The 144,179-nt window shown below is 42.6% G+C and overlaps 2 protein-coding genes across 2 annotated transcripts in view; one reads left to right on the top strand and one right to left on the bottom strand.

The window, feature by feature from the left end:
- Positions 1–33,360: 33,360 nt before the first annotated feature.
- Positions 33,361–127,248, top strand: MAP1B (microtubule associated protein 1B). Its single transcript, XM_066602922.1, has 8 exons — positions 33,361–33,384; positions 33,529–33,838; positions 68,842–68,943; positions 99,250–99,332; positions 104,514–104,654; positions 106,334–112,202; positions 116,173–116,411; positions 119,050–127,248. The coding sequence occupies exons 2-8, from the start codon at positions 33,658–33,660 to the stop codon at positions 119,203–119,205; spliced, it is 6,771 nt and encodes a 2,256-aa protein (XP_066459019.1). The 5' UTR covers positions 33,361–33,384; positions 33,529–33,657; the 3' UTR covers positions 119,206–127,248.
- Positions 127,249–138,094: 10,846 nt separating this feature from the next.
- The window catches only part of MRPS27 (mitochondrial ribosomal protein S27), a 93,134-nt gene continuing 87,049 nt past the window's right edge, over positions 138,095–144,179 (bottom strand). Inside the window, exon 11 of the mRNA XM_066602921.1 lies at positions 138,095–139,345. Within this exon, the coding sequence (XP_066459018.1) occupies positions 139,100–139,345 (246 nt within the window). The 3' untranslated portion in view covers positions 138,095–139,099. The remainder of the gene's footprint in view (positions 139,346–144,179) is intronic.

Raw genomic sequence — 144,179 nt, 5'->3', positions numbered from 1 at the left:
GAACCCCTGCAGCTTTTAAATCTTTTTAATTTCGCTTGTCCTCTTAATGGGCTTCAATATACAGTTCATGCAAGAAACATCATGTTCTCTATTAAAGAGTTGAACTTTCTGCAGTGCTATTTTGAGATCAGATGGAAGAGTCCTGCATACATTTAGACAGGAACCCATTATCTATTGTTATACTTTATCTTATGCTTCAGTTGACCTTTCAAGGTTAAATCTGATGTTTAGGTTAAAGAGTCCAGTCATTTATATTAATTTTTCATCCCTACCTGCCTACTGACCTATAGATGAGGCAGTATGTATTTCGTTGGAAGGCTACAGAGCTCAAAGTCAAATATTTCCAAGACTTCAACAATAGAATAAATATTTTGTGGTTCAGACTGCGTTCACCTGGCATTTGCTGCGCAGATGCTGTTTTACAAAAAATGGAACAGTACAGAATAGAAGGGGAATGGAAATGTGCGTCCGTTTTTGTTTTATTTTTTTGAAATGTGCTTTTGTTTCCATTAGTCGATGGTTTTGTTCCAGTGTAAAAAAAACTGAATGGCGACTAAAAATTGAGTAACGGACTGAAACTGAAGGTCTTTCTATGGGCAGGGAAACTGAGTTATTTTCTTTCTGTTTTTGCTGCTCCCACAATGAAATAGCTATACAGGAAGCAAAAACACCAGTGTGAAAAGGCTCTCATTGGCAAATGGGACAAGTGTTAATATCAGCAGAATATTCTAGAAGGGTGAGTCTAGTTCTCATAGAGGAATGGAGTATAGGAGACCAGGAGCATAGGTATAGAGGGTGCAGAGATAGTAGTCACACCTTGGTCTTGGTGCCTGAGGGAGCCAAAAGTCCCCTCTACAATATAAGAAGACACTGGTAGGTGAGGGGTCCTATTACATATTTTGTATTAGAGCTAAGGATTTGTATATGAGTCACTAACAAAGCCATAGTTCTGTGCCATAAATGTATTGCCTTGGGGTGGACCTATATTTGCACTGCGCAAATGAGACCTCAAGAGAGCAAAGGAGTAATGCTTCTATGCTTAGATTTGATTATGATTACTGTACTCAAATCTCTGTACTTGAATTTTGACCAGTGGTTAGAAATAATTAAAGAAGATCTGAATTAATAACATAAAAGAAAATTCAAATATCAAAAGTCAGTGTATTGCATATGGAGCAGGGTCCACCAGTGTTAATGTCCTGGTTCCACACAAATATATGCAACGTTTCAACCTCCTGGAGATCTATCCTAAGCTTTAGATGCCATTTTCTCTGATAATATATATGTTACAATGCTTGCTGGATGCAAAACGTCAGAACTCAACTTCATCTTTAGTAGTTGCCTTTCCTGGGTATGAATCATGTTTTCTGCTACTCAGATACACCCAGGACTTACAGCAGAGCTAACAACTGGATATCACAAACAATATTAATATATAGCACATATTAATAGAATTCAACATAAATAATACTGGGTAGTCACCATTAGATGACAAGGGCAAAGGGGGGGATGAACCAAGGCTACACAGATAACAACAAGAAAACTGTTATCTATAAGGTGAGCTCTCCTTATATATTTTCCTAATCTCTCCTTGACATTGTTTCTCAATACCAGATCCCACTGTCCCTAAGTAACTCTCAGTTATCCCTACTGGCATCCATGTCTAAAATACTATCTGTGAGAACAAGGGGCACTAGGACCCTGACAGGAAGCTAACAAACAATGCTGCATATGAACCAAAGCTTGGCAGATACAAGAAGGAATGACAAAACAAACCACAGACTGGACTAGGAATAATCAGGGAACAGTATACACTGAATGGAGAAACAAGACTAGACTAGAACAAGGTATTCAGAACTAAAACAAGATATTTTGCATTAAAAATGTTGTCACAGCTATCAACTACACTACACTGCACAAGCCAAAAATACTTAGATACTTAAGCCCCATTTAGACGCAACAATTATGGCTCAAAATTCTCTCAAAAAGCCGTCTTTTGAGCGATAATCTTGGTGTCTTAATGTGCCCTTCTTTAAGTTCTCTGACAAACAACGGTTTTCAGTTCTGCTTAAAAACCCTCATTCGGCAGAATAGCTGATAAGCAGGACCACAGCTGTGTTCTGCCAGCAGAGATCTGATAACAGCTGATAACATTATTATAGCTGTTCTCAGTTCTCACCCTCGCCCTCAGAACAGCTGACTAGCAGGACCTCACACTAGAGATGAGCGAGCGTACTCGGAAAAGCACTACTCGCTCGAGTAATTTGCTTTATCCGAGTATCGCTGTGCTCGTCCCTGAAGATTCGGGTGCCGCTGCGGCTGACAGGTGAGTCGCAGCGGAGAGCGGGCGGGAGAGAGGGAGAGAAAGATCTCCCCTCCGTTCCTCCCCGCTCTCCCCTGCAGCTCCCCGCTCCGTGCCGGCACCCGAATCTTCAGGGACGAGCACAGCGATACTCGGATAAAGCAAATTACTCGAGCGAGTAGTGCTTTTCCGAGTACGCTCGCTCATCTCTACCTCACACTATGTCTGCTGTCCATGGTGCTGAATTCTCCAAGGGGAGCCTACAGCTGAACAATACAGCTAATTACAGAGCTCAGACCTCCCGCTGAGTTCTGTAACAACTCCCAGAAGCTCATTTGCATGCAAATGAAGCTGATGAGTACTAATAGCAATTAGTGCCTATTAGTACTTTTATACTAAACGATGGCTGATCTTTCAATCTTTTGAAAGATATCTGTGTGTAAATGGACCTTTAGAGTGAGGGTAGCAAATTTCAAGCCCTCTCTAAACAAGGCTTAAGGCCCATTTAGACACAACGATTATTGCTCACAATTCGCTCAAAAGCCATCTTTTGAGCGATAATCGTTGTGTGTAACTGCACTTACATCATGCAGTTATCGTTATCCCGTCGCTCATCGTTGAGCCTTATCAGGGATTCACAGCGGGATACAGCTGATACTATTGTTTCAGCTGTATCCGCTCCTTGTTAACAGGCTGGGTTTGAAGAACAGAGCAGTCCAGCTCTGACCTCCATACCCGGCATGGAGCGCTCGGCTGCATAACAGCCGGGCGCTCGGAGTGGGGAACAGCTGGATGCAGAAGACAAGCGGGGATTGTCTTCTGCATCCCCCGCTCCTAGTGCTCAGCTGCATAACAGCCAGGTGCTTGGAGCGAGGAACAGCTGGATGCAGAAGGCAAGCGGGGACACCCCGCTTGTTTTCTGCATCCTCTGCTCCGAGCGCTCGGCTGTATAATAGCCGGGCACTCAGAGTGGGAAACAGCTGGATGCAGAAGACAAGCGGGGATACCCCGCTTGTCTTCTGCATCCTCCGCTGGCAGTGCAAGGTGATCGCTCATCTTGAGCGATCATCTTGCACTGTGAATGACACAACGATGATCACTCAAAAGTCGCTTGAGCGACATCTTTTGAGTGATTATCGCTGTGTCTAAATGGGCCTTTAGGCTAAGCAAAGTAGTCAGTTGATCCCCTCCAAGTGCCCCAACAACAAACTAAAAAGCAGGATATAACAATACAGCAGGAGAAGATATATAGCTTTATAACAGACAGTAGATACATAACTTAATTAATTAGAACATAATTTTCGACCTAAAAGCATAATTGTCGCAACTCGATGGCCGTGTTGAATCAGGACTAGGGTGATCCCACTGTATCAGCCCCTGCCCACTTGATCTACATGCCGGCACATGCTTAGTTTCATTCTGGCATTGGACGGCAACATGAGCACTTCTCTGCTGATGTGTGGGTGGATTGGTCGCCTGGGAGGCGTGGGTCCCAGCTGACAAATCAGCGCTTTTGTGTACACATTTATTTTGTTTCCTCCTCATTGAGAATGCCGGTTACATTTCTAATCTGAAGGTGTTTCTGGTCCAGTCAGTGGTTCCATCCCTATTGTCAGATAAATCCATTTGGTGATAGGGATATTTGGGGTGTTTAATATCTATTTCCTGACTAATTGCTATTTCTGCTATTCCATGTAGTTCATAGCTAGTATATTATACTTCTATACCATACATATTGTTATTTATGGTAGCAAACATTATCCCTGTTTCCAACTTGGGAGAATCAGGGTCACCCCAGGTTCCTAATGGGTTCTCATGTACTAGTGCGATGGAGAGTCTCATCACATTAGTAGGTTAGGGTCAGATTTCCCACTCCTGCACTCTGGTTTAATTATAGATATTTTGTGTTCTATGTATTAGTATTTTATGTGTATATTCATCCTTTTAGGATAAAAAATTACATTGAGATGTTTTGCGTCCAGCTTGGATGTAACAGTAATGATGTTCATTGTTAAAGACACACATTAACAGAAAAGTGGATAGTGGTGAAGAATGATGTCAAGTACAATCTGGCATTTCTACATTTTCAGTAGTTGCAGGGTATGAAAAAAGTCTTCAGAAAGTATTCCTTGCTCCATTGTCTTATATTATTTAATTGACTGTCTGTTACGAATGTATCGATGCAAGAATTCACCTTCTCTTGCTGATACTCTCACAAAGATGAGAAAAATTCAATTATTATTGTCGATATTGTTATGTCGGGGAATGTCCGTGTCTCTGACTTCGACAGCTGCAATCTAGAATCAGACAGTTTACAGTGTGTCCTAATGAGTCAGTGCTGTTTATGGCTGCAGCCTGACTAAAAGCCAGTACAAAAAAAATCAATATTAATACGGAAATGAATGTCAGAGGACCAGTAACTGCTTCTTTTTTATCCTATGGCTCCAACCAGTTGTGTTATTGCAGCGAACGATCTAAAATGTATAACATTTCCTTATGTATAACATAGACATACTAAGAGGAGATCACTAGAAGAAAAGAAAGACTCTTAATATACCTTAACAATGTGAACATGGTTAAGATATTTTTGCAATTTCTCACTTTAATCCTGACGACTTATCTGAAGGCAAGTATGTGCAGCACTGATTCTCTTATGCAGCAATGGGTCTCAGTGCAGCACTTTTAATGCAATCAGTGTGCATCATCCACAGCACAAGCATAGTAAACAGTCTTCTCAGTACTGTGCTCGCACTGGGTAATCCAATATATTCATGCACTCCCGCTGCCCTCCGACAGTATAGGAAGAAAGCTGTCAATCATCTGCCCACCCCCGCAGATGATTGACAGATACTGTTTTCCCACTAACTGAATTATCTTCAGTTACTCGGAGGAAATATAGTGGGTTGTGTGAGAAAAGACTATACGTATAAAGAAAATGTAATTCTAGAATGTTGGCACAAAAATAACTAAATATTTTCACTATTATTTTCTCACTGTATAGCATGCTAATATGGTAAGAGGAACACGGGTGCAATAATAACTTTTTGTCTTAGCGGTTCAAGAGTTGTCCGCTACACCTTTTGGTTAGACAGTTCCCTCAAGGAAATCTTACAAGATTCCCAGCAATCAAGTATAATGTTTGGGTGAATCCAGTGATACTTCTCCCTGTTCCAACAATGGAACCCTGCTGGTGGCCATCGCTTTAGTTACTAACCTCAGATCCAGTGATCGCTCTGTGCTTATGTTCAGGGCTCACTGCTTCCAGGTTTGGGGCATGTTGGGATGTTGTGGCAAACCAGATCAGAAAACCTTAGGTCCCAAAAGGTGCTGTAATATTTATTCCCTGCCTGTAGATATCTATGACTTTGCGAAAGAAATGAGCAAGCATAGCTCCTGCCAACAAGAAATTATCCAAGCACTTTGAAGTTCACCCACCAATACTTTCTACTTTTTCTCTTTAACTTCCTGCTCCTCCACAATTTGGTGGGGGCCCCAAGGTCTGTCAAGGATTTATAAGCCAGAGTACAACCTATTCTGCTTGTACCAAAGTGACTTACGGTATAGGATTTTGTTGCTCTTGGGAGAAGTTCTTGCTTGGAAGTCACTTCTTTGAAAATTTACTGAAATTAATAGGGAATACAATGGAATGTTTAATTCAATTTTAATTTCGTTTCTCTGTTCCAAAAATGCAACAGAGAAACAGAAAGGACTCACAGGAGTTAACACTAGTGTGAACAAGCCCTGACTTACAGTAAGTATGCCCTATTTTGTCATATTCATGACAGTGAGAACCAGAGAACTCATCATCTCCATGAAGAATTGCTCCTACTATGTCATTTATGTCTAGCAGAGGGAGCACTTATGAAGATGACCAGAAGTTTCATTACGCCAATCAAAGTAAGAACAGAGAAAGTTTAGTTGTTTCTTGTTCCTTTCCACTTAAATGATTAGTACATTTCTATTAAAGCCATTACAACCAGAAGTGATCTTATCAACGAGCCAATTACAAGGGAGAAACAGAAGCAGCAAGTCTGAATTTATGAAAAGGCACAATGACTCTCGGCTTATTAGAGAGCTTAGTCACTATTACACCGCATTCGTATCAATTATTACTCAAATTTACTTTTGTCTGTTTTAGGAAAAAAACTATTCAGATCAGTTATCAAAATACCTCTCTTGTTTTGATCCATATTCCTAGGGTGCAGTAGTATGGTGGTTAGGGCTGGGGAAACGTTTTTCATGTACAGGGTTGAATTGGCTTGAAAAAATAACAATAATTTTTCTGAGCTAGAAATGTGATTACTACTGTTGTCCATTCCCTTCCTCCACCCCTCTTGGCAGGCACTTTTAACAATAAGAGGAGATGATAGACTATAAAATATTTAGTTTTTTTTTTCTTTGTAATGGTACATGCACACGGGCTGTTTTTCAGTCTCATTTACCAATCAGAGCCCTAGTTCATTTGAATGGGTGCATTCACGGGGACTTTTTTTTATTCCAATGAATGTGGCCGACTGGCCTTTCTCTGTTGAGTGCAGGCAACTTGTTGTGGCTAGCTACTTTCTCTGCTGTCCTGCTGACTAACACTGCGACTGTTTCACCCCAAGTGGCTGCAGCGCAAATCAGTAGATCAGGTGAATCTGCAGCCTATAGGCCAACACTTTCTGCACCCTGACTAAAGTAGTACGGTGATGTCATTCTATCCCACCGCCTGTGCTAGAATAGAATAGGGCTATGCGCCTGTCATGTTTAGGTAAGCATATTCATTTTTTGGTGGATGTACACTGCCAAACTACACCCACTCATGGTGGCTTTTGGCTGCACAATATTGACAATAATTTGGGCAGCCATTAGTGACTAAGCATAGTTTGGCTTTGTGCAACCATCTACACCATGTTTTGCTACCTTTAGGATGGGCCTCCACTCATGGGCCAGTGCTTGCTCTCTAGGCTAAAATTTGCCAACCAACACCTAGATATGACACAAATCCAGCTACATTAATACCTATCCCATTGTAATATATCATTTTCTTTTTCAGTCCAGTTACGAGAATAAAAAACACTGTATATGGATAGCATGGCCTCCTAGACATATACTGTAATATATATGGACAATTATAGCTGTTTGTGGCCAAAATCACTAAACTCAACATTTCATGGCCAAATTTTAAGCCATAACCCCATACGGCTGCAGTGTCCAGCTCTAAGCAAATGTTTTGAAAATTTGCAAAGAGATGCACACTGTAAGACAATGATTGGTTTCATAGCTGGTGTGTCCTGTGCTCCATGGTGCCCAACAGCACCAAAATATGACAGTAGATTAGTCATCAATGCTATTTTGAATATGAGGAGGTCTCTAAATTGTCTGTGACTCATTCATACCAATGACTAATTATCATTAACTAGAAAAAGACATTGCAAATATTCCTGGCTGCCCAAATCTCCACCAGTATGTGAGCTCACCCAAAACACTAATAGAATCTTCAAACTGGTCCGAAAGGCTCTGTGTGTATTATTTATTGTACCCAAGCCCTGTTCCTGTATGAGGCTCTGTACTATTAATAAGGGTAGATGGGTATTCCATTTGTCTACAAAGGTCGTTAATGATGTCCTTGAATCGTATTTAACACATTGTGAAAAGCTTTGATTTAGCTGAGCTGAATGGCTATGCTAAGGGGCTTTTATGAAAAAGCATAGAGGAACACATAATGTTTGCTATAGCAACCAAAAACCTTGTAAGAGTCTGTCATTCTTATAGTAGTGTTTATAGTGGCGTCATTGGGCCCCAGCATGTGAGTTCCACTTTCAGCTGTATCTGCTTCTTCATGATTACCTTCTAGTGCTCACAAAGGGACATTATTAATTTTCAGAAGGCATAACATAGGGCATTATTTTTTTTAGAGGTCACAAAGTTTTTTTTTACACTGTGTTGGGCTAATTGGTACTTTGTTGTAGGAGAAAGGGGGGATTATTACTGTTAGAGGGACACAAAAGAAGCATTTTCACGGGTGGTAGATAACACAGGTTGCAGGATACAATGCAGACACTGGTCTACAAAAATACAGCTATTATAACTGGCAATGACAAGTACATATGTTTGAACGAAATAAAAGACTGATAACTGTAATGCAACACTCGAACTTTCATTGATAAGTCTTGACTATCACTACCTAACAGCAGATACAGTTAACAGCGTACAGCTGATGCAGACCTTACAGAAGATTACCCATACAACGGGAAAGTCACGTCGCATTTACAGAATGAGGGACAGTTCAATAAAGATAGCGGCTTTCCATGAACAGTCAATATTTAATGGAGAAGCTGATGCAGAACAAGAGAAAAGATATGATGCTTTTAATACAAAGCTCCAACGATTAATAAAACAATGTTTATCAAAGTCTTTATCTAGCAGGCCTGCTTACGGTCTACCTCCGATTGTTCGTGCGCACACACTGTTTTTACTGAGGTACTTTCCTTACATATGAGTGTCCTCCTCATGGTGAAGGGGGTACAGAGTTTTCCGATGTCCGTCACTGGTCTCCAAAGCAGAAGAAAGGATCAGTCTCAGTAATGACTCCTACAGGATCCATATTTTGCTGGCCTTTATGAATTTTCTGTCTGAACTCCTGCAGTAACACAGTCCCAGCAAAACTTCACAACCCAGTGCTGCTCTGGATTCCACAAGCAATTCACAGTCTCTTAGTTGCTCCTGATCTACGACTGATCTGGAATATGTTTTTCTCCAGCAGGCTTCAGGGTATTCTGTAGCTTCCTTATTGTGTAATACAGTATGCGCACACTGCCCCAAGTTAGACGCAAGGTATCAGTCTCATGTCCAAAATGGTTCTGAGTATAAATGCCCAAAAGCCTCAATTTATTGAAACACATAATACCTGCCCTTTATGGGCATTTTACAGATTACATCAGTAACATATACATATTCTTATTCGCTGGGTCATATAGAATTCCCCACCTCCCTGCCCACCTTCTCTCAAGTCCAGTGTAGTATGGACTTTGTCCCCTCAGCATGCAGTCAACCTTAAGGAATTTCTGTGTACGTGACAAGTCATTGTTTAAGTAGTTTCTGTGTTATTTAAAAAGTTTCTGTGTGGGGGCAGGGCTGGGGAAAAATCCAAGATGAACACAAGCAATACATATAGCACTGTGATTTAACTGTTTCCTCATGCAGCAGAACTCCACATTTGGCTGAAGTCACAAAACACACATCTTTCACCATGCCATTGTCCAGCAATTACCATGGTGAAATTGTCTGGCCATTAACCTCCACAGAGTCAAATCACTACAGCTGCGTAATACTTCCAGTTCATTACAAATCAATAGACATTTTACGCTGACAAATCATCATGTCTACCACAATCCCCCCTTAAAATGTCTATCCTCTAACTGTCCATCTAATTTTCACGGTTCTCTGCGCGTGAGCCTATAACTGGTTCGATTTAGGGTCTTCAAGGGGGTGTAGGACTTGTCCACTCCTTCTGCGGATGCATCCAGCAAACTCATTGTGGGAGCGGCTTTTCCAGCATCAGTTTCACAGGTCTCTCTGACACGGGATAACACAGCAGACTAGAACGGAAAAGATAATCAGTTCACATACAACAGCGATGCCCATCTGAGCCAGGATCCTTTGCCACCGCTCATTCATGGCGAGTACTGGTCCCGAAGGTTAGCTCTTTTTAGTTAGTGCGGTCAGCTTCTTAATGGCAACTGCGTTTTTACCCGCGGGTCACGTGTTGTCTGGGATGTAGGTACAACAAGTCTCCCCTATCATCTTACAGACACCCCCCTTTTTAGCTAAAATCATATCTAAGGCCATTCTATTTTGAAAAGTCATAGTCGAGGTAGGTCCTATTGGTCGACTAGTCCCTATAAGGCATCTCTAATGTAATTTATAAACCGCTGCTAATTATAATAAACATAATTAATCCAGTCAACATTTATTTTACCATAATGATCAGAAAAATGGACTCGAATCCAGCTTTAACTTGGTCTCTAATTTTTAAAACTCGTCAGGTACCCCCCTTGGCTGTCCTATGACGTCAATGTACACGGGTAGATCAAAACTACCACCAGGAGTCTCTCTTCTTGCTCTAGTATAATGTTACAATACTAGTAGTGTGCACAGGTACGCACGGCGTGGAACTCCCTGATCTTCACCCACACCAACGTCCCTCCTGGAGATAGCCCTGAAGGTGGACAGGTCCAGGCCGCCAACAATGACCCCACACTACCTAGTGACAAGACTGGAAGGAACCGCCGTACCTATGCAGAAAACAAGGATAGACCAACAAGACAGGATAACCACAGAACACAGACAGAGTTGGATCGAGATAAAGTAACTATTGGGGGTAACCTCATTGTACTCAATGCTGTCTGACAGGATGTGGAGGAGCATAAGGGCTTTACTAAGGTACACTCCCCTGCCCAATTACCTTCCAGGCGGGTCCTCTACCTCATGTCTCCACAAAGCCAGTAAACGTCTCCTAAGGACTGGACCTGATTCTACTTCCATTCCCCCCCTATCGTACTGTAGGAGGTGCAATACCCGTTAGTGAGTTCTCCAAAAATCTCCCTCCACCCTGCCCATTTGCCTGGCAGGTGTAGTTTCCAGTAATACTCTCTCCGGTGCAAAACACTTAAGTAGTTATAGAGTATTCCTTCTTCCACTTCTCACAAGTAGTGTAATTGGTGGAAGTGCTGACGATGAAACTAAGGAAACACTCTTCAGCATCTACAGGGAGATTTAGGGGGACCATCCCCGAGTGTGGTCGGGCACTACCGCACACGCAACAGTTAGACTTGTTGCTGCTGTTAGCATTGTACCTCATCAACTCCAACCAGAGATTCTGGTCAGAGTAGCCAGTCGCTACTGTCAAGGTGTCCTCAAAGGTAGGGTCGGCTATGATCATCATGTTCGTCAAGGTCTTTATCTTTCGGTGGAGGGGGTTAATTATGGGCACGGGACTAAGTGAAGGCTTCCATTCGGGGGCATCTACCATATCCCTTATTTTAAACTTCCCTAAGGGATCTGTCCTCCCATACCGGTATGTCCCCAAACTGTAAGTGTCCCCCCCCCCCCGTCTCCCGGGCTTGGATTTCCCATCGCTAGTGTAAAAACCGTATTAAAACCAAGCAACATACTAAGTTCAGCCTTCCAATACCTGCTGTCCTTATTATTCTCAAGGAGGGTTATACGACTAATTAGGGATTTCCCGCTCTTATCTTTCCTATTTAAGACACTTCGCGGTTTATAGGACCAGTCTGTTCCTGTGTTCCATCCCACTGATCCCCAATAATGGCAGTCTTCTCCCCAGACATTATCAGTGGCGCAAACATATTGTATTCCCCGGGTATATAAGTCATATAACCAGCTGGACTGGGCTAAATCTGGTCCGCGGTGGGATCTTGTGCCTATACACAGGACCACAGTACAATAGTCGAAGGAATATGCAGCTACTTGAGTGTTGGACGAGTTATACTAGAAGGTAACTATACCCTCATATTCTTCCGACTAAGGATTCAGTTGCCACCCTCCTCTCTCACTAGCCCTAACCAGAGTAATGTCCTCGGCACAACTAAGACTGGTCTCCCGGATCTGAGGCTTTCTTACAGTATGAAGCGTGGATCCATGTAAGTCTTTTGGCTAGTTTCACAGCTGTGGCAGTAGTCAGAAGCACCTGGTAGGGACCATCAAATCGGGGCTCAAGAGGGTGCTTCCTGAGGAACTTCTTGATACATCCAATCCCCAGGCTGCAAGATATGTGTCCCAGTGTCTGCCTCTGAGTCTGGAAGAGAACACCTGTGCATAGGCTTTGGTTGGTGCTTTAACAACGGAAATCACATACTTAGTCAACACATCAGATTGTAATTGTAACTACCGAGGATAGTAGCAACCTAGCCTTGGGGCTAGCCCAAACAATCTCGGATCCCCCCTGGGTTCATATCTAACACTGAATAGGGCTATTGGATAACAGTCTTTTCAAAGTCGCGTCATTTTTAAGTATCTTGTATTTTAGCGTGCCACTAAGTCTCTCCACCTTTATACTACTCTAAGGGTGGTAGAGTGTGTAAAAGGCCTGGGATACACGCAGAGCAGACATGACATGTTACATTCACCTGCGAAATTTGTACCTCTGTCTGACTCTGAATCACTTCTGGTACCCCATATTCACAGTTTACCTCGTTCATGAGCTTCTTTGCAGTTACCTACTTGTTTGCCTTGGTAACAGGGTTGGCCTCCAACCTGCAAAGACATCATCATCAACAAGCACATATTCATACTTCCCAACAAGTGGGAGCTGAATGTAGTCAATTTGCAATCCCTGAAATGGGTAGAGTGGTCCCGGCAAGTGTGATGTGGCAAATTTACTTCTGCCCTGTCTCACCCATGGCATAGATCATGCTAAACTGGACAAATGATGCAACAGCTACAGAGAACCCAGAAGTCGCCCGTCCTCTTTCAAGCATCGACGTCATTGCTGCTTTACTAGGTGGGTCTTTCCGTGCGTCAGCTGGGCCATCATGGGATACAGGAACTGTGGTAGGCAAGTGCTGTTGACTGTTCACCATACACGGTCCTGTTTCTGCTGCTCCCATATTAGTCCATTTATCCTTTCCTTCCTTGCTGGCTTGTAACTGTAAAGTCTTTAACATATCAAAGTCCAAATTTTGTCAATGTCCAAAGTTTTTGCCTCTGACTCATGCTGTCAGTATCTTTCTTCTTTCTTCCACGGCTTGAGGGCCGCTGCCTTTGCTGTGCTGTCGGCGAGGGTGTCGTCTCTCGCTTCTCCAGTGTAGGAATCGGTGTGAGCACTCAACTTTGTCAGGTAGAAGTAGGACCTCCGTGAGACTCTGCACCGCTGCACCATTCTCAATTGGTTGTCTTGCTAAGGTAAAAAACTGTCTGGCCTTCCATATTGGGCCATATTCATGAGCTATGCCAGATGCATATCAGGAGTCAGTGTAAAGGGTTGCCGTCTTACCTTTCGCCACTCTACTCGCCTCAGTGAGGGCCTTCAGTTCCACTTCTTGTGCTGAGACATGCGGAGGCAGAGCTTCTGCTTCTAGGACATCTTGTTGTGTGACCACTGCATATCTGATGTGGAGTCATCAATCCTCACCCTGGTACCATCTGCAAAAAGCTCAACATATGCATTGTCAACAGAGGTTCCAGTAATCATTTGCATACCTGCAGTTTCTTACTATATCAGTACTAAATAATCATGTTGATGTTCTATTTCACATGGATCAGAATCTTATAGCACAAAATCATCTATTTCCTTTTTATCTTATTTCATTTATTTATTTTTTTTAAAAACCCAATAGCTGATCTACAACACCTAGATCACCTATGACCTAGATCACCTATGCCTACCTAGATCACCTATGACCTAGATCACCTATGCCTCCCCCCTTTTGAACCGGAATACTCAACGGAAAAAAGAGTAATTGCGTTCAAACTAGTACAATGTTGAAAAAGGAAACCAAGAGGCACAAAAACAAACACTTTGCAGGTCAAGGTGACATTGTATGCAGCAAAGTCTGAGCGAAAATATCCTTTAGATTTTTTTCCCTTTTTTTCAGGTCGCAGTTAGCATTTTTAACACAAGGGGGCTGAACACAAGCAAAATTTACAGTCACCCAGTGTAATAGTATTTCAGGGAATTTCAATGTTTAACTTTCACTCTCCTGTCGGAATATAATTATAGCTTCAGTGTAGACTGACACTAGAATATACAAAGACATGAGGAAAAAAAACTAAAGAATACGGATGAATTGACATCCTTCTCTGAGCAATTCAGTCCCTCTTTCTCACATAAAAACCAAAATTACTTCATCAAATTGCGTGAAAAAGTTTGCTGGGTGACTATAGGGAAATTATTCCATCTGTAGGAGCCTTCCTTAACATCATCTGTCTGAGCATCCATTGGAGAAGCAGGCAGTGGAAAACAGAGCCCCTGGGAACACACCATGAGAGGGCATCCCCTGCTCATGGGTCCCTGGCCTCTGTCCCCCATGCATCAACTCCAATCTTCCATACACTATAAACCAGCTTAGTCATCTAATATGTCCTAAGCTGCATCTTCACAAAGAACAAAGGTTTGTTTCCCTGAACTTATCACACATCCAAGGTGGCCACATTTTGAAGTGTAACAAAGTCTGGTCAAACAAGACCTTACTTCAGACAATCATGATGTTAGCACTGGATACAGTGGCATTGGGGAATGTAGGCCTCCCGAGTGCAGCAAGATGGCCGCCAGAGGCAGAAAGGGGCGGGGCTACAAATCTCCTAGGTGAGGCAAGGTGGCTGCTGGAGGAGGAAGGGGCGGGGCTTAGTCCTATCCCGGATTGGAATGGCCGGAAGTAACATCACACACCCTGAAAGTGAGCACATGGGGGGGGGGGGAAGTAATGGGGGCAGGGTTCACCACACTTGCTGCAGAGTCACACTATGTGGGGGTTTTAAAAAATTGCAAGTGTGGCCGCCATTATAGGGATGGGCTATAGTCAGCACAAAGGCATTACATTGTTCATGATACAGGCAATATACATCCCCCACTACACTCTCTCCTCATGAATCCTTTTCCTACATTATACCACCTCCTAGCAATCTAAAACACCTTTTCTGTCTGCTGGGCCTCTTGCTTCTCTTCTGAAAACTTTCTGCAGTCTGTCTTACAACATTTCTTTCTTTCTTTCAACAACTTTCCTGATCCTTATCTTTGTAAAACGTTTCTACATGTTTTGCATATTCCAAAACATCCTGCACTGATCCCGTATTTTATTCTGCCTGCTTATTCTATCCTATTTGAAATTTCTGGACACAGTAAAACGCCTTTACCAAACTCCGCCCATCTCTTCTTATATCCCTCGCAAATCATAATGCACATTAATTCTATAACACCGAACAGACGGGACAGACGGGATTACTGGAGAATACCCACAACGGCTCAAGGTATATATCTCACCTACCTTTGCAACAGCGCACCCTCTACTAGTAATCCCCAACAGCACTCCCTGCACACAGTTTGGACAGGATATTTAGCTATACACAGAGACTGACAATTATATTCAGTGACCAAGACCTCAGCAATATCCGGAGACTTCAGCCGTCACACCACGGCTATAATTCCCGTGTATCCTTTTTCACATATGAGAACATAACACGCTCGATCATACCGGTGAATACGCGTATTTTAAATCTACCTGACCTCACACTATTACCTAGGAGTGTGCGCCCTCAAAGCGTATAGGAACACAGACTATGTCCTGCTATACACTCAAGTCCGCCTGTCTACGCACATTAACCCTCACAGAATTTGTCTCTTGGTCTTGTATACACAATCTGTAACCGTCTCAGACACAACATACACAGCATACAGAATACCCCTAGGCAGGTTACACGGTGTTTTTTTCCGAGTAGAAAGAACTATATTACCTGCCTTTCAGTGATTTATCACTCTGGATCAGATATGGGCAGATTGACAGTTAGAAGTCAGCTCACATCGGTAGATTTACATAAAGCAATCTTACCGTGTTCTGTAGATTTTCGGGCCCCTGAGTTCTGCGTGTTATCTGCCGATCTCTGTCTTGTTCCAGAATGAAAAAAATCACAAATCCACTCGGCCCACCAACCAGGGACGCCAATTGATCTGGAATATGTTTTTCTCCAGCAGGCTTCAGGGTATTCTGTAGCTTCCTTATTGTGTAATACAGTATGCGCACGCTGCCCCAAGTTAGACGCAAGGTATCAGTCTCATGTCCAAAATGGTTCTGAGCATAAACGCCCAAAAGCCTCAATTTATTGAAACACATAATACCTGCCCTTTATGGGCGTTTAACAGATTACATCAGTAACATATACATATTCTTATTCGCTGGGTCATATAGAATTCCCCACCTCCCTGCCCACCTTCTCTCAAGTCCAGTGTAGTATGGACTTTGTCCCCTCAGCATGCAGTCAACCTTAAGGACTTTCTGTGTACGTGACAAGTCATTGTTTAAGTAGTTTCTGTGTTATTTAAGAAGTTTCTGTGTGGGGGCAGGGCTGGGGAAACATCCAAGATGAACACAAGCAATACATATAGCACTGTGATTTACTGTTTCCTCATGCAGCAGAACTCCACATTTGGCTGAAGTCACAAAACACACATCTTTCACCATGCCATTGTCCAGCAATTACCATGGTGAGATTGTGTGGCCATTAACCTCCACAGAGTCAAATCACTACAGCTGCGTAATACTTCCAGTTCATTACAAGTCAATAGACATTTTACGCTGACTAATCATCATGTCTACCACAGGACAGCTAACCAGTGTTCTCAGTGGTTTTCTCCACTGTCGCCTCACTCTTCTGCACTCTTCTCTCACTTCCCCCGTCCTCAGGAAGTTCGCGGCCATTCAGTGGGCAGCACGTCATTCACATGAGTGCACAAATTTGTTAGAAATGCGTTCATATTTGTGGGTTCCCCCTCCTACACATTGTTACTTTGTAGGAAAACAAAAATGGGTACTATTACTATATGGGGGTACAAAGGGGGAATTATTACTTTGTAGGGGGAATAAAAGAGGTCATTATTTCTGTGTTGAGGAACAAAGAGGTCATAGTTACACTATTATTGTGTGTGATACAAAAGGTGGCAATATTACCTTGTGCAGCACAAAGAGGGCACATTTTACTTTGTAATGTACATATCATTATCATTATCTGGGTTTCCATTACTGTCAGGGGGACTATCTGTTGGCAATCGTTATTTTTGGGTGCACCATCTATCTGGCAGTATTGCACTGTCTGTGTTACACTATTTTTGGTGCAGAAAAAAAGAACAGATCTATTTATTCACCCAAATCAACACAGGTTTCACTACTTTCTTCCCTGTACAAAGCCAGGGCATGCAACTAAGCCATGATTCTAGTCACAGTTGGTAAGCCGCACATTTACTATTTGCTTACAATTGTGATCATCCCATAGTATTATGGATTCTGGACTATTAGGCACAAGCATACGTGCATTTATACCACGTATTTGCACAATGTATATTGCTTATTTGCACGCACAAGTATGTGTTTTAGGGCTCTTACACACTGGCGATAGACTTTCCTGCAATGCGAGAGTGAGTGAAAACGCATGAAACCAATGATTTTCAATGGTTTCGTTCTCATTTGCAATGTGTTCACTCCATCCTTGGAAAGATACGAAAAATCTGCGATATAGCCCACTGAAATCAATAGGAGAAGATCGTGAAGCAACCTAGGAATTCCCCATAGAGAGGGTGGCGGAGTAACAGGGGATCTCTTACATAACTCCCTATATTTGGAGAAATAGGGGGCAGGGCAAGAGGGCTTTCCCAGGGCCTCCTCAAGAGCAGGGTCGAGGGGGTGGGGCTTGAGAGAGGGCGGGGATACAAGGGTTATCATAGTGATTCCTCTCTAGCTAGGCGAGGGGACGCGGCTAGCGATATCTGCCCTCTTCCCCCCTCTTAGCTAGAGAGGAATCACTATGAAACCCCTCTAGCCTTGCCTCTCTCAAGCCCCGCCCCTCACCCATGCTCTCAGGAAAGCCATCTAGCCCCATCCCCTATCTTTCAAAGTGGAGATATGTAAGAGATCCCGTTGCTCCGCCCTCCTCTCGCTCCTCTCTATGGGAAATTCCTTAGCTACTTTGCAATCTTCTATTGTTTTCAATAGGCAATATCGCAGATTTTTCTTACGCTCGGCTGCATAACTAGAGGTATAACTAGTAGAAAGAGAGAGATTGCGATCCCACTGCAAATAGCTCTAGAAAGACCACATCTGGAATACTGTGTGTAGTACTTACTGTAGACCTCATCTACAGAAAGAAATTGATAAAATACTATAAAACAAATCCAAAGACGGGCTACAAAAATGGTGGAAGGTCTCAAAAACAAAAGAAAGATTTAAATCACTTAATTTATATATTTTTATGTATAGAAGAAGGGGGCACAATCTGAGGTTAGCTAGGGAGAAGATCAGAAGCAATGTAAGGAAACATTATTTTTACTGAAGGAGTAGCAAGAAGCACAGGATTTTTTGGCACCACAGGGCACATTATAAATAGAAGGAGCTGTGTCACAGCTCTAGAGACCAGTGGTGCAGGTGCAGTGTCTGTGGAGCAGGCTCTCAGCCGAGGAGGCAGCGGGGTAGAGAAATAACCTTGTCACGGGTGGATCTACGGTCCCCTCAAGATGGCTGACTAAGAAACCGTCCTAGTTACTACTAAGGGGCCTAAATATAGTAACCGGGGTTACCTTAAAGTCCTGTTTTGTCATCATGATGTCAATGTTCCATCTTCTGCTGCGGATCGCTCTGATAGAATAAAGTAGTCCGCACACAGAGTATTTTCTGAATGAGAACCAGGAACATTCTGTCCTATCCGTTTAAACCCTTTAAGCAGTAATAATGAGCAGTTCTCGCACACAACAATTTGCATAGTGTTGAAGTAGTGAGGATTACTGGGGCATTATGCATCCACAGTGCTAGTTATTTGTAGGATTTTTATCCCAGTTGAACACTCTAACTACTGTCAAACACTCACTTATTCTCGCACACTTGCACACTGGTTACATGTGGTTCTTGCACTGTTGACATGTCCAGGTTTCCACGCTTAGTACGGGTAGCTTCTAGAAGGAGGGTTTCTGGCCTGGCTGCATTCTGGCATGAGCAGCATGCCACCTCTCTTTCTTCACCATCCCCCTTCACTGACTCAGGGTGAACACCCACTGCCGATACGATTTCCTTGCGATGCGAGAGTGAGTGAAAGCGCATGATAATGAAACCAATGATTTTCAATGGTTTTATTCTCCTTAGCAATGTTTCCACTGTAACCTCGCATCGCAAAGAAGAAACTGCGATTTGCCCATTGCTCTCAATGGGGCCAGCAGCAGCAGTGCTGGCCCCATTAAAAACATAGGGAGTACATTGCATTCCCCTGAGACAGCTGTGACAGCTATGGCAGGGGATTTCTTCATCCTCGAGGGGACCGCGGGAATGAAGGAATACTCTGTCACAGCTGTGGCAGAGGTCCGCGATGCTATCCAATTGCTTTCAATGGGGCAGGCGCTGTTGCAGCCCCATTACAAGCAATGGAATGAAGGCTACCACCGTGGCAATGATTTTCGGAGAAGGACTTGAAATATAAGCCCATTCCTGAAAATCATGCCTAGCTGTTAAAAAAAAAAAGATTAACTCACCTAGAAGAGCCGTCCGGCTCTTCTCTCCGACCCGGGCAGTCGTCTTCTGTGTTCTGGAGGCCAGGGATTGAAAAATCCCCTCCTCCAGAAAGCGCTGCCTCTGATTGGCTGAGCACTGTGGCCAATCAGAGGCAGCACTCAGCTGGGGATGAAGGATTCCCCTGCCATAGCTGTCACAGCTGTGTCAGGGGAGCACAATGTATGCCCTATGTTTTCAATGTGGCTAGCGGTGCTGAAGACACATTGAAGACAATGGGCAATATCACAGATTCTTCTTTGCGATGTGAAGTTACAGTGAAAATATCGCTAATGAGTATGAAACCATTGAAAATCATTGGTTTCATTATCATGCATTTTCACTTACTCTCACATCGCAAGGATATTGTATCGCCAGTGGGCATTTTTAGCCGCGATTTGCGCATGCGTCCGGCGATTTTATAAAACCGTTGCTTTGCAATGGTATCGGACACATGAGCGCTTTTTATGCGCTCATCCGATAAATTATAGAACAGAAATCGCAGATCGCACCTATGTGCGATCTGCGATTCCTGTTCTCTTCTCTATATGCGCTCAATGGGGCCGGTGGCAGCAGCGCCGACCCCATTGAGAACATATAGTAGACAAATCATTCTTCTCTGCCACAGCTGTAACAGCTGTGGCAGAAAAGAACGATGTTTGCCCATTGAATTCAATGGAGCCGGCAATACAACCGTCTCCATTGAAAGCAATGGGCTGCCGGCGAGCGCTGGATGAATTGTCGGGAAGGGCTTAAATATATAAGCCCTTCCCTGCAATTCATCCTAAAATGTGTTAAAATAAAAAAAATGTATACTCACCTTTCCGCTGCAGCCGGAGTTCTGCCGCGGCCGCTGTACGTTCTCCTGAACTGCTTCTCGGCACTATTCAGCCGGCGGGGCTTTAAAATCCCCGCCTGCTGAATGAGTTGCCTCTGATTGGTCAGGCTGACCAATCAGAGGCAGGTTTCACTCACACACCCATTCATGAATTCATGAATGGGTGAGTGACTGCTGCCTCTCATTGGCTCAGCGGGACCAATCAGGGGCAGCTCCCGCTGAGCCAATTAGAGGGCTGGGAGACCAAAGCATAGGACACTGACAGACTCCTGGGGTGAAGTGTCCAACAGTACAGTGGTGCACAAGAACCTCCAAGGATACTGGTGACGACAGAAGCGAGAGTAAGCAGCAAGAAATGACTCGTATAAGCATGAGCGGACTACAACCTCCAGTTTCTGGTGAGTTAAAACCCCTGGTTGGGGTGGGGGAAAAGTACTCAGACTGTGATACGGTTAGCATAATGGTGCTATAATTGATTGTGGTAATGCAAGGCCTTGCCAGGGTTAGTGGGATAAGTTATGATATATATATATAATGTAGTTCTACAAGTATAATGTTGAAGTGTAATGCCTATGATGCAGGCTTTGTGAGGCACCTGACGGAGCAGCAGTAATGTATTCAAGTAATATGTAATGCGCCAGTAATAATGTGTGACGAGCTCTGAATACCTTAGTGACGTCTACAACTTATGTCTGTGTTCTTTGAGTAGGAGTGCTGCTCCTATGGCGCCTTTGAGGCCAGGGCCTATGGCCAGGATGATAATGTATGTAGCGGTTACGCTGCAGTAATGAGAAGTGACAAAGGATGCTAATATATATGTAAAGAAGTGATGGAAACATAATGTAACATACTATCATAGTATGTATGGCCAAAAAAGACATATGTCCATCCAGGTCAGCCTATTACCCCCCAATGTTCATTCAGAGGAAGTGAAAACAATCCCAATGAGGAAGAAGCCAATTTTCATCCATTTAAGGAAAGAAATTTCTTCCTGACTCTAATCTGGCAATCGGAATAATCCCTGGATCACCGACCTTCTGAAGTCATAAGTGATTATAATCTGCGGCCAGGAGGAACTAATGAGGAACTGATGTATGTTGGCAAAAGACGCCAAGCGATGAAAATGTGGTTTTAAGTGGACTGTCACTTTAAGACAACTGGCGCTTTAGTTATTATACAATGTTTAAAGTACAAAAACCTTTCTATGGATCCCAAAACTGTTTCTTATGCACATGTTCAGTAAAATTATATTTTGCAAAAATGTGCTTCCTCAGCCTGAACCTAAACCTATTTTATCCTTTTTCAGCCTGAACCTGTGTCGCACCACTAGCCCTGAAACAGTTTCTATGTAGGTGGTAATGGTGCAGCAGTAAGCACCCATGTGGGATGGGAGGGAGCCTTCCTTCCTGATTGACCAAAGACAATCCATATTTGCTCAGAAGCGAATAAAACCAATGACAGCAAATACAGATCAAATACTAATGACATACAGTTGCAATATCATCTGTAACATGTCCATATTCTGGATATGTTACAATAGACTTGTGTGCGATTGGTTACAGTAAATGAAAAGCCATCCATTAACAGTAAACCTACTGTACATTAATCACTGCCAGTTGTGTGGGTATTGCTCTGTGCCTATCTACCAGCATGCCAATAATCTAATTCTACCAAATGTACTTTATCAGCATCGGCCACCGGCTGGCAGCTGGCATGCTTATCTTCTTCTAGCGATTACCCGCACCCTTTACAATGGTTCTGGCTCCCTCTATTTAGCTGGCTTTGTTTTTGCCTTTATTTGGGTGGAATTTCATTGTAGACTGCCGAGAGCTAATTAGATCATTGAAGAATGTCGATTTTAGATTGCAAAAAGGTTATATGCTTGATAAAGAAGCAGAATCCGTTTTAATTAACCCTTTCCCCTTTATAATTCTTTGATACACGTCTTATTTGCATTGTCATAGATGTGTATTATAAATATTTGACTGTTTTGTATCACCGACATCCTATGTGGGTATATCCCTGTACAGTGCTGTAGATCTAGTCACATTTAGCCTTGACAGTATTTGTACTAAACATTTAGATGCATACCATAGACACTGCTGGAGGTTTTTATTTGCACTTTCCGTGATCCCTTATTTGCATCTAGTTTGACAGAATTGTGCAGTTCACAGGACTGCCATCTGGACCCTAATCATCCTGATATGCCAAGTTTCAAAGCCTGGTCTGTTCTCATGGTTATCCAACGACAGGTGGCATCCATGCCAGCCTATAACTCTGCCGCCCCCTGTATTCTCACAATAGTGGCTTAAAATAGAAGCTCAGGTATCATTTCCCAGTCCCTAATACCCATTACTTATCAGAATCAGAAATTCGGTAATAAAATGCTACATTTTTTCAAAAGTAAGGTGAGGAGTGGCATTTGCATCTGAAACAGAATAGCACTTTTTTCATTCAACTGTTAATCCATGTATAATGCAGAAGGCTGTGATAGGTCCACCTAAAGTTCTGTACATAAATGTTGATATCACTGTGATGTAAATTAGAAGCTCTGCTAGATTCAACAAATGTTAGGGTCATTTCATACCTGTGTCGGTGTTCCGCTTTCTTGCTCCTTTTGGGGAGCACGAAAGGGGAATCCACTGACCGAATAGATTCATCTCATGACGGAACCTAACACTGCCAGATAAACCTTATTTGGCTACAATGGGGATCAGTTCAATTTTCGCTCAGCTGCCCGGCATTTTATCGTAAGAAAAAGCGGTATTTTGTGCCAGATAAAATAAAAATAAATCTTGTTATTTGTATAGCGCCAACTTATTCCGCAGCGCTTTCAGGCAATTTTTATTTATTATTAACCCCCACCAAGCTGGGTGCTCATTTTATCAACCTTGGAAGGATGGGTCGACCTGGAGCCAGCTACCTGAACCATGCAGGGTTTAAACTTGCAGCCTTCAGGTCATGAGTGTGAGCTTACACTCTGCGCCACATGAGGCTCTGCTGGGACAGAATTCTGACTGGAGGTTCCAATGCAGATGTAAAACCACCTTTATCTATTCCATCCCAAAAGTTCAGTTCTCCTATATCTGAGAAATTCAGGTTTGATACTGTGGAGGTATGGCATGAGGTAACATGATATAATATACTTATTTCATTAAAATTGTGAGGGTGGATTCACACCTGCGTTAGGGCTTTGTTCAGGGCTTCCGTCTCTCTGCTCTGTTTTTGGAGAATGTTAAACTGAAATAAACTCATCAGTTTATTTCGCCATTAATTTCAAAGTTGAACTGAAGCAAACTGAAAGGAAACTGAAAGCATTCAGTTTCTTTGAAAACCCATTGAAATCAATAGCGAAAAAAACTGATCAATTAGGGTGGTTTCACATCTTTGTTAGAACCTCCTGTCGGAGTTTCCACCGGAGATCCGGCTCAATATATAGGCAGAAAAAACGCTGCCTGCAGTACTTTTTTTTCCGTCTAAAAGCCGGGCAGCTGAGCGCAAACCGAACGGACCCCATTTTAATCAATGGATTCCGTTTGGCACTGTTTGGTTCCATCCAGCGGTGAAGGCGTTCGTCCACAGGGATTCCTCTTTCCTGCTCCCTGAACGGCGTAGGAAAGCAGAACCCCGGGCGCAGATGTAAAACCACCTTTATTTCAGTTTTTCACCTTTCAAAAACTGAGAAAAAAGATGCAAACCATGAACTGAGCCCTAATTCAGGTGTGAAACCACTCTTACTGCCCTTTGGTGGTTTGGTAAATATATAGTTACAGAGTACCTTTCTTCCTGTTCATTCATTGTTAACCACTGATGTATGTTTTCATTGGGTCTCAGGGTCTTGTGGCAGGACATAGACATGCTAGGAATGGGGGACGCATGTTAGTTATATAAAAGGAGCTGACTAGGTGCCACCAGCATCAGTTTTATATACGCGGATAGTGGCAGGAGGATCGCTGTTTCAGCCCCACTGCTCACTGGCCTGCATCTATTCTAGGTCTCCGGGGCTGGAACTGCACATTCTGTGGAAGCAAGGCTACTTCTGTGAATGTGATTCCTTTGCACAAAGGATCTGTGTGACTCCATCGCTGCATTGAAATTGAGAAGGCTGTGAAGCCTATTCCCATTGGGGACTTCCTGCAATGAGATTTCCTGTTGGATCCTGTTTAGCTCCACCACCACCGAGAGAGAGCACTGTAGATGTACCAGCATTGGGTTGGTTTCTCCAGAGACTGCACACCAAAAACTGAACATTGGTGGGGCTTCGTCTGCTCGAACTGTGTTATACTTTTGACTGTTCCTATGGCAAGCATCATGGCACCATGATGCTTGCAATATGACCGAGAAAAATGCAGTCAAAAATCCCATGAAAATGCTGTGAAAAATGCAGTCTAGTGGACTACACTCTTCTGCAAGGCAGGGAAGGAAGGAAAGCTTGTGAATTGTAGACTCAGGTAGTCTCTGTTTCACACATTGAAGCCTATGGTTCCGTCCAGGGTTTCATCTCAATGCCGTTGTCAGATGGAAACCAGGGATTAAGCTGAAAGTGTAATCTGAAAAGAGCCCTACAGAACCAGGCAGTCTCCAAATAGTGTCAACACACGATGCCCAAATAAAATGGCAATTATGCTCACATGCCATACAATGTCTTAATAATACCGCTCTACACTAACTCGCATGCTAGCTTTCACACCAAGCATCAGAATCGGAGACTTCTGTGACTCAAGTCGAGGAGGGTAGTGGAGGCCCCCAGATGGTGGAGGCCCTTGGGCTTTTACCTATTGCTCTCGCTATAATACAGACCTGCTTATTAGCATGAAATGAAGAAGGTGTAAGATCATTGAAAGTAAAAATCAGCAGGTAAACACATTTCTGCTGCTTGTGCCTTCTCTAATGGTATTTGTCAGACTATGTACTATACTCCAGTAGTGAAGTATATGGTGTTCTTTCCTAGCAGGCATGATTAGATAAAGAAACTGAAAATGTAATAAAGCAAGGGGAATTGTATATTAAAAATCTAATTTTATGTTTGCGTTTTTGTTTGAGCACAGGAGCCTACAAGACTACTATAGATGTTACAGCAATCAAACTCGTCAAATGCAAGGTAGAGGTAAACCTGGACTAACAACGATATAAGGTGGTTACACGGGCACATGATTGCTAGTATGCGGATGAACAATTATTACTATGATCGTTTATCTTCATGATTGCATGAAGATGAGAGACGAATTTTAAAGAAATGTATGCATGCCATAATTTAATTGTATTATTACTATGGTATTGTTATGATATATTTATCGTCGTTGCAGTATTGGAATGCTTCCCAGGTACAGATCAATGGGGCACAGTTTGTAGACACTGCATATTGTGTAGTACCCCAGAGTTGGGTACTACAGTCCTTTCTGTTTTGACTATATCCTTACATTTAGGTCCTAATGTGATGTTTAGTGTGAAAAGTGATGTCGTTATGGGTCCTATTTCTCCACTGTAATATGTGTTCTGGCAATATTCTTCAGCCCCTGTTGTGTGCAGGTCACCTAGCAACAGTCAGGGGAGTGTTTTTACCAGGCTTAGCAAGAATAGAGAGCCTGGGATTGGTAGTTTAGATCCCCATCACAGGTTTAGTTAGCTTGGCAGTATAAAAGGTAGAGAGTGGGCAGAGTTACGTAGTCTGATCCAGGAGTCTAGTTGAGAGAAGCCTGAGAAAGAGACCAGGGAGGAACAAGGAGAAAAACCAGTGTGGTGGGAAGTTGAACATCTAAAGTGTGAGTACTAAAGAGCAAGAGCATTTTAGTAACAGAAGAGAGAGGAGGAGAGTAGAAGGAGATCTAAGTCAGTCATTCCTAGGCACCAAGCAGAAAGGAAAGCAAGTCGGTCAGAGTCGGACCCAGACAAGGAACAGAGCTAAAATGCAAAGCACAGAGGATAAATGTATTTTCCTGTATCAGGTTCCTGAGGATCTGGAGAATTAATTAATGCCGTTTCTACTAAAGTCTGTCAATGTGAACAGTATGCAACAAGTCAAGTTTCTCTCTCATCTGCTCTTAAAGAATAAAACAGTTTTGGTTCACTGTATGACCCGACACCTGGAGTCACTTCCCACCATCTATTCCATCTTCAACGTCTGCCCTGAGGTACCACACTAAGCACTCCAGGTAGGACAGAGGTTGATCCCCCACCTCCCCCATTTTTGTTTAGTTCTCCCATTTTTTTGCAATTATTATTTTTGTTTGGAACAGGTCTCTACCCTATATGGATTGGCGTCACGACAAAACAACATCTTTCCCTACCTTGTGGGTAGTGCCCCTCTGGGGTATGACCATCATACCCTGCCCGACCCCGCAGGCAGCACGCAGTGAGAACTGCTAAATTTTGCCACTGTGTAGCACCACGTCCAGACCACATTTACCACCTTGCGAGGAGGAACAGCAGAGCCATTGTGACTATCATCTTTTTACCCCTCCTAGGTCTGGCCCGTTGCAATTAAAAATAAATAAATAAATCTTGGTATTTGTATATCGCCAACTTATTCCACTGCGCTTATTACCCCCCACCAAGCTGGGTTCTCATTTTACTGACCTTGGAAGGATGGAAGGCTGAGTCAACCTTGAGCCGGCTACTGGAATCATGCGGGGATCGAACTTGCAACCTTCAAGTTGTAGGTGAAAGCTTACACTCTGTGCCACATGAGGCTCTACAAAATAGATTTTGTAAACACAAAATGTTTAATTAGGATTCTATGACACACAATACTAATTTGACACACAGAACTAGCTGCTACAAAAGATATTGATGCAGTGCTGCATTTCCTTTTTGTTTTTAAATGCATGATGATCCAACGTTAGTGATGAGCACACTTTTGAAATGTTCAGCTTGGCTGTTTGGCTGTCCTAATTAGTTTCAACCAAACTTCTTCAAGGACATCATCTGTATGGAGTTTGTATGTTCATGTGTTTCTTCTTAATAAAAATAATCCCCTTAATTTAATTTATACAGCACATACCGGTACATATTACAAAATTACATGATATTTTCTGTCCCCATAGGGCTTTACAGTCTATACTCACCTACTAGTATGTTTTTGGCACGTGGGAGGAAACCCACACAAATATAGGGAGAACATTCAAACATCATGCAGATGTTGTCCTTGGCTACAGTTGAACCTAATACCCTAAGGGCTCCTGTCCACGGGCGAATTTTCACTGTGTTCCCTGTGGCGATAATCTGGCTGTGGGGAACGCAGTGAATGCTTTCCATAGCGTTGCTATGGAAAGCGCAGCCTTCTAGTCCACGAGCCGAGAATAATAGTGATTCTCCATGGTGAGCCTATCTGTCAGATAGGCTCACCGCAGAGAACTGATAGCACCCTCCCTCCTCCCCGGCAGCAGAATATCGCTGGCGATATTCCTAAACGGCCGTAGACAGGGGGCCTAACACTGCAAGGCAAGGCAACAATGCTACCGAGCCACCATGCTCCTTCACCCTCTATCCTTTTCCTCCTCTTTCTCCTCCTTCTCCGGAGGAAGAAGAATATTGTATCAGTGGTTGGCATTGTTGCCTTTCATCGCTTTGGTCAAATCTAACCAAGGACAACATCTGCATAGAATTTGAATGGGCTCTTTGTCTGGGTTTATTCCTCACAATAATCACCTTTATTTATGTAGCACATACATTTATTCAGGTGAAGGAGGAGGAGGAAGAGTAAGCATGGTGAAGCATGGTGACTCAGTGATTAGCATTGTTGCCTTGCAGTGCTGGGATACTAGGTTCAACATCTGCATTGAGTTTGTATAGAAGAAAATGCCAGAGCAGTACTCTAACATCAAGATCCTTTATTAACCCATGTGCTTGATAGTAGAGTGCTGCCATGGCAGTTTCTTCTATACTACATAAGGACTGTGGATCAAGTTTTGGCTGGGCTTTACACCTCTGTACTGTTTTTTCCAATGCTCCATTTTTTTAATGCATGGAGTTTGTATGTTCCCTGTGTTTGTGTGGGTTTATTCCTCACAATAATCACTTTTATTTATATAGCACATACATTAATGGGGCAGGAGCAGAAGAAGAAATAGTTTTAGTTGGTTCGGCCAAGGCGAACCACCTGAAGTTTTTGCTGAGACAAACTTTTAGCAAAGTTTGAGCCAAAACAGAATTCAACTGTTTCAGTTTACTCAACACAAGCCAACATCTCTGGGCACACACGTGTCCTACTGATAGCTATAAAGGATGAAGGTGTTTGGGAAGCTCTGGATCTTGTGTTTCTCAACTGTCTATCATCATATTTTTAGTATGACACTATACTCTAAAGGCCCTTTTACACACAAAGATAATCTTTCAAATGACTGAAAGATTGAAAGAGTTAGCGATCTCTTTGCATAAAGTATTAATTGGTATTAATAATTTATCATCTTCATTCGCATGTAAAGGGCCTCTAGGAGTTGTTTACAGAGCCCTGCTTGTGTGTAAACACATGGCCAGCTTTGCACACAGCTGCATTGTTCTCCTCATGGCTGCCAGCAGATTGCATTGTTCTCTCCTGGCTAGTGTAAACATGCTGTGGGGAGAACAGCACATGGTCTATTGAGACATAAATGTGTTTGCTTTATCTCTAAGCGGCTGAACAATGGATTTGAAGTTAACCTTCAAATCATTGTTCAAACGAAAAGTACATGATGCCCTCATTTACATGTAACGGTTATCGCTCATTATTGGCCATTCAAACTAATTTTGAGCAATAGTTGTTGCGTGTAAAAGGGCCTTTAGTCTCCTTGTACTATGGTGTCAGCCACCTATGTCTCCTATATTGTGTCGCAATTGGCAACGTAATAAGGCAATAGCCACAGACGCCCCCATTTTGGGGCACTAGCCACTGATACCTTCATAAAAATATGTGGGTGATTTTGGAGCCATCCTCCTTAACTGATAGTTTTCTAGCTATTACATTACATACAGAGACAACTGCCAATCAAGGAGGGCAGATGGGGCTACTAGGTCCTCATGAATAAACAGGACTCATCAATTTCTGAGCATACCTGCAAAAACATGCCGAAAGTTCTTAAAAACCACTGCACATTACCCCCAAAATGACAGACTGCAGAAATCAGCATGTCTGTCACTACTTTATGCTGCGCTCAGTGAGGACAGCATATAGTACATGACAGCTTCTCTTTAATGATCATATGAAATACCACAATGAAGTCTGACATTTCCGTCCTCCAGGAGCTTATTCAAGAGCCTGGTATTGGACATTTGTGATGTCTGCTACGTGTATACACTGTGATGCAGGCAGACCTGCACTTACAACTGTTTGATTCTGTCAGTGTCCAGCAAGGCTACAATAAGGTGGCTTCACATGACCGTGCGCGCAAATATGCTCAACGCAGCGTTTTTGTACATGAACGATGTAGATTTATGCGCATGTCTGTTCATATTACTGTACTTTTTTGCGCACACACGGCCAATTCACACCCGTGTGTAATACACCCTTTTTGTGGAATAAAAGGCTAATTAGCCTAATGAGCTCCAGATGTGTTCTATTCCCTGTGTTTTGCATAATGTTTCATGCATCCCATTGCGTATCTGCGCACCTCCCATAGACTTCTATGAGATCTTTGCTCTGCAAAACACAGGGAAATAGAACAAGTCCTACTTTTTTTCTACGAGCGCGAAACCCGTTAATGAGGATGAACCCAATGAATTCGATGAGTTCTATTTTCTGTGTTTTCTGTGCACAGATTTTGCGTGCGCAAATACCCGTGCAAACACGGTCGAGTGAAGAAGCCCTAAGTAAAGGTCCTTTTACATTAAATCATTTTTAAAAAATTTCAAATGAGCGAAAATCTGTGATAATTATTCAGTGTAAACACATCCAACAGTCGAACGATGAACAATAAATCATTCACTTTTAGTTCATCATTCATTTTATGCAAGCATTCAAAATATCATTGGCTCGTTCACTAAATACTGATTGTTCAGTCGTTCTCATTCACTTATACAATGAATGTGAATGACTGCATGATTCCTTGTTTGAATGAGCCAACAATGTACCTGTCTGTATAAATAGGCTGCCCGAGCGAATGAGTAAACTCTGACATTATTCGCTCATTCAAAAGAGAAAATGGCAGGTCTAAACGGACCAGAACTGTAAAGGGGCAGTCTCTTGAGTAAAAACAATTAGGCACAAAGTAGAGAAAAAAAACATGCCAAGGATAAAAGGAACAGACTGAAATCCATGACTCGTAGGGTGGATTCAGACGACCGTATATCGGCTCGGTTTTCACGCTGAGCCGATATACGGTGTCCTCATCTGCAGGGAGGGGAGGCTGGAAGAGCCAGGAGCAGGAACTGAGCTCCCGCCCCCTCTCTGCCTCCTCTCCACCCCCTCTCCGCCCCTCTGCACTATTTGCAATGAAAGGAGATGGGACAGGGGCGGGGCTAAGTTCCGTGAATTAGCCCCACCCCCGTCCCGCCTCTCCTCATTGCAAATAGTGCAGAGGGACGAAGAGGAGGCACAGAGGGGGCGAGAGCTCAGAGCACTGCTCCTGGCTCTTCCAGTCTCCCCCCCCCCCCTGCAGAGAGAGACGACGTATATCGGCTCGGCGTGAAAACACAGCCGATATACGTTCGTCTGAATCCAGCCTTAGGGCTCCTGCACACTTGCGTTTTTCTTGCGCGTTTTTTTCATGCGATTGTCAATGGGACTTTCTAATGTTGAAAACACATCGCAAGTTGGTTCTTTGCGATTTTTGTGCGATGCATTTTTAACATTAGAAAGTCCAATTGACAATCCCATGTAAAAAACACAGCATTATCGCATGAAAAAAACGCGCAAGAAAAAAGCAAATGTATGCAGGAGCTCTTAGGCTGGGTTCTCACACGCCGGAATCCCAGCGGAAATCTCGCGGTTTGGCTGAAGCGAAAAACTGCGAGATTTATGCCGGGAAAGCGCTGATTTAAAACCCGCGGCACTTAGCAGCAGGTTTTGAAGCGGCCTAGCTGCTCACTTTTCCGTTGCGACCGGTGCTCCCATAGAGGAAAGCGCGGCCGCAGCAGAATAAAGAAAAAAATGGACATGCTGCAGCCAGTGAATCCACGCTGCAGCGCCGGCTTCTGTTGGCTTTGCTGCAACAGATTTGCCATCCCGTGTGGACGAGATTTCTGAGAAATCTTGTCCACGTGGCTGGCTAATTCTGAGATTAGCGGCTGCAAGGGGATTTGCCGCGGCGAAATTCCGGACGGAATTTCTGCGGCAAATTCGCCCTGTGTGAATCCAGCCTTCGGCCTCATTCACACGAACGTCATTTTAGCTCTCCGATAGCCACGCTAAAAATATAACGGCTATCTGAGCATTAAATTACGTGAATATTTAAAGCTGAAACTAAGAAGCAAAGTGGATGAGATTTGCAAAAATCTCGGTCACACACTGATGACAGTCTGGTGCGGACAAGCTGCATGGAAACTGACGTGCAGTGCTGAATTCAAATCTATGACATGTCAATTTTGGCGCCGTTTCCGCTGTGGACTGTCTTCTCTGTATGGAGAGAGATTTCCGCAGCGGGTTTTGCAGCAGGCACAGGTTTTGAAGCATCCTTTCCGCTGCACACATTCTGCAAGACTTCTGTCCAATGTGAACCCAGCCTTAGGCTTTATTACCACGAGCGTATATCAGCTGTCCGTTTTCAGTAGCAGTGTGGCTGCTAAACTCCCTCTGCTCTCCGCTCCGCTCGTTCTTTGCAGTGGATGGGGGTGGGACAGGGGTGGAGATAAGCACCGCCCCTTCCCGCCTCCTCCCATTGCTGGCTGTGGACAAGCGGCAGAATGGGAATGGAGATAGGGTCCACCCCCTCCTCGCCCCTTGCCAGAAGCCAGCAATGGGAGAAGGCGGGGCGGGACGGTGCTTAGCTCTGCCCCCTCCTATTGCAAAGTACGAGCGGGGAGGAGAGCAGAGGTGAGCCTGCGAGGGGGAGGGAGGGGAAAGGTGACCTTGGCGTATATGTGCTGGGGCCCATGCCGTGTGAATGGGTGCACAAACCCATTCACGAGCTTCTACTCCCCAGCCGTGAAAACGCCAGCCGATATACGCTCGTAGGAAAAATGCCTTAGGCTGCTCTCACAAATGCGCTCAGAAAACATTGCATGAAATCGCTGCATTTTACCATTATTATGCGCAATGCTTTCAAATGCATGTTACAGTGTTTGACAGCAGTTTTTTAACGCACCCCATCACTGTGATGGGTGATGAGGTGCATTAAAAAGCACTAAAACAGAGCAGGCAGTGCTCGAAAATCACGGCGTTAGAAATGCCGCAATCGAGCGCTGGTCTGCGAGACCCTATTGAAATCAATAGTGCCATTGTACCCTGGTTAGCATGCCTTTCAGGACGCCTCACTATTCGCAGTAAAAAGCGGTGAATGTGAGAGCAGCCTTAGACTGCAGTGTCTATATACAGTGATATGTAGAAGTTGCAGCAGACAAACAGCAAAACTTTTTATGGAACCCTAATGTAAAAATGATTGTCAGCCCAAAATACATGCATTTAAGTTTTTAAAAAAATTGCCCCTAAAGGGTGTCCATAGCCTGTAAATCAAATAAATCCAAATTCAGACATAAGAGATAATTAACTACAAAAAGTCAGCATATCAAGAGGGAAAATATTGTGGGAAAGGCAGAATAGTAAAGAACTAACTGTACAGTTGCCAGAAATGTTAATTCTTCATTGTTCCTCTTGTAACATTTCTATATCTCAGAATTTGTATTTACTAAATCAGAATTACACATGGTCCCCAGTGTCTGTCAAAGACCCTACCGAACATATACACAAGTCACCCTTTCTCCATTAACAATCACAATTTTATATAGTTTCAGTATAATAAGGATTTTAGTTGAGATAGAACAATCCTCATCATTAGGTGGTCTGTAGAATGCCAACTTCTTTCCATCTCTGTCTTTATAGTCACTGTAATATGAAGGCTACACAGGAGGCTAAAGAAGAAGTGCAGAAGAAGGTAAGTTCATCCCCAGCACATCCCTGTGCCCTGCTGTGTGTATTGTCTCAGCACCTCTTCCAGTTCTGCTTCCGGAGGCTATGATTTGCTGCAGATGACATCAGAGTGGATGCTGGAAAATAGCTAATGTGATTCTCCTCCCAGGGTCCCAGCCCAGACTCTCCATATAAAAGGCAGGCAGTCTCCCCTCCCAGGCTCACTCCCTGTCTGCTCTCAACTGCTGTACCTAACGAGAGGGGGAGGACGATCACAACTGGAGGGCACTGTGCAAGGATGGCAACTTTGGTGGAGCCAGGAGCGGACATTGACCCATCAATCAGCATCCTCAACCCTTCATCTACCTCCCCTAGCCTGTCTCACAGATTCCTAGACAATAAATTTTACCTGCTGGTGGTGATTGGAGAAATAGTGACAGAGGACCATTTGAGGTGTGCCATCACCAATATAGAGAGAGGTAAGCACTGACAGCTGGCACTCCCTGGGCAATGTAACCACACCACAGGTGGCATAGTACAAGCTGGCCTGTGCTCATGTGTGGTGCTGCAGCTAATCCTGTCCTTGGAATATTGTTATTGTGTATCTGATCTTTTAGAAACATTGTAAGGTGAAAATAGAAATATTGATCTTAAAAGGGAACAAAGAGAATGTGATGCAGCCACTCCCTTTTCTTCTATAGAGAAATGTGGTGGGCTGCAGATCTAACAGTTGGCAAGAAAGCAGCCCCTCCCTCTGCTGTCTCATTGAGAGCAGGCACAGGAGCCTGGAAGGAATCTCTATCATAACTAGTGTATATATGTATACTGTGCCTATGTGCAGGAGGATGTAATATGGAATAGCACTGTGTTCTGTATTGTTGTACTGTGACTCATTCATTGCTAGCTTGATGTGATGATACACATGAGACCATTCGATGATGTTGCAATTATTTCTAAAAAGGGAAACTTTCTGCCTGGCTACATATTAACAACTAGTGAAACACTTAAGACATTCTGGTGGGTATGTAACTCTAGATCCCTGTGGTCTCTGCACTGCTTGCACTGTATCTTGAAGCCACATGGGGAATTCTAAGACAGCAAGGACACATGTTGTACCCCACCCATTGGAAGCAGCTGGAGTAATGCTATCTATGCATGCTAATGGTTTATTGGGATGTCACAATAGAGGTCATGATGTTCTGCTGCAGTAATATTTGGATAAGATGGTGAATAGAGTATTCTTGATGATTCATTTAGCATAGCGCTATTTCATAGACCTTTCATTGTGACGTATATAGTGGTATAAATAATGTATGCAGCTCTTAGAATCACTACGTGTCATGCATTTTTTAAAATTGTCTTACATGCATATTAATTGATTTGGTCTTAAGATTTTTTCATCACTTGATTTTGCACAAAAAGGTACCCATGACACCACAAGACAATAGGATGTTAGGCCTGTTATTTTCCAATTGATTTCTAATTGATTTTCATATGGATCGATAGCACAGCAGTATGTTGCCCTTGCAGCAGAGCTCTATGGCTGGAGTAATGACACTTGCAGAACGCAGTGAGATGCCGGGTGGTGGGCGTGGTGCAGTCCGCACTGCGGTCCCTACGGCAGCATACGGCAGCACACAGTGGACAAAGAGGGTTCGTGCAGGCAGCATAGGGGAGAGCATCTGCTGTGCACTCACTGCTTCCAAATGATGCTGTGTCAGAGCTTTACAGGAAGAAAACTGCTGCCTCATTCACCTGTCACAACATCAATGTAACCGTCACCAGTGATATAAAAAATACACCAAATGTCTAATATATATAATATAAACTAATAAATCCATATGTACTAGAACACAGAGAATGTCTACTAAACTCTATAAAATAATTATAATTTTATAATGAGTATGCTAATTACCTAAATTATGTGACCGTGATATAATGCAAAGCCTAAGTAGTCATCCGATGTGCCCATTTTCACATAAGGTTGCATCGTTATATGAAATTATATTGCAGTATGGATATTAATTTTAGTATGGTTATGATGGTGGCTGCTAGTCATCAGGCCACACCTTTATTGTGCTCTCTGGAGGGCAAGTGGCCAGCAAGGCTCTTATGTAAAGACACAATGGAAGAGAAAGATCTTTGAAAACTAGAACAAACTGTAATACCCACAATTCTCTACGTCAGATTCCTTCCTTAATTTTTTCTGGTAAGGGCCTTGAAAAGAAAGCAGAAACCTGATTGGTTGCCATGGATGGCATTTGTACTGGTCGATGTAGTATATTCAGGACTTACGCAAGTCACTAATGGGGAGAAATGCTATCGTGTGTGTATATATATATATATATATATATATATATATATATACATACACACATACATATCGCATTTTATGCCACATTAAGATTGGGAACATCTGCGCAACATACTTCGGAATATGTGGTGTGGTACATAGTAAATGCCAATCAAAATGCATAAAGATTAGTCCTTATGACAGATGTAGAAAAATAGTCATGCATTTCATACATATATATATTTATTACAACGTGTTCCTGTCCTGCGTTGCTTTTCCCTTTTAAATCTGTTGGAGCTTTCTGAAAACATGGTAGACATGGTGGAGTCCATAGACAAATAAATAATGATTAGACTGCAGAAACAAGAGCAATGTGACGGGGCAAATACATCACCTAAGCTGTCATCCGTAGTAGCTAAAAAGAGCATTGACTGACATCATGATCATATGATGTCATATTGTTTGTAGGAAAATAATTTAAAGGGGAGTACTGATAATTGGCAAGAAATCTGTCATTTCATATGAGCTTTTAGAATAGACAGTCATGTGTGTACATAATGAGTAGCAATATTTCTGGCTATTATATAGAATTTTGCACCAGTTTCCCCTCTGCAGACTCTATCTCTAATTCTGAGTTTTCCATGAGCTCTTGGGTGGAGACTAGCTACTATGATATTTCGCATACACTGCACAGGCCAAGAAAAGGAGATCCCATCTCTCTGTAGCACACATAAGAAGCAGCAACATGGAGGACAGTATACAGCAGTACTGAGCAGTGTAGCTATAAATCCATACATACTAAAAGCAACAGTAAGCATTGGTTTATAAGTGGAGAAAGAAGCATTTTTCTCTAATAAGATATAGGACACAGTTTTGAATATTCTCGTGTAATATTCTGATTTACGCAAAGTTTTTTTAAACCTTGCTAACCTTTTTTAAACCTGCTATATTCTTAAAAGAGGCAAATCACCCATAATGTAACCTAGGCAGGTTCCTAGGTCTCTATGAGCACAGGTAGGAGTAAGTTTAGTCAAGCATTCTTTTGACTAGTGACATACTGTACCTATTATAGAGGCAGAGTATGCCAATGTCTAGGGCCCAATGTTGCAAGGTACTAACAGGTTTTCTAACTTAGGACATTTTGGAGAGTGCGAATTTGGAAGGTCATGCTAACCCAATGCAGGATTTAAAGGGGACTTTTTCATTTTGCTATGGGAATCTACAAATATGCCTTTCTTTATCTCTCCTCTTGGCTGGATATGGTCAAATATGCGTGTCAGAGGATAACCAGCTTTCCAAACCATGATTTTGTGATATTCTGTCATGGGATGTCTATTGTGGCCATGCAATGGTTCTGATGTACATTGTAGAATTCAAGGGTTTTGATGGCATGTTGTGATATTGTATTGAATTGGTTTCATAAGAAAATTCAGTCCTTAAATTCAAGATAAGGTAAAGGTAGGCACATTTGTACCTTCACAGTTATCTTGCTTAGAACAATCATTAATATTAATAATTTGTAAAATGTTAAAGAGCCAGAAGAGTTTAATGGGGCATATCAGGAGCTGGGTTGTATTTTGCTATGGTGCTCTCTCTATCTTCATTGTGTGCACCTATGTAGATGAAGCACTAATAATACGCCTAGGCTCTGGGTGATATATAATTTTCTATACATGACTACAGATTTATACAATTCACTTTACACTTAAGAAAAGTATTTGTGTTGGAAGTGCATCAAAAAGCTCAACTTATCTTCACGCCTTCCCTAAAAATATATTGAGAAATGGGCCTAGTGTTTCATACTGCTTAGTCATAATCCCATTTATAAATGTAAACCAGTTTTCTCTTCTTGCCTCATCTGTATGTTTTCGATAGTTTGTCTTAGTGAGGGGGCTCGTAGTATATATTCACATTATTTGGAGACCACCTTTTGCACCATTTGGGTTTCTACAAGGTATCAGATGCAGTGTTGTATATGTTTTTATATGGACAGCACCAAACAGCAATGAAGACATTGAGTTATGCATCAGCTGTAAGTTTATTAGGTCTATATTAGTAGTGTTACATCAGCGCAGCACCATGGCACCAAGCCTCAGCACAGACGCAAGATGCCGTTCACACAAACACCAAACATAAGCACACACCAAATGCATGCTGAACACCTAGGACTGCGAACTGGTTTCATGGGCAGACATAACATATCCCTACTTTAACAGGACAACCACTACCTGAAAACCTGCCAGCAAGCAGGGCGATTGTCTATATAAGGACGACCCTGCGCTGCAACCTAGGGACCTACCTATCCCTGGATGGCAAACAATTCAAAGCAGAACAGGACGCAGCTCACACCAACTCACAGAACAGGACTTTTCACACCTGATGTCTGGAAACCTACACAGACACTGAACATGTCGCTGTTCACACCAACACCCCAGGGACTTGCACACAAGATAGAACAGGACTGTTCTGACTCCTTGTCTGGCACCTGCACAGACTCAATGAACACAACATTGTTCACACACATGTCCAGTCACCTGCACAGACACGCACCACACATAATGCATAAACACAAAACCCTAGGGTGATAGAGAAACCCAACACAGAAACCCCACTCAGAGTATACATGCATACAGATAAACCATTGCTAGTGCAAGTTTCCTTACACCAATACTGACATATAGAGAACAGTGTCAGGCATCACCCATCTGACACATACATAACACTTCAGACGTCTGGAGGCCACACCTGTAAAAGTTGAGAGTGGGTCTGTATATGATGCAGACGGGGACTACAAGTGTCCAGACCGTCCTCAGGGAAAGTGAGAGGCACTAAAGACCAGATATGCATAAAACCAAGCTCTGAGTATGATTAACACAGAATGCACAAACAAGACAAAATTACCAGCATTCTCTGGCAAGAGAAGCTGGTATTTATGTGCAGCAGACCAGGGGGCTTGGCTGGTGAATACCACACCAAGCCAGCTCAATTAACCTTCACCTGTGTTTAGGAGTGCTCATGGAAACCTGTAGAACCACAAGTCGTAGCTGCACAACCTAACAGGCAGCAGCTGTGTTTGGTATTACAGATTACAACTTTGTCTTTCTATTAAATGTGCAGAGCTTTGTCTGGTAAATAATGAAGGGAATTCTGATCATCAGGATTGTCAAGAGTCCAACCTCTAATGATCTACAACCCCAATTCCAAAAAAGTTTGGATGCGGTGTAAAATGTAAATAAAGTTTAAGAAAAATAGAATGCAATGATTTGGAAATTACATATAACCATATTTTAGTCACAATAGAACACAGAACACAAAGGTGAAAGTGATACATTTTTCCATTTCATTTAAACTAATTAATTTAGAAATTGATGGCAGCAACACATCTCAAAAAAGTTAGGAGAGGGTTAACAACAGTCTTTAAAAGTAAGTGGTGCTAATGGAAAACAACTGGCTGTGTATAAAAAAGTATGTTAGAGAGGCAGAGTCTCTCAGAAGCAAAGATGCTCAGAGGTTCATCAATCTGTGAAAAACGACATCTAAAAATTGTGGAACAATTTCATAAAAATGTTTCTTAAGTTGTGAAGACTTTGAGTATCCCACCATCTACAGTACATAATACCATCAAAAGGTTCAGAGAATCTGGAGAAATTCATGTGCACAAGGGACAAGGCCTTCAATATTGGATGCTTGAGATCTATGGGCCCTCAGGCGTCACTGCATTAAAAACAGGCATGATTCTGTAACGCAAATCACTGCATGGACTCAGGATTACTTCCAGAAATCATTGTCTGCGAACATAGCTAGCTGTATAGTCCACAAATGCGAAGAAGAGGAGATTCTGCTTCTCTATCTCTCCGCAGCACACATAAGAAGCAGCAATATGCAAAGAAGAAGCTATATACCATGCAGAGAAGAAGCTATATAAAGCTATATACCAACACAATCTAGAAACAAAAGCATCTTCTTTGGGCCAAAGCTCATTTAAAATGCAAAACTGTTTTGTGATCAGATAATTCAAAATGTGAATTTTTTTTTTGAAACCGTGGATGCGGTGTCCTTCGGACTCAAGAGGAGAGGGACCATCCGGCGCACAATTTAAAAGCCTGCATCTCTGCTGGTATGGGGTTGCATTAGTGCCTATGGCATGGGCAGCTTACACATCTTGAAAGGCACTGTCAATGCTGAGCAGTATATAGAGGTTGTAGAACAACATACTGTATATGCTCCCATCCAGATAACGTCACTTTCAGGAAAGGCCTTGCATATTTCAACAAGACAATGCTGACCTACATACTGCATCTATCACAAAAGCATGGTTTTACAGAAGAAGAGTCCGGTTGCTGAACTGGCTGCCTGCAGTCCAGACCTTTCACCGATAGAAAACATTTGGCTCATTATGAATTTCCAAATCATTGCATTCCTTTTTCTTAACATTGCATAAATTACACACAGCGTCACAACTTTTTTGTAAGTGGGGTCGTACTATTAATGGCCTATCCTAGACTCCAGTAACATTATCATAAAACCTGCACACTTTCTTATTTAGCATTTTATTTGTATCCATTATTCCTTATCATTACCTTTTAAAGAGGTTGTCTAGTTGTAAACTATTGATGGCCTAATCACAGGATAGATCAGTGGAACCCCCGCTGATCAGCTGTTCCTCAGGCCAGTGTGCCCCTGCCCTGAGCTGATTTTTGCAAGAAGCAGACAGCTCCATTCTCACTGTAGTGGCCAGGCTTGGTTTGACAGGCAAAGTTCTGAAGTGAATGAGACCCCCACTGATCAGACCCCCGGTGATGTACTATTGATGGCGTAGCCTAAGGATAAAATGTTGATGGCCTAAAGATAGGCCATCAACATTTTACAGCTGGACAACCCCTTTAAGGGAAGTGATTGGAATTATAACGTCCGTGGGAGCAGACCCCACAATTTACTATTGTTGGTCTAGCCTAATGGCAATAAATAGTTTACAATTGGATATCCCGAGTGGGTTGTATGAAAATAGAATAAAAGGTCTGCTTTATTTTCCCTGAACCAGCGACTCACTTGTCCAATGGGCTATGTCTGGTATTGCAGCTGTGCCTCAATCACATGCCCACAAACAAGAGTAGAATGGTTTCTGGGTGAAACAAAACCCCACACTTTCTCTAATCTTGTGTGAATATGAACCCCATTCTTTTAAATGGAGTCATAGACATGAGTGATGTTTTCAAAAAATCGCTGCATGTCCTAACTTTTCGCGTTACTTTGAATACATCGCTCGTTGTTCTCAATGGGACAGAAAAACACATCGTATGGCGTTCGATTTGTACGCATTGAAAACAATGTGAAACGCTTGCTGATCCTCTAATGCGTCTGAAAGCCTCACTGGAGGATTGCTACTTCACAGAAGTGATGGGAGGCGTTTTTGCCGGAAAACCACCTCGCATCGCCATGAAAACGCACGTTGGCGAGCGCGAAATACAGTTTAGTTTCTAAGCCCGAGATCACACTCGCTGTGTATAGGTAGCCTTAAAGGAATTTTGTCATTAAAAAAAAAGCAATACTTATCTTTTCCTCCTCCAACAGTCTACTTACTACATCTTCTCCTCCCCGATGTGCTCCTGGCTCCTGCAGTCTCCCGGGTCACCTCACCGCAAGCTGGATGGATCCTCTTCTTCTTGCTATGAAGCGTGCATTCACAGGCATTCTGCTTCCTGCAGGTCAGTGTACGTTACGTCACTAGTGACGTAGTGTTCGTTGCCTAGCAGAAAGTGATTGTTCTCAGCAAGATAAACCAAGTAATCTTGTAGATTTGGTAGCTTTAAATGGCTAACAAAAATACATGATGTTAATGGGAGCTTCCAAATCAACGCAGGGCTCTTCTTCAGGCTTAAATGAAATAGATCTGAAAAGGCATGCATATTTATACACACATACTGCCTAGCAGGAAATGACTAATCCTATGCCGGGCTATTGTCAAGACCACGCATGTGCACTGTGTCGCCGCGAGTGTTCATATACTATTGCAGCGAGACAACGCACATGCGCAGTCCCGGCAATAGCCCTGCATAGGATTCGGTTTTCCCTGCTAGGCAGTGAATGCTACGTCACTAGTGACTGGGTACACTGACCGACTTGCGGTGAGGTAACCCGGGGGACTGCAGGAGCCAGGAGAAGATTGACGGGGAGAAGATACGGGAAGAAGACTGCCTGGGGAGGAGTAAGTATCGATTTTTTTTTTCTGTAATGACAGAACCCCTTTAAGAGGGATTGTCCAAGATATAATAAAATTTCAAAGCGGAAAAAAAATCATAAAAAAACTAAGCTTCACTCACTGCTCATCTTACCCGCGGTCCAGTGCTGTCACTCGTAGCCTCTCTGCTAGAGTTTTATTTACAAACTGTGGCTGTGATGTGTCCGTATACACACGTGATCATTGCAGCCAATCACTGGCCTCCATGGTCTTGAGTCGTATACCGCTGTACCGCTCCTCTGGAACGCACTATCCCAAAACATTCCGGACTATCCCCGACGCACGGAATTTCAGACATGCCATAAAAACGCACTTCTTCAAAGAAGTATATCAAATCTCCTGACCTAATCACCACCCCAACCCTTTCAACATGCCCCCTGCCCCTCCCACTGCACACCTGGACTATTGTCTATCTGTGGCACCCCACATTTCACCACTTTGCCTACCATGTACATCTCCTACCCCTGTACCTCCTGCATCACCTTTTCCTTGTTGTGTGTAAGCTCATTGGATCAACCCCCACCCCATTTGTAACTAATAATTGAATATTGCATGTAACTGTTATATCTCCTGACCTAATCACCACCCCAACCCTTTCAACATGCCCCCCGCCCCTCCCACTGCACACCTGGACTATTGTCTATCTGTGGCACCCCACATTTCACCACTTTGCCTACCATGTACATCTCCTACCACTGTACCTCCTGCATCACCTTTTCCTTGTTGTGTGTAAGCTCATTGGATCAACCCCCACCCCATTTGTAACTAATAATTGAATATTGCATGTAACTGTTATATCGTCTATGTTACCCTGTGTTTTGTAAGTGCTGCGGAATAAGTTGGTGCTATACAAATACAGATTATTATTATTAAGTTGAACACTCAAGTATGGGTGCAGCTAACACCATTCAAATGGCTGCATTCAAATCTTCAGCGTGAGAGCCACAATGGCCATAAAAGACAACTCTATTATGTTAGCCATATATATGAGATATTTTCTGCTATGTCAAGTTAATTTTGATTGGATCTACAGCAGTATACACGGACTTGCCAAAAGTCATGGGATAGTAGTATGTAAATTGTTTATGAAGTGGCGTTATCTCAGGTGACGGCTTGGAAATGCCCACACCTGTATAAATTGTGAGACGTTATCTTGTGAGAAAGGTTCAACAATGGGGAGTGTACCCATGGCAGTGGAACGTGAATTATCAGAGTTCAAACGAGGAATGATAATGGGTACCAGATTGATAGGATATTCAATTTCCGAAGTTGTACACTCATTTAATATTCCTTGATCCCCAGTGTCTTGTGTGTAGTGGAGAATGTCATATAAGGCATTACCACCTACAGTGGACAATGCAGTGACCAACCATGGATGATTAATGATGATTACAAGCGGTGTCTGGCTAGAATTGTCCTTGTGAATAGACAAGTGACTTTGGCAGAAATCGCAACCATATTCAATGCAGGAGACCCCACATGCATATCCTGTAGGTCAGTGCAGTGTTCTTTATCTTCCATGGGATATGATAGCAGAAGATCCACCAGAGACTCTGTTACACCAAGACACCCTGGACACAGGGCCTCACCTGGGCTCTTGAGGTTGCTAACTTGACTCTAGAGAAGTGACATCACATTGCATGATCTGATAAATCATGGTACCAGTTGTTTCGGCCTGATGGTCGGTTTCGTATGTGACGCAGAGCTCGTGAAGCCACAGGCCCCAGTTGTCAGCAAGGCACTGTGCAGGCGGGTGGTGGTTCCATGTGGGGTATGTTCTCATGGCATGGGTTGGGTCCACTGATCCACCTAAATACGTAATTAACTGGTGCTTTCTATATTTCACTACTTGATGACCATTTACAGTCCTTTGTGGACTTCATACCCCTGATATTTTAGCAGGATAATTCACTGTGCCATTGGGCGCAAGTCTTCCAGAATTGGTTGGAGGAACATTCAAGAGAGTTCTTATAAATGTTGTAGCCTGCACGTTCACCTGACAAAGAGCCCAAGCGAGCATAAGCGAGCATTTATACAATGTGGTGAACATGTCCATTTGCGCCCAAGATGCGACACCTACAAATATCACTGAGTTGTGGGTGACTCTCCAAATGGCATCGCTCAACATCCCACCAAACATCTTCCATCCACCTGTTTAATCGATGCCATGTTAAGTTGCTGTCACATGACTTTTGGCATGTCAGTGTACTGTGTACTGTACTTTTTTTTGCGTCTGTGTAGTTTTTTTTTCAAAATGCAGCATGCTCTAGGTATGTGTTTGTGTGTTTATGTGTAGGGGATGGTGGTGTGGGGATGTTTAGGCATTTTCCCATGCATGTCAAAAATGTGCAACGAAATCCATGCCACCAAACAGGCTCGTTAAAAATCTATGAATCACATGGCGTTGAAAGTGTACTGAAGCCTTGTGGTGTTAAGCCAATTAGACCAACTTTAATGTGAATTTCAAGCTTTATTGCTACTAATATAATTTTATTGGGAGTGCATGACATTATAGGCTTTTGCATATCTGCAGTATCAGATTGCAGGTATTCTTGTATCTTGTCACCACCAGGCTGATGGGTGGAGATGGGCTGAGGTGAAGGGAACGCCCAGAGCTTCTTATTGGCAGCCACATACACACCCTCACTGCTGTGCCCAGAGCTCTGTGCTAGCTACTGATTGGCTGCTTTTATACACACATTCAACCACCTTCAGGGAGCTGCAGAGACCAGCAGCTCAGTGAAGAGGCTTCACTGAGGGAGGATTGGAAAGGCTTCACAGAGGGAGGGAGCTCCTTCTGTGTCGCTGGGTTGTCATGGCAACAGGATGCCAGATGCAGGGGAACCCAGTGAACACTTTCCATAGACTACTATGGAAAGCGCAGCCCCGCTGTCCACAGGCGGAGAATCATAGCGATTCTCCGCTCGCGGGATTTAAATCGCAGCATGCTGGGATTTGCCGTGATTCTCCGCGGAGAGCCTAACGTTGAGCGATCATTTTGTGCTCTGAGCAGGGTATGCAGAAGGCAATTGGGACCGCTTGTCTTCTGCATCGAGCTGTTCTTTTCTCGGAGCGCTCATCTGGTATACAGCTGAGCGCTCCGAGCGGGGTATGCAGAACACAGCTGGAGCGCTGTGTTCTCTATACCCGAACTGTTCACGGAGCACTCAGCTGGTATACAGAACACAGCTGGACTGTTGTGTTCTTCATACCCCGGCTGTGTTCACAGAGCAGGATACAGCTGAAACAATAGTATCAGCTGTATCCCGCTGTAAACTCCTGATAAGCATGCTGAAAGACAACGATCAGCGACTCGTTAACGAAAACTGCACAATGTCAGTGCAGTTAGACACAACGATTATTGCTCAAAAGATGGCTTTGAGCGATTTTTGAGCGAGAATCGTTGTGTCTAAATCAGCCTTAACAGTTCCCAAAACGGTAATACTAAAGCCAGTGATTAGGTAGCTCCACTTACTCCTGCTAATTAGTTTGCATTAAAAATCTAATTACTCCTTTGCCAACTGTGAGTCACTAAGCCATGCTGATTTACATTAGAACATGAACAGACTTCTCCCTACTCCCATGACAGGGCTCAATTTCCGTTGCTAGCTGCAGATTTATGGAACATCACAGGGGATGCAGCCAACAACAGAGCTCAGCGATCGATCACATGCACCTTAATAAGTTTTAACATGTTTTAAACTCCTACAATACAAAAGGAAAAATCCAGCACAGGCCAGAATAAAATCCAAGGGGGACATTTACTACATACTCTATGCCAAGATATTGTCATAGAAAAGTTGCAAACTTTGCAAAAGTCCTGCTGGCGCAAAAAGTTTGCGACTTTTCTTCCTCCCGCACCAGCCCGGGTTGAATTTATTGGAAGGGGGCGTGGCCACCCCAAACCAGCAGATGTATATTTACACCAGAAACTGCCTTAAATTATGCCAGAAATGTGTGCCTGTCCGGCTCTAGGTGTACATTTCAGTGAAGGCGCACAGAGGAGTTTTACTATACTTTTTGCACCCACAAGGCATGTTGATTTGCACGTGGCAAACAGACGCAGCAATTGAAATGGTGAGTCAAATGAGTTCTAGATACGTTTTCTTGCACATTCATGCACAGTTCTGTGATCAGCAACAATCTATCCGATTGTCATTGGAAGGGTATTGAGCAGGGAATCGCTAATTAGGCGCTAGTCATTTAGTTCCAGCTCAGTGTATACAGGATGTTGTTAATCTCTGAACAACTGCTCACAGTGAATGGAGGCAGGCAACCGGAAGAGATCTCCAGCCCGCTTTGCTTCCATTCGCTGAACGGCTATCACTCCTGTATGGAAGCAAAGTAAAAGTACCTCTAGACACTTTCAGTCATTTTTTCTCCTCATTCGTTAAAATTCCAGGCAAGGGTAATGGCCTAAATGTAACCTCGGATGCCAAAAAATGAGCCTACATTTTGGTGCTAAAACTGATTTAAACTAAGCCAACTAATAGGTGGCATATGCTTAGTCTAAAGATGCACCAGATTTATCATCCAGCAGAGTCACTCTAATAAACTGGCGCTTTTTAAGACTGTAGGGCATATTTATGGTACTTTTACATAAGACCAAAAACGTTAGTGTGCCGGAGGTCTTACCATGTTTTCCCAAAAATAAGACAGTGTTTTATATTTATTTTAGCCCCAAAATATGCACAAGGGCTTATTTTCAGGGGATGTCTTATTTTGAACTGGCTGAGCGGCGGTGAGCGATGGCCACGGCTCAACCAGTTCAAAAATCCCTCCCCACCACAGCGATGGCTGTGATAGGCTGAGCAGCGGAAATTTCAGAATAAACTTAGGCCTCTCTCACACAGAGCATTTGCAAAAACGCTGCCTTTTTCAACGCTGCGTTTACAGCATTTTCAGCTGCGTTTTCAGCACAGCTCAAAATGCTGCCTATTCATTTCAATGGGAGACAGACAGCTGAAAACGCCCAAGAATAGAACATGCAACGCTTTCAAAATGCAGCGTTTTTCAACGCAGCATTTTCAGCCTTGTGTGAGCAGCCCCATTGAAATGAATCGGAGCCTTGTACAACATTTAGCACAGCGCTGAAAACGCAGCACTAAACGTTGTACAAAAACGCCTGTGTGAGAGAGGCCTTACAGTAATGAACAGACCTCATTCACACACAGTGGAAGAAATCTGCAGTGGAGTCTAGTCCTGCTCTAGAACCCTTCTACATACTGCTGGGAACTGGTGTTTGGAGCTGCCGGTGGACCACTATATCAGTACATATCATCATATCCATGATTTACCTGTTATTTTGGTTCTGATGTTTTATCTTATTAAATGATTTAATATACCCACCTGCTGAAAGGGCTGCCTCTGATTGACTGAACAATGTGACCAATCAGAGGCAGTTCTCAGCTGTCATTCAATAGCTGAGTGCTGCCTCTAATTTTTCACAGTGCTCAGCCAATCAGAACCAGCCCTTTCAGCAGGTGGGGATTTTAAATCCCCGCCTGCTAAAAGCACTTCAGAGCAGTGCAGGGAAAACACCCAGCTGGATGCGCCTGAGCACCATCAGCTGCGGAGAGGTGAGTATATATATTTTTTTATTTTTTACACATTTTAGGGATGATTTTCAGGGAAGGGTTAATATTTAAAGCCCTTCCCCGAAAATCACTGCAAGGCTTGCTGGCAGCCCATCGTTTTCAGTGGAGCTGGCTGTAGCATCGGCTCCATTGAATTCAATGGGAGAACATTGTGCTCCTCTGCCACAGCTGTCACAGCTGTGCCAGAGGATCGCGATCTTCACCGTATGTTCTAAATGGGGTCGGTGCTGCTGCCGCTGGCCCCATTGAGCACAAAGTGAAACCCCTAGATACGAGAGTATCCAGAGATTTCACATCCAAAAAAGATGGATGCCGCAGTTACTTGCATTTTTAAATCTGCTGCCCTATATTTACCGCTGCGCATGTTTGTGCGCAAGTAAATATCAGGCATATGACTGCTGCCATTGAAAAGCATTGGTTCTTAATAGATGCAGATCGCAAACATGCGCACATAAAAATGCCCGTCTGACTGAGCCCTTAGGAAGACAGTCATCAGGACTCAGATAGGCCTCTGCCCCAAGGCCCTACACCCCCTGAATAGGGCCCCCAGCCAACCCTTCCACACTGGATATTCCCCTGCACCGACTTCACCGGTCACATTCTGCAATTGTAGAATTCACACTTCATAAATTTTTTTTTCTTCTAACTTACCGCCAATAGGCTTGTATGAAGGCTCACATTTGGCAGGAAGACCGGTAGTGTTTATTGGTACTATTTTGGGGTCAAATTACTTTTTAATCGCTTTTTATTCTGTTTTTTCTTAGAAACGGGGTGACCAAGATAGCGCAATTCTGGCATAGCATTTTTTTTCTGATGGCGTTCACCATATGGAATTAATAATATAATATTTTCATAAATACGACCTTTTCAATTTTTACATTCTTTTACTTTTTTATTTTTCTGATGTGACAGTTGGATAAGTGGTTTTCTTTTAAACTTTTAATGTTTTCATTTTTTTGTAATAATTAAAAAGTTTCTATTTTATTTATTTTTGTTTTTTTTAGTCCCCATAGAGGACTTGAATTTGCGATCATTTGATCACTTATACAGTATAATGCAATACTATGGCATTGCATTATACTGTATTATAGGCTGCCTATTAAAGACATGCCACAGGCAGGTTTTAATAGGCAAACAATCATAGCAGCCCTGGGGACCTTCAGAAGGCCCCAGGCTGCCATGACACCTGGATGACAACCCCCCAATCGTATCGCGGCATGGACATTCAGCACATTTAGAAGCCACTATTACAATTGACAGCGGCATTTCAAGGATTAACAGACACAATCTGAGTTATCTCCAATTGCGGCTGCTGCTCAACTCCTGAGATCACTACATACAAAATATATGCTGTGGAGCTCTATATACATCCTATCTGCACAGGGTACAAGCAGTTAGGATGTACATAGCCGTATGTGTGTTGGGAAGGGGTTAAACTTCATTTTGCATAAGACTCCCAGAAGGTCTCCTCTATATGTTGTTTTCACCACCCATCTTTAAAGCTTATGGTTGCCCATGCATATTTTATTATTTCAAAGCCACATCCAGCCGGTGTAAGTGGGAGGTGACCTAGTTATGGATCTCTGCACTGGTTACAAGGATGCAGTATTCTTCATAAGTGCGCAGCTTTGCAACTCTGGGGAAACAGCCAGCAAGTGCTGCTATATTTAACTCTTGACTTCTGTGAAGGGATGACTTGCATTCTTAGGCCTCCCACTCCTTTCCTCTGCACACCAGTAATTCCATAATATGTATTTTTATTATACATTTTTATTAGTCTAAATTATTTACATTTGTTCTATAGTTTTATGTTAACGATATGTAACTTTAATATGTATTGTGTCTTGAAGAATACAGTGTGACCTTCTGACATCGACTTTCAAGAAAGTTGCCTTCTAATAGGTGACGCTGCAGAGGTATTGTTCCAGCTTCCCATTTGCATACATTTCCTAAAAAGGCATGCATAGCCTTATACGTCTCCTTACACCTACTAGATACTCTCCCTAAGGGCTGACACCCACTGGCGTTTTTTTCTCTATTGCGCTGTGAGAGCAAGTGAAAGCACTCGCCTCGCTGCGTGAGAAAAAAGCCGGGGTGACGCCGGGATATCGCCTATCCTTTCAATGGGGCCAGCGGCTGCTGCCAGTCCCATTGAAAGCAGTGGTTTGTGGCAAACCCTGCAGTATGATTTTCGGGGAAGGGCTTGAAATATAAGCCCTTCCCTGAAAAATCATCATTAAGTGGTAAAAAAAAGGAAAGAAAAAATTTCTCACCTCTCCACTGCTCAGACGTGTCCTCCTGCTGGCTCTCCGACACTGCTATCCAGCACTTTCAGCAGACGGGGATTTAAAAATCCCTGCCTCCTGAAAGGAGCCATTTGTCAAGACTTTGCAGTTGACGTGATAATCAGGTTGTATTCATTAAAGCGATTCTCCGCTTTTGGGACAAGATTCTGTCTTGGGACCAAAGGGGTTGCATATATTACCTGCAGTTGTTCTTTTCTGCTGTCCCTCCAGTCCACTGGCTTCATGTCCTGTTTTCAGTCCTCCAAAATGGCTAACGCAAACTTCAGACTACTAATTCCCACAGTGCATTGGTAGGATTACAGTACTAATGCAATATACCTGCTCTCTGATTGGCCAGAGCTGTTCATGTGATCAGAGAGCAGTGCACAGTGTACATTTGGCAGCTAGAAAATTGGTTTAGTCATCTTGGTAGGCTAAAGACAAGGTCTTTTAACTGGCAGATCGGAGAAGCAACAGAAAATCGGCTGAATTTTGTCACAATACTGGAAGGTTGCTTTAAATGTCATTATTACATTATTTATTCAAATGTACACTTTTAAAATGTAGTTACATAGTATTTATATGTTTCCTTTTAAAGTAAAAAAAAAAACATCACCAATAAATTTAAGTCTTTAAAATTACTTTCTAAAAATTCTAAATATTCAGGTGAAAGCTTGCTGGCTAATCAGTACAACCATCATTACCACACAAGGATTGTACTCAGCTTTCCTTGAATACTGAGTAGCTAATATTAATAGATATATTTAAAACCATATAACACAAATAGGGCACTACACAAAAAGCCTCTATATATTAAGAGGTGTACAGGTCTCTATCAAAAGAGACTCTCACCACTTTTTATTAGTATCAGATGTCCTTAGTGTGGATATGGACACGGGTAAAGTGGTGGAGAAAAACTCTCGCCACTTTTTATTAGTACCAGGGGTCCTTAGTGTGGATATGGACACTGGTAAAGTGGTGAAAGAAAGAACGCAGGAACTAATAGATAGAAGATTCCTTTCTTGATTATCTTTCCCCGTCCTTATATCTTTCTTCTAAACATTTTCATATAGTGTAGAAATGTTTTAATGGAATGGATTAAGTATCATCATCACCCCAATATTTCCTCTGATGCGTGTTTTAGAAAGATATCGTGTGGGAACAGGTTTGTCTCACCTTTATTTTGGAATTATAGGGTTATATAGGTGATAGCATGATAAGGACAACTGGTATGTAATATTAAACAGTCTCCAGTTGTCTCAATACTGCCAACCTCTATATTCTCGTACTCTGAAAAGAGAAAGGTACAGACGGTAGCCCTCTTTTAGAGACGTTACTCTTGGGGCGACCACTTCGTGTTTTAAGAGAAAGGTACAGACGGTAGCCCTCTTTTAGAGAGGTTACTCTTGGGGCGACCACTTCGTGTTTTCTGATGGACAATTCAGATTCAAATGTCAGCTAATAGTACTATGTATAATCTCAGTCTCAACGCGTTTCTCCGTTCGTGGAACGGATCATCAGGAGATCTAATTGGTTAGTACCATCTGTATATAGTCATATCTGCTCCAGCGTTTTTTAGAGAACAGTAGCACATATATTGTGTCACACTCCCATAGCCTTTCTATTTAGAGAGGCTAAAAGACTCACTAGCAGGTAACATCAATGTACTGTTTGATTGTTAGGCAATTGAACACCCAATATATAAGTGGTGTCTTAACTTGTCAGAGTATCCTCAATTTGCATTTTCTCCAGTGCACTATAATAAAGATTTATGCATTCGTGCACGTGGTATTCTTTAGCTTTCTTTTCTCCAGTGCATTACAGTAAAGATTTATGCATTTGCGCACATGGTACTGTTTGTCTCCTAGCATACTGTGATTTCTGCATATACTTTGCAGTCCCACAGTATATAATAGATGCTGTTGATTCACTAGGAGATGCCGATGAAATATAGGCTATGCTCCTTTTATGATATATCAATCGCATCTATCGCAGGGCTGTTTTGCCCCTGCTAGCTGGGTGTAAAAGAAAGAGAGAAATATGCCTATACCACCATAGCATATGGAAAATCTCTTATAAGGTGTTAGAGTAACCTGTGAGCTATATAAAAAGAAAGCTAAAAAATACCATGTGCGCAAATGCATAAATCTTTACTGTAATGCACTGGAGAAAAGAAAGCTAAAGAATACCACGTGCACGAATGCATAAATCTTTATTATAGTGCACTGGAGAAAATGCATCTTTAGCAAATTGAGGATACTCTGACAAGTTAAGACACCACTTATATATTAGGTGTTCAATTGCCTAACAATCAAACAGTACATTGATGTTACCTGCTAGTGAGTCTTTTAGCCTCTCTAAATAGAAAGGCTATGGGAGTGTGACACGATATATGTGCTACTGTTCTCTAAAAAACGCTGGAGCAGATATGACTATATACAGATGGTACTAACCAATTAGATCTCCTGATGATCCGTTCCCCGAACGGGGAAACGCGTTGAGACTGAGATTATACATAGTACTATTAGCTGACATTTGAATCTGAATTGCCAACAGAAAACACAAAGTGGTCGCCCCAAGAGTAACCTCTCTAAAAGAGGGCTACCGTCTGTACCTTTCTCTTAAAACACGAAGTGGTCGCCCCAAGAGTAACGTCTCTAAAAGAGAGCTACCGTCTGTACCTTTCTCTTTTCAGAGTACGAGAATATAGAGGTTGGCAGTATTGAGACAACTGGAGACTGTTTAATATTACATACCAGTTGTCCTTATCATGCTATCACCTATATAACCCTATAATTCCAAAATAAAGGTGAGACAAACCTGTTCCCACACGATATCTTTCTAAAACACGCATCAGAGGAAATATTGGGGTGATGATGATACTTAATCCATCCCAATAAAACATTTCTACACTATATGAAAATGTTTAGAAGAAAGATATAAGGACGGGGAAAGATAATCAAGAAAGGAATCTTCTATCTATTAGTTCCTGCGTTCTTTCTTTCACCACTTTACCAGTGTCCGTATCCACATTAAGGACCCCTGGTACTAATAAAAAGTGGCGAGAGTTTTTCTCCACCACTTTACCCGTGTCCATATCCACACTAAGGACATCTGATACTAATAAAAAGTGGTGAGAGTCTCTTTTGATAGAGACCTGTACACCTCTTAATATATAGAGGCTTTTTGTGTAGTGCCCTATTTGTGTTATATGGTTTTAAATATATCTATTAAAATGTATTGATTTTAGTTACACTTTTTGTCTAAACTGTGAAGGGCCTTCTAGTTGATTATTAGACAATTCTGCCCCTGTGACCACTGAGTAGCTAATATGCTTCATTAATGAAATTATATGGATCCAAAGGCTGTATCGTTGTCTAACTAGACTGATTTGCTATGTAAGAGTCTAAATGCCTATTTAGACACAAAGATTATCGCTCAAAATTCGCTCAAAAGCAATCTTTTGAGCGATAATCGTTATGTGCATTTACATTGCAAGATGATCGCTCAATATTCGCTCAAACAGCAGTTTGAGTGACAGTTTTGAGCGTTCACTTTGCATAAGCTCTTAAGTAGCTACGTAAGAGCTTATTAGTGTGTAAATGAAGGCTAGCCGCTGTACACAGAAGACAGCAGGAGCGCTGTCTTCTGTATACAGCTTCTGTGTTCTCAGAGTGCTCAGGTGGTATACAGCTTAGTGCTCCGCGCGGGGTATGCAGAAAACAGCTGGAGCGCTGTCTTCTTTATACAGTTCCTTTCTTTTCCGCGCTTTTATCTGGTGTCCCGCTTAGTACTGCCAGCGTGATACCAGCTGAGAGAATGCTATCAGTGCTGCTGACTGAGATATCAGCCTGCGCCGCTGATAAGAGTCATTGCTCATTTCCAGAAAACTAGAAGTAAGCGATGAGCGAACAGTGCACGAAAAATGCACGATGGGCAGGCGGTTAGACCCAACGGTTTTCACTCAAAATACGGCTTTTAAAGGGGTTGTCCCGCGAAAGCAAGTGGGGTCATACACTTCTGTATGGCCATATTAATGCACTTTGTAATGTACATCGTGCATTAATTATGAGCCATACAGAAGTTATTCACTTACCTGTTCCGTTGCTAGCGTCCTCATCTCCATGGTGCCGTCTAATTTCAGCGTCTAATCGCCCGATTAGACGCGCTTGCGCAGTCCGGTCTTCTCCATGGTGAATGGGGCTGCTCGTGCCGGAGAGCTGGTCCTCGTAGCTCCGCCCTGTCACGTGTGCCGATTCCAGCCAATCAGGAGGCTGGAATCGGCAATGGACCGCACAGAGCCCACGGTGCACCATGGGAGAAGACCCGCGGTGCATTGTGGGTGAAGATCCCGGCGGCCATCTTGCTAAGGTAAGGAAGAAGTCGCCACAGCGCGGGGATTCGGGTAAGTACTAAACGTTTTGTTTTTTTTAACACATGCATTGGGTTTGTCTCGCGCCAAACGGGGGGCCTATTGAAAAAAAAAAAAAAAAACGTTTCGGCGCGGGACAACCCCTTTAAGCAAAATTTGGAGCGATAATCATTGTGTCTAAATTGACCTTAAGAAAGGTACATCACAATCTCCTTATCCAAATGTAGAAAAAAAGTGGCAGCATAAATGGTGTAGAGTTTTTCAAGCCACTATCTGATAAGACAGAACTTCCATGTTCATGTTCATCCTGAACATGGAAGTTCTGTCCTATCAGTGGCTTGAAAAAGGCCTTATAGGCCGAAGCGTTGCCTATGTGTCTGATTATAGAACAATAAAGAATTGTGTCATTTGAAAAACTGTACACCATTTATGCTGCCACTTTTTTTCTACATTTATACAATTTTGGGATTGTTGGTTCACATCCCCTGGTTGGCTTGGCATCTGTTCCCTATACCTCTCTCACCTTTGGGATCAAGGGTTTTGTGCTGCTGGATTTAGTATAATCTCCTTATCCAAACATCTCTATACAATAGTAGTTTCTGTACTCTGTCTAAAATAATTTGGATTTTTTTTTAGAAGTAATCGAAAAATGCTTTATTGTACCTTGTTAAACAATCTCTAAATCCATATACGCATTGATCCATCAAGGTGTACCCCATAGTAGGATTACTACCTAAAAATTCTAATCCTTTCCCTTTTCACCATTGAAGACTTTCTTCCCCCCCCCCCCCTCCACACCTTACACTAAGAGCAATCTAGCATTTATTTAAACATTTGCAAAAGGTTATTGATTCATGTTTTGAATATGCATTGATCTATGTTATATCATTGTAACTCTAGTCAAAAAAGAATTTAAACACATAAAATAATTTGGAACTGTTGAGTGCCATTGGAATAGCATGGAACTGAGTGCCATTGACTTTCTTTCTACTACAAAAGTCACGCATAAGCCTACTAAAACTTCCTATAGTTAGAAATTTTTTTGTGACTAAATTATTGATGACCCATCTTCAGGATAGGGATCCAACTTCAAGCATCTCCACCAGTCACCTATTTGAAGAGGCTGCAGCGTTTCAATGAGCCCTGAGGCCTCTTCATTGAATACCAGGCACAGCGCCATATATTTCATAACGACAGTTACTGGTATTACAGCTCCATGCCCTTCACTTGAATGACATAGAGCTGCTCATAGGATATGCGACGAATGGGTGCGATGTCACAGGCACTAACCCAAGCAACCCAGCCCTTCAAACAGTTGATTGTTGAGGATGCCAAGAGTCAGACTTCCATCGATCTAATTCTAGTTCCAGATGACCCCTTTAAGTAACTCTTTAGCCTACTTGGAAGCTGAGCGACTTTAAAAACTTGCAACTCCTTTATTTTCTCCAAAAGAAGAATAATAAGAGAATAGTAGGAATTATAATTGCACTTTATATGTATTGAATAAAATGTCTGGCTACCAAAGTCTAAAGCTAGACTGTTCTTCAATTGAGAAAGCAAATTAAGGGCTGATCTCCAGCTTGATGAAATACAAGATGCTAGATCTTTCTTTCCTTCTTTCAGGGAGAGTTCAGGGCACTCATACACATTAAACAGCTTATACCGCTTTAATCTAGGGTGTATTGCCAGTTCATGTCTAGCCATAGAATAAATTAATTACAATACATTTACACCAAAGAATATGGTGGATATGTTAGTCCTGTGCCTTTCTTCCATGTAATAAGTTGGTCTTGGGTCTACTTCTTTTCTAAGTGTTGCCTGACATCACTACTTGCAGCTAATAAGCCATTATATTCCTTCATTTTCCATCTAAGACTCTGCAATCATGTTTGATTCCTGTTTTAATTTAATTTCTTTCTTCATAGCCATTATGAGATATCAGAAATGAGAGATTGCAGGCTTGTTGGTGGCTGATAAGAAACAAGTGCTGAAATAATGTCAAGAAGTATGACTAGGCTTCATTACAAGGAGCCGTACAAAATTACTTGTAATTTCTTGTATTTAAATAGGTCATCATGTTGTATCTCAGATGAACCTTTTGTTCCTGTAGTTAAAGATTAGCTTTTGTAAAAGAGGATATCATTTATATCTTTTAACAGAACATTGCAGTCATTTCTATTGTGACTTATCCCTTTGTATTAGTGATGGAAATAAAATGATTATACACCAGGCTTTCCATAATCACATGCAATGGGGATGTTTAATCTTTGTTATGTGTACAGCCTACTCCAGACATTCCCAATAATATCAGCCTTCATGAAATATGTCAATAGGTTGTAATATCTTCCTACAACTGGCCAACGAAAAAATCATCAGATAAAGCTAAGCCAACTCAAAAAATACCTTGCTCTATTATCAAACATGGGCACAACTGTTTTCAGGCTCATGTTTGTGAAATGGGTTGCAGGTGCAGAATATGACGCTGGTTAGGAAGAGGCTCTACACGAGTTAAGCTGAATAAATAATGCTTTACTGTATAAGAATAATATGGCAATAAAATTATTTGTATACCATGCAAACACTTTGCTGAAGTTTGTAGGGTAGGAACGCTATTACTCAGTTCCTACCCTACGATAGGGTGTTCTTAATACAGTGCTCGCACTATAGAATTATCACCCTGGCTAGGGGTAAATAGCTCCACAGATCCTGGTTGAAAATAGGAGTCTCCTCTGAATAACTTTTAGTCTTGCAGGAACTTCGGTTAATCAAATGACTAAGTCTGGCTTCACACAACCTGGACGGATTCCGGTCATGCGCAGGAAAAAGTGCTTTTCCACAGCATGCTATGGAAGGTATTTACTGCGGAACCGAGAGGCAGACGACCGCTCTGGATTCTGCAATGCAAATCTCGGCGTGTGTAGCTGGCCTAAATCCATTAACTAAAATATGCAGCCACTGTCCTCTGAACAAACTATTAGCACAGAACCTATGGGGGAGAGGGTTTGTGCAGTGATGAATTCAGAATAATTCATTTTTCTGGAGATAAGCCTGGGTGATGGTACTCATGATTACACACTACTGAATCTTAAAGGGGTTGTCCCGCGCCAAAACGGTTTTTTTTTTTTTTTTTTTTAACCCCCCCCCCCCCCCCCCCCCCCGTTCGGCGCGAGACAACCCCGATGCAGGGGTTAAAAAAACAAACCGGAGAGTGCTTACCTGAATCCCGGCGGTCCGGCGTCTTCATACTCACCTGCTGAAGATGGCCGCCGGGGTCTGCTCCCTCCGTGGACCGCAGCTCTTCTGTGCGGTCCATTGCCGATTCCAGCCTCCTGATTGGCTGGAATCGGCACGTGACGGGGCGGAGCTACACGGAGCCGGCATTCTGCATGAGCGGCCCCATTGAAGACAGCAGAAGACCCGGACTGCGCAAGCGCGGCTAATTTGGCCATCGGAGGCCGAAAATTAGTCGGCACCATGGAGACAAGGACGCCAGCAACGGAGCAGGTAAGTATAAAACTTTTGATAACTTCTGTATGGCTCATAATTAATGCACAATGTACATTACAAAGTGCATTAATATGGCCATACAGAAGTGTATAGACCCACTTGCTGCCGCGGGACAACCCCTTTAAATATCTGGACATTGACCACCGGTCTATCTGCCCTTGCTGGTGGTCAATATCCTGTTGATGGCTGGGCACTTGCAGTCAGTAATTGCAGTTGACATTTCCTTTCGGCAGCTTTCCCTCTGGCCCTCCAGGAATCCGAGTTCCACTCTCTCTCTCTCTGGTACAGGAAAACCCAGCTCTCCAGAAACACTGGGGCAGCTCAGTCCTCACAAGGTTCTCTACTAGAACTGCTGATTTATCACCTAGTCTGGAAAGAGGATCTGGCTTTTATAGCTGGCCTATCAACGAATCAATAGGCAGCTCACTTCCTGTTAATCCACAGCAGCAAAACTAGGGGGGAAAACACAGTCATGAGACCTCTTTGAAGTTTCTAGCAAGAATTTATACACAATCCAGCAATGACATACATGGGTATTTATTCCCTTACACTTGTTTCAGTCCAAAATTCTAGAGGAGAAAAAAACAAAAACTTTGGGATTCATTTACCTCACTGCACCCAGTTTTTGGAAGTTTTGCATTTTTTTTATGCACATCCTTAGTGTGTTATTTATTTTTTGAGGAAAAACTATTTTTTTGGCAAGTTACTTGACACATAAGATCCTTACTTATGAAAATGGATGTAGGTTTGATTTAGCTTATTGTTATACATGTTTTTAAGGCTAGGGCTACAGCAGTGACGGATTGCATTGTAACTCTGTGACCTTACAAGCTAATTGAAGTCAATGCAATCATATTGCAATTCCCAGTAGCCGTGACCCTCCCACAACTCATACATTGCAAGAAAGCCATTGTTCTTTGATCTGTGATTCACAGCTACTCGTGAGCCACATTACGACCACATTGATTTCTATTAGATTGCGAGGTTGCCGGGCTGCATTGCGACGTTTGACTGAATGACCTGTTTTCCAACAAAAATTGATATGTACACCCAGCTTCAATGTGTTAAGTGTGATTTCGCTCAAATAAGTGGTGCAAACGATCCATGGTCTAAACCGAGAACGTCACATTTTATGGCATTCTGGCAGAGTGGCGTGCGTCCTGATGTGCATAATTTATATACAGCCTTGGGCCAAACTAATAAATCACACCAAATTAAAACCATTATGACACAGATATAGCAAGCCATAATAGAGAAGCAATAAATCTGCTCCATTTTGCTCCATCTCTGTTCCTTAGAGCACCCTTCCTCCAACACTTCATGTCTCTATGAGAAGAGAAAGGAGTGATTTTCCAGTCACTTTGTGTGATACTGATGGCTGCAGGTTTGCTCCATATCACCTATATAGCATGCCTATAGCTCATGTAAGGGATTGCTGGTTTAAAAATTCCATTTCTAAATACCATATTAGGGAATTCAGAGTTAATAGAGTGGTTCCACAATTCTGGACAATCATCTATTAGCCAGAGTAAGGCTACATTCACATGAGCATGAATCTCGTGGGAGTCTTGTGCATTGCGAGACGTGCAAAACTCGCTCGAATATGAACTCCATCCTTTTGAATGGGGTCATACACATGAGCGATTTCCCCCCCCCCCTCACAGCGATTCTGCAAGGTAAATAAAATCACTGCAAGTCCTATTTTTTCGCCTCCCTTGGAACACATCGCCCATTGTTATCAATGGGACAGTCAAACACATCGCATCTGATGTTTCCCATTGAAATCAATGGGAAACACCTGCTGATCCTCCGATGCATGTGAAACTAGCGCCAGACGATCGGAATTTCACAGAAGTGATGCCAGGTGTTTTTACATGAAAAACGCCTCAGATCCACAGGTAAAATGCACGCTGACAAGTGCAATATCTGGCCAGGTTTCTTGGCATGATATTGCGTTCACCTATGTGGAGATAGGCTAAAGAGGAACTGCAAAAAGCGTTTCTTTCAAGGACGCAAAATGTCCATGCATCACAATAAGCTCATTGAATTAACAGGGACCAGTCATGCGGTGATGAGCTTTTCATCAAGTGTCTCACCTAAAATAAAAAGGGATAACCCAAAATAGACAACCTTTTGAAATAATCTATAGAAAATTACAGTAAGAGCCATACTGTTACATTGTTAAAGAGAGGTTTCAAGAAGACAGCCTCTTTATTAGAACGAAGCTAGCCCTAAGATGCCCTTCAAGAGTTCAGTGGCTTTGAAACCCTTCATAACCTACTGTTATGGCCTAAGGAAATTGTGACTGGCCATCTATGACCCCTAAAAAAGTGAGTGTAGCTAATAGTGTTTCTCCGCTCTGTCTCATAGAGGGCAATGCCAGGCGTAATAGTGCTCTAGTTGTCTTCATGGGACAACCCTTCTAATTTATAAATTATCTGTTATCAGTAGTGATGAGCAATTAGTGGAATAATTAGTTCATTTTGGTATCAGGAAGATTTCACGAAAATCATTGTGAATCAGGACGGTAGATTCCAACTACGATTAAAGTCAGCGGGTGTAAAAATTGAGTTCACTAGTTTGCCCTCTAGAAGGTCAGAAACACTCCAGCACGGGCCTGCTCCAAGGAACAGCTGTAGAGCCACATAAAATTCCACATAAAATTTGCTATGCAACCCAGTTGGTGTGCTGCTTGTTTTAAAAGCAATGTCATAAAGTTTGCAAGTGACAAATTTTACTAGATGAACTCAACATGGGCCTTCTCCAAGGAAAAGCTGTAGAGCCACAGCTATGTCTTGTGCTTTAGAAAATTTTAATTTTGGGAGAAGAAGCAGAAATATATCCTGTAGAATATTTGGCCCTAACAGACATATAGGCATATAAATGTGATGCAGCTTTTCCATCCTGTGCTCAACTGTAAAGTGACACCTGTTTATACTGTGCCTATGTTATATACACTACCGTTCAAAAGTTTGGGGTCACCCAAACAATTTTGTGTTTTCCATGAAAAGTCACACTTATTCACCACCATGCGTTGTGAAATGAATAGAAAATAGAGTCAAGACATTGACAAGGTTAGAAATAATGATTTGTATTTGAAATAACATTGTTTTTACATCAAACTTTGCTTTCGTCAAAGAATCCTCCTTTTGCAGCAATTACAGCATTGCACACCTTTGACATTCTAGCTGTTAATTTATTGAGGTAAGCTTGAGAAATTGCACCCCACGCTTCTAGAAGCATCTCCCACAAGTTGGATTGGTTGGATGGGCACTTCTGGCGTACCATATGGTCAAGCTGCTCCCACAACAGCTCAATGGGGTTCAGATCTGGTGACTGCACTAGCCACTCCATTACCGATAGAATACCAGCTGCCTGCTTCTGCTGTAAATAGTTCTTGCACAATTTGGAGGTGTGTTAGGGTCATTGTCCTGTTGTAGGATGAAATTGGTTCCAATCAAGCGCTGTCCACTGGGTATGGCATGGCGTTGCAAAATGGAGTGATAGCCTTCCTTATTCAGAATCCCTTTTACCCTGTACAAATCTCCCACCTTACCAGCACCAAAGCAACCCCAGACCATCACATTACCTCCACCATGCTTAACAGATAGTGTCAGGCATTCTTCCAGCATCTTTTCATTTGTTCTGCATCTCACAAACGTTCTTCTTTGTGATCCAAACTCCTCAAACTTGGATTCATCCGTCCGCAACACTTTTTTCCAGTCTTCCTCTGTCCAATGTCTGTGTTCTTTTGCCCATCTTAATCTTTTTCTTTTATTGGCCAGTCTCAGATATGGCTTTTTCTTTGCCACTCTGCCCTGAAGCCCAAAATCTCGCAGCCGCCTCTTCACTGTAGATGTTGACACTGGTGTTTTGCGGGTACTATTTAATGAAGATGCCAGTTGGGTACCTGTGAGGCATCTGTTTCTCAAACTAGAGACTCTAATGTGCTTATCTTCTTGCTTAGTTGTGCAACGCGGCCTCCCACTTCTTTTTCTACTCTGGTTAGAGCCTGTTTGTGCTGTCCTCTGAAGGGAGTAGTACACACCGTTGTAGGAAATCTTCAATTTCTTAGCAATTTCTCGCATGGAATAGCCTTCATTTCTAAGAACAAGAATAGACTGTCGAGTTTCAGATGAAAGTTCTCTTTTTCTGGCCATTTTGAGCGTTTAATTGACCCCACAAATGTGATGCTCCAGAAACTCAATCTGCTCACAGGAAGGTCAGTTTTGTAGCTTCTGTAACGAGCTAGACTGTTTTCAGATGTGTGAACATGATTGCACAAGGGTTTTCTAATCATCAATTAGCCTTCTGAGCCAATGAGCAAACACATTGTACCATTAGAACACTGGAGTGATAGTTGCTGGAAATGGGCCTCTATACACCTTTGTAGATATTGCACAAAAAACCAGACATTTGCAGCTAGAATAGTCATTTACCACATTAGCAATGTATAGAGTGCATTTGTTTAAAGTTAGGACTAGTTTAAAGTTATCTTCATTGAAAAGTACAGTGCTTTTCCTTCAAAAATAAGGACATTTCAATGTGACCCCAAACTTTTTGAACGGTAGTGTATGACTAGGTCATGTGATGCAAGCATCCAATGAATCTGCTGCCCATATGTAAGATGGAGAATAAATTTAGTGACATCAGCAAGGCTCCCTGACTGCTGTTTGGCTGCACGCTGACCTCTGCAGCAGGCATTATTAATAATTCAATTTTCCTGAGATTTTCACCAAAAATTGGTTTGCACTAGTTATAAGTTCCTTCTAAACTCTTAAGACCTGCCTATGAAATTGATGTAGATATTCATGAGTCTCTCCAGGTTAATACAATGATTTTTCTTCATTACAGACAGTGTGAATGAGGGCATTATCTCAAGCAGAACATGTTGAGATTGTCCTTGTGTCAGGTGATTGAAGCACATGTGTCACTGTGGGTAATGGGAGGTCTGGTTGGGTGGCGTTGATTGAAATCTTTGGCTATGACACATGTGCTTCATTCACCTGACATAAGGACAATCTCAACATGTTCTGCTTGAGAGAACGCCATCGTACACACTGTCTGTAATGAAGAAAAATCACTGAACATGAGAAAGAAAAAAAGTATGTTAAAATGAAGCACACCACTGAAGAAATTCTCTGACAGATATATCACACATCTACCTTCCCACTGGAAAAATTAGAGTTGAATCCAAGATAGCGGCATTCAAAATGCCTGTTATGTTGGTGACATGTCCTAACAGGATCACCCCTTCTCCCACAGCTTGTATGCAAAATTGGATGTGCTAAACCATCTTTATTCTATATGGCTGTTTTCATACATTTGAAACACCCTGTATATCTCTTTTATGTAGGAAAAAACGGAACCCAACAACTAGTGCACTGAAAGGAAACTTAAAGGGGTTTTCGCAGGCAGAATACTATTGATGATAGGTTATAAATAGAGATGAGCGAACGTGCTCGTTTAGGACAATTACTCGATCGAGCATCGCTTTTTTCGAGTAACTGTCTACTTGGGCGAAAAGATTCGGGGGGCACCGGGGGGGGGGGGGGGGGGCGGATGATAGCAGGGGGTAACAGGGGGGAGCTCTCTCTCTCTTCCCCCCCACTCCCCACCACAACCCCCCTCTCACCCTCGGCGCCCCTCGAATCTTTTCGCCCGATTAGGCAGTTACTCAAAAAAAGCGTTGCTCGATCGAGTAATTGCTCTAAACGAGCACGTTCGCTCATCTCTAGTTATCAATAGTCAAACGGCTAGGGTCAGTTGATTGTACGCCCACTGACAGCGCCGCAATGACAGAGGGGTCGGAGTGGAAGCACCAGAAGTGTCTGGTAGTGGCCGGCACTTATAACTGCAAGTTTGTCTCTCATTGAAATCAACGTGAGCTGTGCCTACAGTTACAACTGCCGGTCAGTTCACAGAGGTCGGAGCAGAGACTTCTACTGCTTCCGCTCCGGCCTCTGTGTAATTGCAGTGTTGTCAGTGGGCGCACAGTCAGCTGATCTAAGAGATTTTTTTTATCTTTCAACTTTGGATTGTTATATGGAAGAGCAGAGGATCAACTAAGAAAAGGATATAGTTGTCAGTGATGCTTCTATTTTTTCCTTCTTTCTTTTAAAGTGGAATTAATTCCATGGTTCTATACTCATGTAAAAGTGATTTGAGTATATGACATAAGAGAAAGATAAGTTCAATACGCATGAAGTAAACGAGTGACAAACTGGTAAAGAGGAAGAGAGGATTCTGCCCGTGAAGGCTGGCAATCTGCAAGGGAAGGAGGAATGAGTAGATGAGGGTAGAAGCTGCTCATCCGGTAGTGTAGTGGAGATACAGTAGCGGGTTATTGTAGGTTGTATGCTGTTATGGAGAGGAGGGTTTTCAGTTTGCTTTTGAAGGCTCGTCAGTGGTAGAACTGATGTTTGAGAGTATGGAGAACACACGGAGAAGATGATGTAAGGAGCAGAGAAGAAGAAAGCAGCCAAGGAGGTCTATAAGGACCAGAGGTTACATGTGAGGAGATATTGGAGGATTAGATGAGAGATGTATGGAGGGAGCAGGTTGTGAACAGCCTTGTATGTCCTTGATAATATTTTTAACTGAATTCTCTAGACAATAGATAGACAGTGAGGGATTTGCAAAGGGGAGTAGCAGCAGAATAACAAGGGGAGAGGTAGATTAGCCAGGCAGTAGAATTGATGATAGATTGCAAGGAGTGTTAGATAGGAGGCCAGAGAAGAGGATGTTGCATTAATCTAGGAGGGAGATGATAGGTGTTGATTTATGGTTGAGGAAGTGGAAGGGACAGATTGGAGAGATGTGCCAAAAATTGCACCAAAATCACTCCATGCTCTAAAATTTGCACCAGATTTCGGCAGAACAGAATTGAGCATGGACACTGGACAATGTATGATTGGAGGATGTTCTGATGTAAAAACAGACCATGTTTACTATTTTAAAGTTAATAAGGGAGACTATGTACTGCATTCCATAGTTTGCATTTCTGTCAGATTGTATTGCTTTTAGCCACGTGTTATTATTATTGCTCCGATAGGTATTACTACATTATCATTGATAGTATATTGTGTTTAGAAAGTCTAAGGTGAAAGTTCAATTGCTTACTCTATTGTTCACTGTTATTTGCACGTTCTTAGCCCCTTAGGGTCCGCTCTTTTTTACTTTTAATTTTAATTTTTTCCTCCCCACATTCCAAAAAATCTGAACTCCTTTATTTATTCATTCACGTAACTGTTTGAGGGCTTGTTTTATTGCAGAATGAGTTGTAATTTTTAGTAGTGCTATTTAATGTGCCATATAATGTACTGAAAAACGTTCACAAATTTCTAAGTGGAGTGAAATGTAAAAATAAACAAAATTCCTCCATCTTTGGGCAGGTATTGCTTTTATAGTGTACATACTGTTGCAAAAATGATGATAGCTTTATTCTATGGGTCAGTATGATTACGATGAGACCAAATAAATATACAGTGGGGGGAAAAAGTATTTAGTCAGATACCAATTGTACAAGTTCTCCCACTTAAAAAAAAGAGAGAGGCCTGTAATTAACATTATAGAGAGACCTCAACTGTGAGAGACAACATGAGAAAACACATCCAGAAAATCACATTGTCTGATTTTTAACGAATTTATTTTCAAATTATGGTGGAAAATAAGTATTTGGTCACCTGCAAACAAGCAAGATTTCTGGGTCTCACAGACCTGTAACTTCTACTTTAAGAGGCTCCTCTGTCCTCCACTCGTTACCTGTAGTAATGGCACCTGTTTGAACTTGTTATCAGTATAAAAGACACCTGTCCACAACCTCAAGCAGTCACACTCCAAACTCCACTATGATGAAGACCAAAGAGCTGTCGAAGGGCACCAGAAACACAATTGTAGGCCTGTACCAGACTGGGAAGACTGCATATGCAATAGGCAAGCAGCTTGGTGTGAAGAAATCAACTGTGGGAGCAATGTTAAGAAAATGGAAGAGATACAAGACCACTGATAATCTCCCTCGATCTGGGGCTCCACGCAAGATCTCACCCCGTGGGGTCAAAATGATCACAAGAATGGTGAGCAAAAATCCCAGAACCACATGGGGGAACCTAGTGTATGACCTGCATAGAACTGGGACCAACGTAACAAAGGCTACTATCACTAACACACTACGCCGCCAGGGACTCAGATCCTGCAGTGCCAGACATGTCCCCCTGCTTAAGCCAGTACATGTCCGGGGCCGACTGAAGTTCGCTAGAGAGCATTTGGATGATCCAGAAGAGTATTGGGAGAATGTCATATGGTCAGATGAAACTAAAGTAGAACTGTTTGGCAGAAACACAACTTGCCGTGTTTGGAGGAGAAAGAATGCTGAGTTAACATCCAAAGAACACCATACCTACTGTGAAGCATGGGGGTGGCAACATTATGCTTTGGGGCTGTTTCTCTGCAAAGGGACCAGGACGACTGATCCGTATACATGAAAGAATGAATAGGGCCATGTATTGTGAGATTTTGAGTGCAAACCTCCTTCCATCAGCAAGGGCACTGAAGATGAAATGTGGTTGGGTCTTTCAGCATGACAATGATCCCAAGCACACCGCCAGGGCAATGAAGGAGTGGCTCTGTAAGAAGCATTTCAAGGTCCTGGAGTGGCCTAGCCAGTCTTCAGATCTCAACCCTATAGAAAACCTTTGGCGGGAGTTGAAAGTCTGTGTTGCCCAGCGACAGCCCCAAAACATCACTGCTCTTGAGGAGATCTACATGGAGTAATGGGCCAACATACCAGCAACAGTGTGTGCCAACCTTGTGAGGACTTACAGAAAACGTTTGACCTCTGTCATTGCCAATAAATAGATATATAAAAAAGTATTGAGATGAACTTTTGTTATTGACCAAATACTTATTTTCCACCATAATTTGCAAATGAATTCGTTAAAAATCAGACAATGTGATTTTCGGGATGTGTTTTCTCATGTTGTCTCTCATAGTTAAGGCCTATGATGTCAATTACAGGCCTCTCTCATTTTTTTAAGTGGGAGAACTTATAACTGACTAAATACTTTTTCCCCCCACTGTATATATATATATATATATATATATATATACATATATATATATATATATATATATATATACATACATATATATATATAACTTTTTTTTTGCTGTGCTACTTTTTTTAATGTTTTTATTAAACTTTTCCCTGATGGGCCAACCCGGAGCAAGTCAATTTTCGCTGCTGTGAAAAAGGCGGCCGATATACGCTAGTGTGAATAAGCCCTAAGGCTGCATCCGCATGGGCGACAGCGATATCGCTGCTACAAAAGAGCTGCAATATCATTGCCATGTACACGCGATTTTGTAGTTTTAGTGACGCTTTATTCTTGGGAAAAACGTAGCATCGCGTAGCTGCTGCCCGCAAATTTCTCACGCTATAAAATCGCATGATTTTGTAGCAAGAAAGTTAATAGGACTTTCTAATGTTAATCCTTTGCAATCCACTTTGTATCCTGGTACTCTTTTCCTGTCGTTATACAACAGCGTTATCTGCGGGCTAAAGCCAGTACTGCATGAGGTGACACGTTGGATAGGCTCAGACAGCAGAGAGGCTGGCAATGTACAGTAAGAGAACCCCGACGGGCGTCTTCAAACATTGGAGCTGTACAGCCTTAAATCATAATGTCTTCAGACATCAGACAGTGGATTGGAAAAGGTTAAAATCGAATTGAATAGCATGAAAATCACAAGTTCATGCTATGTGATACGAGAAAGTAGCAGCCTCCATAGGGAAACATGGGCTACACAACATAGCAAATCGCGGCTGTTTAGAGCATGCCGTGATTTTGTAGTCTCGCTACAAAATCCCCAGTGCAGATACAGCCTTAAAATTATTTTCAAGCATTAGCAGCGTCAGTAAAATGGAAAGATATGCTGCATACCCTAAGTAAGTGAGGGCAAACCTTTTAGAGACCTCGGTGTGCGTGCCCACAGAGAAGGCTCTGAGTGCCCCCTCTGGCACGCATGCCATAGGTTCGCCACCATGGCCCTAAGTAATCAACTACATTTTTTAATATGGTTTACCTTATAGGGCAAAATGGAAACCATTCAATTCAAGAGATGCCTAGGATGGTGTGGACACAACATTTATTGATTCTAAACATTTACCACTTTCTTAGCCCTCACATTGATTGTCACTAATCATGTACATTTTGGTAAATTTGGCTCAATGTTATGTTATACAACATATAGGAGGGAGTATAAGAAGCCCATGTGTGGTCCACGTGATGAGCTCCTGTGTTCATTGTGATAGTAGGGACGGTTCTACGATAGTGTTGGAGTTTTTAAGAATAAGTCAATGTTTTCCCGGGTTTCTATGATGGTAAGAGGTTATGACTCTCTGCTATATACATACATTTTGTATTTTCAGTGTTTGTATTGTTAAACACACATATTGTGTCTAAGTTCTAACATACTATATAAGAATATTTAGGATTCCTACTAGAGAGGCACATTAATACTGGCAGAACATTGGTGTTGGAAGTAGATTCTAGCCCACGGGGAAATATGCGGGTTCCCTAGTAACATAATAATGTATTGAATGCAGTCCCATGAGTACTTCAACTACTAACTGAACAGGAAAATGACTGTATAGCCTGGATGTGTGGATGATGGTAATGACTGCTTGCTATGCAGAATCAAGAGTTGGTATGAAAAAATTGTGTTAAATTATTCTTTACTATGTGTATTGGAAACTACATTTCATTGTAATGCATTAGATGTCAAAAAGTAACTTTTAGAGTCCAAAAAAACTAAAAGCCATAGCATACTTAGCAGGGACTTAGATATGTATGGCAAGAGGCCCTCTTAACCCAATCAAGGTGTCACATCCCTTCTTTTGATTGTTTGTACCCCTGGCATCGCTCTAAAGCCTTGCCCAAATACTTTGTATGAATACCATGACACATAGTGCTGAATGGCACAATCAGCCCTGGTATATCTGTACGTATAGGAAGCAGAGGGCCTACAAATCGGTGCAAATCGGTAACGGGCTCTATCTTTGCTAAAATTGTGCATACTGTATTTTTTATGTTTTAAACAGAATTATTTCTTGGAAATGCATGAATAACATCAGTTTATGACAGAAGTTTAGTGAAAATATTAAGTGTGTTACTGTCATTTATTTTACAGGTATCCGATCATGGGACACAGACCTTATTGAATGCAACTTAGATCAAGAATTAAAGCTATTTGTATCCCGTCACTCAGCGAGATTCTCCCCAGAAGTTAGAGGTGAGTGTTGGATCTAGAAATGGGATTTATTCGCTGCAGTCAAATAACTGATTTTGAGAAGTATAAGGACTTATTCATACAGTGTTTAGTTGTGCAAAAAGTGTGGCACCAAGATATGGCAAAACTGCAACATGTAAATAAGCCCTTAGATTCTTACCAGAGACATGACAACTCTAATCCCAATGAATTTCCCTAACTAATGTGAATAGAGGCTGAGGTGAAAACATGGGTGTTTCCTGGATGCTATGTTACCCGCACTTTCAGTACTTCTCATGATGTATAGTCTCTCCTTGTGGAGAATGCCAGCTCACATGAGGGGTCTTACATGCAGTGAAAGAATCCCGGGATAGCATGATATAGGGCACTGCCAAACAATACCTTTATTGCTACAACCTTTCTAGCCAAGATATGGGGAGCCTGTGTCTATCATATGTAAATGGTCTGGTGTGAGATACCATCCTAGGAATGTCTTCATTTCCGACTCATATTGGGAGCTGCATTTAATCCCTTCCAATCCAATTTGTATCCTGGTTTTCCTAGAGGGCTCACCCTTTTTCTGCTGTCATACAACGGCGCTATATGCTGGCTAAAGCCAGTACTGCATGAGGTGACACATTGGATAGGCTCCAACAGCAGAGAGGCTGGCAATATACAGTAAGAGAACCCTGATGGGCGTCTTCCAACATCGGAGCTGTACAGCCTTAAATCATAATGTCTTTAGACGTCAGACAGTGGATTGGAAAGGGTTAAGAGACTAGTTGGTGACTAGAATTGCTTGGAACCTGTATTTGTGATTCTCAGTCCTTTCACAACTTGTGTGACGAGTCTAGCTTTTATGTTGAGTTCTATAGACCGGGGCACAGAGAACTGCAAATTCTGCTCTTTGTCTGCAATACACATAAATACATAACATCCTCATGTAGGACAGTATACAGCAGTACTGAGCAATGAAGATGTGACTAAATAGCAACAAATAAATCACCTTTAGCTCCAGAAAGATGTCTGCATGTATCTCTCCCTTCTCCTCCTCCCTTCTCCAATCTGCTCTTATAGACTTCAGTGAGCATGATGATTCATCCCCTCCTCCACTTCCTGTTCTGCCATCATGCTGTCTCCAGTAACACACTTGACAGCAGGCGGTGGACAGCAAGTTAGAAGGGAGGGGGAAGATATTTGAAAAGTTAGTGACCACTTACATAACAGCTAATGTTATGCCACGGCTGCTGGATCCTGCAGCTGTAGCGCAAATCTATTTATTACCAACATCCCACCTCCACAAGAGCAGATGGAGTTGTCCAAGAGTGTCTCATTCCCCCATTTACTTTACAGTGTTTAGCAGGACATACCTGTTACAGGGTAGGGGTATCTGAATTTAGTTCTAATAGTAATCTACTAGTAACTCCAGTGGCATGACAAGGTGGGGATAGGATTGGGAAGGTGGAAACAACTCAAGGACTTGCAATTGAATTTTATTGTATGAGAGATTTAGTGCAGAATCATCAGGGCTGAGTCTAATTAGGTCATCCGTTGTGCATTTGATTGTGGAATGTGACTAATCGCACAATCCTTTTGTTAGATGAGAATATTACGTTGCATATAAAACCGTATCTAGTATTAGAGGCATTTGGTATACTAATTCACATTTGCATGAGTTAATTCTTACCTACCAGAATGACCTTATTACTATGTACATGCGAAATGAGCAGACGTTTTATCTGATAGCATTCATCAATAACTTTAGGCCAATTTTCCACAGCTCAGTTTTCTTTCAGTCTGACCGGTAATGCTCATGCTTCAAGATAATTGCTTCCTGTGAACAAACAAAGAGATAGAAATGCAGCCCATAGTTTGCAAAATTGTTTGCTCATGTATATAGCCTTTGGAGGGTATGCACATTATAATAAGAAATTTGTATTATTCAAATCAGGTTTTTATTATAAAGATATTTACAGCACTGTGTAAAAGATGTAGGCAGGTCCGGATAAAATGTTGCAAAGTGAGAATGCTTTAAAAAAAAAAAAAGAAGTGTTAATAGTTAATTTTTGTCAATGAACAAGATGCAAAGTGAATGAATGAAGAAAAAAAATATAAATCAAATCAATATTGGGTGTGACCGCCTTTTGCCTTCAAAGCGGCATCAATTCTTCTAGGAACACTTGTACGCTGTTTTTGAAGGAGCTTAGCAGGGAGGTTGTCCTAAATATCTTGGAGAACCAACCATAGATGTCCTGTAGAGTAGGCTTGCTCAAATCCGTCTGTCTCTTCATGTAATCCCAGACAGACTGGATGATGTTGAGATCAGGGATTTGTGGGGCCGTATCATCACTCCCAGGACTTCTTGTTTTTCTTTTCGTTGAAGATAGTTCTTAACCCCTTAAGAACCAAGAGCGGTAAATTTACAGCGCTTGGTCCTTGGCTTTAATCCTAGCTGATAGCAGAAATACAATGCAGGTTTAAAGCTCCTGTGCCGGCAATCAAGACACAGCCGAGGACCCAGAGGAGAAGGGAGAAATGTTTTTTAACCTCTTCTGCCTTTTCCTTTCCAGGCTACATTGCGCTCAATGAGGGCTATGTACTAAAGAGAGACATGACCATCGGGTGCCTCTTGACACAGCAGAGCTGCAGGGTTCTAGCAGACCCTGATCAGCTCTGTTAGTGACTGATTTCAACACAGGGGGATGTTTTCTCCTGTAATTGGGCTTATATGGATGCCCCAGCTAAAGTGGAAGAAATAGAAAAGAAAAAAAACAATGTGAATGGCTCCCAGAGGTCTTTGTACGACGCCATGAGGGTTATAGATGTTTTAAAAAATAGTTACAAAAGCAAGTTTAAAAAAATTACAGAATAAAATACAAAATTATATACATTAGGGCTTCTGCACACTTGTGTTTTTCTTGCGCGTTTTTTGCACGCGATGTTGCTGCGTTTTTTTTACGCGATTGTCAATGGGACTTTCTAATGTTAAAAACGCATAGCACAAAAATTGCAAAGCACAACCTTGTGATGCGTTTTTAACATTAGAAAGTCCCATTGACAATCGCGTGAAAAAAAACGCGCAAGAAAAGCGCAAGTATGCAGGAGCCCTCGCGAAGAAAATGACCCACTGCTGACGCCAACCAAAACCATCGCCATATACGCCATATATAAATGATATATTAAAACATCCAAAACAAAAGAAGGAATCCATTCCCATAATTTATTTTAGTGTAAATATACCTATTTAAAAAAATCTTTTTTTAAGTTTTTCACCCCCAATAAAATGAAAAAAACCCCACAAATCAGTGAACAAAGATATTTAAAAATAGCCCTATACGTCATGGGGAAAAAACTGCAACTAAAATAATTTTGTTAGCTAAAAAAAAAGGACAGCAAAACAACTACATTGGTAAAATCCCTAACAAGTGTCTGGTCCTTAGGGGGTTAATAACATTGTTTCGGGCTGTTGCCCTGTGGCAGAAAAAATTTGGAGGCAAACATACTCTATTTTTAAAAAGATTCTTATGGGGGCAGCATTTTTTCCCAAAATGTTTACACAATACTATATTACATATATTTACATACTATATTACATATAGTACTGTATAATATAATCTTTTTTGTGTAGCTATCCATGATTTAAAGAAAAATGCGTGACCTGTTCCAGTCTTCACACACTGTAGCTCAGACAGTAGAGCTTCAGTAAAGTGCACACAATTACCTGACATTTCCTGTCTTCCGCAGCTCACCTGTCAGGTTTGCTGTGCAGACTGGTATACATTCAGCAGAGTAATGTCATTATTATGGGCGGGTGGTTTTTGATGACAGATCTTTTATACTTTCCCACAAAAAAAGGTTGTTTATATTTAAATCAATGTCATAAATATAAACACTTTTTTAAATTTACATTTATTAAAAAAACAGTTTCTATCCCCAGATATTCCAGGACTCATGCTAGAATAACGCCACCTGCTGTTTCAATTCTCTGTCCACCTTAGTAATTGTTCCGCATGCTCAGTGCTGCTTTTCTCCCTGCTTTACTGGGTATATAGAGAGTGTCTGCTTCTGAAGTTGCTGTTTGAGAGGTTGTTGAGCAGTGGAGCAATAATCATTCATGCAATGGAGGCGGAGCGCGCTGGTGATGGCTTCATTGATCCATCAATAAACAACTGCCTGTATACATGGGCCGAATGTTAGTTAATTTTTATGCCTGCACAAACTGAACAATAAGCCAACAAATAATTGTCCGTCATTTATTTGCTGATAGTGTTTGCACTGAACGGTTGCGGTTCAGTTTTGCCCAATCTAGCGGTAAAATGAATGATACTCGTTCTGTGTAAAAGGGCCCTTAGTACAGTTGTGGCAAAATTTAGTGGAATGCTGCTAACTTGCTGCAACAGGTAATCTTAATACAAAAAAGTCATTGAAAAGCTATTGAAAAGACAAGAAAAAGTTTTGTGCCACAGTTTATTTTATGTGTTGCATCACATTTAACTTTGCTACATTTGTACATATATTTCTTTCCATATTGTTTACTAATAGCAATAACTATGTTACTTTATTTCTAATCTCTCAGTATGATCTTTTAAGGCCTCCTTCACACAGGCGTTTGCAGTAAATGCAGCATTTTTCAACGCTGCATTTACTGCAATTTCACCAGCTCTGGCATGCGTTAATCCAGCATTTTGGCTGTATTTTCAGCACAGCTGATAATGCAGCCAAGGAAACTGAAAAAAAAATCAAATACTCACCTAGTAGGTGCCGACCGCCGTTCCTGCAGGCTTTTCGGCACTTGGCTGTGCCTGCAGAGCATCTCTTGCTGGTAACAGAGTTTCAAGGTCACGCCTCCAGCAAGAGATTGCTCTGATTGGCTGAGCCACGAGCCATTCATTTATTGAATGGCTGTGATTGGTGCATCCAGCACTGGCCGTGATTGGCGCTGGATTAGCCAATCAGAGCAATCTCTTGCTGGAGGCAGGGACTTCAACCCTGTCACTAGCAAAAGATCCTCTGACAAGTGCCCGGAGCCCCGGAAAGCAGTGGCAGGGACCCGGACAGCGCCAGCATCGGTGAGTATAACTTTTTTTTTTTTGGTAGTGCAGCTAGCGCTGCCCAGAACATGGCACCAAGTTGTGCCGCATTTTCAGCAGCTTCTAACGCTGCCCATTCATTTTAATGGGTGACTCAGAGCTGAAAATGGCCAAAGATAGGACATGCACCTCTGTCAAAGTGCAGCGTTGAAGACGCTGCATTTTGACGCTTGTATGAACAGCCCCATTGAAATGAATAGGAGTGTTGTTCAGCGTTTAGCGCTGTGCTGAAAAGGCAGCGCTAAACGCTGTAAAAAAATGCCTGTGTGAGGGAGGCCTAAAAGAAAAAATGCTAAGCAGCTGTATCGTGCTGTTAATGGAAGAACATAAATAAGAGCTAGTAGCTGCCACACATCCGCAGCTGCTGCACTCCAGATTTACTGTGTTAAATGCGTTGTTTACTATGTCACTGTCTGTTGACTTTGCGATCTTTGTTAGTTTTATGCTTGTCAAATACTATGTATGAGCATAATTTTAGGGTATGATTAAGGCTTAATTTTCTTTGCTCATGCTTATTATAATGCGCTAGTGCATGAAATTATACTTCTATTTTTACTAATATATTTACAATTATTCTTTTGCTTCAGTGTTGCTAAAATAGAAGCATTATTATTAACAAATTTTGGAATGCACATAATTATTTATTTAGGCTTTTAGCCAAGTCCTTATTCAGCTAAAACAAATTTCTGTTTTCATATGGAATCATTGCCTAAAGGAGCTATATGCACGGATTAGGTTCCATTATTTAGGTATTTGGGAAGATTTGGCTCTTTTACAGAAGCTCCTTGTCATATATCCTATAGAGACATGTAGAGATAATAAAGGGGCGGGGAGTTATGTCCTTTTACACACAAAGATAATCTTTCAGACAACTGAAAGATTTAGCAATCTTTTTATATGAAGTGTTAATGGCCATTAAAGGGGTTTTGTCATTACAACAAAACCCTGTCCACCTGCTCGGCCCAGCCTAAAGTTAAAAAAAGAGGGCATACTCACCTGTCTTGGGCCTAGGAAGCAGATGAGATCTACCACTGGTGTCGGCGGTGACTTCCAGGTTGACAGTCCAGCGGAAGTCGGGTGTCGTCTGTGGCCAATCAGAGGTCGCAGTGTAACTGTACATAAGTCACCACACATGCTCCTGGTAAACATGTATGGTGGCGCTACAATTATACATGGTAATTAATACAACGGAGGACAATGTCCGGCTGCAAATGGACCTCGATAAGCTGTGGGCTTGAGTAGATAAATGGCAAATGAAGTTCAATATTGATAAATGTAAGGTTATGCACATGGGCAGGAGAAACGGATGTCACCAATATACACTGAATGGGGTACTGCTAGGGAAAAGTGATATGGAAGAACACGTGGGGGTACTAGTGGATTGTAGACTTAACTAGGGCAATCAATGCCAGTCAGCTGCTGCAAAAGCAAAGTAAGTCTTGGGGTGCATTAAAAGAGGCATAGGGGCGAGGGACAAGAAAAATTATTCTTCCTCTATATAAGGCACTGGTCAGGCCTCACATGGAATACTGCGTACAGTTCTGGACACCGGTGCTCATAAAAGATGCTGCAGTGCTTGACGGGGTTTAAAGAAGGGCAAGGAAACTAATAAATGGAATGAAAGGATTAGAATACCCAGGGAGGCTAACACAATTGGGATTATTTACCCTGGAAAAAAGACGGCTATGGGGCGATCAAATAACCATGTATAAATACATTAGGGGACAATACAAGGATCTCTCCCATGATCTGTTTATACACAGGACTGTGACCGTAATGAGAGGGCATCCGTTACGTCTAGAGGAAAGCAGGTTTCGTCACCAACACAGAAAGGGGTTCTTTACTGTAAGAGCAGTGAGACTTTGGAGCTGTGGGACGTGGCGATGGCAAAATCGATAGAGGAGTTTAAGAGGGGACTAGACGTCTATCTAGAGCGCTATGAAATTACAGGATATAGACATTAGGTGACCAGTAGGGTGTTGATCTGGATCTTGGAGTAAAGTAGGAACTTTCAAACATTGATTCAGGGATTATTCTGACTGCCATTATGGAGTCGGGACAGAATTTTTTCCCCCAAATGAGCTAATTGGCTTCTGCCTCATTGTCAACAAGGGGGGTGGAAATAGGCTGAACTAGATGGACATTCTCTCCCTTCAGCCTAACATACTATGTTACTATGTTATAACAGAATGGTATTTAACAAGGTGAAATGCAAAGTCCTACATCTGGGTAAGAAAAATTAAAGAAGCATATACAGAATGGGAGGAATTGGGCTAAGCAGCGCATGTGTAAAAACTTAGGTATAGTAATGGATCACAGATTGAACATGAGTCAACAGTGTGATGCAGGAGTAAAAAAGCAAACACAATTTTAGGATGTAATAAGAAGAGAACGGAGTCTAGATCACGTGAAGTAATTATCCCCCTCTACTTTTCCTTGGTCAGACATCATGAGTGGAACAGTTTGCCACAGGAGGTGGTGAGTTCTCCTTTAATTGAACTCTTCAAACACAGGCTGATTTAGTGAATCCTGCACTAATGAGGGGGTTGGACCTGATAACCTTGGAGGTCCCTTCCAACTCTACCATTCTATGATTCTATGTTCTAAGGGTTAGAGGAGTCAGACCCACAGTGCTCTGCTGATAGTCTTCTTCTTTAAAAAAAAAAAATAGTTGTCCCCGTAAGCTAAGCAGCAAGATCTCAAAGAATCTGCCTTAGGCCCAATGCCCACTGACGGATTATCACTGCAGAATTCGCGGCCAGACTCACGCGGTGAATTCCGCAGTAATGTCTGTCCATAGACATCCTATGATAAAAGATTATCCTCCGAGCGGAAATCAGCTGCGATTTTCCGATTGCGGGGCAGAGTCGCAGCATGTTCTAATCTGTACGGAAAATCGCACGGACCGCTTCCATTGCAGTCAATGGAAGCTGTCCATCCCACGATACTTCCACTGTGAGCACTGCGGGAAATTGCTTCATAGCCCAGCGCCAGTGCGTCATAAGTTGCACTGCACGTGCGCGCCAGCTCGCCTGCCAAGACACTCGCCGCGGATCCGGACAGGTGAGTATAGGGTCTCTGGGGGGCGCCAGGTCTGATTCCACTGCGATATTTCGCAGGTGGAATCTGACCCGGCTGTGGGCATGAGGCCTTACTTGAGGATAACCTACATTTAGAGCTGAGGTAGTCAAATCTTTCAACTTTTCTGCATTGTCACTTGTAATGAGAATCACTACACGGATTGTTGACAGGTAGTAACGTTAATTATTTTAACAGTTTCCAAGGACATTGGTTTAATTGGATTTCTTAAACTCATTAGTGGTGTATATGACTCACTGTAAATTATTTGGTATATACGATTTTGCCTTCAATCTCCCTGCATATTTCAAGCCATTGAATTCACCATTAGCCTGCTTTCAGGTGCCACATATTACTGTAACTCGGGCATTAAAGCCTCCACACTCCAAACTCCCAGCAGTTCTACTGAACTAAGAGTACAACATCATCAGGTCTTCTGGTGATCTAACTTTGGGAAACATGGGTGTTGCTGTTGGATTAGTAAAATGTACTCTTTTTTTAGGTGCTCTTTCTAAACTCACTGTCTATAAAAAAGGTGCATACCGTACCTCTGTCCAACTCCTAGGATATGTACATATATGCAGAAGGGTTTTTCCATGGATTCCATGGCTGTGCGTTACATTAGGGAAATCACCTTTCCCAGAAACATTGCCTACTATTCATTAAAAAAACTGTAGGGCAAACCTATGCCACCATACAGTGTTTGTGCGCTGTCCGAATATGCTCTTAATCCCTTCTTGCAAATGGACATACTACATGCTAATTGAGGTGCTCTTAAAGAGAACCTGTCACCAACTATAGGCACCGTAAACTAAGTTATGATGCTTATAGTTTTAGGTGATGTGAAATCCAGGGAGCCTCTTTTCATACTCGCCCATCCCCTGTTCCTGCGGTGTGTCCCAGCAAAGTTAGCATGTGCACACCAACCAACTTGACTCTTTTTGGAAAGTTGTGCACATACACTCCTATTCATCAGTATGGGAGTGTGCTCAAACAGCCTTCTGAAAAGAGTCAAGCTGGTGTGTGCATACTCACTTTGACAAGGGACCAGGCGAGTATGATAAGAGATTATAGTGCTTATAGTTAATGACAGGCTCCCCATAATGCATTAGAGCACAATAGAACTACCAGTGCATGACATAGGCACAGAAGTCGTGCCTTTATCATTAGCAGTAGCTACCAGCAGTGATATATAACTTATATCCCACTGCAATGGCTGACATCAGAGTTACAGTATCTCCAATCTTGTCCAATTACGTGTGACCCTACTGTGGATGGCCAGTGAACTCATACAGGGAGTCTGTTACCTCTATCAAGTTCCTTAGAGGCCACAGTCACTCCTGACAAAAGTGCTAAAACTATTTACATTTTGTATCACTGCAGTCATACCAACAAGTGATGTCAAATATTATTTATACTGCATGCTACATGCAGTAAAAAAAAATACAAAAAACAATGGCATTATCTTCTTACTTCCCGCACAGTTGATTAACAAATTCTCTATATTCCTAAAGTGTATTTAAAAAATTACAAATTTTCCTGCAAAAATACAGTTACATAATGTCACAGCTCGCTGGCCGTATTGGACTGGGTGACGTCTCTGTGTGAGCCCTGGCGCACGTGCCCACACTTTAATGCATGCTCATTGTCAATTTGGTGCTGGACGTCAACATGATCACTTCTCTGCCAGTATGTGGATGGATTGGTCGGCTGGGTGGTATGTGTCCCAGCTGGCCAATCAGCACCTTCCTGTACACATTTATTCTGGATCCTCTTCATGGAGGATGCTGGTTATACTTTTAGTCTGTAGGTGTCTCTCGTCACATTGGTCGCTTCCACCCTGCTCCAGATAGGCCTTTTTTTATTTGTTTATTTTGGGTTGTTTTGACATCTTTCTTCAGACTATTGTTGCTATAATATTCCATCTAGTCATTGCAAGCTTTGTTTCATCTATGCCATATCTTTGGTTATTATCTGTAGCAAACATCATCCCTGTTTTGCAACTATGGAAAGTCAAGAGTGAGACCCGCAGTGTTTTACCGATACGGTCTTGGACATGAGGCCTAAGAGTAGTGTTTTAATTCTGTTTTTGGTGTTCTCGGAATTCCCTAGATCAGTGTATCCCAACTCCAGTCCTCAGGGACCCCAACAGGTCATGTGTCCTGGATCTCCTAAGTATTGCACAGGTGATATAATTATTGTGAGTGCCTCAGACTTTGCCACAGGGGTTCTTACTATAGGATACCCTGAAAACATGACCTGTTGGTGGTCCTTGAGGACTAAAGTTGGGAAACACTGCCTTAGGTAATGCAGTACAGATTGGCACAGTGCATCAGTTTTCTAGGAGTGTTCCTTTCATTACATTGCTGTAGAACGATGTCCCTGGATACTGGTGTCATGACATTAGTGCAAGTACAGTACATCCAATTCTATAGATTATGAATAAAGTCAGTTTTTGATTTGGCTGCAAAAATTGCTGGTTACTGGCAAAGGGGAATTTAACCGTAAGAAAGGCAAATCAAGCATTGCACAGTGCAGGTTATTTTGCTGTACTATGCTTTCTTGTGCTAATAATGACCTTACATGATAGCAATATGCAACAACTCCATTAGGCCATTATTTCATTCTGTGTAACTGCATACTGTGCCCCCTCACATCTGGAAATACATTCCTTTATGTGCGTTCTCACAACACAGATTTTTATGTGAATAATAGAGACTCGTTAATTATGTATAGCCTTTTAAAAATGTAAATTCTCCTTAATTATTTATGTTTCCTTAGCTGTACTCTAAGTGCCGGGGCTAAGTGTCTCCTTCAGTGATGAACGGCAGTGATCAAAGTACATATTTGTTTTATTTTTAGTATACCGATGTGCAGAGGTTTGTAATGTTACACAAATGTGTTGAGAAGAAGGTTGGAATAATAGAAAATAGGCATTCCTAGTGAGGAATATGTTAAATGTAAGCCCTACACTATAAGGCTGCCCTCTTACAAGGAAGAATCATTGTGGGCAATGGGATACCCGCAATAACTACACCAGAATTCCATGGTGGCCAAATCCGCACCTAAATGGTGCAGATTTGACCGTGTTTTTACTTACAGAACAGCTGCGAAATTTAACCCTTGTATTTCAAGGGCTGAATTCCACAGCGAAATTCCGCAGCATAAATAGACATGCTGCAGAATCAGCGCAGAAAAAAAATCCACTTCTGGCTTTGGCTCAAAAAACTGCATCAAAGCCTATATGTGTGTTTTCCAAAAAATGCTGTGTGCGAAGCCACCCTTAAAGGAGACATGACTGATATGATGGATCCATTTTTAAACAGGTTTCATTGTATCCTGATGGAGCCCATTGATTTATAGTGAAGTTCATCTGGGTCCTGTAGTTTTAGTCGGCAAGAACACAGCTTCAGACAATGCTATTCTTGACCTCAAGCACGTGCGGAACAAAACAGAATGGACAAAATATTTTGTACAGAGTCTTAGACAATTGAAAGTGTATAAAATGTGAGGGACCTTTCACACAGAATAGAAAATTCCGCAACAGCATTGCGGAATATGTCAACTTTGAAGAACCAGAGATTTTATCTCTAGACTGACACTGATATCACATGTTGCCATTTCGCATCACAAACTTCAATATAACGTTATCAATCTTCATCATGTCTGGACTGACTAGTTTGCATGAGGCAACAAGTTTCAGAAACAAAGTTGGAGTAAAACTGGAGACTAGTAATATTATTAAAGATAACAGGACTGAATATAGTGAAGTATAGATAAAGATTTCCAGAATCGCCTCGGTCCCCCAAGAGGACACCCGCCAAGCCAAGGGTGACCTCCTACAAAGAAAGACCAGAGAAGAGTCCCAGACTGCCTGACAGCAGCTGCACTAAACACTAATCTTCTGATGTGAAGTAAAACCCAAGATACAGAACTAACTAAATCACTAATACTGAACACTTGGATAACTGAGGACTTCACTAAAGATTCTTCTGGCACAGCGTGGTCAGTACACAAGTAGTATAACCAGCAGCAAGCAGCTCATTGGCTGGCTGAGCTGACAAACAATAAAGTTACTGACAGGCTGGCTTATCTATCAATCAACTCAGCCCGCATAGCAGCTAAACAGCAGGATGGCTCACTAACATTCGATTACCAAGGCAGAGTGAGACGTGCATGTGCCAGGAATCACATCATATTTCGGAATAACCTGAAAGTCATGGCACAGTCAACATTGTGACAATCTATTCCCTCTTTCTGTCTACCACCATACCTATAGTCTCCATTCTGTTGCTGATCTCAGACTAACATCCTCCATAATCCGAACCTCCCACTGCCATCATGATTTTTCTTAAGCTGCAGAAGTTCCCTGGAATGCGCTACCCCAGACAACCAGGTTAATCACCAATATCTACAGGCCTATCACATCCCCTAATCTAACTCTACTCCACTTACAGTGCCCTGCTTTTACTTTTTCCAACACAACTTGGTCACAATATTCCCTACACACCCCATACACCTTAAAGGGGTTTTGTCATTGTATGTCTAATTTTAAGTTTCTGGCATTTCTGTCTACTACAGCCTTAGATGTGATCCAGGATGTGAATTGTATGCTTATTATCGCTTTAGAGCTCAAATTGTGGCCATTTCTCTGCTCCACATGTTTACTTACAAGCAGAGTAATGGTGGTGCAGCGCTTCTTCCTCCGGTCTACGGGGTCATTTCCCATGACTTGTAGCACTGGTTTCTGTGCTAGAGCTACTTCCACCTTCACAGCACTATTTCCGCCCAATTCCACACTCTACAGTGTAAAGTATTCCGCACATGTCCAGTAGGTCTAAGACGGATTCAGCAGCTCTGGCCAGGGAATGAATGCTAAGTCACTAGTCATGTAACGTACATTGCCCTGCATGGAAGTTAAAGGCCCACAATGTATGCTACATTAGTGGAAAAGGAAAAATTGCTGTTCGGCGCAGTCATGTAACCTGTCTATAATCTTGGTCACCGGCTTACATCAAGAGGTGGTATAAATTTCAGGATTCTTACTGGAAAGCAAGAGGTACAGTGGAAAAGACTTCTTTACAATGGGAAAATCCCTTTAATGTTCTTCATATCTGTATATACACTGTGACAACTAGGGGATTAGTCACATTACAGGATCGCCACCTTTCCTCCACCTTAGTGGGTGACCGCACTTCAGAAACCCATATCCAGACCAAAGTAGGTGGTAAACCTCAGGGAGTCCATTTTATTTTGGCAGCAAATAATAGTTACAAAGGTAACAACTCTTTGTACTGTTGTGTAGTCACAGTGCACACATGCATTAACAACCGTAATCCTAGCTATTTGGCTACTAACACACATAGGATTCTCTCCTCTCTAACACGGTGGCCTAGCACAACTAAACATCACAGTAATGTCCATCATCATACCCAACTGGGTTTAAGTCTAGGGGCGTCCTTCCCTGTCACACTCATGGCCGTGCCACCACCTGGTTTGCCATAGACCTCAGGCTTTCAGCTTCCTCCCACCTTCTCTCCCAGGGAGTAGCTCCAGCAGCCTCCTTATGTCTCAGTGTGTCTGGAGGTTTTATCTCCTGCAGACACATCCATACAGCTGTCCCTGCTGATTAGCACTTCCACATGCCTGTTCTCCAGCTCCCTGCAGGCTATCCTCTGTATTGCCTTGCCAGAACACATATAGGCTGGTGACCAGCACATTCTGCTTCATGTATACTATTAGGCTAGATTCACACAGACATATTTGCACACAAAATTTGTGCGCACACTATACAGAGAATATAGCACATAGATTTCAATGGGTTCGTTCACACGTGTATATTTTTCTTGCGCATTTCGGTCGTGCAAAAAAAAAATAAACACAGCCTGCTCTATTTTCCTGCGATTTACACACCAAAGATCCCCATAGAAGTCAATGGGGGGCACGCAATATACTAGGAGATGCATGATATGCTGCGTAATTCTGCTGGAAAAAGTACAGTAAAATATGCGGATGCACGCAAAAAAAAACCATAGTTCGTTCTACAGTAACGCTACGCTCATGTGCATGCAAATACGCATACACTAATGTGAAGGGGGCCTTAAAGTTGACTGGACTATTGTACACTTTCACCTCTTCGGTGACTTTCATTTGCTCATAGACATTAAGCTATTGCAGGTAGGGTCCTCACTCCTAATATTCACATTAGTATTATATGTAATGTCTGATTTTGTCTGTTCATTTACCCTCTGACTTACCAAGTGCAGAATATATTGTCCCTATATAAAGATTATTATCATTATTAGTCATTATCTGTGAGATACATTGATCTAGCTCTGCCACCAGCATTAATGTGTCCTCTGTGCCTTCCTTTGTTCCTCGCCACACACATTCCTGAAGACAGTATAACTCAAGGGTATGGCTTAATTAGATCCAACTAAATCCAAATTATGGAGAATGATTTACATTTTATCCTTGTGGATTACAATCTGATGGAAACTATTAGCACTCAGCTTGTGACTTCCAGGCACTCTGCATTTTAAAACAGATTTCTTATGCCCTATGGGTCCTTTCCCCTTAACTATTTCAGCGCCGCTCAAACTGTTAATATAATTCACAGCAGTTGCTGCCAACATACTGCTATGATCAATAGTTGCTCAGGGCAGGATGGTGTTATGTAATGTTATGTGACTGAATTATAGATAGACGGTACATAATACAAAAACTGGTTATGTAATTGAATTTTAGTGTAACTGGTGCATTGTAAGTTGTGTTACCACTGTTATATAATATATATGTTATACTTTGTATCATCTATTCTTTATCACGCAGTGACACAAGGAGGAATTCAAATACTAAAGTTAGCTCTTCTTTATATACTTCTTTTTTAGACATTATGTAATAAGATGTTATCTACGTAATAATATATTATTACTCCCATTATAAACTCTGTACAAGGCCCAGATATAAATACCACCCTAATGCTCCACATAGACTTTGTAAATATATGAACTAGCAAAGCCATTGCAACAAAGCCTCATGCTGAGGGCTCTTTCACACAAGCGGATGCGTTTTTGCGTTCTCTCGCCTGCGCCGTAAATTCGCATGAATTGACGATTTTCTACAATCAAGTCCCATGCTTGATTAGTATTTTCTCGTCCATTCAAATGACCGTGTGCGATGTTTTCAGCAAAAAAAATGATTCCATCCCGGAAAACCCTCACTTGGCATAAATCCTCGGAATGACTTCCAATGCCTATATAGAGGCACCTGTAAGCTTTTTGCAGCGTTGGACGCTGCTAAAATGCCTCCACCTCCCTTTTTTCCAGCTCTCATAGGAGTATGGGAGCTTCCGCCATACATCGGTCAAAAGATAGAACCAGAACTATCTTTTTGGCCACCATATAAGCGTTGGCACGTATTTTGGTTGCGTATATTCAATTTTTTATGGTGCAACGTTTTTACGTGCCATATATTCGCCTGTGTGAACAAATGCATTGGAAACCAATGCCTCAGATGGTCACGTATATCGGTTGGGCGTGAAAACATGGCCAATTAAGCTCGTGTGAATAAAGCCTGCAGGCCACAGACATAGAACATGGCGGGTAATTGAGCTTTAATCAATGGAAATATTGTACCATTGCAAATAAGTCTTAGGGCCATTTCACACAAGCGCTGTTCTCACGTATTAGAGGTGCATGAAAAGAGCGCTTCTATAAGAACCAATGGTTTCCTATAGAAGCGTTCACATGAAGGAATTCTAGATGCGCTAAATACTCGCACCAATCAAAGATAGGACATGCGACTGCAAAGCTCACATCTAAGGTCCATGATGCTGGAAAAGATAGGACTAGCCCCACTGCTGGGCAATTCCGCAGTGAGGGGCAGTAGGAGACTCCCTCCACCTCTCTCCCCGAGGGATTTCCCTATAGTGGGGAGAGAGGGGGGCAAGGTTGAAGGGCTTCCCCGAGAGAGTGGGAGGAGAGGATGGGGCTAGATGGATCCACCCTCTAGACTCGCCCACTCTCTTTGCTATGGGGAATCCCTGTGAGAAGCCCTATAGTCCCGCCCCCTCCTTCTGCACTATGGGGATATCCCTTGGGGATCCTCAGAGCAGGGAGAGAGGGGCTATGGGTTAATGCACCATAGCAGGGAGAGAGAGCGGGGCTATGGGGGATTAATTTATAGCAGGGAGAGATAGAGCGGGGCTATGGGTTAATAGCTAGCATTTGCTAGTTTGCTGGCTGATCATTGATTCCTTTACACAACCCAATTGTCGGGCGATAGAGCATTTCAGGTTATCAACTGTTCACAGTGTTTAGGATGGTTTTAAAAATTTACTATTTATTGTCTATACTTCTATTTCTAGGGATATTGTCCCAGTCAATAAAGTTAAGGGCATCTCTAAACTGTTTGTACTTTGCTTTCCTAAAGTTTAGTTCTTTTGTAGCTCCCTCATAAAACACCCCATTAAAAGTGGAAATGTATTATATTATGGTCACTATTTCCCAGGTGCCTCTCGACCTGCACTCCTGTTACTCTGTCAAGTCTGTTGGTTATTATTAAGTCCAAAATGGCCATCCCTTTAGTCCTGTATATGCTTGGAAAGGTAATTCTCTTTAGTTATTGAAAGAAACTCTATTGGTCAGACTTCTAGCAGTAGTCACCATACATTTTAGAATTTCTGTCAGTTCTAGCTGTACTAATTCCCCCTATCGGTCCACCCCTATTTTCATTTCTTAGTCCCAGATCACTGTCTAAATTTATCTTCCCATTTATTCTCCCCACAGTTTAAACCCTCCTCCAACCTTCCAACTATCCGCTCCCCCAGCACAGTTGCACCCTCCCCGTTGAGATGCGGCCCATCCCTACAGTAGAGCCTGTAGGTGACAGCAAAGTTGGCCCAGTTCTTCAGGAACCCAAATCCCTCCTTCCTACACCAACTCTGGAGCCACTTGTTTACCTCCCTAATCTCCCACTGCCTTTCTGCGGTACAGGTAGTATTTCAGAAAATACTGCTTTGGAGGTTCTTGTCTTAAACTTACATCCCAAGTGCCTGAAATCGCTTTAAAGGACCTTCCTTTATCTTTAACTTTGTCATTGGTGCCAATATACACCATGACAACAGGCTCCTTACCAGCCCCTTCCTGTAATTTGTCAACCTGATTCGTGATGTGTCGGAGCTTGAGCACCAGGAAACAATATACTGTTTAACAATCCTTGTTTTTGTAACAGATTACCCTGTCTATCTCCCTAATAATTGAGTCCCCCACTACCGGGACCTGTCCATCCTGCCTTGCACTCTTATTCCTCTTCTTAGTGGAGCAGACATCCTCCTGATGGCGATGACGTGCTGCAGCAGTGCTAATCATGTAATGGCAATCCCTTTATTTGTCCAACTTTGCAAACTTACTGGAGTGTGCCAGATCAGGATTAGCATCCCTGCCACTCTTTGCTCTACCCCTCCTGTCACCCAACTAGCTGCCTGCTCATCCTGCACTCCCTCACTACCCTACACCCCCACATCTGCCTCAGCAAGTACCTACTCAGTGAGCAGCAAACTCTTTTCTACATTGTCACTGGATCTCAGTGTTGCCAGTCACTCATTTAGATCCAGGATCTGGGCTTCCAAATGTGCAACACACTCACATTTCATACAGCAGTATGCACCCTGGTATGGCTATTTAAGGACTGCATACTGTTAAGTGTGCTGCTGAGACATGTTGTACTACTGTGCTTCCAGCAGCACAGCACTCTCAGGGTTAATTGATTGAGCTGGCTGGGTGTGGTATTTCCTGCTAGCCAATCTCCTGGGTCTGTGCTCACATATAAACCCAGCTCCTGGTCAGTCTGTTTGGTGTTCAGGGTGAGCATTGAATCCTTGTTTGCTGTGTGATCTGTATCTTGCTGGTTCATGTCCGTTTGTTCGTTTATATTCTGTCAGTTTTGTGTTGGCTTGCTGTGTGACCTGTGATCTGTGTCCTGACCTGTTGCAGCTTGCTGTGTGAACTGTGTCTGGCTCTGCTGGACTCCTGGTTAGTGTAGGGACTAGCAGTATAACCAGGAGCTGTGAAGTGGCCTGCTAGCTTTCACGTTTTGTACAAAATGTCAACTAATACCTGGTATTTATATTCAGCTTCTCATCTGTTACTAGTGGTTGCATTTTGGCTGCTGTATGCTGTGTATTCTGGCTCTGTGTGTCCTGTTGTTCAGTCCCTGTCATGTGAATGCGTCCTGTTCTGGTGCGTGGCTCCTAGGATCAGCTAGGGCCCAGATCCGAAGACCGCTGGGCAGCCCTTATTGGGACAATGTCGCCGCTTAGATAGGGCCATGTCATCCCCCGTGTAGAACAGGGTCAGTTGCTTGAAAACGGTGTGAAACCCTGTGTGTTCCGTCCCTCTTTGGTCACGATTGTGTGGGCACCGTGCTTAGTTTGCCCACACGATTGTAACATAATGCACCCCCTTTTGCATGCAAAAAAAGAACACAGCTGGCTGTATTTAAGCATTAACAGTCATTTTGAAGATTTCTGCTGATCGCGGGATTACCTCACTTCAGTGTATTTTTTTGCCGATACACAGCAGCCGCCTGTGTGATTGGCTGAAGATAGACGGCTAAAGTTTGGGACTCGATCATGGCAATTCTTCATTCATGCGATTTTACATTGTGTACGGGCGAACGTAAAAACGCATATGGTCGTGGTGGGAATGGAGCTGTCTGCTTCCTGCATAAATCAGCTCAGTGAGCAAGGGCACCCACCTAGTGAACAGGTGATTATCAGGAATCCTGGGCGATGGGCCCCTGACGACCTACTATTTAAGGCCTATCCTTCTGATAGATCATCAGTAGTTTACAACTGTACAACCCCTTTAATATACTCTTCAAATGAGTTTCAATGGTGAAACTATAGGTCAATATTACACATCGATGGTCACAGTGTCCATTCTTCTTAGTTGTCCTATAATGCACACCCTAGACTAAATGAGTAATGTACATAGAAGTTATCAGCTTCTCTCAATATTTTCCACAGGAGGCCGCATATATCACTCAGCACAGACCCTGAAAATTAATTAAAGGTTCTATGCATTTCTAGGGGCCATGATGAAATGTCGGTAAACATCAATAAAAATACAATTAAATCATCTTGCTGTCTGAGGGAAGCTCCAGGGTGACATATTCTCTCTGGTGTATGCTCAAACTGATAGTTTTAATGGAGCTTATGCTCTGTAATAGGATAGGTTTTCAATAAAAGCTTTCCCATAAATTTTTACTGCACTCATAGTGGATCTGAACAAGAAATGAAAACTGATGTCATTAAATGTGTTCTATATGAAGCTGCTATTTCTGCAGATTTACCTTCGAGATGCAGCATTGCTTAGTTACCATAGACTCATGTTTTTTTAAAGGGCTTGCCCAGTTGTAAACTATTGACGTCACCTATCCTTATGATAGGCCACCAATATTGGTCAGCAGTGGTCTGATGCCTGGGACCCTCATTAACCAACTGTTCGCTGGGCCAGTGCTTGTACTGTTTTCCGCGTGAAGCAGACAGCACCATTTCCACTGCAGTGGCCAGGTTTGGTATCACTATCTAAGTTTCCATTGGACTCCAATACTGAGCCTGGTTATTGCAGTGAGAATGAAGCTCTATACTTCCTGCAGAAATCAGCTCAGTACCCATGTGCACCGGCCCGGGGAACAGCTGATCAATAGGCATCCCAGTTGGTGGGCCTCTGTTGAATTACTATTGATAGGCTATTCTAAGGATAGGCCACCAATAGTTTACACTGAACAATCCCTTTAAATATATTCAAGGAGTTTGGTTTATCCATGTATATCAGTAAGATATGGCATCACTCTATTCTTTGGTGGAGTCCGATCTTAGGAACCCCCAGCAATGACCGGAAAAAAGGGACAGAGGTCAATATGTAGGGGAAAAAAAGCCAAAGGTGCTTCTGGGGAATGAGCCTGTGTCGTAGTTCCCTGCACAGCAGCACTCTTGTCCAGAGGCGTAACTTGAAGCTCCTGGGCCTCAATGCAAAACCTGGAACGGGGCCCCCAACTATAATGCTTTATTCATAGTACTGGGCTTCCTATATGGAGAAGAGAGGCCTTATGGGCCCCCCAAGGCTCCTGGGCCCGGGTGCAACCGCATCTTCTGCACCCTCTATAATTACGCCCCTGCTCTTGTCCACTTCATACACAGCAAACTGCAGCACAGCCCCAGGGTTTTTTGAAGGTGCTGCAGCAATTAACTAAGGCCGCTGTCTCTTCATTCTGAGGATCGGTGAGGGTCCTGGCGGTCTGACCCTTGCAGATCACAAAGTCATTGTAGCAATAAGTTTTAATTATTTTTGCCATTAAAAACTGCATACAAGCTTACCTGACACATTTCAAGCCCAAGATGACAAAGCCTCAGCTAACCTTCTATGCATTTTTAAACCTGTGAAATTTTTAATGGATCTATGCTGCGCTGGTTATTTCCTGTGATCTGTGACACAGGCACTCTGCTGATCCATGTGGAAGTTTGGAGTGGAGACCGGGTGCCTGTGGTTTATTGTACATATACGCTTTTATCAAAGCTCTACTGATGCTGCAGACCACCTGATGCCAAATGTGCTCCCCCATTTACTACTTCCAGCAGATCTTCTACATCGCTTCATAAGTGAACATGTTCCTATTTCACCAGATCCAAGTCACCCGAAGTGCAGCAAGTTATTAGTTTTAATGAATGCAATTTACACAGAAAATCAATATATTACCCATTGTAAAGAGGAAGGCAGCTGGTGTTGAACGGACTCAGGTCTCAAGGGGAAAAAGGAAAAAGTACAGTGGTAATAAGGTTAAATAGTACAGAGTCCATCCAGTTCTTGAAGGGAATGTAATTATATGGTACACTCTACTGTTATGTTTAGAGAAACACTGATTAGTATATAGATGAAGACATGCTGTATGCAATGCATGCTGGGTATGCAGCTAGGACACACAGACTAAGGGGATATTCCCAAGATCACATTGGTAGCTCATTGTGTTCTATATCTAAAATCATTAACATTTGCAAGTACATCTATTTTTTGAAAACGAACCAGTCCTGACTTCTCACCCTCTGAACACCCCATACCCTCTTTAACTTTAGTTAGTCCTGGACATGCCCTCCAGTAGTTCCTCACTCTGGTTGAGCAGGCTTAGTTTTGTCTGCCTTCACTTTTATGTAATTGCTCTGTCTCTGGCTTTGGACGAGCATCTGCAGAGTAGGCTGTGTCCTTGCTCTCTCTTCCCTGCATTTAGTAAGCTCAGCTCCCGCTCCTCTGACAAAAGATTAACCCAATCCACTGTCTGACCTCTGAAGACATTATGATTTAAGGCTGTACCGCTCCGATGTTGGAAGACATCCGTCGGGTTTCTCTTACTGTATATTGCCAGCCTCTCTGCTGTCAGAGCCTATCCAACGTATCACCTCATGCAGTACTGGCTTTAGCCAGCATATAGCGCCGTTGTATAATGGCAGAAAAGAGTAAGCCCCTTAGGAAAACCAGGATACAAATTGGATTGGAAAGGGTTAACTATTTCATATGCCCAGGTACAGTTCAGTTGGTCTTATCAGGGCTGTCAGAGTTTTGCAGAGCTTCAGTCCCAGGCTGCCTGCACACTGTGTAAATAAGGCTCAGGGAAAAGACACAAAGTTAATCTGCTCCAATTAACCCCATAACTACCAGCCATTTTTTTGTGGTTTCATTTTTGTGTTTTTCATCATCGAATTCCAAGAGCTAACTTTTTAATTTTTCCATCGACATAGCAATATGGGGGCTTGTTTTATCATGGGATGAGTTGTATTTTTTAGTGGTAACATCTAATGCACCATGTAATGGTTTGGAAAACATTAAAATATTTTTAAGTGGGATGAAATGGAAAATAATGCAAACCCGCTATTTTTCAGGGAGTTTTGCTTTTGGGGCATTCATGATGTGGTAAAAAGGACATGTTAACTTAATTCTATGAGTGAGTTCCAACTTTCTAATAGCTTCCAACTTTTTAAAAATTCTATGAGTGAGTTCCAGTTACAACACTACCATGTTTAATGTTTTTTTTATGTTTTACTACTTAAAAAATGTAAACTCCTTTTATTAAAAAGAAACATGCTTTGTTTGTCATATTCAGAGCTTCATATTTTATTTATTTCTCCATCGATGGCACTGTGTGAGCACTTGTTTTTTGTATGGCAAACTAGTTTTTATTGCTACCATTTTTGGGTACACACAACTTTTTGATCAATTTTTGTTACATTTTTATTGTCATTATGTATTTATTTTCTTTACAGCATTCACTGCGTAAGATAAAAAATATGATACTTAGATAGTTTAGGCTTTTTCGGAAATAGCGATGTCAATTATATTTATCCTTTATTCTGATTATTTGGGGGGGGCAGCTCTCGCCCATCATTTATTCGGGGAGAGGTGCCTGTGATTGGCTGAGCACCTCAGCCAATCACATTCAGCTCTTTTAACAGGCAGGGATTTTAAATCCCCAGCTGCTGACAGATCAGCACCACAGGGCAGGGGACAGCAGGAGAAGATGCGGCTGAGCCCCGGCAGCTGAAGGGAGGTGAGTATCATTTTTGTTGTTGTTTTTTAAAGCACTTTTGCTGGATTTTCAGGAAAGGGCTTATATTTAAAGCCCTTCCCTGAAATCAATTGAAGGGGTTGCCAGCAGCACAATCCTCTACCGCAGCTGACATGTGTGACAGCTGTGATAGAGAATTGAAGAATTCCTCTGCTGCATCTGTCACAGATGTGGCGGATCTAGCAGCAGGGAATTCTTTTAACTAGAGGGGATGAAGGAAACAATCTACCGCATGCGGCAGATGTGTTCTTCATCCCGGCGGGTGTGACGGCAGCGGCTGAGAGGTAAGTATATTTTTTATTTTTTTTTACACTAAAATCTTTCTTTTCCAGGGATGGGCTTATACGTAAAGCTCTTTCCTGAAAATGAATGTAGTGGTGTCGGGCGAGCATTGATTTCAATGGAGCCACGGCAGCAGCCGCGGCTCCATTGAAGACAATGCATGCATTTTTTTTTCTTTTTACACTAAAATTCAGTTTTTTCAAGGAAGAGCTTATATGTAAAGCCCTTCCCTGAAAAACAACTCAGGGGTGCTGGCAGGTCATTGCCTTCAATGGAACCGTCGGTAGCATCTGCGGCTCCATTGAAGACAATGCATGGACCTGAATTCACGCATGTTTTTGCATGTACATGGGTGCGCACCTATGTACACGCAAAAACACGCTCGTGTGAAGCCACCCTTAATATGTACGTTATGTTGTGTGTGTTTTATTTTGAAATCCCAGTACACATCAGACACCTTTTGCCAGATGGCTGTTGTCTTCGATCCCTCCATAAACATGCAGGTTCAGAGCATCCAAATGTGCATGAATTTGATGGGTTGAATGCCTGCCTATCTGACCAATATTTGACGTTGAGTCGTCCCATTGATATTAAATTATAGCACATGCAGAGCAATAAATACCTAATAAGTATGGTAGGCTCTACTGACAATTTGTCTGTGTTAGCCTCTGTTCACTAGTGTCATGGCTTCAGTTCTTCAGGAATTGTATCAACTTTTATTTTTACTAGTTAAAATCAAATATTGATAAATATTCTTTTTTTGTAATTTTTTTTTCCTGGTTCTTGGAAGTATCAGACTATTATGATGCTCAGTGGCAACAGTGAAAACTACAGGATTTCAAGATTGTGTTAAAATATATGTTTAATAGAGATGAGCGAGTATACTCGCTAAGGCACTACTCGCTCGAGTAATGTGCCTTAGCCGAGTATCTCCCGGCTCGTCCCTAAAGATTCGGGGGCTGGCGCGGAGCGGGGAGCTGCGGGGGAGAGCGGGGAGGAACGGAGGGGAGATCTCTCTCTCCCTCTCTCCCGCCTGCTCTCCCCTGCTCGCCGCCGCAACTCACCTGTCAGCTGCGGCGGCCCCCGAATCTTTAGGGACGAGCAGGGAGATACTCGGCTAAGGCACATTACTCGAGCGAGTAGTGCCTTAGCGAGTATACTCGCTCATCCCTAATGTTTAACATAAAACCTTGATTTTAAGCTGTAGGTCATTTATGATTGAACACTGCTTTTAAAGTAGCCATTAAATCATGAATCCATTTTCAAGCATACCCCATTGACTTTCACTGGATTATGTCAGGTTCTCGCCGGCATTTTTCACAGACTACGCTATTCTTGCCATCAGGAATACCAGGGGCTCTGTTCACACAGTGTATTCACACACATTTTCACTTGTGAGGTCCATCTAATTGCGATATGGACTAAACATGCATATTAAAAAGAACCCGCTAGAGACAAGAATGGCCACTTACTGGCCTACTTGGCTAGAGAGGATCAGACACTGCCACCAATTACAGCAGTGCGAGATAGCACGGGTACCCTATTAAACGATCCCAAACTAATCAATCAAGCATTCGCCCAATTCTACAGGGACTTGTACACCTCCAAACTGAGCTGCACTGAAGTGCAGCTCTTGGCGTACCTAGATGGCATTCCCTTCCCCACACTGAGTGGAGACAGCGCGGCCCACCTGGACAGAGACCTAAGTGTAGAGGAAATAACAGAAGCCATTAAGTCGCTTCCCAATAGGAAGTCACCAGGCATGGATGGGCTCCCCGGGGAATGGTATAAAAAAAATTGGGAAACCCTGGCCCCACGACTTCTCACACTATATAACTTTACTCTGCGGGAGGAGGCACTACCGGACACAATGCGTAAAGCCCTAATAATAATGATCCCTAAAACAGGAAAAGATCCCACAGACGACAGCTCTTACCGTCCCATTTCCCTTCTCAATAACAATGTAAAAGTAATTGCAAAAATACTGGCGACGCGTATAAACTCAGTACTGCATGAGATCATACACGCTGACCAGTCTGGCTTCATGCCTGGCAAAAGCACGGACATGAACCTGAGGAGGCTCTTTAACCACTTGTCGTACAAGCACACTAATTGCGGGAAGCGTACTCTAGTATTTATAGATCAGGCAAAGGCCTTTGACTCAGTAGAGTGGAAATACTTATGGGCGGTGATGCGGCGGTTCGGATTCGGGCCAACTTTTATTAAATGGATTGAGATTCTATATGACTCCCCGATGGCCAACATTAAAACTAACACACATGTTTCTGCCCAGTTCTCTTTGAGTAGAGGAACAAGACAGGGCTGTCCTTTGTCCCCTGCTCTGTTTGCCCTCGCCATAGAGCCTCTTGCGATCCAAATCCGAACGTCACCAACAGTAAAGGGATTTAAACTGAACAATTACGAAGAGCGCATAGCGCTCTATGCAGATGACACCCTTCTCTTCCTTCAGGATCCGGAGGCCTCTCTAGACGCAGCCCTGACTATATTCGGCGCATTCGGCACGCACTCTGGCATTAAGGTCAACTGGGACAAGACCCATTTACTGGCGTTGGACCCTGTGGCCGCCGAGCTCCCTCTGCCCGCCCCACTGAGTTGGACAACCCAGACCACCTACTTGGGCGTAAAGGTCTCAGCGGAATTATTCGCTTTTTACAACTCCAATCTGGTCCCTCTCCTGGGCTGGGCTGGGGAGGTGGCGACGCATTGGGCCTCTCTCCCGCTCACGCTGGTGGGCAGAATAAACCTGCTAAAAATGAAACTGCTACCAAAATTCCTGTATATACTGCATAATTCCCCTATGTTAGTCCCAAAAAAATTCTTTACTAAGCTCCGCGGTATCGTGCTGCGCATACTGTGGAGGGGCACTACACCCAGGATTAAATTGGAGACTCTGTGCCTCCCGTTGAGCGGGGGAGGACTGGCCCTACCACACTTCTATTACTATTACCTGGCCAGCCAACTGGTATACGCGGGATGGTGGCTATCCTCGTCAGATTATAACCCGGCAGTGCGCCTTGAACGTAGAATGGTGGACCCTGCCCAGAATCTACGGGGGCTGCTTCTGGGTGGACACTCATCCTTGGTCGCCCCTCTTCCCACTCCCATGCTGGTGACATTGGAGGCCTGGCAGCGGGTCACGAGACTGTCCACTGCAGAGGAGACTGCGCGATCCCCACACACTCCCCTCTGGAATATCCCCAAACTGCCACGTTTCCAGCGCTTCCCGGAGCCTGCCTTCTGGAGACGCCGGGGCGTCAATGTCCTCTCTGACATAGTCAGCGAGGGCACGCTTTGTACCTTTCTGCAACTGCGGATAGCCCACGGCCTGCCCAAAAACTCCTACTTTAGGTATTACCAATTGCGAGATGTGGCCAGGGCTCAGTTTGGAGGTCTATCTATCTCACTATCCATGACACGGCTGGAGAGCCTGGCGCAGATGTGCAACCTTGTCAAACCGCTGTCGAGTTTCTACGCCCATATAGCGCAACACCTGGCCCCGCTAGGTGAGAGGGCTGTACAGAGATGGGTGGGGGACATCCCTGACCTGACCCCAGGGGAGGATGAGGATGAGGACATACTGAGTGGATCTGGACCTCCCCTGGTTAGTGCTAGAGACAAGCTCATCCAAGTTAAGTTCCTGCACCGCATATATTATACCCCTTCCAGGCTGTGCACTATGGGCCTGCTCCCTACTGCAACGTGCGATGTTTGGCGGCGGACGGAACGGTCATACACGTGTTTTGGGAGTGCTCGGTCTTACAGGACTACTGGAGAGATGTGCTTGCCTTTATGGAAACGCATCTAGGGGCACCGAGGATCATGCATCCTGGAACGTGCCTCTTTGGGCTTGTGGGAGACCTGCCGGTGGCCGCAGCAACACGTACACTGTACAAACTGCTACTCTTTTATGCAAAGAAAGTGATTCTACTCAATTGGAAACACCCCGGGAGGCCGACTAGGATCCGGGTCGTTAATGCTGAAATCCCAATGTACAAACTGATGTACATGGCTAGGGGGTGCCCTGAAAAATTCGATAAGATCTGGGGTGGCTGGGTGAGCTGCCCCGCGATGGCGTCGGGAGAGCCAAGCTAGGTGGTAGTAGGGGAGTGAGGGAGAGGGAAGGTTAAATGAGACACCTGTTCATCTTGTTCTCTGCGTTAAAACCCTATGCTCAGGGGAAGAAAAAAAAATAAAATTTTCTCCTCTATTCCTACAGTTTCCTTAAAAGAGTCGCGCCGGGGGGTTGGGGGGGGGGGGGGGGGGGCTAAGTTTAAGGTTAAGTTTGTGTTTTCTCTCCTGATTGAACACAGTTGATCTATCCAAAGGTTAAACAGCTGATTAGTTAAAGAAAAAAAAAAAAAACACTAGCCAGGTATTACGCGTCAAGAAGAAATGTGTATGTACGCAGGCAAAGACTATTTCTACCCTGTTTTTCATGCAATGTACTGTTTGTTGAACCTGACACCTGCGGTGCCAGTTACCCGTGTTTACATTGTTGTTAATTTCTGGCTAAATAAAATTCCTTTAAAAAAAAAAAAGAACCCGTTAATTTCAATCTGTTTATTCACATGAGCAATTTTTCTCTGGGACTGATGATTCCACATAGAAAAATCGCAGCATGTCCTGTTTTTAGGTAATTCGTGTTCAAGAATTGCTCATTACTTCCTACGGGAGCATGAAAAAAAACACATTGCACTCACATGCCATGCAATGGTCATGTGAGTAGGGTGCGTTTTTTAACATTTTAACTATTGTAATGACTTGAATTTTTTTTTCACATTCTTGAAAAATGCAAGTAAATTCAACATCATATTGTGTTTTCGGTCAAAATGCATCAAACTCTCTTAAAAATCTAATGTAAATTTACAGGTAACGAGTAAGGTGTAGCTCAGATTTTCTCAGACCTACATATCACTTGCCTATATGAATACACCTTTAGTGCTTTTTGTTAGGCTTCCATAGCTTTTCATTCACCAGCATATTTTATGCAGTAAAAAAGATGGAAACCTGACAAACCCATTATAAGTCCACAGGGGGGAAAAAAACATCATAACAGATAATGGTGGATCTGTTAAACAGAGCATAACGATCTTGTAGTCATAATGGATTCATCCTATCAGTCATAGATCCTGTAACAATACAGAAGCTGTGACGTGCGTGTGGAGAGTGATCATGATGAACGATAGGTTGATTGTCATTATGTTGTGTATGGGCAAATAAACAATAGGCTCACACGAACGTGACCCAAAAACACAGGTTAGGGGAAACTGACCCTGTGCTGCAGGGAAGATGACTTGGCCCTACATACAAAGCAGAGCGATCGCCTCAATAAAGGCGGCCCCATGCTGGAACTTCGGCCCTGCTCTCCCTGAAAGGGTGATACTCGCAACCAGGTGGAACTGACACATTAAATGCACAAACTCACCACACAACCTTGCACAATAAAGCAGATGGTAAAGCTGAATATAAAAGCGTGGGATTAATTTATACACTGGCCAATGAACTTAAGCCGCAAGGCCGCGACAAGGCTCCTCGTGTCTTGCAGCCCCTACTCTAGCAAGAAACTAAACAGGCAGCACAGGACAGTACACACACAGCACGCTGCAAGCTGACCAGACACTACACATACAGCAAGCTGCAAGCTGACCAGACACTACACACACAGCAGACAAGACTGAGGAAATACAGCTTCTTCATTGTAGAGGGGCTGGGGTATATATCTACACCTAGACCCCGGAGATTGGCTGACTAGAACAACCACACCCAGCCAGCTCAATTAACCCTCACCTGGGCTTGTGTGCTCCTGGAACCCTGTAGAACAACAAACCCCAGCATCACAACCTAACACATTAGGAAAATATATTATACGTGGATAAAACTTAAGGTTTGACTTTTTGCCTTGGATACAACTCTGGCATTGGTAGTATCCTGCAGTATTAATAACACTTCCCTATTGGGCTAACCCCCCCATTGGTTAAATGTCACACAATGAGTGCCATTCTGACTCTGTGAGAGGAATCTTGCCCATTTTGCCGTATTTTTATAATTATAAAAAAAAAAAACACAGAAGTTATTTTTAAAGAGGTTATCCTTTGAAAAAGAATCAAAAAGATGTAATGGTATAGATTTGCCTGTAGTAAGAAACTGACCTTAATAAGTGGGAACAGTTAATAACAGTAATGTGTCTGTTCTTAGACAGAGCAGCTAAAATAAGCTCCAAGCCTCGGGCTGAGTATTGCATAGATTTTTTTTTCAACCTACCACAATAGTTAATTTAACTTTTGTAAATTCTCGTAACTTTTTTTTTGAAAAACACTATGGACTCTAAATCTTCAGCATGTGTATTTATGCTGCAGAATTGAACACTTGCAATGCAAGTCTTAAATTCCACAGCTGATCCGCAATAGAAAACACTGCCAAATTTGCACAGTTTAGGTGGGGATTTGGCTACTGCGGATTTCTAGCTAAATTGCTGTGAGTACTACATTGCAGAATACCCGCAGTGATTCCGCCATGTGTAAAGGTAGCCTAAGAAGCAGTAAAAATGCTACACCAGTAGGGCAACTGTACCTTCTAAACAGCCCCCAGATACCCTGTTGGGGGAACGGTTTAAATGAAGCACGAGAGGGAGCAGTGCAGCTGTACTCAATAACTTTACATTTTCCCTCATCAGGACGATATATTGCCTGAACGCACTTATGAAATAATATGCAGTTGTATAAAATAGGTGCTAAGTAGAAAACGTACTCTGGTGTGTAACGCTACAGTATTCTCTAAGTCGAATCCGCGTGAACAGAGCTTTAATTTGAGCCGTTAGCATCCATTTTTCAAAATGTCAAGCCGCTCACCGTTAATCTCTCCAAAATTTTCTGGATCTGTCAACGAATGTGTCAATTCAATAGTCATCTTTAGGCTTCAACTGCACGGCTGCATTGCTCGTACGATATGTGTTGATGGAGCCCACAGAATTCTATACTTTTGTGTGCCTCCAGTTTGAGTGGTACGTTAGCATGCTATATTGCTTCCAGGAGAAAATGTGGTGCCATGTTTATGAGCCCAAACGATGATCAATTAGAGTGCCACTGTACATATATCATTATATTCTACCACTGGATATTGTGGAACTCATGGGTGAGGTGTAGAGTACATCCCTGGCTTCCGAACTCGGCAAGAATTTATATGCCGACTATTAATGTATTTGTTTACTTAGCTATTTCTTTTCTTCATTTATTTTCTGCAGGTCAAAAAATCCTTCACCATCGGAGTGATGTTTTAGAAACAGTTGTCTTAATCAACCCTTCAGATGAAGCCGTCAGCACAGAAGTATGTATTGTTTTTACCAAATCCAATGTTTAGTAGTTTTGTAAATACGTTATATTACTTGCATGCCGTCTACAGAACCCTCGCCCTTCAGATTTGCTTGTTGCTGTTACGTAATAAACCAGGAAAGAACACCAGCTCAGCCAACCTCGCTGATTGTCTCCCACTGTGTGCATGCATACAGGAGCTGCTACTTGAGCCCCATAAACAAGTAAGAAGTCCCAGCACCTCAGGAATGTGAAAAATAACTTTATTCCACGTGGATAATCATAGGGTAAAAACTATGCCATGCTTAAGAGCTTTGCTTGAAATGTGTAGGCCGTTGTATAGTCTATGCACATTTTTTGCTCTATGATTATGCATGTGGAATAAAGTTATTTTCAGATTCCTGAGTTGCTGGAACGTCTTCCTTGTTTATATTCAACTAGTATATATTGCAGAATGTGAGTACAATATGGGCTCACCCTATTGAATACCACTTAAGGCCCATTTAAACATAACGATTATCGCTCAAAATTCGCTCAAACGACTGCAGGTGATCGATAATTGCTGTGTGTAAACACGTACATTGTGCACTTTACATCATTTTAAGGTGAGCTTAAAATCCATTGTTCAGCCGCAGAGAGATAACAGTATCTCTCAACAGACCGCACTCTGTGTTCTCAGCAGGAGTCGAGAGATTACATTTTATTCTGCCGGAAGCCTATGCAAGAACAATATAGTTGTGTGCAGAACTCAGCCCACATGCTGGGCTCTGCAAACAGCTCCTGGAGGCCCTTTTACACGCAAATGAAGATTATAAAGTGTTAATGGACATAACAAATTAGTGACTAATAGGCCCACAGCCTTGAAGATAGTTTTTAATGACATTGGCTGTATGTTTGGGGTTGTTATTCTGCAGCAAAATAAATTTGAAGCCAATCAGACGCCTCCCTGATGGTATTGCATGATGGATAAGTATTAGAGATGAGCGAACGTACTCGTTACGAGTACATACGCACCCGAGCACCGCCATTTTCGAGTACAGCAGTACTCGCGCGTAAAGATTCGGGGGGCGCCGTGGCGGCACGGGGGGTAGCAGTGGGGAGTGGGGGGGAGAGGGAGAGAGAGAGGGCTCCCCCCTGTTCCGCGCTGCTACCCCCCGCACCGCCGCGCCTCTCCCCGCCCCACGACGCCCCCGAATCTTTACGCGCGAGTACTGAAGTACTCGAAAATGGCGGTACTCGGGTGCGTAAGTACTCATTACGAGTACGTTCGCTCATCTCTAATAAGTATCTGGATGTGTATTTATCAGCATTGAGGACATCATTAATCCTGACCAAATCCCCAACTCCATTTGCTAAAATGCAACCCCAAACTTGCAAGGAATCTCCACCATGCTTCACTGTTGGCTGCAGACACTCATTATTGTACTACTGTCCAGTCCTTTGGTGAACAAAGTGCCTTATGTTACAGCAAAATATTTCAAATTCTGACTCATCAGCCCAGAGCTCCTTCCGAGCTTTTTTCTGCACCCCAGTTTTTATGTTTTTGTGCATAGTTGAGTTGCTTGGCCTTGTTTCTACATTGGAAGTATGGATTTTGACTATAATTATTCCATGAAGACCACTTCTGGTCTGACGTCCCTGAACAGTAGATGGTTGTATCTGGGTTCCACTCGTTTATGCCAGTTATGAGCTCATGACACTACTGGATATCTTCCAATTTTGAAAGGAAGTAAGCACAATAGGACACAAAAATTTGCAACTTTTCTTCATTTTGCGCAGAGCCTGCCACTTTTCTGAAAAGTCGGTGAGGTTTGTCAGGAGGGTGCATGGCCACCCCAGACTACCAGATTTATGTATAATTTACATCAGAAACTGGCATACATTACACCAGCAATGTACGCCAGATTGGACCTAGCAAACATTTCTTTGTGGGTGCACAGAGGAATCGGGGATGTGCTCAATACATGAAGTGGTGTGCGCCTCTCTATGTATTCAGTGCACCGACCACCAAGGGAAATTGTATTAAGCCTGGATTCAGAAATACTGAGCTTAATAAATTTCTCCCAATGTCTATTATGTCTGCTGCACTACGTCTCCTTGGCCGACCACTGCATCTACGGTCCTCAATGTTGCCCGTTTCTTTGTGCTTCTTCAAAAGAGCTCAAACATCACATCTTGAAACCCCAGTCTACTTTGAAATCTTTGTCTGGGAGAGACCTTGCTGGTGTAATATAACTACCTTGTGTCTTGTTGCTGTGCTCAGTCTTGCCGTGGTGTATAACTTGCAGGAAACTGTCTTCCACAATTTTACCTCTGTAGCAGAGTTTGGCTTCTCCTCACCCAGTTTTAAGCCTCCTAAACAGCTCCCATTTAAATCTTATAAGACAGATAAACTTTAAAGGGCCACTCCAGCAAAAACACATTTTCATCCCTGCCACTCTCCCCCTACCATTCACCTGATTGCATGTTAATCCCTGTAGGTCTCCTTTGTGTATTCCAGTCACTTCCATGCCATACAGCCCCCTGTCTGATGCTTATCAGACACCATCTTAAGCCCTCTTTCACATGAGCGTATACCGGCCACCGTTTTTACGGCCAGACAATAGACGATACGAACTGAGGCGTAAAAACTCGTTAAAAAGTGTTAGATTTGTGTGCCCATTCGGACTGAATGGACCTCTGCGCATATGCGGCAAGGCCGCCATGCCGTTGCCCCTTTTCCTCCCCCTCACCGGCTCACCTCCGCTCTCCTCCACGCTGGCTGTTTGCAATGGAAAGGGTGTGGCACAGGGGCGGAGCTAAGCTTCTGCCCCCTCCCGGCAGTCAGCAATGGGAGGAGGCGGGCTATGGCGGTGCTTATCTCCGCCCCCTCCCTCTGCAGTCAGCCAGAGGGGAGGAGAGAAGACGGAGGGAATTAAGCAGTCACGCTGCTAAACTCCCTCCCACCTCCCTTCTCCGGCTGCTACCATTGGCTCCCATAGGAGCCCATGCAGCGGCCGACGAATTCTGGCCCAAAATATAGTTCCAGGACTACCTTTTGGGCCCGACATAGAAACACCTGGCGCTATATTGGCCTGGCCTGACACTTTTACGTTGCAGGAATATGGCCATGTGATCTGATGCATTGGAATCCAATGCATCAGATCGTAGCGTATATCGGCCGATTATGAAAACTGTGGCTGTTATACGCTCATGTGAAAGAGCCCTGAGGCTGAGATTTTTCCTTTCAGTTTTACATAAATCCTATGATGCTTCAGCACAGTATTAGCTGAGGCTATACCATTCTGCCTGCTGGGGGGACAGTTTAATTATCATTACCCTCTATAGTCTTCTAAATAAGCAATAGACCATAAGTATACAGTAAGGAGGTTGAGCTGTGATCTACTTCATTATAACTGTGAGATAGGAGCTGTGTGATCATAATCAGAAACTGTGACAGGAATACCTGTATCCTCCTGTAAGCAGGGTTTTCATGCTGATCCGCATGCAGATATAGTCCCTGTCAGTGGGGCACATCTGCATGCAGTCATGCAAAAACCACCAAGAATTGACATGCCATGACCTCTTCTTTCTACAACACTAATTTCAAAATCCATGCATGGAAAAATTTTGCGCCATATGAACTACAGCGTATATTGCTATATTATTTTATAAAATGCTACGATAGTGTGAACTGGGACTTGGATAATAAGGTAAAAAAACTACAAAAATGATAAAGAGAATACATTACCAAGGTGCAATTGTAGGATAAGTTCACACGTTTCAGATATGCTATGGATTTTCCACAGCAGATGAGGCTAAAGAGAATCCTTAGCTTGTTACAGTAGCAGCAAAGTGAAGGAGATTTTGAGAAATCCTGTTCACATTGCTGCAAAAATCTACAAAGCAAACTGTTATGCAGTGCCGATTTTAAATCCATAGCATGTCAATTTATACGGTAGATATTCTATGGGGATTTTACCTCTTCAAATGAGGGGGTAAAATCAGCACAAAAATCTGTCAAAATCCACGTTAAAAGCAGATTTATAAGTGGATCCACACCAAAATCTGCAGGGGATCTTCTGCTGTAGAAAATCCACTCTTGGGAATACGGCCTAAAACTGCAGTTCAGAAATGCTATATTTGTAAGGCCACTTTCACACATAATGCTTTTTACAGTGTTTACCGCGGCGTTTCAAACGCTGTACAATGCCTCCATTGATTTCAATGGGGCTTTACAGACTAGCATTTGACCGCTGTCTGCTCTATTTTCGTGCGTTTAAGCGCTTTTAAAGCACTTCATTACCCATTACAATGATGGGGTGCGTTAAAAACGCAGTTGACCCGTTTTACTGACGCTGTGTGAGAGCGGCCTCAGACTCAACCTCTTGTTTGTTTAAAGACCTATGTGAGGGCTTAAACGGACGAACGTATGTGCAAATACGCTGGCTCGTCGCAATGAGAAGGATAAGCAAGGCCTATATTTTCTCGCGTGTAGGAATTGCACGCTAGAAACTCGCTCGTGAGGATAAAACAATTGTAATCCAAGGCTTCGCTTCGTCACATTTTGCGGGCATGATTTTCACATGCGCGAAAACCTCTGCAAACACGTTCGTCTGTTTAAGCCCTAAGAAGCTAAAAGGTCTTCTGGGTTGTACATTATCACATGGAACAACGAAACATATTAAAATCCAATATAAGTTATAGTCTGCATAAGTCGATGTTCCCATCTGCATAGGAGGCTCCAGTTCAGATTTTGCCATACATTAGGGAATAATAGCATAGCATGTAGAATGCATAAAGAATAGTGCTGCATCCCCTCATAACTGAACACCAAGGGTCCCATTATAAGTCAGTGGGCTCTGTCAGGCATCGGTGACATCTGTCAAGTGACGGTCCAGCAATGGTGAACAAGTCTAATGATTGAAATTTTGAAGCAAGATAGGAATGTTTTTGATACTTGGTGGTGATCAATGAGTGGAACAGGTTACCACGGGAGGTGGTGAGTTCTACTTCTATGGAACAAAGGCTGGACAGACATCTGTCTGGGATGATTTAGTGATCCTGCACTGAGCAGGGGGTTGGACTTGATGATCCTGGAGGTCCCTTCCAACTCTACCAGTCTATGATTCAATGAACTTTGTCATGCAGACTGAATGTGTAAATGTCTGTGTCTTCCTTTGATAATTAAAGTGTGGATGTTTATATTTTATTTTAGGTACGTCTGATGATCACAGATGCTGCAAGACACAAACTTTTAGTGTTGACAGGACAGTGCTTTGAAAATACAGGAGAACTTATTCTTCAGTCTGGATCCTTCTCATTCCAAAACTTCATAGAGATCTTCACAGATCAGGAGGTATGAGGTCATTATGAGATATATTACAAGTAATATCCTGGATCTGTATATTATCTCCTGCATTGCTCTGCGCCTGCACAATCTAAAAATCTTTATTGAATGAGAAATTACATTAGTTATTCATTACCATCAAATATCAGTAATAATAAGATTGCCAAGAGTAATATCCCTATTACTAATAATGATCCGTATAACCGCTGGTTATAATTAAAGGGGTTGTCCAGTTGTAAAGAAGGGTTGCCAACCTGGGTTATTCTTTTTTCTGGGCAACTTATTCAAAAATCATGGGCAAACAAAATTTTTCATGGACACATTAGAAAACCATGCTGAATGAAAAAAATTATAAGTGATACATCTTTATAGGCCAGAAACTGATAAGAACTACCAGCATTTACTGTGAGTGGTAAAATGGTGATAATTATAGTGATAATAGCCTACCCAAGTACCACCAGGCTAAAAAAAAATCATTGAGGCATCTATTTTTGTCACAGAAACTGGAAAAAATGCCCTATTTTTCTGTACTGTCCAGGAATTTCTGGACGGTTGACAACCCTGTTGAAAATTATTGGTGGTTTTTCCTCAGGACAGGTCATCAGTAATAGATCAGCAGCAATCCATCACCAGGGACCCCTGCCACTCGGTTATTTTCTGGACTGGTGTGCTTGAGCACTGAGCTGACTTATGCAGGCAGAAGACAGCTTTGTTCCCACTGTAGTGGCCTGGCTTGGTATTGCAGGCATTGAAATGAATGGGAACTTGGCCTGCAATACCAAGTGTGACCACCGCAGTGGGAACGAAGCTGTTTGCTTCCTGCAGAAATCAGCTCAATGCAAAAGCACATCAGCCCACAGAACAGCTGATCAGTGGGATTCCTGGGTGGCAGACACCTGTTGATCTATTCCTAATAGCCTAACCTGAGGATAGGTCATCAATAGTTTAAAACCAGACAACCTCTTTAGGGCTAACAGCGGAATCAGACCCGGCGCCCCCCCAGAGACCCTATACTCACCTGTCCGGATCCGCTGCGAGTGTCTCACCCGGTGAGCCAGCACACATACGCAGTGTGGCACATGCAGCGCCAGCGCTGGGCGGTGACGCAGATACCCGCAATACTTCCGCAGTGCCGACTGCACGGAATATCGTGGGACAGACAGCTTCCATTGACTCCGCCTGCACGATTTTCCGCACAGAATAGGACCTGCTGAGATTCCCCTCCACGAGCAGAAAATTGCAGTTGATTTACGCTCGTGGGCAGGGGAGAATCGTTTACCACAGCATGTCTATGGATGGACACTGCTGCAGAATTCGCAGCGGGTGTCTGACCGCAAATTCCACATATCAAAATACTGAAATGTTCTAGTTTTCACTCTAGTCATCAGAGCATACACCATAGGCTGACTTCTGCAGCTTCCTTGATAGCTAGACAGTGTAACTTGGGACAAGTTAATTTCCCTGTCTGTGAGAAAAGTTTTCAGTACATTAAATACATGCATAGGGTTTCAGGGAAAAAATGGTGAAACACAACATTGCCGAGTTTTTCATAGCATGGCATATATCATTTTTCAGTGCAACAGTGCAGAAACCTTGTTACTCTATACCTGCATTACTTTTATGATTATTGTTTGATTTTCTCCGTCATTTCTTATGACATGTATATTGTTTTCTGTCTCTATTTCTAGATTGGTGAGCTTTTGAGCAATACACACCCAGCCAATAAAGCAAGCCTTACACTTTTTTGTCCTGAAGAAGGATATTGGAAGAATTCTAATCTAGAGAGACACAACCTTCAAGACTTCATCAATATCAAACTCAACTCATCTTCAATTTTACCTGAAATGGAAGGACTTTCAGAATTTACAGAATACCTATCAGAATCTGTAGAAATACCATCACCATTTGACATTTTGGAACCACCCACATCTGGGGGCTTTCTGAAGCTTTCAAAGCCATGTTGCTATATTTTCCCAGGAGGAAGGGGAGACTCTGCTTTATTTGCAGTAAATGGATTTAACATGCTTATTAATGGTGGATCTGAAAGAAAATCATGCTTTTGGAAACTGATTAGACATTTAGATAGGGTAGATTCAATATTGCTCACCCACATTGGAGATGACAATCTGCCTGGAATCAATAGTATGCTTCAAAGGAAAATATGTGAGCTTGAAGAAGAACAGTCTCAAGGGTCAACAACCAACAGTGATTGGATGAAAAACCTTATCTCTCCAGACCTTGGAGTTGTGTTTCTTAACGTCCCAGACAATTTGAAAAACCCAGAACCCAACTTCAAAGTTAGAAGAAGCATAGAAGAAGCTAATTTTACACTTCAGTACTTAAGTAAATTATCTCTGAAGCCAGAACCTCTATTTAGAAATGCAGGAAACTCTATTGAACCCATTATTTTATTTCAAAAAATGGGTGTCGGAAAGCTTGAGATGTATGTGTTGAATCCTGTAAAGGGAAGCAAAGAAACTCAGTACTTTATGCAGCAGTGGTCTGGAACCAACAAAGAAAAAGCCGGCCTGGTTTTACCCAACGGTCAAGAAGTTGATGTCCCTATCAATTACCTAACTTCAATTTCCTCTCTTATTGTATGGCATCCATCAAATCCTTCTGAGAAAATAGTGAGAGTCTTGTTTCCAGGAAACACAACACAATACCAAATACTTGAAGGCCTTGAAAAGCTCAAACATCTGGACTTTTTGAAGCAACCTGTCATAACACAGAAAGACCTAAGTGACAACATTTCAAGCCCTGCAGTAAAGCAAGCAAAGATGAAGCAGAGAGCAGAAAGCAAAGAGAGTCTAAAGTCCACAAAAACTACCCCCAGCAAACCAGTGAAAAAAGAATTAAAAGAAGAGCATGCTGAAAATGTAAAAAGCACCCACCCTGAACTAGCTGAAAAGGTGGACAAGGAGAAAAACTCTGTTAAAAAGCTGGTAAAAGATGAAGCCAAATCCTCAGCAGAAAAGTCTGTTTCAAACCAAGAAGAACCAATAATAAAAGCAGAAAATGTAGAAAAACAAAAAGCTGATGTGAAGCCTAAAGTCGTAAAGGAGAAAGCTGTGAAAAAGGAAGTCAAGGCAAAATCTGATGATGTGAAGAAAGAAGCTTCAAAGAAAGAAGAAAAAACACTGGTTAAAAAGGAAGATAAAGTGAAGAAGGAGGTTAGGGAAGACAAAGCTAAGAAAGAGGTTAAGGAAGAAAAACTTAAGAAAGAAGTTAAGGAAGAAAAGCTGAAAAGGGAAGTTAAAGAAGATAAAGTAAAAAAAGAAGTCAAGAAAGAAGTGAAAAAGGAGATTAAAAAAGATGTAAAAAAAGAAACACCTCAAAAAGACACGAAAAAAGAAGTAAAAAAAGATGACAAAGAGAAGAAGGAAGAGAAGGATGCTAAAAAAGAACCCAAGAAAGTCTCTAAGGAGACAAAGAAAGTATCACCAACTTCTGATGCTAAAAAGCCTGCAGCTAAAGGAAAAGTGCAAAAGAAAGAGGAACCTGCTAAAAAGGAAGCAGCAGCTACAAACAAGATAAAAGATAAGACAAAAGTAATAAAGAAAGTTGCTGACAAGAAGCCATTGGCAGCTGCAGGAGCTGTTGCAGCCACCGCAGCTGTAGCTGCAGTAGCAGCAGCATCTGTTCAAGCTTCATCTCAAGCTGCTGAAAATATAGTAGATCTTGTTGCACAAAGATCCCTTATGTCTTCCCCTGAAGATTTAACAAAAGACTTTGATGACCTCAGACATGAGGAAGTCAAGTTCAATGAAGAAGGGAAGCCTCAATTACAGGTACTGTCTCCTAGGGATGAAGCAGTCATTGTACAGACTGATTCTTATATTATCAAGAAGGACAATGCTAGCAGTGAAGAACCAGCAGATTCACCAGATGAAGGAATAACTACAACAGAAGCTGAAGGTGAATGTCAGCAGACTCCAGAGGAATTAGAAATAATTGATAAACACAGGTCAGATGAAAATGACAAATATGAAGATGAAGGGACAGGGCTTGAGGAATCATCTGAAACTGGTGACTATGAAGAAAAAGCAGATACCGAGGAGGTTGACGAACAGGTGGAAGATATTGAAGAGAGAGCTTCACCGGGTGAACAACCAGCTATTGAAACTGATGAAACTGAGGAAGAGGGTGATGCAGATGCATTCCAGCATATGAAAGACAAGCATGATAGCCATGAGGACATTGCTGATTCCGAGGCATTAGAGGAAGATATAGAGGAAACAGAAGAAGAGGCAGATGAAGACAAAACAGATGATGCGAAAGATTATCAGGAAAAAGAAAAGCTGGAAGTTGGATACCACTATACTACTGCAACAAAAGACAAATCGGAAGTCGCTAGTGACAATGAAGATAGATATATCTTGTCTTCTACACCATCCAAGACATCTGAACCCCAGTCCCCTGCTGTAGAGCCTGGAGCTTCTATTCATGATGAGACTTTACCTGGAGGTTCTGAGAGCGAAGCAACTGTATCTGATGAAGAGAACAGAGAAGATCAACCTGAAGAATTTACTGCCACTTCAGGCTTTACTCATTCAACAATTGAAATATCTAGTGAACCAACTCCAATGGATGATATGTCAACACCAAGAGATGTAATGAGCGATGAGACAAATAATGAGGAAAGTGAATCTCCATCTCAAGAATACGTCAACATCACTAAATACGAAGCGATTTTGTGTTCCCAGGAATATGGCAAAACAAAGGTATCTCCATTACCTGATGTACTGAATGGCTTCTCTGATGTTTCAAAAACTGATGCTACTGATGGCAAGGAATACAGTGCTTCGGCTTCAACAATCTCACCACCTTCTTCTCTAGAAGAAGATAAATTCTCCAAATCAGCACTACGTGAAGCTTATGTGTATGGACACACTGATAGAAAAAGTTCTACAAATCTAGAAATACAGGATGATTATGAGCTGGAAGAGAAGCTAAGTCCAAGTAAGAGCCCAGCACCTCCATCACCAGTTTCTAAAACACCATTAAGTGAACGAAGTGTTAATTTCGATCTGACTCCTAATGAAATTAAAACATCTGAACTAGGTGCCTTGCCACCTTTGCACGACGAAATACAAGAAGTGACAGAGCAGTGTCCCAGTCCAGATGATAAAACCTTGGAAGTAGCGTCTCCTTCTCAATCTGCTGCTGGAAGTGCTGGTCACACACCTTACTACCAGTCACCAACAGAAGAAAAGGGTGCAAGCCTTTCAACAGAGAATACAGTAAAGTCATCTGTCCCTGTTGTGTTTGAATTCTATGATGACAAAGATAAGAGTGAAAGCCCTAAAATAAGTCCCATGGATGAGCCAGTGCCAGATTCTGAATCTCCAATTGAAAAAGTTTTATCTCCATTACGTAGCCCTCCATTAATTGGATCAGAAACACCCTATGACATGTTCTTAACCACTAATGTTAAGCCAGCATCTGGACAAGCTAGCACTGCTGATAAAGGGCATTCTCCCTCTCAGATTAGTCCTGTGTCTGAAATGTTGTCCGATGCAATACAAGAGAAGAGCGAGCTTTTGTCAAGTAAAGCATTTGGTCTAGAAAGTAGTAATTTCGAAACTAAAAGTTTAGCATCTAATGGAGGAAAAATAGCAGGAGAGTTTTCTCCCACACAGATAAGCACTAACCCATTCATCTTGTTTAAGGAGGACACAAAGATGTCTATTTCTGAAGGCACCGCATCTGATAAATCTGCCACTCCAGTAGATGAAAATGTTGCAGAAGACACATACTCTCACATAGAAGGTGTTGCATCAGTCTCCACAGCTTCTGTTGCTACCAGTTCATTCCCAGAACCAACGACAGATGATGTTTCTCCTTCTCTTCATGCCGAGGTTGGCTCCCCACACTCCACAGAAGTTGATGACTCTCTGTCAGTCTCTGTTGTTCAGACCCCCACCACATTTCATGAAACAGAAATGTCACCATCTAGGGAAGAATGTCCCCGTCCAATGTCTATATCTCCACCTGATTTCTCACCTAGAACAGGAAAATCCACATCATCACTCCAAGAACAAAGATCACCGGAACAGTCAACAATGGAGTTCAGTCAGGAATCACCAGAGCAATCTTTTGCCATGGACTTTAGTAGACAATCACCAGAACACCCTGCAGTAGCTTCTAGTATGCTACATATATCAGAAAATGGACCAACTGAAGTAGAATATAGTCCATCTGAACAACCTGACTCTTACTTTGGTAGTAAAATTTCCACTGACAATGGATATTATACTGCAGCCAAAAAACAAGAAGCAGCTGATACTCAGGTAGAGCAATCACCATCCACTTCTTCTGCACATACACCTTCACAAACAGGTTCCCCTTTGAAAGAGGAAGACTCATTGAAAGATGTGGTTCAAAACGAAGAATTGCCACTCTACTCACCGCCGATACTTGAGCAGGAATACTTTTTGCAAGGAAAGCTATCTCCTGAAGCAGATGCTTCTCCAATAACACCAACACCATCTTCACTGAGACAGTCACCTGGTACAGTTGATCCTCCATGTGCAAAAAATGATCTTTCAATGGATTACGGTTCAATAGCCTCATCTCTACCAATTTCCTCCGATGAATCATATAGTTTTCAGGCTAGGGCATTAAAAGAACCCTCCGTTTTACATAACACAAACCCCTTTGCTTGTTCCGCAGATCTAGATGATAGGAATAACATCTGTGAGGCTTATAGCTATGCTAGTGAAATGAATGATAGATTTTCTATCTCTGATAAGTCACCTTTTGCTCAGAACCGACAAGAAGTTGATTTATGTCTTGTGTCTGCATGTGAATATAAACACCCGAAAACAGAGCTGTCCCCTTCTTTCATTAACCCAAATCCATTGGAATGGTTTGCAAGTGAAGAGCAAAATCAGGAGCAAGACAAGCCATTAACTCAACTTGGGGGAGGTCAGCCACCTTCAGGAGGAAAACAGAAAGGGCGTCAATGTGATGAAACACCTCCAACCTCAGTTAGTGAATCAGCCCCATCTCAGACAGATTCAGATGTCCCACCAGAGACCGAAGAATGTCCTTCAATAACAGCAGATGCAAACATAGATTCCGAAGATGAATCCGAGACTATTCCTACTGATAAAACAGTAACTTATAAACATATGGATCCTCCTCCAATTCCCATGCAGGACCCAAGCCCATCTCCTAGGCACCCTGATGTCTCAATGATGGATCCAGAAACCATACCTGTCGAGCAGAGTTTAGGCAAGCCTATGAAAAAAGATATCAAAGAAAAAGGAAAAACCAAGAAAACAGGAGGCAAAACCAAATCATCTTCTCCAGCTAGAAAAAGTGATAGCAAATCTAAGATTTCAGCTGCTTCACCAAAACCTGGACCAATCAAAGAAAGTTTGGAGAAAAGTTCTAGGAGTGTTGCTCCAAAAAAGAAAGATTCAGTCGAAAAAGGTCCAAAAAGTGGTGCAATTACAGACCCCAAAGCTGCAAAGGTGGAAGAGAAAGATAAAGAAAGCAAGAATGCAACTAATACAAGTGCAACAAAATCAACTAAAACTGGATCCACAGGTCAGTCAAGAATTTTCTTTTACTTGGCACATTAGGCATTTTCTTAAAGGGGTATCCCGGTTATGCAAAGTTGCTGTCAAATCAATGATAATCAAAAGTTATTAAGATCTGCAATGTGTTTCTGCTTTAGATTTTGTGTCTGTAGCTCTAAAAACCATTCCATTATCCTGGCACCTCAGAAGTATTTATTCCCAGGTTGCCCTGGATACGACCTATAATCATTCCAGCACTACAGGATGGGCATGCTCAGTAGGAACGACCAGGGGTGGCTTTTTTGTTCTCAGCTCTCTGGACTGGATTGTTGACCAATAGCAGGGCAGCACTTAGTGGGGATATGCAGGGGAGGTACAGAGCAGGAAATTGTGGGAAATGTAGTTTAAAGCTGCATATAAGCAGATAAGCCATCTTGGAGAATAACGAGGTGGGGAAACATCTCAAATGAAGGACAGGATAGGTAGGCAAGGGCTGTGCGATTTATACCCATAAAGAGCTGTGCATAAACATGGTGAAACGCCTTCATATCTGGAATTTTTGAAAATTTTCTTCATAATCAGAATACCCCTTTAATATCACAATGGGGAGGGATCTCATTTCTCAAAAGCATCTGAACAGTAAAACTTGTCTTGCCGCAATCACACTGCAGCTGTCATTCTTCTGTTTAAGACATGGAAGCTGAGCTCTGCTAGTAGAAGGAATTGTACAGGATGACGGCTTATTCACATGGATGTATATCGCTCGGGTTTTCACGCCCAGCCGATATACACTGCTCCTCTCTGCAAGGCGAGGAGGCAGCATGGCGCGGGAGATAGTGTGCTGAGCTCCTGCCCCTCACCACTGTTTGCAATGGGAGGGGCTGGAAGGAGCAGAGCTGAGCCCCACCCCATCCCACTCCTCCCATTGCAAACAGTGGCAGGGGGCGGGAGCTCAGTACACTAATTCCCACCCCGTCTCGCCTCCTCCCCTTGCAGAGAGGAGCAGCGTATATTGGCCAGGGCGTGAAAATCAGGCTGATATACCTCCATGTGAATAAGCCCTTAGACCAAACATGACTGTTGTTTTTTTTCCCAAAAAACTGCTATACATGTTTTTAAAAAAAACTATTTAAAAGCAATTTTTTAAAATAGAAAAAAAGTTTTTTTCTTTTTTAAAACGTAATTATATACACAGGCTGATTTCTCCCGAAAATATTGTCACAGCTGTCTACAGGCTGCTTGTGGTATTGCAACTCAGCCTTCACATGGGCAATAAAATCTCGCTAGATTTGCATGTTTTGAGATGCACAAATATGGACCCCATTCATTTGAATGGGGTCATGCACATAAGCGATGTTTTCCTGCATGGCATGTTCTATCTTGCTGTGTGATGCCACATCATGCAAATAAGGGAGATGGAACAATACTTCCGCAGCGCCTAATATTGGAAGGCAGCATTCCTTCAAATCAATGTTAGACTCTTTATACAAGCCTTGTAACAATGACTGGAAATTGAAAGCCAAGTTTGTTACAAGACTTATATAAAGAGTGTAACATTGACTTGCAGGAATGCTGTCTAATAGGTGGTGCTGTGGAGGTATTGTTCCATCTCCCTTATTTGCATATTTCCCAGAGGAGCATGAATGGCCTTTTAAGTCTCCTCACTCACTGCTCTCCCTAAAGAGAAAAGATAGCGTTTCTGACCCATGTCGCATCACAGCCCCCATTGTTTTCAATGGGGGCGGCGGACCCATTAAAAAGCAATGGGAGAAACTCTGAGATCCTCTGCCACGGCTGTGAAAGCTGCGCCGTAGGATTGCTTCTTCCCTGAATTGATGCAAGGCTATTTTGCGTGAAAACGCCCTGCATCCCTGGGGAATGGGGTGAGATTCATGGCCCCATATCATGATCACCCATATGAGGTTAGCCTTAAGGTACCTTTACACGGGATAACTGTCGGGATACACCTTACAAACATCCCAGTGACACAGGTGCAATAGCCTGTCATAAAATGAAGGCAGAGCGGGCTAGAGATCTCTTCCTCACAACCTTCTCTATTCACACTAAATACCGTGTTTCCATGAAAATAAGACCTACCCCAGTTTTCGGGGGGAGGCTTGAAATATAAGGCCTCCCCTGAAAATAAGACCTAGCTAACCTCATCTGGTCCGCGGCGTCCCAATTCCTCCCGATGGTCTCCGGCGGCGCTGCGACAAACTGCGTCCTCCCCTTCTGACAGCTGAGCTTCTTCCTGGTGATGGGGCTTTGAATACCAAGCCTCGAGCAAAGTGCTGTCATTCATCAAGTGGCTGTGATTGGCTCATCGAGCGCATATTGTGATTGACTGGCTGGGGCTTGATGAGCCAATCACAGCGCTTGCTTTGCTGGAAGCGGAGTATTTAAAGCCCTGTCACCAGGAAGAAGCTCAGCTGTCAGACGGGGATGATGCTGTTTGCCGCAGCGCCACCGAAGACCAGGTGAGTATAAGCCCCCCCCCATCACCCCGAAAATAAGACACTGTGCCTCTTTTGGGGCAAAAAATAATATAAGACAGTGTGTTATTTTCAGGAAAACATGGTAGGAGTCATTTAAAGAGTGAATGACTCCTGTTTACACCGAGCAAGAAGTCAGCAGTTGTTTTTCCTTTTCAGCAAGCTGAAATGGAACGACTAGCCACAACTGAGCGATTTATCACTTGGGCTGTATGCACATGGGCTGACAGTAGTCTGTAATTGCTCATTTAAGTGTTTATTCAGGTGACTATGGTCCCATGTAAAGGTACCTTTATTGATTTCAAAATTGCTGTGCTGTAATACCAGACACAACCCATTCACAGGAGTGGTGCTATTTTTCTAAAATGTTTCCATTCACTAAATGCAATTTAGGAAGAATCTGCATTTTCTTTTTTTTGTGTGTGGTTCCGCAGAGAAAATCTGCAATGGAACACATGATAATGAAAAGGCATGAGTCTTTTACAAAACCGCATTCATGCACATCGGAACAAATGCTTACATTTTTGGGAATGCTATGGATTTAAAAAATTTCAAATCTGCATTATGCTCTATACGGGTTATGTTGGTTTCAGATTTTTGCTGCGGATTTTACTTTTCGCTTATCAGTACTTTACAAAATGTGCTGCACAATACATACAGCCCACGAGCTTCCAAACTTAGATTTCACTTTTTTTTCTACATAAAAATAGATAACCTTTTGGAAAATCTTTTTTTTACCCTTTAAAAAGGACTAGTCATGACCTCCGGTAAACAGGGGGGACTGCATAGCTTTGCAGCCATGCTTCACTGACTTCAACAATGACATTTGTATGAACTCAGCCCTATTCCAATGTCTCAAGTGAGCAGTCTGCTATAAATTCCGACATCCATTGACAGTGAGCTGCGAGGACCGCCCACTTGACACAGTACGCCTTGCTGACATGAGGACATGATAGCTCCTCTTTAACATACAGTCATATTACTGCAGCAGGGCTGTCCTATCTTTCTACAATGTGCGCTTTTTTTATCCACTGTGTTTCCCTATGGAGCCTCCTTTTTATCGCATCACAAAGTACGAACTTGCGATTTTCGTGTGATGCAATGCGATTTTAACATTAGAAAGTCCTATTGACTTCTGTACTAAGAAATTGTGGCAACATCACGCGATAAAGACACACAAGAAAATCACAAGCGATGTTTTGGCGAGAAAAAGCAGCGCTGATGTTCAAAAATCGTGGGAAAAAAGATGCGATTTTGCCTCGCTTTTCTTGCAGTAAAATCTCGATCGCCCGTGTGGAATTAGCCTTATTCTGATCGTCAGATTTGGGGTTAGGAAGGAATTTTTTTTTCTCTAAAATGAGGAAAATTGGCTTCTACCTCAGGTTTTTTTTTATTTCTACTGTATCAACATTGCAGAATAATAAAACTGGATGAATATGTCTGTTACTATGTTATTAACAGATTGTACATTTTTAAGAATTACTGTATACTGTATTATGTTTTCAGGAAGTGGAGCCACCAAGACAACAAAATCAGCCGCAGTGCCCCCAGGACCTCCGGTGTACATGGACCTGGTGTATATACCTAATCATAGCAGCAACAAAAATGTCGACGTGGAATTTTTCAAACGGGTGCGATCCTCATATTATGTAGTGAGTGGAAATGATTCCGCAGCTGGAGAACCAAGCCGAGTGGTTCTGGATGCTCTTCTGGAAGGGAAGGCTCAGTGGGGAAGCAATATGCAGGTATAGCATGTTTTTATAGTAGTTGGCTATGTTCCACATCACATTGTGAAATTCCTTCTCCTTCAATGCCATAAAACGTTACCGCTAACAGTAACTGACTAATATAAAATGTAGAAACTGCAAGATTTCAGGATCAGAATGTATTTTGCTTTTGTTGCTGTTTGCTGATTGTGATATAAATGTCGCATTGCTTTGCCGTTGTAAACAAAAAAAACAACAAACATTCTTTTGTGTTGACTTTTTATCAGACCGATACCTATTGTGTAGAGATTTGGCTCAGGTCTGTAATAACAGCCATTTATGGATTACTAAACTTGAAGTTCCTCAGTTGATGAAGATTATTTTATTATCCCTGGCATCTAGAAGAAAAAAGAAGAGACTTTTTTTTCCCTTAAAGGGTTATTTCCACCTTACATGGTGACAGCGTATCAGTAGGATGGAGGATGTTCCAAACCTCTGTGTACCCTCTAGTCCTGAGAATAAAGGGGCTGCAGTGCTGATTAAGACCCGTGTCTGACACAATGGTGCTCCGAGACACTGGAAAAATTGTGAGGTTGACATAGCGTTAACCCTTTCCAATCCACTATCTGACCTCTGAAGACATTATGATTTAAAGCTGTACAGCTCTGATGTTGGAAGACATTTGTCGGGGCTCTCTTACTGCATATTGCTAGCCTCTCTGCTGTCGGAGCCTATCCAACGTGTCACCTCATGCAGTACTGGCTTTAGCCAGCATATAGCGCCGTTATATAACGGCAGAGAAAGGGTAAGCCCCCTAGGAAAACCAGAATACAAATTGGATTGGAAAGGGTTAAACCAGTGCTTTACACCCCTCATTCTCAGGATTGATGGAGGTCGCAGAGGTCTGACAGATCATAAAGTGATGGCATATCTTAACTATATCCCATCATATTGCAAAATGGGAACAATCCTTTAATGCGACACAACTTGTTCAATATTGTCTCTGAATGCACTGGTATTGCTGACTACTTTGTCCCTGGCCTTCCAGTTAAAGAGGTTGTACCCAGCAACATTTGGGATAACGTTGATTGCCAGCCATATGCCAAGATGAATTCATTCAGTTACTGTGCCCTACAAAGACTATATTTCAATACCTGAATGTAAATACTTCCTACCAGACAATGCCTATTGTCTGGTTTAACATGAGAGTTGATGACTAGTATCTCGGGATAGTCCTCAGCTTCAGCGATAGGGTTCATTCACACGAGCGTATGCATAAAACGCCTCGGGTCTCCCGCAGGATTTTACAGTTTACAGCCCATATGCTCTGCCACAGGACGGGCTGAATATGGCACTGTGCATGCCCCCGAATCTGAGGTCATGGACGTCTCTTTTAAATTCCTCGCCAGAGCGGGGATGCGTATAGAAATACTGCCGGTACGCAATGTATTGTGTATGGACAGCATATCATATACAGAGAAATACAGCATACACAGTGCCCATAAGCTGGTGTGTATGGAAGAATGAAAGTCCATTGATGCGTGATGCGCAGTGAAAACACCATCGTGGATATGAGCCCATACTGAGCGGCAGTTTGGTTATACACAAGTTATTAGCTTTGTGCGGAAAAAAACAGCAATTCAATGTATGCGATAAAGGTGCAAAGTTTATTTACAAATGTTCACAGGATACGTTTCCACTTCTCCATGGAGCTATTTAGACATACGTGAAGTGAACATGGATGAATCAACTTTTCACATTTATCCAATACATTTGAATACGTCTTCTTCTGCACATTAGCTAGACTATGGATTCTGAAGTCAGATCTTTGGAAGTATTTGCACCCACAATAGGGCAACAGTGTGTCTCAGTAATTAGAACTGTTTCCTATGGTTCATATCTGACAAAGGGCAATAGCTACATGGAGTTTGTATGTTCTCCCAGGATATGCATGGCTTTCCTCCCACACCCCAATGTAGATGATGACCTCGGAAGGATGGAAGGCTGACTCAACCTTGAGCCGGCTGCCTGCACCATGCGGGGATTAAACCCGCAACCTTCGTGAGTGAGAGCTTAGGACTGCATTATTAATTGTCTCTGATTGTCTGCATAAAGGACTGTTTAGGGGAAGGGTCTTATACAGAATAGCAGGGACGCCATAGTAAACATGAAATTGGCTGCATTGTAGTGCAGCATTTTGTCACCCACTCCTGCTGTTTCTTTTCCTTTCCATTACTGTTGTGCCAATTCCCAGCCTCCTTGTTTGCTAATCATGCAGTTCCTTCATAGACGTGAGTCCTGCACAAATTCTCGCAAGCCAAAAACAAAGGGGATCAAGCAGGACTGTGCTCCTTTTTTAAGGAATGGCCTCAAATAGAATGTTCATTCCTTGAAATTCGCCATGGTCATCCTCCACCCCTCCCCACTCAAGGGAGGTTTGCTCTTGGCCAATAGGAGAACACTAGTGCTCTACTTGACCCAGGCTTGAGTAATCGCATAAGCTGTAGAGAAAAGACCTGACGCAATAGAAGAAAACTAACTGCATTTTTGAAATCGCATGTCTATTTTAGTCTAAATCACCTGAAAAACCAAAGTCAACAAAAATTTTGTTCAAAATTGTTCCCCAGTGTCATCTGACTTATGTAATTAACAATCTTCGCATTTCCTATAATTGCAGGTCACACTTATTCCAACCCATGATTCAGAAGTGATGCGAGAATGGTACCAGGAGACACATGAAAAACAGCAGGACCTCAATATTATGGTACTAGCGAGTAGCAGCACAGTCGTTATGCAAGATGAATCCTTCCCAGCATGCAAAATTGAACTGTGAGGAGATCACTGCCCTCTCCTTCATCCCAACACAGTGATTACCAGATTAGAACTAACTTCAGAACTATATATTGCCCACTGCTATCCTGTGTCACAGCGGCACAGATGTCAGTAATATATTATCTCCATGGCAAACTATAAAGTTCACGTCACTGCAAGCTCTGCTGCCGAGGTTTAATATACAGGTTTGTAGGACATCCTCTTGTACACATTCATTCTCCTTAGTCCAGGATGGGAACTTTCTTCGAAAACTGAAAGACAATGAGAGAGATCAGGAGAAGAAGGACCTGTGTGATGGCTCATGACTGTGGCATCTCTCCGTCAGTAGCAATAGGCTTATTTTTACATTACTTTTTGTTATACTATATTGTCATTTGCAGGTACACAACTTGGGATCTGCCACGTGGAGCCAGGAGGACAGTTGGTTACTATCAGTATTTAGTGTCCAATCGTCACAGTATCAGGGTCTGAATTTTGTTTCTTCCTTCCTTTTAAACTAAATATGCTGAAATTGGTGAAAAATGGTAAAAACAAAAATCAACGGCCCAACAGCTGTTATTATAGGTTGTGTTATATGTTTAATATTATACCCGCTACAGTCATACCATGATAAACATACATGTACAGGGTGGAAAAAAAAATAAGCATTATGTCTGAGGCATACTCCCGCTAAATTCATCTTACCAAATCTCCAAATTTCGCACATTGTGAATCACAGTCGGTACATAGAAGCAAAATACCAAAGCACTCGGGAGAACATTTGGTAGATAATTTGCCTTAGGAAGTGACTTGAATGTACAAAGCTACTTAATGCACTTATTTTTTAACTAATCAGCAAGTGTACAAAAGTATGCAAGGTCGTAAATTCAGCAGTGTGTGCATGCTTGTACGGCGACGGCAAGAGCTGAGCTGACGGAACACAACAGGTTGACAATTATCCTACTGCAACTGCATTAATACACAGCGAGTGTCTGATGATTGCTTTGCCAGGCAAGTTGAGGATTGAGTGTTCTCTTTCTTTTGATCCTTGTTGATTTGGCTCTTCTCCTTTGTTACATGTTTGTTGTTTTTACTGAGATTTGCTGAAAGATGTACAGACCCCTTTTTTATTGTATGTATAAAATACTATCTTCATTTTCGTTTTTTGATTTGCGCAAGCAAAGTTCTTTTGCTTGCCATGGCTGTGTGATGATTAATGTTCCTTTTAGAGGAGTAAGGAAAGGAAAATGTCAGATTTTAAGAGTGGTTACTGATTATTTCTTCCTATTATTATACTTAATACAGGCCTTTAATCCAAGTATGGACTATTATTACTTGATGGCAAAGTAATTGCATAGAATTCTTCCAAGTATCATTGGCATTGAATTACATTTTATCTACAGAACTAAAGGGTTTGTCCAGTTGTAAGATATAGAAGCCCTTTCCTGAGGCTAGGTCATCAATAGCTGAATAGCTAGGGTCTGCCACCCAGGATCCCTGCTGATCAGCTGTTTGCTGAGATGAGATGCTCATGCAGAAAGCTCATTTATGCAGGAGGCTCCGTTCATGCTGCAGTGGCCAGGCTTGGTATTACACCCATTCACTTCAATGGGAACTTTGCCTGTAATAACAAGTCTGGCCACTGCAGTGAGAATGGAGCTGTTTGCTTCCTGCAGAAATCAGTTCAGTGCACATGCACATAGGCCCAGCAAACAACTGATTGGCAGGGATCCCAGGAGGTGGAATCTTACTGATCTATTATTGATGGCTTATCCTCCGGATAGGCTATCACTAGTTTACAAATGGACACCCCCTTTAAAGGATTAGAAAGTAAGGATTTGTTGTTTATTTCCAGAAACAATGGCACTTTTGTTCATGGGCTTGAAACTTATTCCCATTCTCTTGAATGTGGCTGAGCTGCAATACCAGAATGGACAAGAATGGAACTGTTTCTGGTAAAATAAGCAGAGCCTTGTTTATCATTTTGGAAGACCCCTTTAATTGTACCTATCATTCAATCACAGTGGAAGCAGACCTCTGTCAGTTGAGGAGGAGATGTGAATATGCCTTGATGATGTCATTAGTAGCACTGGTCACCGAATTGTACCTCTTTGTTGTTGCAGCACAATTACAACTCCCAGCCATAGGCTGTCATAGCATGTTGGGAGGAGTTCTGTAACAGCTTCAAATTGTGACCACTGCGTTATATAGGTTACTTGCGCATGAAAATCATCACAGGAAGTGGTATATGGCGTCTTTTACAGTGCATGAGCACATCTTATAGCCTTTGCTTATGCATATGACGAGACTGATGACAGCAGCTTTATGTGTGAAGATAGCGGAATGTAAAGATTTTATTGGATAAATTAATGCTTTAAATCATTTTACTGCACTGTTTCACTCATTCTTTGTGAGATTTTTGATGCCACTGAATCGATGTGTATTTTTGTCTTAGAGTTTGTCATATATTTATTTTATTACGTTACACTATTTTATTTGCACTGTTACTGTTTGGTACTTGTTTTGGACTTGTTTAGTCCATTTAATGCTGTGAAATAGGACAACTTTTGTTTTTATAAGCAATGATATTTATTGCTTTGTGTTTATGTATGATCATATACTGTCTTGCTCTGTATTTTAACAGATTTCAGTCATAGGAATTAACTTTTTTTTTTTTACATTGGGCAATATGTTTTAGCAGGGATAAAGTAAATGGAATTCACTGGAATGCCCTATACAGTTCCAGGTGTGTTCACTTGTACTGCCCATATGTTTATATGCTACAGCGGATTATAAAGGGGTAAACACAAAAGTCATTGTAAATATTCAGTTACCTGCCCCAATATCTCCATATCAAATTTTGCCTATCTCTTTACCTCGTTTGTAAGACCCATTCCAACAAGTACCTACAATGTGCGAGTGAGACTCCTCTGCAATACAGATTGACCTCACCGATACAGAAGGGTTTGTGGTCCCCATCGAATATGTAAGTTCATGATTTGTTTCACCAGGAAGCAATTTTGAGTAAGTTGCTACTAATTGACACGTAGTCATTCATTGGAATGGACGCTCAGTTCCTAAAGTGGTTGTGTGAGATGAAAAAACATAGGTGCTTTCTTTCACAGACAACATTGTTATTGACAGGGGCGTTGCTAAGGTCCTAAAACATCCGGTCACAGACCCGCTGTATCTTGTTCTGCACAATATGAAATAAAACACAAGAAAGTATACTTAAAGGGGTTTTACCAGGATAAGAAGTTATCCCTTATCTATGGGATAGGGACTAACTTGCTGATCGGTGGGGGTCTCACCATCGAGTCCCCTGCCAATCTCGAGAACGGGACTCTCACATCCTGTTCTCCTCTCACTTTGGGGATTGCTTCTTCCTCAGCAGTGACGTCACTCTAAATGGAGCGCTGGCCGATCATGTGCAGTCAGTGCTGCATTCACTTTCAATTTCAATTTCTGTTACTCCCATTAAAATAAATGGAGTGCTTACCGCATTTATTTGTGTGGATAGGGAATAACTTGCTATTCTGTTAAGACCCCTTTAAATAAATATATATATTAAGCCATACACCTGTACGCTGTACATTTAGTAGCAGCTGTTATGGGCATGGCAGCTTTGTCCCATTTACAGCTGTTTTACTAAATATACGGCGTTCACACATAGCGGATTTGATCCAAATCTTATTGCGGATCTGCAGCTGATTACACCCTTTCAACTGAATTCAAATTGAAGAGGGGAAATCTGCAGTGGGTTTTCACCAGAATTCACAGCAATTCGGCTATGTGTGAACGCACCCAAGGGCTCACTCACATGAGTGTATTTTGGCTGTGTATTACGCTCGTAGTACTGAAATTTGCAGTACAGAAACCCCATGGATTTGTATTGCGGTATTCAAAGATGCAAACGTAAAAAAAATTGTAGCATGTACTATTTTGGTCTGTATTACGGACCGAACTAGTACAAACAAGTCCATTAGAGCGGTACAAATACACAGTGAATACAAAAGATACATGTGGATTCACTGTGTATTTTTGCAGTAAGGAAGGAGAAATCTTCTGCACCTTCCTGCAATTTTTTTTTGCATGTAAATACGCAGTGATCACTGAAAGAAGCCGAAATGCAGGGCATATGCGTATTTCGTCCACATATATAAGATATGCTCATGAGAATGAGCCCTTAGGCTGGGTTCCTATGTTGCATTTTGCGCATGCGTTGGAAGCTCCACACACAGCAGCCAATCGCCACACACTCTTGCTGGGTATACCGACAAGATTGTCCTACTATTGGCTGCTGTGGGGTTTCTAGCGTATGTGGTAAACACAGCATGCAGCATATACAACCCTGCCTTATATACATTATATATGGGTGGTGGTCATCATACACAAAAATGGGAGACCTGGCTGTTTGCAATTTCAGTAGGTGCGCTGACTTCCCTCTGAAACTGCTGGACTCAGGACTGGCTGGGTGTGGAAGACTTTAGGTGTAGCATGCTCTATTTGGGACTGTGGCTGCTCTGACTGGACAAGTGCCAGATGATCACCTCTACCCTGAAGGCTGGACTGCTGCTGGAGCCCTAGAGTGTAGTCAGTGCACACTGCTTAGGTCTAGCAGCCCAGTCCATACAGAACAGCACCTGCCTGCCATACCCTGACTTGCTACAGCCATGACTAAGGTGAGGATAGTGCAGGGTAGATGCCACCAGCCCAAGCGTAAGAGGAAACAATGGGAGGTGGACTAGGGAGGTGGAGTCTACTCCTAGTAGTGCCCAGTGAGCTGTTGGCAGTAGTATGTGTCAACTCAATCTACTCACTGCCACTGAGCTGCATCATCCTGACATAGCGGTGGGTAGATTGAGTTGACACATACTACTGCCAACAGCTCACTGGGCAGGCTAGGTTCGGGGCAATGCACTTACGATCCAAGGTACAGGCCCCAGATTTAAGTGCCTACTAACGCTACTCGTTATTATCCATTGGTTGTGTGTGGTACTGCAATAGCAGACACAACCAATGGACAAGGGTTGTGCTGTTTCTAGAAGAAAGCAGCCATGATTTACTAATTTAACAGAAGTTAAGAAGTAAGACATAAATATATGGCAAGTTGAGATGGTCTAAGCTAAGGTAACTCCATGTAGATTGAGTTGCTTACAATATTCAAGCCTATTGAGTCCCAAACTGCTTTGCCAAGCCTTCACCTTGACGGATGGGTAACTGTAAACCCTGTTAAAACATTTGTTCACAGTCAGAATCTGCAATACTAAGCCTGCCAAATCAAACATGTTAGAGAAGAAACATGAAACTTTTCAGGGAAGCTATTCAAGCACTATGTAATTACACGCCATGTTACCGATCCATGGGAGCTCGTGACACATGTGACCACGCCTCTATTCAATGTCTACTGCAAACTTATTTCCTGAGCATGCTACATTAATAGGGCGAGATATTCACTTTATAAAGCAAAATTACTAGAGAGGATTTCTCTCTTTACCTTTACTGGTCAATTGATATGTGATTTAGACTTTTAATGAATTGTGCCACATAAAATATCCTTAGCATCCTTAAAACTGGTGTCAGTGTAAATATTCTCTGTATTAGCTGCAAACTACTATTAGAATTATGAACGTAAAATAGATTTTCTTTCTGATGCCACCAAATGTATTTTATGTTTTGTAGGAATACTGAGTGATTGCAGGACAATAACGTATCCTATGTATAGATCACATTCCAGATGATAAAAGTAGAATTTATTCTTTGTAATTGTATTACGAAGGGGTACGGAATAGCGAATGAAAGCTGATGATGTTTAATGTAAATGGTGCAGATTTTACTCATAGGGAAATAGATGAATACCGCAACTTCATTTGAGCCTGCCATTGGCACATAATGGGAGTCGTTCCATGTTCTCCACTAAAGGATGGGATAACCCACAAGTTGTATGTAATAATTACATCTCTAAGATGATCGAAAGGCAGCACAGAACAATTCTTCAACCACAAAATGGGAATATGGTTTTCTCGGTTGGCGAAGTAGCTACAAATTTAAGTTAACAGACCGGGCTGTATGTACTATTGAACTGTGGAGCATGAGAACCCAATCTGAATAAAACTGTTCTTGCCAACCTTTAAAAAAAAATGAAATCTGGACTATGATCTGCTCATGAATGGAGAGTGGGTTCACAAACTTTTAATAGCACTCAAATTAACACCACAGGTTTAAAATATTACTATGACAGGGCTACCCACCATTATTCTTGGTTGTCTGGGACACAAATTGTATGCATACATGCAAGATATTTGTAGTCTTAATTGCACAAGGATGCACCACAGAGACCTCCCATGGTGCAACTGAACCGTACTCAGACTACCAAATGGTACTATGGTGGTTTAATTTAAGAGTACTTTTACATGGGTCACCTGTTGGGCTTAAGCTTAGGGTACTTTTACATAGACCAATCGTCAGCCCCCCCAAAAATCGCTCAAACAAGTGATTTTCACCAACAGCAGGACCCAATGGTATTGAGCAAGAAATTGCACATTAGTCGCTTTGTTTCAGTTCATCTATGAACGACTGCCTGTTCACAGTCAACGGAGGCAAGGGCTGGAAGAAATCTTGGGTGCGCTTTGTATCCATACACTGAACGATTATTACTCTTGTGTGAAAGCGCAGGAGTGATAATCATTGGGATGGCTGTTGGGCGCTTAAGTGCCCACTGGTTGCCCTGTGTAAAAGCACCCTTAAGTGCTCTACAGCTGTCCTAATGATTATCACTCCTGCGCTCTAACAAGAGCAGCAGTCATTCAGTGAACAGAGGTGGAGCGCACCAGAGAACTTTTCTGGTCGCCCGCCTCCATTCACTGTGAACAGGCAGTCGATCAAAGATGAACAATTGCCTGTTTACACCGAGTGAGAAGTCGCTCATTAGTCTCTTCGTTTTAGTGAGCTGAAATGAAGCGACTAGAAACAAATGAGTGATTTCTCACTTAGTACCCTGTGGGGTCCTGCTTTTACATGGGATGACTATTATTGGAAATAGCCATTCTGAGTGATTTTTCAGCCGATAGTCTCCCCGTGTAAAAGTACCCAAAGTTAGGTTAAGTTGAACTTCAGGTCGTCTGGGTGTTGCATTTGTAATAACGAGGCTAGAATGTGCCCGTATTACATCCTTGTGAAAGCAGCCTGAGAAAGATCCTGCTGCGTAGGTCTAGTCTTACACCAATTTTGAGCTACCCGCATCAGTACGTACAACTTAATGTCTAGAGTGTGTATCGCTGTGTATTTGACAGTTTCAGTGGCGGGAAATAACTGGAATTTCTGGATATAGCATTTGACATTTTACTTTCTACTAGGTATACCATTTAGTTAGCTTTAGGCCAGTGACACTATCCTTTACCATTAAGAAGCATCAAATGAAGCTATGCTATACACTGGGATGAATAAGACTATTTGTATATCCATTAAGGACTTACATCGTACCATTTTTTTCCAATAGCAATTGAAGAAAATATTAAGAACAAACCTATATATACACTTTTAAATCCTCAGTGAAATGTAAGATGGCTAACAGACATTTGTTCATAGTTTTGGATAAGACTTGTTACAAAGAGATTGTAGAACAAGTGACTATAAAGGATTTACACAAGCTTCTCTGCACTACTATAGCTTCAGGCTTCGGATGCTAAGGAGCCGCAAGTAACATTCCCTCAAGACTGGGCTGTAATAACAAGGAATAATTGGCAGCAATGAACTATGCTATTGCTAACACGTATGCATGCCGCGGTCTATCTTCCAACTCTTGGACAGGATCAGTCTTGTGGCTGGCTGGGAAGGTCCTCACTCCTCTCTCGTTCTGAATGGTGTTTGTGTCAGTCTGCAGCTGTGTATGGTATTGTCTTATAATCCCGCATCACCTCTATTCTACGGATTCATATCTAATGTAGAACATTAGTTTACAGTGAAGTAATATGTAGTGCTTTTATGATATTTGTGTGCAATACCCCACTTCCACTGAGAATATTTGATGTAAAGGAAACAAACTTGGTTCCACAATAAAAAAAATGTAGTAATATTTCCTTGTTGTGTTATTTATTTGTATGAGACATTTTCTATATTACATACTGGGTTTTCTACCAGAACATTGTTGGCTCAGCAATTTGTGTCTTTCACTAAGTCCAGCAGAACTGGATCCATGGTTCACAATCAATACACCATATTTTGACGTATAAGGCCTCATTCAGATGACCATAACGTGGCCACATTTTAATATCTGTATAATGGATGTATATCCCAGCCCAATGAAAGATCTGATGACCTAAAATTAAATGTACCATAGATCCAGGGGCGTAACTATAGGGGATGCGGTTGCTCCCGGGCTAGGGACCCTTAGGGGGCCCATAAGGCCTCTCTTCTCCATATAGTAAGTCTAGTACTATGAATAAAGAATTATAGTTGGGGGCCCTGTTACAGATTTAGCATTGGGGTCTAGGAGCTTCAAGTTACGCCTCTGCATAGATCCCTACGTTACTGTAAATTCTGGTCATTAGACAAGCTGTCGGCCCAGAATTTGTGGCCATGTTACAGCCGTCTGATTGAGTCCTTGGGGTCAAATCATAACTTGTGGTTTTATTGCAATTTTTTTTAAAAGGAACATTTATTTAGCCAAAATAGACAAATATACAGAAACAGCAGACATAAAAAAGAATGCACGCCTTGCTGATACATCACAGTACATGAGAACTGGGGAAAAAAAAGACAAAAGTGAAAACACTGAGTGTTTCGCATATTCATGTGCATTTCTCATAAAACATAATACTTGGCTGTTCATTTTCACATTTATTTATCAACTACCCATAATAGAGCAAACCCAAACCAGGGAGGGCTCCTAACCTCGGAGCCCCAAAACACCAGGAGAAAAAGAAAGAAGGAAAAAACGACAAAGCAAACAAAAAAAAAGGGACAAAAAAATTGAAAGAACACCCCACCCTCCCCAAAAATTTAACCCTACCCCCTTAAACAACAACCCTGCGCGACTCTTAAAGAAACAAAAACCTAAACAGTAGATCGGTTCAAGCGGGTATCCCTCACCATATCCATTCCCAGTATCTAGACAGACATCTCTGCTGCCGTTGCAGGACAGTTCACCCAGCCCCCCCCCCCCCCCCCAAACTTTGTCAAACTTCTCGGAACATCCCCTGGCCATATAAGTCAGTTTATACATTGTAAGCACAGAGTTCACCACCTGGATCCATGCGTTCCTGGTCGGCCTACCAGGGTGCTTCCAATTCAACAAAATCACCTTTTTAGCATAGAAAAACAGTAGCTTATATAAGGTGTGGGTTGCCGCTATCACTGGTAGGTCCCCAACAAGCCCAAAGAGGCACACCCCAGGGTGCATGATCCTCGGGGCCCCCAGGTGAGAATCCATAAATATGACACCATGACACCGCAGTCCCAGAACATGTGCATGATGGTCCCATCAGCAATTAAGCATTGGGGGCAGGTCGCTGAGGGGAGCAGACCCATTACATGTAGCCTGGATGGGGTGTAGTATATTCGGTGTAGGAACTTGACCTGGATAAGCCTGTCCCTAACACTAATCAAAGGAGGACCAGAGCCCGCCAATATGTCTTCACTCTCCCCCGCTAACAGATCAGAAATGTCAATGACCCACTTCTGGGTGGCCCTCTCCCTTAACGGGGCAAGACACTGCACCAAGTGGGCATAAAAACTGGACAATGGTCTTACTAGGTTACACATCTGTGCCAAGTCCTCTAACCGAGTCAGAGACAGCGGTATGGACAGGCATTGAAACTGAGCCCTGATCACGTCGTAGCTGGTAGTGTCTGAAATAGGAATGCTCAGGCAGGTCAGAGATTATCTGCAGCTGAAGGAAAGTGCATAAGGTGCCCTCACTGACTATGTCAGATAGGACATTAACACCATGAGCTCTCCAGAATGCAGACTCTGTAAAGCGCTGCAGGTGCGGCAAGTGTGGATTATCACATAAAGGAGTATGTGGGGACCACGTGACTTCCACTACATATTTTAAATGTTACCAGCATGGGGGCAGGTAAGGGGACAATAGGAGAGGAGGGGCCACGCATCAGTAGACCCCTCAATCCCGGGGCGGGGCCCGCCACCCTGCACTCCAGTCCCACCACCGGATTGTAATCCGATGAAGTCAGCCACCACCCAGCATACACCAGCTGGCTGGCCAGATAGTAGTAGTAGAAGTGGGGTAAGGCTAACCCTCCCCAGCTCACCGGGAGGCACAGGGTCTCCAATTTAATCCTGGGGAGTGAGCCTCTCCATAGGATACGCAGTACAATCCCACGAAGCGTGGCAAAGAATCTGGTTCGGACCAGGACAGGGGAGTTATGCAGGATGTACAAAAATTTTGGTAGTAGCTTCATCTTTAACAAATTGACTCTGCCCACTAGAGTGAGTAGGAGAGAGGCCCAGTGTGTCGCCATTTCCTCAGCCCAGTTAAGGAAGGGAGCTAAATAAAGTTCAAAGAAGGTAGAAACCCTCACCAAAACTCTTATAACCAAATAGGTTGTCTGAGCTGTCCAGCTCAGTGGGGCGGGCAAAGGGAGCTCAGCCGCCGCAGTCTATTGCAATTAAGTGAGTTTTGTCCCAATTGACTCATCGTAGGGAAGGGGATATCATCAAGGTAGGCTGTTAGCTTTTCATCTAAGCAGCTAAGTTTGGAAGTATACAGGTTCCTATAGAAGTGGACAAACGTTTGATTGACCAGTTTTGGGTTATCCACCAGGGCCCCCGAAGCATCGCGCACCACCATGATTGGCGTCAACGTCTGATCCTCCTTTGTTAATTAGGCCAACAGATGACCGTTCTTATCTCCCTGGTCAAAGACCTGGTGATGGGAGTAAAGAAGATTCTTTTTGGTATACTCAGCGTGTAGTAATTTGTATTCCCGCCGTAGGTCATTTAAGTCCAGGTAGGCTTCTGGGGAAGAATCTGCTATGTGCCTGACTTCCGCTGCAACAAGGCGGCGTTCCAGGTCCAATCGGGCGGCTTGCAGAGACCTTCTATACTTGGCAATGGCAGATGTTAAAGAACCCCTAGTAAAAGCCTTAAAGGCATCCTACACAGTCAGCTCTGAGGCAGTCCCCTCATTGACCTCCCAGTATATCCCTGCCTCCTGTTCAACATACTCATGTATCTCGCCCTGCACCAGCCATAGGGGGCTGAGTCTCCACAAAGGGCGTTAGCCCTCCACACCAAGGTCGAGGACCAACTGGAGTGGGGAATGGTCTGATATGCCCTTGGGCATATAGGACACATCCCACACCATAGGGAGACAGTCCGGGAAGCCAAAACACAGGTCGATATAGGAAATGGCATTATATGTTAGGGAGTGACATGAATAGGCAGTGTTATGTGGGTGTCGCAGGCACCATATTTAGAGATGAGCAAGCATACTCGCTAAGGGCAACTGCTCGATCGAGCATTGTCCTTAGCGAGTACCTGCCCGCTCGGGAGAAAAGTTTCGGCTGCCGGGGGCGGGCGGGGAGGAACGGAGGGAAGATCTCTCTCCCTCTCTCCCCTTCCCGCTCATGGCCGCAACTCACCTGTCACCCGCGCCGGCAGCCGAACCTATTATCCCGAGCGGGCAGCTACTTGCTAAGGACAATGCTCAATTGAGCAATTGTCCTTGGTGAGTATGCTCACTCATATCTAGCCATATTTCCTGCAGCAGGTAGGAGTCAGCCTACGTAAAATTGAAGGACCTCAAAAATATTGGGGCAGGTTCGAATAAGACCACCTGGGCCCCCGCTCAGTGAGGATTTTAACATCAGCAGGGGCCGGCAGATAAATATTGATTATCGTGATGAGCCGGCCATGAAAGGTGGATTTGTCGGAATACAAATTGGGCTGATTTAGCTACCAGGACACTGACTCCTCTGGCATACTTGGAATAAGTAGCATGATACGCAGAGCCTATATTGGCCAACCTAAGAGCCAGTATCTTCGAGCCCTGCAAATGCGTCTCCTGGAATAGTATGATGTGGGAAAAATGAACTTTTAGAAAGTTGAAAGCTAAGGCTCTCTTAAATTTGGAATTCAAGCCCCTAACATTCCAGAGAGGCGCACTAGCCATTGCTAGGTTTTGCTGCAATTTTAACATGAGGAATCTTTACAATGTAAGTAAATGAGGTTTAAATTAACACTAACTATAGAGGTGGTAAAAGTAAACAGTGGTTTGTCAGTCTGTGGAAGAATACAAATCTTCAGATGTAAAAGGAACACTAGATCTAAAAATAATCTTATAGAAACACTAGCAAAAAAATCTTAAAAGGTTGTCCAGGGTTTTAAAAAATGGCTGCTTTCTTGCAAACACAGCGCCACTCTTGTTCGTGGGTTGTGTCTGGTATTGCAGTTCAGCTCCCATTCACTTCAACGGAGCTAAGCTGCAAAACGACACAGAACCCCATGGAAAGGGGTGGTGCTGTGTTTGGAAGAAAGCAGTCATGTTTTATGAATTCTGGACAACTCCTTTAAGGGTGCCTTAACATAGGCCATGTTCACAGTAGGCGTAAAACAGGTAATGAATACCCAGTTAATCCATGCCTTAGTAGTGTGGATTTTGGTGTAGATTGCTGCTGTCTAGCTCTGGTCAGCACCAGAAGCAAGCTCAGTACATAGATACAATACCTGAACCAAGCACATGAACATAGTAGCAGAATCAAGCTGAGTACATGAATACAGCACCCAAACCAGGAACCATAGTTCTTGAGCGCATTAAGGGCACATTTTACAGATGTTCTAACCCGACCGCAGGTCTGCTGACTCAAACTCAAAACATAGCATGGATCTATGCAGTCAGTGAGCTGACAATAAAACTAGGGACGTACAAAGCACACATGGGCTCCATAGCAAAACATAGAATATACCCCCACCCAAAAAAATCTACACATATATGACAAGGGGCTGGCATCAACAAAGGCCTCTTTCACACAGGCGACAGGGATATCGCCGCGGTGTCCTGTGCGATATCACTGCGTTTTCTCCGGGCGATATTGCAATTTTGTAGCACTCCTTTACCAGGATTTTTGGGGGGAAGGGGTGGTGGGGAGGGCTTAAAATATAAGCCCTACCCGGAAATAAACCCTAGCTTCATTAAAAAAAAACACAACACATTACATTAACAGGCGCTGTCCGCTCCGCCGCACTTCTCCACAGCTCCGCTACTCGTTTAAAGTTTTCAGCCTGCACTTCCTGTTTAGGGTTTTCAAAAACCCTGCCTCCAGGAAGTGCTGGCTCTCATTGGTTTATCGAGTGCCACGGCTCAGCCATTCAATGCGATCGCTGTGATTGGTTCATGGAGCGCTGGAGTGATTGCGTCAATATTCAGCATGTTGCGTTCTTTTTTTCTCGCAAAGTAGCAGCCTACAAAACATCGCTAATGTGAAGGAACCCATTGGAAAGCATGCGCTTTTATATACATGCGATTTGTAGCGCTGTTGCACCGCAAGAAAATCACGCTATTTTGTTGCCCGTGTGAAAGCGGCCGTATTCGCAATACAGTGAACGCTGGAGACAGCGCTGTGTCGTAACTCAGAAGTCAGTCCCCGCGTGTATGCAATGGAAATGCAGCCTGCAATCACTAGCAGCAGCCCATCATGCCTCCCTGGCCCAGTCCACCCCTGGGTAGGCCCTCCCCAGCAAATGCAGTGAGCCCCCACACTTGGCAGAGTTTGCTGGGTGCTGGTACACAGTGGAATTTAAAGCTATCCTTTGGTTTTGGGACAAACTTCTGTACCAGAGGAGGTCATTCTTCTCAGCCAACCCTCTGATCTGCCGGTTTTGGGTTCCGTTTTCAGGCATCCAAGATGGGCAAAGCAATTTTCAAACTACCAGATCTACATAGTCCATTGGTAGCGTTAAGACTTCTAATGCATTATATCTGGTCTCTGACTGGCTAGAGCTGCACATGTGATTCGCACTAACCAATTAGAGAGCAGTGAATAGTGTGCAGAAAATTCCTGCAGGCAACTAGGACGGGTGAAACCGGGTCCTGAAACAGTCAGATTGGAGGGGCAGCAGAGAAGAACAACTGCAGGTAATATAACCGCCAGCCCGTCCTATCCTGGGACAGAACTTTGTCCCGATACCAGAGGGTCACTTTAAGCAGCATGTACAGTTCCGTGTCAAAATCCATGTATTACATGTGTATTTCACCTCTTCATTCGAAATTTTAAAATCTGCACTACTTTTTTTTAACCCTTTGCAATCCAATTTTGGATTCAGGGTTTTCTAGGGGGCTTTCTCTTTCTGCCATTATACAATGACGCCATCTGCTGGCTACAGCCAGTAATGCAGTATGTGACATGCCATAGAGGCCCCCGACAACAGAGCGGCCAGTAATCTACAGTAAGAATACCCTGCCGGATGTCTTCCTACATCAGAGCTGTACAGCCTTCAATCAGAATATCTTTAGATGTCAGACAGTGGATTGGAAAGGGTTAACTCTTGTCCATATTGCCGGTACTATAAAGTACTGGAGACCTTTTGCAGTCAATAACTGCTGCAGCTGCACTGTGATTGGTGGGTGCTATGGACAACAAGACCAATTATACTGTTAAGACTGTTTTGATGAACAAGTCTTAGTGAGGGAAAGTGGAGCCGTTGTCCATGCTCGTCATGTTCCAATGCGCACCCGAGCCTCTGAAAATAAAATTAAAGCAGCAAAGTGAGTGTTTGCTATGTGCAAAGGTTCCATGTTTATTTGCAAAAGTTTTGATAAATCTTCTTTACTGCATTTAAGGGGTATTCCAAAGACAATGTTTTTTCAAATTTTCACCCATCCACTCGATGGGTGAAAACTGATTGGTAGGGGTCTGACTGCTGGACCACCACAATCCAAGAATGGTGTCCGTTTGGTCTTCAAAGGAACGAGGAGAGGTTGTGCTGGCGCACCACCCCTTCATTCACTTTAATGAGAGCACCAGCGATTGCCAAGTGGTTGAACTCTTTGCTATCCCTGACAGTCCCATTGGAAATGAATGAAGCAGCACCACACATGCACGGCCATCATTCTAATCTCTTGCACACTCTATGGGGTGTAGCAAGCTCACAGTGAGGAGGATGGGGAGAAATAGGATCCCTGGTCTTGGAATTGGTAGGGGGTCTAAGCAGAGTTTTACTACCTATCCAATAGATAGATGATAAAAATTAATTCTGGTATACTACTTTAATCCATAGGTAATATATTCTGAATATCATGCAAATATATGCGGAGAAATTAAATGTTGCTGTTATTTAAGGTTAACTGTTGCAAATTTTTAAAAAAAGTAAGTGAACCCTTTGGAATGCTCTGGATTTCTTAATGGATTACTAGTAAAATGTAGTCTGATTGATAGCTAAGGTTTACAATTATATACGAACACAATCAAACTAAACCTACACCACACAAAACAATAGTACCATTCATGTCTCTTATTGAGCAAACATCCACAGTGCAGGGAGAAAAAGTTAACCTTTGAATTTAAGAACCTGTAGTTACTAGCAAATCAAAGTTTCCTGTAATTGCAAATAAGACAATTCATATATAATCAAAGGGTACATATATATATACCTATACCACCAAAACCTGTTATTGACTGCAGCATTCACAAACCTAGATGGTGTGTGGTCTGCTGTGCCCAAAACCAGCCAGGACCTTAAAGAGCTGCCTAGAGCTTTCCGGTCAGAACTCTATCTTGGACATTCCAAAAGACAAACCTTTTATTTTCACCACTTTACTTGATTTGCATGCTTTGGGTCATTGTCTCGCTTTCTTAGCTTGAGGTCATGGACAGCCGCCCTTACAGTCTCCTATAAATTATTTTGGTACAGCTTAGAATACATTGTTCCTTATTGATAGCTGGACGTCCAGACCCTAAGGCAGTAGCAGACTGTGATGCTCCCCCTCCACCCTGCTTCAGAGTTGGGATGATGTGTTGGTATGCAGGTTTTTTTTCCACCAAACATGGAATTGTGCATTTGTGCTAAAATGTTCCATTTTTGTACCATCTGTCCATAGAAGCATTGTGGAATATCCAGGTGGTCTCAGGCAAACTTGAAATGGGCTGCAGTGTTTTTTTTGTACATCAGCAGCTTACTTCTTGGTGTTCTTCTATGAAGACCATTCTTGTTCAGTGTTGATTTAATAGTGGATACATGAATAAAGGGTTTTGCAGTTTCTTGAATCTTATGTAGTTCTTTTGCTGTTATCTTTGGGTTCCTTGTCATCTCTTTCAGCTTTGCCTGTTGTGCTCTTGGAGTGGGTAGATTAACATGATTCCCACTCGTAGGGAGAGCAGCAACAGTCCTGAATCTTTTCCATCCTTAGATGATTTATCTAACTGTGGATTAATCTGTATCCAGGTCTTTAGAAAGGCTTTGGGAGTCATACAGCCGAGCGTTCCGTTCCAGGTATGGAGAACAGAGCTGGACCGCTCTGTTCTTCATACCCCGCCTGTTATCAGGGAGCGGGATACAGCTGCAACAATAGTATCAGCTGAATCCCGCTGTGAATCCCTGATAAGACTCAAGCACGCTGAAAGACAACGATGAGCGACGAGATAACGAAAACTGCACAATGCCAGTGCAGTTAGACACAGCGATTATCGCCCAAAAGACGGCTTTTAAGCGAATTTGAAGCGATAATTGTTGTGTCTAAATTGGCCTTAACAGTTGAAACCCTTCAGGCCAAAGTTTATTAGCAATGAATGCAAAAGTCCAGGTAATTCCAAAATTCTAAGTTTTTCTAAATTGACTGTTGTGAAGTCATACAGTTGCAAGAAAAAGTGTCATAACTAGAGATGAGCGAGCATACTCGATAAGGACAATTACTCGATCGAGCATTGTCCTTAGCGAGTATCTCCCCGCTCGGAAGAAAAGGTTCGGCTGCCGAATCGGGTGAAAGGTGAGTTGCGGCAGTGAGCAGGGGGGAGCGGGGGGGAGAGAGAGAGAGAGATCTCCCCTCTGTTCCTCCCCGCTGGCAGCCGAATCTTTTCTTCCGAGCGGGCAGGTACTCGCTAAGGGCAATGCTCGATCGAGTAATTGTCCTTAGCGAGTATGCTCGCTCATCTCTAGTCATAACTTAAAACTGTCAAACTCAAGAGTGTCATGGAACCGTATGTACTTATTTTAACAGAATTCTGAACCTTGCCTTTGTTAGCAGTTGATATTTCAGTTCATTGGCTAAACAAATGTTTTTTTATTCTGTCATAATGTCAAGAACTTGCCTCAAACATTAAAAAAGAAAAAAAGATTAACCTTGATTAACATTCCTTGAAAATATAGTTCACATGCCACCCTAGGTAAATGTCCCATTTTCCTTTTTCAGCCATATTTTATAACGATGGAGCCAGCCCGCATGGCTACAAACTGGTTGAGAAATCTTCTTCTACAACTGTTCCTAAATGCATACCAGGGTCCCTAAGGCTGTGTCTTGTCATCTCCAGAATGTCTCATTATTTCTATTACAGTTGTTACAGACAGTGCATTCACTCCGGCTAGATTGCTTTCCATTTTAGGACCAATTTATACTTCTCTAAGATGGGTTTAGAACAAACAAAAAAATTGAAATTTAGCTTTATAAGCAAAAAAAAACAAGTCTTATTTTAAACTTGTACCGTAGGTAATATTAAAGTGATGCCTCAACTTTCATTAGCACTGGCTACATAGCAAATATAAGGCCGCCTTCTCACATGGTGGAGTCGCTGTGGGCTTTCCACAATGGAATATCTGCAGCAATTCCACAAGAATTCTGCAGTGGCCAAATCCAAACCTAAATGGTGCCGATTTGGCCGTGTTTTCACTTGCGGAACAACTGTGGAATTCAACCCTTGTATTTCAAGGGCTAAATTCCGCAGCACAAATAGACAGTTGCGGAAATTCTCTGTAAGCCATGTGGGGGAGGGGATTTAAAAATTTCCAATCACATGGTGCAGAGATTCCGCAAGAGGAAATTCTGCAGCAGATGGAGGCGGCTGTGTGAAGGCAGTCCAAAGTTTAGCCTCTCTGTAATGTGTGCAGTACTTCATTTTAGATGTTTTGACATTTTTTTAGTCTTCATTCACAATACCATTTTGAGTTCAATTTTCCGGTTTCGTTACTGGAACTGTAAAACGAAATCCACTGGCTAATCTAACCAATCTTACGATGGAACCAAACAGTGAATATTGAACCCCACTGACTATAATGGGGTTAGTTAGGCTTTTGTCCAGCATTTTAAAGGATGAAATACCACTGCATGCATTTCTAAAACTTGGGCCAGCTTAGTTTGCTAATCTGTGACTTAATAAGGAATAACCCCCCCCCAGGACGTAAATTTACACCGTAGCTGGGAAGCAGTTCCCACAAATGGGCGTACACTTACATCTTATCGATGGCGCAGGCTCAGAAACTAGTTGTGATTGACAGCCATCCTCCTGCTGCTGCAACAGCGGGGATCGGTGAGATAACCAATCCCTGCTTTTAACTCCTAACATACCGTGATCAATGTCACAGCATGTAGAGGGCTTACAGAGGAAGGGTCAATGGATTGCAACTGCAACCGGATGCCAGACAATGGAGTCCGAGCCTGCCATGGCCTATGCTCACTATGATTACAGATACTGCATTGCAATACAGAAGTACAGTAATGTATAATTAGAGTGATCACAGCAGTGCAGCTTCAAGTCCCTAACAGGGGCACAAAAAATGTAAGAAAATTAAAAAAAAAAAAAAAAATAGAACATTTTTTTTTAAAAAGTAAAAAAAAAACAAAAAACTGTTTTTGGCACACTTTCCCCTCTTTAAAAAAAAAAAAAACTATTAAAAAACCCATGTAGCATCAGTTAATGGATAGATGCCCTGCATCCACCAAGATCATTAAAAAATGCTCTAAGAAATCTGAAACTGTACTTTTATTGTATACATGCCATTTCAAGTGTACAAAAATTAAACAAAAGTTGAAAAAAATTCAAATATGTTATTTATAAAAAGTAAAATAAAGTTTGAAATGTTATATGTACTTATACAATCCATTAACGGAAAAATGCATAAAAGGGGTTGCCCAGGATATCAAAAAATTGGCAGCCATCCATGCAGCCTTTGGAAGCCCCTTCTAGGAGGAATTGATTGCATTTCTAGAGTGAAATGGTAAGGAGGTGAGCCACAGTCAGGAGTGAAGCCTAAGGCCACACTGTTTGGTACTCTGAGGGCTCAGTCACACAGGTGCCGAGCCGCCCGTGTTTCTGTACGATAAGACGGCCGCACTGCCGGTGCAGACGACTCTCCGCATCGGCCGGCAGATAGAACACATGGCTGGCAATGGAGCCGGTCATGCGGAGAGTAGTCCGCACACTGTGTGGCCGTCTTATCCTGCAGAAACACGGACAGATCGGCGCTCATGTGACTGAGCCTTGAATGGTAAACCTGACAGGAACAAACAGTGTAATTTTAGGCCCCAACTCCTTCCCCCTCTGGTCTAGAGATGTATTCAACCGATAGCACAGGTTTTCCCAGGCTACAATGACACCGGCCATTTTGTTGAATTCCTAGACAACTGCTTTAAGAGCAAAATTCCATTACTTAGGTGAACTATATTTTTGGGGAACTGTGTTCAGTGTTTACCGGGGAAAATTTTTCATTTGTACAGTTTTTCATCATATATGCAATTGATATTATATAGAAATACAGCATTTCTCAAAAAATAAAAAACAGAGCATTCTTGTTAGATATGCACCACTTGACAGGTTCCATGGTGCCCACATGGGCTACTCGGCATGCTAGAAAATGACCAGAAACATAGAGCTTAATGAGAAAGTACATTGAGAGAAATGAGTGCAACATCAAATGGATCAAAAAGAGCTTCCAAGGTGGGTAGAAACCACGTGCATCAGGCATGTAAGGGGTTAAGCAGTGGACTTGGCTTTGGATGCAAGCAGGGCTTCATACTTCATCCTTGCCTGCTCTCTCAACTCGTTCTCTCTCTGGATTAGTGCAGACTGTTCTTGTTCCCATTCCTTGAGACAACCCTCATAATTTTCAATTTCTAGCTTCTCAAATTTCGGCAAAGTCTGTTGTACAAAGCTGGTGGTCAGGCTCACAAGGTTAACGGGATCAATTTTGCCAAGCGATTCAAGTTTTGTGCTCAAGTCCTGATGGGAAGACAAAAAGAGGTTAAATTAACTGCTGAGAGTTCCAAAAATTAGTTTGCTTAAAAATGCTCGTTGAATGAAAGTCAACACAATGTGACTTTTTCCCCACCCTTCATCATCAACCAATAAAGACTATGCATAACAGTCACATGTACATACAACTTTTGCACCAGCCTTGTAATTATTTCGGAAGGCTTAATCACCACTGGAGTTTTCTTGAAGTTAGTCCCAGTGGATTCTATGCCCAAATATGGGGCAAAAATTGGTCATATTTTGGTCTTTACATTGCAGAAAAAAAAAATTGAGGTGTCAACCCTTTATCAAAAAACAGTGTTGGGATGCTGCACAGGGATTTGCCCGATTGACTGCAGATCCTCATGAAAATCCGTTTGGGAGAACTCCAAGGCTCAGCATCCAAATTCTGGAGTGGAATAGTATCATATCTACATCAGAAAAACCTGACATGAACTGACACTTAACATGCCATGTGAACAGCGCCTAAAGGCCCTTTTACACGGGATGATTATTGCTCTAGTCAATCAAAACCCTGCACTCCCGCAGGGTTTTGAACGATAGTCATCCCATGTAAAAGCATGCTGAAACTGAATGTCTGGACAAGAATGGTCCAGTCGTTCAATTTTAAGCAGGATTAAAATCCAAATGACCATCGTTTGGTGTAAACAGCAGCCATCTCTTACAGTGAATGGAGAGGGGCGAGGGGGAGAGCACTCTCCTCCAGCTGCCCTGCTCCCTGCTGGCCGCGCTCTTAGCGATCCAGCGATACTCGCTCATGTGTAACAGTACAGGAGCGAGTATACACAGAGATGAGTGTTGGGCATCGTTTGCTCAACACCTGTCACGTGTAAAAGGGCCCTTAGAAGATGATTTTTATCACATATGCAGATCATCCAAATACCAGCTTCTAGGAGTAACATGGTAAGTTTTTAAGGCTGAAAAAAAAAATGTATCTCCAGCCAGATTAGCTTATTCTGCAATGTTGATCCAGAGGAAGAAGCAGATTTTCCTCAACTTTTGAAAAAAATTATTTCCCAAATCTGTATCTGGCAATCAAAATAATCCCCGAATTAAAACAGTTCTGAAGTAATCAGCGACTAGAACATGTAACATTATTACACTCAAGAAAGGCGTTCAAGCCCTTATTAAACTTTTTAGTGAACTCCCTTTCACCACGTCCTCAGGCAGCGAGTTCCATAGTCTGACTACTCTTACAATAAAGAACCCTCTTCTTTGTTGGTGTAGAAACCTTCTTTCCTCTAGTGTCATTAGTTGCAGTCCTGAGTATAAACAGATCAAGGGAGAGATTTCTGTACTGACCCTTGATATATTTATACAGTTACTAGGTCACTTCTCAGCTAACTTTTTTTCTAAACTAAACCCTAATTTTGGTAATCTTTCTCGGTATTAAGCAGGTCTCACACAAACTGATTTGAATTGCGGATTCCGCAATCGCCATCCTCACATGAGATACACGTTAATACGCAGCCATTGGCATGCAATGACTTTCGCCAGTTTACTCACACTTGCGGGTAGGAATTGAGGATTCCTTGGGCGGAAGAAAAATGCTCTATTTTACTGTGGATTCTGCACGTATGAGCGCCATTGATCTTGATGGATGCCTTTGCTCCGCAGGGCATACGCAATGACATTGCATATGGATGCAGATTCGTACGCAAGTTACTAGGCGACCAGATACAAATGGAATAAAGAAAGCAGGAGTTTGTGGGCAGACAATATAGTACAGAGTCTGAGAAGCAACACAACCATCCAGCCTGCTGTCTGCAACCTCCGCTTATTCTTCTGGGCTCTTCCTCCACAAGAATAAGTGGCTTTCGTCTTTTTTAAGTGCTTTATACTACTTTCAAAAAAAGCCAAGCCCAGAGATCTGTATCCCATTCTGAAGGCTCTCAGAACAGCTCTAACCACAACAGCAAAAGAGAATGTCGCCTGAGCGATAGAAGGGTGTTTCCAGGGGATTGGGCAACTTTCTGATGTCATTCCGATTGCGTTTGTTCTTCTGCGCAGACGATGCGCTATGCTTAAATGTACATCTAATCGGAAAACCGCATGCATAAGTGACCGTAGGCAATTCTCTTCCGCAATTATAGGCAGGTCTTCCGTTGCGGATATCCGCAACCGGAATCCGACCCGTTTTTGTGAACCCGGCCTTATAGTCCACCTATTGACCCTCCTTCAACCTACACTGGGGCTTTTACATACACTAATGCCAAAAACTGTACAACATATTCAATATTTGGTCTGACTAGTGATTTATAAAGTGGAAGAACTATTTCTCATTATGCTTTTTCGAGTTAGTGCCAGTGTGCATTCTCTTTTTACATTCAGCATGCAGCAATAATCACCCCCAAACAAAGTTTGTGAGGAGTAGTTTAGACCAGACTTCTCTTCAGGGGGTTTAAATCAGGACAACATCACTATACAGGACTTCTTTGGAAGGCATCTCCCTGCTGAATAACAGTTTCCCTGGGATTTATGGTGAGTGTTTTAGTCCACCAGTTGCCGATCTGTACATATACCGTTTTGTTTCACTTATGAAATTGGGATGCTCCAGTATTACTAGTTGAGGTGTTGCTTTTTACCTCACATAAATTCCCATTTGTTTTTGTTGTGTACAGCTTTATGATTAGTTTTTTGCGCACGGTTCTTTTTAGGATTTTCTATTTCTCATTATGCACCCATACCTCATTTGATGCATGCCATGTTCTTATTTGCCTTCCTGGCAGCTGCCCAACACTAGTTGTTACGGTAATGTTTACTGTCAACTAAAAGTTATTAAGACTCATTTATGGCGCCTATCATGTGGCAGCCATGATACTGAAAACACGCAAGGCAAAATCTGTACGTTGTATATTATTCCCAGATTCATCAAGATTTCTGCTCATTACTGCGGATTCCTCCCACGTTTCAAAACATACTTGAATTAATAAGCTTACTATAGAATTAGCTCCATCATGCATATAGCTCCCTGGGAAATTAGACTGTCAGCTCCAAAGAGAGAAGGGACTAAGGTGCAAAGAGCAATCAAGACGCTTAGTATGCTGAATTTGATTTCAACCCAAGGCAGCATCTGCATGTATGTTCTCCCTGTGCTTGCATGGATTTCCCTCCACATTTCAAGGACATACGAAATCCTATGAAATTGGTCTTCGCACGTCCGAAATCGAGAAATGAGATTGTGAGTCCCACTGCATATAGGAACTGATGTAAATGATGATGATCTCTATACAGAACTGCAGAATATGTTAAAACTAAATAAACAATGGGACAAAAAAAATCTATGCTTCCATGACACTATGGCTATTGTTAGCATGTTAATGCCATAAAATGCATCCAACTATGCACTGCTGGAGGAAAATCATCAAAAGCATACAATTATTTTTCATCTCATTGTTGAATATCAAAATCCACATGAAAGAAAACCCTCATCATAGTAACAGTTATATAAAAAGTATATCTCTTCACTTTCACATATTAGAATACACAAGCACATCACCATCACAAATATATGATATGATTACTGCATTAGGCTAAAAGACATGGGGCTACTAAAGAGGAGTTAATACTCTTAAGATATAGACTTGTCAAGCATTGCCTTAGCCCTCAAATGGTCTCTTGTTCAAGTGCTGATATCATGAAAACCCTCTTAGTGACAGCGGAACTCATTTGAACCTTTCATATTTCCTAATCTGCACTCTATGGATCTTAAGGAGTTTTTGCAATGACTTGGATAAGGTTATACAGCGTCTTGTGATATAAAACGTTCTTGGGGGGGAGGGAATAATCGAAAAATAAGGCATGACGAGCTTTGCTGTGTTTACAGTACAGTATATGACAACAGTTGGGGACTAATTCTGCAATTATGTTTTGGAATGCACTAAAGAAAAGCCTCAGTCAAAAGCATATCCCTCGTTATTCAACAGCAGCTGTTAAAAGGGTTGTCTCCTTAAGGCCGAATGCACACGGCCGGGCCGGATTCCGACATTTCACAGCGGAATCAGACCCTGTGCCCCGGTGGTGACCCCCGCATAGCTGTACAATCTATTCTACTCTGTGCTGCGGATGTGCCGGCTGGCTCGCTGCCGCACATGCTCAGTGCAGAGAATGAGAATGTTGAACAGAGAATGAAGTTCAGCAGAGTTGAAGTTTCTTTTGCAGTGAATTTCTAAATGTGGGTGAAATGTCAAAACCTTGTGTTGCGGGTGGATTTTGGCACAGATTTTCTCTCTTCAAATGAGGGGGTTAAATGCGCATCAAAATCTTTCCATTTTAGGGTTAGTGGCAGCTTTTCAATAATCGTGGCTCTTCTTTGGTCGTGCACAGCAGCATAAACATTTAGGTTCTCAAAAACTAGATAACATTAGCCCATAAGAGATAGACTGGTGAAATTGGAGTGTCTGTCACTACTTTAGGTTGTCAGACATGTTTGGACATTGGCTTTGCAGCGCCACCTATTGGATGGCAGCATTCATGCAAGTCAATGTTAGACTCTTCATACAAGCCTTGTAATAATGACTGGGAATTGAAGTCATCCCACTCACCTTTCTAGGTGCTCTCCCCCTAAGGAGAAAAGATAGTGTCCCTGACCCCCATCACAGGCCTCTCACTAGCCAAGCCAGAAACTTACTGCACACTGATAAGGGGCAAACAACACGAAACAGTTGTCTGTGTATGGATTCTGGCTTGGCTTTCAATTCTCAGTCATTGTTACAAAGCTTGTTTAAAGAGTCTGACATTGACTTGAAGCAATGCTGCCTTCCAATAGGTGGCGCTGCTGAGGTATTGTTCCATCTCCCTT

This window comes from Eleutherodactylus coqui, chromosome 5 (assembly GCF_035609145.1).
Source record: "Eleutherodactylus coqui strain aEleCoq1 chromosome 5, aEleCoq1.hap1, whole genome shotgun sequence".
Taxonomy (NCBI): domain Eukaryota; kingdom Metazoa; phylum Chordata; class Amphibia; order Anura; family Eleutherodactylidae; genus Eleutherodactylus; species Eleutherodactylus coqui.
Note: the sequence above shows the minus strand (reverse complement) of the source record. Positions and strands in the feature narration are given on the sequence as shown.

Excerpts from the sequence above, each read along its gene's own strand:
- MAP1B (XM_066602922.1), top strand. The coding sequence starts at position 33,658 with ATGGCAACTTTGGTGGAGCCAGGAGCGGACATTGACCCATCAATCAGC. Across the intron at positions 68,944-99,249 it reads ATTCTCCCCAGAAGTTAGAG|GTCAAAAAATCCTTCACCAT; the intron begins GTGAGTGTTGGA and ends TATTTTCTGCAG. Across the intron at positions 99,333-104,513 it reads ATGAAGCCGTCAGCACAGAA|GTACGTCTGATGATCACAGA; the intron begins GTATGTATTGTT and ends ATTTTATTTTAG.